Source organism: Triticum urartu, chromosome 4A (assembly GCF_056163025.1).
Source record: "Triticum urartu cultivar PI428250 chromosome 4A, HENAU_Tu73, whole genome shotgun sequence".
In the NCBI taxonomy this organism is placed as follows: Eukaryota; Viridiplantae; Streptophyta; class Magnoliopsida; order Poales; family Poaceae; genus Triticum; species Triticum urartu.
Genome location: NC_141876.1, coordinates 326289333 through 326433511, shown reverse-complemented (window position 1 = coordinate 326433511; position 144179 = coordinate 326289333). Strand labels below are relative to the sequence as shown.

General features: G+C 44.1%; 2 protein-coding genes and 3 pseudogenes across 2 annotated transcripts; 2 read left to right on the top strand and 3 right to left on the bottom strand.

Moving 5' to 3' along the window:
• The first annotated feature begins 39420 nt into the window (after positions 1–39420).
• LOC147975737 (uncharacterized) lies at positions 39421–53869 on the top strand (annotated as a pseudogene).
• A 25470-nt stretch (positions 53870–79339) lies between these two features.
• Positions 79340–80943, bottom strand: LOC147975736 (uncharacterized). The gene is made up of 4 exons (XM_087519669.1): positions 80559–80943; positions 80399–80470; positions 80267–80317; positions 79340–80100 (listed from the first exon to the last, which is right to left on the bottom strand). The coding sequence occupies exons 1-4, from the start codon at positions 80748–80750 to the stop codon at positions 79780–79782; spliced, it is 636 nt and encodes a 211-aa protein (XP_087375795.1). The 5' UTR covers positions 80751–80943; the 3' UTR covers positions 79340–79779.
• A 2649-nt stretch (positions 80944–83592) lies between these two features.
• Positions 83593–85178, bottom strand: LOC147975735 (uncharacterized; annotated as a pseudogene).
• Positions 85179–85346: 168 nt separating this feature from the next.
• Positions 85347–87598, bottom strand: LOC147975734 (uncharacterized; annotated as a pseudogene).
• Positions 87599–88734: 1136 nt separating this feature from the next.
• LOC125551242 (C-terminal domain phosphatase-like 3) lies at positions 88735–94462 on the top strand. The gene is made up of 11 exons (XM_048714397.2): positions 88735–89639; positions 89719–89857; positions 89932–89987; positions 90078–90138; positions 90224–91612; positions 91846–92436; positions 92517–92663; positions 92755–93044; positions 93130–93241; positions 93331–93635; positions 93746–94462. Exons 1-11 carry the CDS (start codon positions 89032–89034, stop codon positions 93804–93806), a joined length of 3759 nt encoding a protein of 1252 aa, XP_048570354.2. The 5' UTR covers positions 88735–89031; the 3' UTR covers positions 93807–94462.
• Positions 94463–144179: the final 49717 nt, after the last annotated feature.

Here is a 144179-nt window from a genome sequence, read left to right as displayed (position 1 = left end):
GAACTACATCTACATACAACAGCAAACCATAACGGTTTGAAAAATCATATTTGTGTACTTGTGTGCGAGTTAATTCCATGTTTAGTAAATTAGAAGGAATTTTCAAACATATTGGTCTCACGACATGGACACATGCATATGTATGCATGGAGTGTCATGGCATTTTAATTCCAGAAAATTAAAAAATGCTGAGAAAAACATGAAACCTTGCTTGATGTAATGTCATGCCACCAAGATGATGTGGTAAAACAAATTGGCATGTGTTACGAAAGTTAGGACACACACCCCTCACAAACCGGAGCATCTCACTAGAAGGCTCGTGGTTCCGAGAGGGAACAATGCATGTTTGATGACGAACGGGAGATAGCTTCCTTTGATGGCCTTTAATTTTTTTTCTACGTTTAATATGCACTAATACAACTGTAATATGAAAATTCAGAAAACTCTAGGGGTCATTTGACCTTTTAAAGACATTTAAGTGATTTTCTAGCCATTTAATGACCATAATTCAAATTTGAACTACATCTACATGCAACGCCTAACCATAACGGTTTCAAAAAATATTATTTGTGTACTTGTGTGTGAGTTAATTCCATGTGCAGTAAATTACAAGGAATTTTCAAACATATTTGTCTCGCGACATGGACACATGCATATGTATGCATGGAGTGCCATGGCATTTCAATTTCAAAAAATTAAAAAAAATTCAGAAACACATGAAACCTTTGTTGATGTAATGTCATGCCACCAAGGTGATGTGGTAAAAAATTTGGCATGTTTGACGAAAGTTTGGACACACACCTCTCACAAAACCGGATCAACTCACTAGAAGGCTCCTAGTTCCGAGAGGGAACAATGCATGTCTGATGACGAACGGGAGATAGCTTCCTCTTACGGCCTTCAAATTGTTTCTACGTTTAACATGCACTACTAAAACTGTATTGTGAAAATTACAAAAACTGTAGGGGTCATTTCACGTTTTAAAGATATTTAAGTGATTTTGTAGCCATTTAATGACCGTAATTCAAATTTGAACTACATCTACATGCAAAGCCTAACCATAAGTGTTCGAAAAAACATATTTGTGTACTTATGTGCGAGTTAATTCCATGTGCATTAAATTAGAAAGAATTTTCAAACATATTGGTCTCACGACATGGACACGTGCATATGTATGCATGGAGTGCCATGGCATTTTAATTCCAAAAAATTAAAAAATGATCAGAAACACATGATACCTTGGTTGATGTAGTCATGCCACCAAGATGATGTGGTAAAAAAATTGGCATGTTTGAAAAAAGTTTGGACACACCCCTCACAAACTGGAGCAACTCACTAGAAAGTCGTGGTTCCGAGAGGGAACAATGCATGTTTGATGACGAACGGGAGATAGCTTCCTCTTATGGCCTTCAATTTTTTTCTACATTTAACATGCACTATTACAACTGTAATATGAAAATTCGGAAAACGCTAGGGGTCATTTGACCTTTTAAACACATTTAAGTGATTTTCTAGCCATTTAATGACCGTAATTCAAATTTGAATTACATCTACATGCAATGGCAAACCATAACAGTTTAAAAAATCATATTTGTGTACTTGTGTGTGATAACCCACAAGTATAGGGGATCGCAACAGCTTTCGAGGGTAGAGTATTCAACCCAAATTTATTGATTCGACACAAGGGGAGCCAAAGAATATTCTCAAGTATTAGCAGCTGAGTTGTCAATTCAACCACACCTGGAAACTTAGTATCTGCAGCAAAGTGTTTAGTAGCAAAGTAATATGATAGTGGTGGTAGCGGCAACAAAAGTAAAGACAGCAAAAGTAATGTTTTTGGTATTTTGTTGTGATTGTAACAGTAGCAGCAGAAAAGTAAATAAGCGAGAACCAGTATATGGAAAACTCGTAGGCACCGGATCAGTGATGGATAATTATGCCGGATGCGGTTCATCGTGTAACAGTCATAACATAGGGTGACACAGAACTAGCTCCAATTCATCAATGTAATGTAGGCATGTATTTCGTATATAGTCATACGCGCTTATGGAAAAGAACTTGCATGACATCTTTTGTCCTACCCTCCTGTGGCAGCGGGGTCCTATTGGAAACTTAGGGATATTAAGGCCTCCTTTTAATAGAGAACCGGAACAAAGCATTAGCACATAGTGAATACATGAACTCCTCAAACTATGGTCATCACCAGGAGTGGTCCCGATTATTGTCACTTCGGGGTTGCCGGATCATAACACATAGTAGGTGACTATGGACTTGCAAGATAGGTTCAAGAACTCACATATATTCATGAAAACATAATAGGTTCAGATCTGAAATCATGGCACTCGGGCCCTAGTGACAAGCATTAAGCATAGCAAAGTCATAGCAACATCAATCTCAGAACATAGTGGATACTAGGGATCAAACCCTAACAAAACTAACTCGATTACATGATAAATCTCATCCAACCCATCACCGTCTAGCAAGCCTACGATGGAATTACTCACGCACGGCGGTGAGCATCATGAAATTGGTGATGGAGGATGGTTGATGATGACGACGGCGATGAATCCCCCTCTTTGGAGCCCCGAACGGTCTCCAGATCATCCCTCCCGAGAGGTTTTAGGGCTTGGCGGCGGCTCCATATCGTAAAACGCGATGATTTCTTCTCTCTGATTTTTTTTCTCTTCGAAAGCAAATATATAGAGTTGGCGTCGGAGGGCATCCAGGGGGCCCACGAGGTAGGGGGTGCGCCCTAGGGGGGGCGCGCCCCCCACCCTCGTGAGAAGGGTGTGGGCCCCCTGGTCTTCATCTTTGGCGAGGATTTTTTTTATTTTTTCTAAGATGTTCCGTGGACTTTCAGGTCATTCCGAGAATATTTGTTTTCTGCACATAAAACAACACCATGGCAATTCTGCTGAAAACAGCGTCAGTCCGGGTTAGTTCCATTCAAATCATACAAGTTAGAGTCCATAACAAGGGCAAAAGTGTTTGGAAAAGTAGATATGACGGAGACGTATCAACTCCCCCAAGCTTAAACCCTTGCTTGTCCTCAAGCAATTTAGTTGACAAACTAAAAGAAAGGAAGAAAAACTTCTACAAACTCTTTTGCTCTTGTTATTGTAACTATGTCAAGCCAGCATTAAAGTTTTCAGCATAGATCATAACTAACCACATTTGCAATAATTCTCAGGTCTCATAATTACTCATATCAATAGCATAATCAACTAGCAAGTCATAATAATAAATCTCGGATGACTACACTTTCTCAAAACAATCATAATATGATATAACAAGATGGTAACTCGCTAGCCCTTTCTGAGATCGCAAAACATAAATGCAGAGCACCTTTAAAGATCAAGGACTGACTAGACATTCTAATTCATGGTAAAAGAGATCCAGTCATAGTCATACCCAACATAAATTAACAGTGATGAATGCAAATGACAGCTGTGCTCTCCAGCTAGTGATTTTTAATAAGAGGGTGATGACTCAACATAAAAGTAAATGGATAGGCCCTTCGCAGAGGGAAGCAGGGATTTGTAGAGGTGCCAGAGCTCGGTTTTGAAATAGAGATAAATTGTATTTTGAGCAGTATACTTTCATTGTCAACATAACAACCAAGAGATGGCGATATCTTCCATGCTAAACACATTATAGGCAGTTCCCAAACAGAATGGTAAAGTTTATACTCCCCCTCCACCAACAAACATCAATCCATGGCTTGCTCGAAACAACGAGTGCCTCCAACATACATCAGGTCCCAGTGGGAGTTTTGTTTGCAATTAATTTTGATTTAGTTTGCATAAAGCATGGGACTGGGCATCCCGGTGACCGGTCATTTTCTCGTGAGTGAGGAGCGGAGTCCACTCCTCTTGAGAATAACCCGCCTAACACGGAAGATAAGGACAGCCTTGGTTGATACATGAGCTATTCGAGCATACAAAACAGAATGTTTATTTGAAGGTTTAGAGTTTGGCACATACAAATTTACTTGGAACGGCAGGTAGATACCGCATATAGGAAGGTATAGTGGACTCATCTGGAATAACTTTGGGGTTTAAGGGATTGGATGCACAAGCAGTATTCCCGCTTAGTACAAGTGAAGGCTAGCAAAAGACTGGGAAGCGACCAACTAGAGAGCGACAACAGCCATGTACATGCATTAAAATTAATAAACATTGAATGCAAGCATGAGTAGGATATAATCCACCATGAACATAAATATCGTGAAGGCTATGTTGATTTGTTTCAACTACATGCGTGAACATGTGCTAAGTCAAGTCACTTAAATCATTCAAAGGAGGATACCACCCCATAATACCACATCATAATCATCTCAATAGCATGTTGGCACACAAGGTAAACCATTATAACTCATAGCTAATCAAGCATGGCACAAGCAACTATGATCTCTAATTGTCATCGCAAACATGTTTATTCATAATAAGCTGAATCAAGAACGAGGGACTCATCATATTTACAAAAACAAAAGAGGTCGAGTTCATACCAGCTTTTCTCATCTCAGTCAGTCCATCATATATCATAATTGCCTTTCACTTGCACGACCGAACGGTGTGAATAATAATAAGAGTGTACGTGCATTGGACTAAGCTGGAATCTGCGAGCATTCAATAAACAGGAGAAGACAAGGCAATATGGCTCTTGGTTAAATCAACAATAATGCATATAAAAGCCACTTCAACAATTTAATTATGGTCTTCTCCTACTGACCCCCAAAGAAAAGAAAATAAATAAAACTATTTACACGGGAAAGCTCCCAACAAGCAAAAGAAGAACGGGAAATATTTTTGGGTTTTGTTTTTAATTATTACTACTACAGTAGAAAAATAAACTACTACTAATTTTTTTTCTTAAGGTTTAACAAACACACAAGAAGAAAGCAGGAAAAAGAAAATAAACTAGCATGGATATTACAATGAAAAAGTATGAGCACCAGCATCCAGTAATGAGTGTGTGTGAGCATAAATGTAATGTCGGTGAGAAATACGCACTCACCCAAGCTTAGGCTTTTGGCCTAAGTTGGTCTATTGCCAGGGATAGCCTGGCGGGTACCCGTAGGTGTAGCTGGGGTCGTACTGCGACGAAGAATAGTTGGGATCATACTGATGTGCAGCGGTTATCGCCTGCTGAGCTGCAGCGTGGAGTCGAGTTGCCTCTGCTCTCCTCTCGTACTCTTCTGCCTCCTCTCTGGTAATAACATATCTTCTTTTCGTCTATGAATCAAAGAAGGCAGGAGCAGGGAGAGTAATACAGAAAACACGCTGTTTATCAAAAATTAAACGATATATGAGAGGTGATTCAGGCCTCTCGACAAACTGGTGCGAAGCCATAGAGTTATAATCTAAATATGCAGGAGGCAACTCTGTATCACCCTCATGAATGTCTATCTCAAGAAAATGAGCTAAGAGGGTTGCATAAATTCCTCCAAAGAAATCTCCATTATGTCTATTATGATGCAACCTACGAGCTACAATGGCTCCCATATGATAAGATTGGTCTCCTAACACAGCACTCCTAAGAATGCTAAGATATGGGACACACATGTGACATGCTTCATCCTTAGCATTTATGCATCTACCGATGAAGAGAGCAAAATAATGTATAGCAGGAAAGTGAATGCTCCCTATGGTAGCCTGCGTTATATCTCTAGATTCCCCTACAGTTATACTAGCAAGAAAGTTTCTAAATTCAGATTTAGGGGGATCCCTAATACTGCCCCATGATGGAAGTTTGCAAGCAAGAGTGAAATCCTCTAGGTCCATAGTATAAGATTTGTCATAAAGATCAAACATGACTGAAGGAGAATTACGCGAAGATGAATACTCAAACCTCCTCACAAATGAACTTGTGAGATCATGATACTAGGGGCATTTGTTAGCCTCAAAATCCTCAAGACCGGCATTGCACAAATATGCTTTGAATTCTTCTTTAATTCCTGCACGGTCCATAAAATTTTCCGACGGCCATTCACAAGGCCGTACTGGAGCGTCTCTTGGTGGATCCTCGTCAGCATCGCGCATAGCAATCCTGGGTCCTTGCTTCTTAGAGGAACCACCTTGGAACATCTTCCTAAGCATATTGTTTTTCTCTGAAAAATTCTGAAATTTTTAGTAACTTCAAACAAAAGTGAACCAACTTCAATAAAACTAATAGCAACTGCTCCTACAAGTGCCTAGAGCCTAAATCAAGCATTAGAACTACTTGGAACCATATAAATTTGACATGCAAGCTCAAGAACATGGTCACCTATGCAGCACAAATTTGCAAAGAATAAAGCACTAGAACAAAAACTAATTGGACCAATGGAGGGATCACATACCAAGGAACAATCTCCCCAAGCAATTTTGTGAGAGGTGCTTTGAGAAAGGAGATCGAAAATCACATCAAAAGTGGCTGGAACTCGTGCTTGAGTTGGTTTTTCGGGTTTGTGTGAGACAGAGGAAGGAGATGGGTGCTAGGATAAGTGGAGGAGGGTCACCGTGGGCCCACGAGGCAGGGGGCGCGCCCTAAAGGGGGGACGCCCACCACCCTCGTGGCCAGGTGGCAGCTCCTCCCGCGGTAATTTTTGCACAGTAAATCCTCAAATATTCCCGAAAAATCATATTAAATTGGCATGGCATTTTGAGGACTTTTATTTTCGGGATATTTTTATATTGCACGGATATGTCAGGAAACAGACAGAAAAATACTATTTTTACTTTATTTCTACTAATTATCAGAAAGTATAGAGAGGGTACAGAAGTTGTGCTTCTAGTTTCATCCATCTCATGCTCATCAAAAAGAATCCACTAACAAGGTTGATCAAGTCTTGTTAACAAACTCATTCTGATAATCATGAAGCCGGAGAAATTTCGAATAACACTAGGTTACCTCAATGGGGATATGCACATCCCCAATAATAAGTATATCAAATTTCTTATTGACAGTTGGAAGTGGAAATTCAAAACCCCCAAATATAATCGATGGAATTTTTCTGATAGAATTGATACTATGAACTTGAGGTTGTTTCCTCGGAAAGTGTACCGTATGCTCATTACCATTAACATGAAAAGTGACATTGCCTTTGTTGCAATCAATAACAGCCCCTGCAATATTAAGAAAAGGTCTTCCAAGAATAATAGACATACTATCATCCTCGGTAATATCAAGAATAACAAAGTCCGTTAAAATAGTAACGTTTGCAACCACAACAGGCACATCCTCGCAAATACCGACAAGTATAGCAGTTGATTTATCAGCCATTTGCAAAGATATTTCAGTAGGTGTGAACTTATTCAAGTCAAGTCTATGATATAAAGAGAGAGGCATAACACTAACACCGGCTCCAAGATCACATAAAGCAGTTTTAATATAATTTCTTTTAATGGAGCAAGGTATAGTAGGTACTTCGGGGTCTCCAAGTTTCTTTGGTATTCCACCCTTAAAAGTATAATTAGCAAGCATGGTGGAAATCTCAGCTTCCGGTATCTTTCTTTTATTAGTAATGATATCCTTCATATATTTAGCATAAGGATTTGTTTTGAGCACATCAGTTAATCGCATACGCAAAAAGATAGGCCTGATCATTTTAGCAAAGCGCTCAAAATCCTCATCATCCTTTTTCTTGGATGGTTTCGGAGGAAAAGGCATGGGTTTCTGAACCCAAGGTTCCCTTTCTTTACCATGTTTCCTAGCAACAAAGTCTCTTTTATCATAACATTGATTCTTTGATTGTGGGTTATCAAGATCAACAGCAGGTTCAATTTCTACATCATTATCATTACTAGGTTGATCATCATCATGAACATCATTATTAATATTTTCATTAGGTTCATGTTCATTAACAGATTATGTTTCAGCATGAGACATAGAGATATCATTTGGATTATCAGGTGGTTCAGCAATAGGTTCACTAGAAGTTTGCACAGTTCTATCATTTTTCTTCTTCTTCTTTTTAGAAGAACTAGGAACATCAATATTATTTCTCTGAGAATCTTGCTCGATTCTCTTAGGGTGGCCTTCAGGATACAAAGGTTCCTGAGTCATTCTACCAGTTCTAGTAGCCACTCTAATAGCATAATCATTTTTCTTACTATTCATTTCATCAAGCACTTGTTTTTGAGCCTTAAGTACTTGTTCTACTTGAGTGGTAACCATAGAAGCATGTTTGCTAACAAGTTTAAGTTCACCTTTAATATCAGCCATATAATCACCCAAGCGTCTAATCATATAAGCATTTTCTTTTAATTGTCTACCAAAATAAGCATTGAAGTCGTCTTGCTTAAACATAAAGTTATCAAACTCATCCAAGCACTGACTAGCAATTTTAGTAGGAGGGACTTCACCTTTATCATATCTATAGAGAGAATTTACCTTTACTACCTGTGTCGGGATATCGGGGTCAGGAGGTTCTTCAATAAATAGAGAATCGAGATCATATGTTTCTTCAACAGGCGGTATATTAAGACCATGTATTTCTTCAATAGGAGGTAAATTCTTAACGTCTTCAGCTTTAATACCTTTTTCTTTCATAGATTTCTTTGCCTCTTGCATATCTTCGGGACTGAGAAATAGAACACCTCTCTTCTTCAGAGTTGGTTTAGGAATAGGCTCAGTAATTGGAGCAGGAGTTGGCTCAGGAGCTGACTCAGGAGGTGCCCAATTATTTTCATTTGTCAACATATTATTCAATAGAATTTCAGCTTCATCCGGTGTTCTTTCCCTGAAAAGAGAACCAGCACAACTATCCAGGTAATCTCTGGAAGCATCGGTTAGTCCATTATAAAAGATATCAAGTATTTCGGGTTTCTTAAGAGGATGATCAGGCAAAGCATTAAGTAACTTGAGAAGCCTCCCCCAAGCTTGTGGGAGACTCTCTTCTTTAATTTGCACAAAGTTGTATATTTCCCTCAAAGCAGCTGGTTTCTTATGAGCGGGGAAATATTTAGCAGAGAAGTAATAAATCATATCCTGGGGACTACGCACACAACCAGGATCAAGAATTAAACCATATCTTAGCATCACCCTTTAATGAGAACGGAAATATTTGGAGTATATAGAAGTAACGCGATCTCTCATCATTAGTGAACAGGGTAGCTATATCATTTAACTTAGTAAGATGTGCCACAACAGTTTCAGATTCATAGCCATAAAACGGATCAGATTCAACCGAAGTAATTATATCAGGATCAACAGAGAATTCATAATCCTTATCGGAAACACATATAGGTGAAGTAGCAAAAGCAGGGTCGGGTTTCATTTTATCTCTAAGTGATTCTTTGTTCCATTTAATTAATAACATCTTAAGCTCATATCTATCCTTGCAAGCTAAAATAGCGGCAGAAGATTCCATATCAAAAAGATAACCCTCAGGAATAACAGGCATATTTTCATCATCACTATCATCATCGTATTCAGATTCAATAATTTCTTTTTCTCTAGCCCTAGCAATTTGTTCATCAAGAAATTCACCAAGGGGCACAATAGTATCAGGCATAGAAGCAGTTTCATCATAAGTATCATGCATAGCAGAAGTGGCATCATCAATGACATGCGACATATCAGAACGAATAGCAGAAGCAGGTGTAGGTGTCGCTAACTTACTCATAACAGAAGGTGAATCAAGTGCAGAGCTAGATGGCAGTTCCTTACCTCCCCTCATAGTTGAGGGATAGATCTTGGTTTTTGGATCTCTCAAGTTCTTCATAATGATAAGCAGATATAAATCCCAAGTGACTCAAAGAATAGAGCTATGCTCCCCGACAACGGCGCCAGAAATTTGTCTTGATAACCCACAAGTATAGGGGATCGCAACAGCTTTCGAGGGTAGAGTATTCAACCCAAATTTATTGATTCGACACAAGGGGAACCAAAGAATATTCTCAAGTATTAGCAACTGAGTTGTCAATTCAACCACACCTGGAAACTTAGTATCTGCAGCAAAGTGTTTAGTAGCAAAGTAATATGATAGTGGTGGTAGCGGCAACAAAAGTAAAGACAGCAAAAGTAATGTTTTTGGTATTTTGTAGTGATTGTAACAGTAGCAGCTCAAAAGTAAATAAGCGAGAACCAGTATATGGAAAACTCGTAGGCACCGGATCAGTGATGGATAATTATGCCGGATGCGGTTCATCATGTAACAGTCATAACATAGGGTGACATAGAACTAGCTCCAATTCATCAATGTAATGCAGGCATGTATTCCGTATATAGTCATACGCGCTTATGGAAAAGAACTTGCATGACATCTTTTGTCCTACCCTCCCATGGCAGCGGGGTCCTATTGGAAACTTAGGGATATTAAGGCCTCCTTTTAATAGAGAACCGGAACAAAGCATTAGCACATAGTGAATACATGAACTCCTCAAACTATGGTCATCACCGGGAGTGGTCCCGGTTATTGTCACTTCGGGGTTGCCGGATCATAACACATAGTAGGTGACTATAGTCTTGCAAGATATGATCAAGAACTCACATATATTCATGAAAACATAATAGGTTCAGATCTAAAATCATGGCACTCAGGCCCTAGTGACAAGCATTAAGCATAGCAAAGTCATAGCAACATCAATCTCAGAACATAGTGGATACTAGGGATCAAACCCTAACAAAACTAACTCGATTACATGATAAATCTCATCCAACCCATCACCGTCCAGCAAGCCTACGATGGAATTACTCACGCACAGCGGTGAGCATCATGAAATTGGTGATGGAGGATGGTTGATGATGACGACGGTGACGAATCCCCCTCTCCGAAGCCCCGAACGGACTCCAGATCAGCCCTCCCGAGAGGTTTTAGGGCTTGGGCGGCTCCATATCGTAAAACACGATGATTTCTTCTCTCTGATTTTTTCTCTCCGAAAGCAAATATATAGAGTTGGAGTTGGCGTCGGAGGGCATCCAGGGGGCCCACGGGGTAGGGGGCGCGCCCTAGGGGGGGCGCCCCCCACCCTCGTGAGAAGGGTGTGGGCCCCCTAGTCTTCATCTTTGGCGAGGATTTTTTATTATTTTTTCTAAGATGTTCCGTGGAGTTTCAGGTCATTCCAAAAATATTTGTTTTCTGCACATAACACAACACCATGGCAATTCTGCTGAAAACAGCGTCAGTCCAGGTTAGTTCCATTCAAATCATACAAGTTAGATTCCAAAACAAGGGCAAAAGTGTTTGGAAAAGTAGATACGACGGAGACGTATCAGTGTGCGAGTTAATTCCATGTGCAGCAAAATAGAGGGAATTTTCAAACATATTGGTCTCACGGCATGTGCACATGCATGGAGTGCCATGGCATTTTAATTCCAAAAAATAAAAAAAGAACAATAAAACATGAAACCTTGCTAGATATAATTTCATGCCACCAAGATGATGTGCTAAAAAAATTGGCATGTTTTACAAAAGTTAGGACACACACCCCTCACAAACCAGAGCAACTCACTAGAAGGCTCGTGGTTCCGAGAGGGAACAATGCATGTTTGATGATGAACGGGAGATAGCTTCTTCTTACGACCTTCAAATTTTTCTACGTTTAATGTGCACTATTACAACTGTAATGTGAAAATTCTAGGGGTCATTTGACCTTTTAAAGACATTTAAGTAATTTTCTAGCCATTTAATGACCGTAATTCAAATTTGAACTACATCTACATGCAACGGCTAACCATAACGGTTTCAAAAATCATATTTGTGTACTTGTGTGCGAGTTAATTCCATGTGCAGTAAAATAGTAGGAATTTTCAAACATATTAGTCTCGCGGGATGGGCACATGGATGGAGTGCCCTGGCATTTTAATTCCAGAAAATTAAAAAATGATCAGTAAAACAGGAAACCTTGCTGGATGTAATGTCATGCCACCAGGATGATGTGGTAAAAAAATTGGCCTGTTTGACGAAAGTTTGGACACACACCCCTCAGAAACCGGAGCAACTCACTAGAAGGTTCGTGGTTCCGAGAGGGAACAATGCATGTTTGATGACGAACGGGAGATAGCTTCCTCTTACGGCCTTCAATTTTTTTTCTATGTTTAACGTGCACTGCTACAACTGTAATGTTAAATTTAGGAAAATTCTAGGAGTCATTTGACCTTTTAAAGACATTTAAGTGATTTTCTAGCCATTTAATGACCGTAATTCAAATTTCAACTACATCTACATGCAACGGCCAACCATAACGGTTTGAAAAATCATATTCGTGTACTTGTGTGCGAGTTAATTCCATGTGCTGTAAATTAGAAGGAACTTTCAAACATATTGGTCTCACGACATGGACACGTGCATACCTATGCATGGAGTGCCATGGCATTTTAATTCCAAAAAATTAGAAAATGATGAGAAACACATGAAACCTTGCTTGATGTAATGTCATGCCACCAAGATGAGGTGGTAAAAAAATGGCATGTTTGACGAAAGTTTGGATGCACACCGCACACAAACCGGAGCAACTCACTAGAAGGCTCATGGTTCCGAGAGGGAACAATGCATGTCTGATGAGAAACGGGTGATAGCTTCCTCTTACGGCCTTCAAATTTTTGCAATGTTTAACATGCACTGCTACAACTGTAATGTGAAATTTAGGAAAATTCTAGGGGTCATTTAACCTTTTAAAGACATTTAAGTGATTTTCTAGCCATTTAATGACCGTAATTCAAATTTGAACTACATCTACATGCAACGGCTAACCAAAAAGGTTTGAAAAATCATATTTGTGTACTTGTGTGCGAGTTAATTCCATGTGTAGTACATTAGAAGGAATTTTCAAACATATTGGTCTCATGACATGGACACATGCATATGTATGCATGGAGTGCCATGGCATTTTAACTCTAAAAAATTAAAAAATGATCAGAAAAACATGAAACCTTGCTTGATGTAATGTCATGCCACCAAGATGATGTTGTAAAAAAATTTGCATGTGTGACAAAAGCTAGGACACACACCCCTCACAAACCGGAGCAACTCACTAGAAGGCTCGTGGTTCCGAGAGGGAACAATGCATGTTTGATGATGAACGGGAGATAGCTTCCTCTTATGGCCTTCAAATTTTTTCCACGTTGAACGTGCACTACTACAACTGTAATATGAAAATTTGGAAGACTCTAGGGGTCATTTGACCTTTTAAAGACATTTAAGTGATTTTCTAGCAATTTAATGACCATAATTCAAATTTGAACTACATCTACATGCAACGCCTAACCATAACGGTTTGAACAATCATATTTGTGTACTTGCGTGCGAGTTAATTACATCTGCAGGAAATTACAAGGAATTTTCAAACATATTTGTCGCACGACATGGACACATGCATAAGTGTGCATGGAGTGCCATGGCATTTTAATTTTAAAGAATTAAAAAAATATCAGAAACACATGAAACCTTGGTTAATGTAATGTCATGCCACCAAGATGATGTGGTAAAATTTTTGGCATGTTTGACGAAAGTTTGGACACACACCCCTCACAAAACCGGAGCAACTCACTCAAAGGCTCCTGGTTCCGAGAGGGAACAATGCATGTTTGATGACGAACGGGAGATAGCTTCCTCTTATGGCCTTCAAATGTTTTATACGTTTAATGTGCACTACTACAACTGTAATGTGAAATTTAGGAAAATTCTTGGGGTCATTTGACCTTTTAAAGACATTTAAGTGATTTTCTAGCCATTTAATGACCGTAATTCAAATTTGAACTACAACTACATGCAACGCCTAACCATAACGGTTTGAAAAATCGTATTTGTGTACTTGTGTGCGAGTTAATTCCATGTGCAGTAAATTAGAAGGAATTTTCAAACATATTGGTCTCATGACGTGGACACATGCATACGTATGCATGGAGTGCCATGGCATTTTAAATCCAGAAAATTAAAAAATGATCAGAAACACATGAAACCTTGCTTGATGTAATGTCATGCCACCAAGATGATGTGGTAAAAAATTGGCATGTTTGACGAAAGTTTGGACACCGCCCTCACAAACCGGAGCAACTCACTAGAAGGCGCGTGGTTCCGAGAGGGAACAATGCATGTTTGATGACGAACAAGAGATAGCTTCCTCTTACAGCCTTCGAATTTCTTCTATGTTTAACGTGCACTACTACAACTGTAATGTGAAAATTAGGAAAATTATAGGGGTCATTTGACCTTTTAAAGACATTTTAGTGATTTTCTAGCCATTTAATGACCGTAATTCAAATTTGAACTACATCTACATGCAACGGCTAACCATAACGGTTTGAAAAATCATATTTGTGTTCTTGTGTGCGAGTTAATTCCATGTGTAGTAAATTAGATGGAATTTTCAAACATATTTGTCTCACGACATGGACACATGCATATGTATGCATGGAGTGCCATGGAATTTTAATTCTAGAAAATTTAAAAATGATCAGAAAAACATGAAACCTTGCTTTATGTAATGTCATGCCACCAAGATGATGTGGTAAAAAAAATTGGCATGTGTGACGATAGTTAGGACATACACCCCTCACAAACCGGAGCAACTGACTAGAAGGCTCGTGGTTCCGAGAGGGAACAATGCATGTTTGATGACGAACGGGAGATAGCTTCCTCTTATGGACTTCAATTGTTTTCTATGTTTAATGTGCACTGGTACAACTGTAATATGAAAATTCGGAAAACTCGGGGTCATTTGACCTTTAAAAGACATTTACGTGATTTTCTAGCCATTTAATGACCATAATTCAAATTTGAACTACATCTACATGCAACGCCTAAGCATAACGGTTTGAAAATTCATATTTGTGTACTTGTGTGTGAGTTAATTCCATGTGCAGTAAATTACAAGGAATTTTGAAACATATTTGTCTCACGACATGGACACATGCATATGTATGCATGGAGTGCCATGGCATTTTAATTTCAAAAAAAAAATCAGAAACACATGAAACCTTAGTTGATGTAATGTCATGCCACCAAGGTGATGTGGTAAAAAATTTGGCATGTTTGACGAAAGTTTGGACACACACCCCTCACAAAACTGGAACAACTCACTCGAAGGCTCCTGGTTCCGAGAGGGAACAATGCATGTTTGATGACGAACGGGAGATAGGTTCCTCTTACGGGCTTCAAATTTTTTTCTATGTTTAACGTGCACTACTACAACTATAATGTGAAATTACGAAAACTCTAGGGGTTATTTTACCTTTTAAAGACATTTAAGTGATTTCCTAGCCATTTAATTACCGTAATTCAAATTTGAACTACATCAACATGCAACGCCTGACCATAACGGTTTGAAAAATCATATTTGTGTACTTGTGTGCGAGTTAATTCCATGTGTAGTAAATTAGAAAAAAAATCAAACATATTGGTCTCACGACATGGACACATGCATATGTATCCATGGAGTGCCATGGCAATTTAATTCCAGAAAATTAAAAAATGATCAGAAAAACATGAAACCTTGCTTGATGTAATGTCATGCCACCAAGATGATGTGGTAAAAAAATTGGCATGTGTGACGAAATTTAGGACACACACCCCTCACAAACCGGAGCAACTCACTAGAAGGCTCGTGGTTCCGAGAGGGAACAATGCATGTTCGATGACGAACGGGAGATAGCTTCCTGTTATGGCCTTCAAATTTTTTCTATGTTTAACGTGCACTACTACAACTGTAATATGAAAATTCGGAAAACTCTAGGGGTCATTTGTCCTTTTAAACACATTTAAGTGATTTTCTAGCCATTTAATGACCGTAATTCAAATTTGAACTACATCTACATGCAACGCCTAACCATAATGGTTTGAAAAATCATATTTGTGTACTTGTGTGCGAGTTAATTCCATGTGCAGTAAATTACAAGGAATTTTCAAACATACTTGTCTCACGACATGGACACATGCATATGTATGCATCGACTGCCGTGGCATTTTACTTTCAAAAAATTAAAAAAATATCAGAAACACATGAAACCTTAGTTGATGTAATGTCATGCCACCAAGGTGACGTGGCAAAAAATTTGGCATGTTTTACAAAAGTTTGGACACATAACCGGAGAAACTCACTAGAAGGCTCCTGATTCCGAGAGGGAACAATCCATGTTTGATGACGAACAGGAGATAACTTACTCTTATGGCCTTCAAATTTTTTCTACGTTTAACATGCACTACTACAACTGTAATGTGAAAATTACAAAAACTCTTGGGGTCATTTGACCTACATTTAAGTGATTTTCTAGTCATTCAATGATCGCAATTCAAATTTGAACTACATCTACATGCAATGCCTAACCATAACGGTTTGAATAATCATATTTGTGTATTTGTGTGAGAGTTAATTCCATGTGCAGTAAATTAGAAGGAATTTTCAAACATGTTGGTCTCACGACATGGACACATGCATATGTATGCATGGAGTGCCATCGCATTTTAATTCCAAAAAATTAAAAATTGTTAGTAAAACATGAAACCTTGCTTGATGTAATGTCATGCCACCAAGATGATTCGGTAAAAAAATTGGCCTGTTTGACGAAAGTTTGGACACACACACCCCACAAACCGGAGCAACTCACTAGAAGGTTCGTGGTTCCGAGAGGGAACAATGCATGTTTGATGACAAACGGGAGATAGCTTCCTCTTACGGCCTTCAAATTTTTCTACCTTTAACATGCACTACTACAACTGTAATGTGAAATTTAGGAAAATTCTTGGGGTCATTTGACCTTTTAAAGACATTTAAGTGATTTTCTAACCATTTAATGACTGTAATTCAAATTTGAACTACATCTACATGCAACGCCTAACCATAACGGTTTGAAAAATCATATTTGTGTACTTGTGTGCGAGTTAATTCCATGTGAGGTAAATTAGAAAGAATTTTCAAACATATTGGTCTCACGACATGGACACATGCATACGCATGCATGGAGTGCCATGGCATTTTAATTCCAAAAAATTAGAAAATGATCAGAAACACATGAAGCCTTGCTTGATGTAATGTCATGCCACCAAGATAAGGTGGTAAAAAAATTGGCATGTTTAACAAAATTTGGACACACACCACTCACAAACCGGAGCAACTCACTAGAAGGCTCGTGGTTCCGACAGGGAACAATGCATGTTTGATGACGAACGGGAGATAACTTCCTCTTATGGCCTTCTAATTTTTTCTACGTTTAACGGCACTACTACAACTGTAATTTTAAATTTAGTAAAATTCTAGGGGTCATTTGACCTTTTAAAGACATTTAAGTGATTTTTCTAGCCATTTAATGACCGTAATTCAAATTTGAACTACATCTACATGCAACGGCTAACCATAACGGTTTGAAAAATCATATTTGTGTACTTGTGTGCGATTTAATTCCATGTGTAGTACATTAGAAGGAATTTTGAAACATATTGGTCTCACGACATGGACACGTGCATATGTATGCATGGAGTGTCATGGCATTTTAATTCCAAAAAATTAAAAAAAAATCAGAAACACATGAAACCTTGCTTGATGTAATGTCATGCCACCAAGATGATGTGGTAAAAAAATTGGCATGTGTGAAGAAAGTTAGGACGCACACCGCTCACAAACTGGAGCAACTCACTAGAAGGCTCGTGGTTCCGAGAGGGAACAATTCATGTTTGATGACGAACGGGAAATAGCTTCCTTTTATGGCCTTCAAATTTTTTTCTACGTTTAAGGTGCACTACTACAAATGTAATATGAAAATTTGGAAAACTCCAGGGGTCATTTGACCTTTTAAAAGACATTTAAGTTATTTTCTAGCCATTTAATGACCATAATTCAAATTTGAACTACATCTACATGCAACGCCTAACCGTAACGGTTTGAAAAATCATATTTGTGTACTTGTGTACGAGTTAATTCCATGTGCAGTAAATTACAAGGAATTTTCAAACATATTTGTTGCAGGACATGTACACATGCATATGTATGCATGGAGTGCCATGGCATTTTAATTTCAAAAAATTAAAAAAATATAAGAAACACATGAAACCTTGGTTGATGTAATGTCATGCCACCAAGATGATGTGGTAAAAAAATTGGCATGTTTGACGAAAGTTTGGACACACACCCCTCACAAAACCGGGGCAACTCACTAGAAGGCTCCTAGTTCCGAGAGGGAACAATGCATGTTTGATGACGAACGGGAGATAGCTTCCTCTTACGGCCTTCAAATTTTTTCTACATTTAACGTGCACTACTACAACTGTAATGTGAAAATTAGGAAAATTCTAGGGGTCATTTGACCTTTTAAAGACATTTAAGCAATTTTCTAGCCATTTAATGACCGTAATTCAAATTTGAACTACATCTACATGCAACGGCTAACCATAACGGTTTGAAAAAACATATTTTTGTACTTGTGTGCGGGTTAATTCCATGCATAGTAAATTAGAAAGAATTTTCAAGCATATTGGTCTCACGACATGGACACATGCATATGTATGCATGGAGTGCCATGGCATTTTAATTCCAGAAAATTAAAAAATGATCAAAAAAACATGTAACCTTGCTTGATGTAATGTCAAGCCACCAAGATGATGTGGTAAAAAAATTTGCATTTGTGACAAAAGTTAGGACACACACCCCTCATAAACCGGAGCAACTCACTAGAAGGCTCGTGGTTCCGAGAGGGAACAACGCATGTTTGATGACGAACGGGAGATAACTTCCTCTTATGGCCTTCAAAAGTTTTCTACATTTAATGTGCACTACTACAACTGTAATATGAAAATTCGGAAAACTCTAGGGGTCATTTGACCTTTTAAAGACATTTAAGTGATTTTCTAGCTATTTAATGACCGTAATTCAAATTTGAACTACATCTACATGCAACGGCTAACCATAATGGTTTGAAAAATCATATTTATGTACTTCTGTGAGAGTTAATTCCATGTGTGGTAAATTAGAAGGAATTTTCAAACATATTGGTCTCACGACATGGACACATGCATATGTATGCATGGAGTGCCATGGCAATTTAAATCCAGAAAATTAAAAAATGATCAGAAAAACATGAAACCTTGATTCATGTAATGTCATGCCACCAAGATGATGTGGTAAAAAAATTGGCATGTGTGACGAAAGTTAGGACACACACCCCTCACAAACCGAAGCAACTCACTAGAAGGCTCGTGGTTCCGAGAGGGAACAATGCATGTTCGATGATGAATGGGAGATAGCTTCCTGTTACGGCCTTCAAATTTTTTCTACGTTTAACGTGCACTACTACAACTGTAATATGAAAATTCGGAAAACTCTAGGGGTCATTTGACCTTTTAAACACATTTAAGTGATTTTCTAGCCATTTAATGACCATAATTCAAATTTGAACTACATCTACATGCAACGCCTAACCATAATGGTTTGAAAAATCATATTTGTGTACTTGTGTGCGAGTTAATTCCATGTGCAATAAATTACAAGGAATTTTCAAACATAATTGTCTCAAGACATGGACACATGCATATGTATGCATCGACTGCCATGGCATTTTAATTTCAAAAAATTAAAAAAATATCAGAAACACATGAAATCTTAGTTGATGTAATGTCATGCCACCAAGGTGATGTGGCAAAAAATTTGGCATGTTTGACGAAAGTTTGGACACACAACCGGAGCAACTCATTAGAAGGCTCCTGATTCCGAGAGGGAACAATGCGTATTTGATGACGAAAGTTAGGACACACACCCCTCACAAACTGTAGCAACTCACTAGAAGGCTCGTGGTTCCGAGAGGGAACAATGCATGTTTGATGAAGAACGGGAGATAGCTTCCTCTGATGGCCTTACAATTTTTTCTACGTTTAACATGCACTACTAAAACTGTAATATGAAAATTCAAAAAACTCTAGGGGTCATTTGACCTTTTAAAGACATTTAAGCGATTTTCTAGCCATTTAATGACCATAATTAAAATTTGAACTACATCTACCTGCAACGCCTAACTATAACGGTTTGAAAAATATTATTTGTGTACTTGTGTGTGAGTTAATTCCATGTAAAGTAAATTACAAGGAATTTTCAAACATATTTGACAAAAGTTTGGACAAACCCCTTACAAAATTGGAGCAACTCACTAGAAGGCTCCTGGTTCCGAGAGGGAACAATGCATGTTTGATGACGAACGGGAGATAGCTTCCTCTTATGGCCTTCAAAAATTTTCTATATTTAACGTGCACTACTACAACTGTAATGTGAAAATTAGGAAAATTCGAGGGGTCATTTGACCTTTTAAGGACATTTAAACAATTTTCTAGCCATTTAATGACCGTAATTCAAATTTGAACTACATCTACATGCAACGGCTAACCATAACGGTTTGAAAAATCATATTTTTGTACTTGTGTGCGAGTTAATTCCATGCGTAGTAAATTAGAAGGTATTTTCAAGCATATTGGTCTCACGACATGGACACATGCATATGTATGCATGGAGTGCCATGGCATTTTAATTCCAGAAAATTAAAAAATGATCAAAAAAACATGAAACCTTGCTTCATGTAATGTCATGCCACCAAGATGATGTGGTAAAAAATTGGCATGTGTGACGAAAGTTAGGGCACACACCCCTCATAAACCGGAGCAACTCACTAGAAGGCTCGTGGTTCTGAGAGGGAACAACGCATGTTTGATGACGAACAAGAGATAGCTTCCTCTTACAGCCTTCGAATTTTTTCTACGTTTAACGTGCACTGCTACAACTGTAATGTGAAAATTAGGAAAATTATAGGGGTCATTTGACCTTTTAAAGACATTTAAGTGATTTTCTAGCCATTTAATGACCGTAATTCAAATTTGAACTACATCTACATGCAACGGCTAACCATAACGGTTTGAGAAATCATATTTGTGTTGTTGTGTGCGAGTTAATTCCATGTGTAGTAAATTAGATGGAATTTTCAAACATATTTCTCTCACGACATGGACACATGCATATGTATGCATGGAGTGCCATGGCATTTTAATTCCAGAAAATTTAAAAATGATCAGAAAAACATGAAACCTTGCTTTATGTAATGTCATGCCACCAAGATGATGTGGTAAAAAATTGGCATGTGTGACGAAAGTTAGGACATACACCCCTCACAAACCGGAGCAACTCACTAGAAGGCTCGTGGTTCCGACCGGGAACAATGCATGTTTGATGACGAACGGGAGATAGCTTCCTCTTACGGCCTTCAAATTTTTTCTACGTTTAACGTGCACTACTAAAACTGTAATGTGAAAATTAGGGAAACTCTAGGGGTCACTTGACCTTTTAAAGACATTTAAGTGATTTTCTAGCCATTTAATTAACATAATTCAAATTTGAACTACATCTACATACAACCGCCTAACCATAATGGTTTGAAAAACCATATTTGTGTACTTGTGTGCGAGTTAATTCCATGTGCAGTAAATTAGAAGGAATTTTCAAACATATTGGTCTCACGACATAGACACATGCATATGTATGCATGGAGTGCCATGGCATTTTATTTCCAAAAAATTAAAAAATGATCAGAAACACATGAAACCTTGCTTGATGTAATGTCATGCCACCAAGATGATGTGGTAAAAAAATTGGCATGTTTGACGAAAGTTTGGACTCACCCCTCACAAACCGGAGCAACTCACTAGAAGGCTTGTGGTTCCGAGAGGGAACAATGCATGTTTGATGACGAACGGGAGATAGCTTCCTCTTACGACCTTCAATTGTTTCTACGTTTAACATGCACTACTACGACTGTAATGTGAAAATTAGGAAAATTCTAGGGGTCATTTGACCTTTTAAAGACATTTAAGTGATTTTCTAGCCATTTAATGACCGTAATTCAAATTTGAACTACATCTACATGCAACAGCTAACCATAACGGTTTGAAAAATCATATTTGTGTACTTGTGTGCGAGTTAATTCCATGTGTAGTAAATTAGAAGGAATTTTCAAACATATTGGTCTCACGACATGGACACATGCATATGTATGCATGGAGTGCCATGGCATTTTGTCGGTGGGAAATGACACCTATGGGGTCACTGGGATCCCATCTATGGTTGGCGGGCGGGCGCGGGGTTGTGCAAAGAGCGGGTCTGGCGGTCAGCATAAGGATCGTTTACCCAGGTTCGGGCCACAGAGACGCGTAAAACCCTAGTCCTGCTTTGATGTATATTTGAGTGTTCTTGAGTTATTGAACTAGCTACGGTGTCTCCCTGGTTCCAAAGATCCGAATCCCCCTCCAGTACGCCTCGGGCCTACTTTTATAGACAAAGGGGGTCGCCACTGTGGCACACAGGAGGTGGAAGGTGCATAGCTGCTGAGTCTATCTTCTGGCACCATCGGACAAACGCATTTAATGTGCTGCCGACATGCCCCTCTTGCTTTATCGGGGACGGCGAGGAAGCTCGTCCTAGCTGTCGCCGCCTCGCCTGGCTCCGGTGTGCCTCCGAGCTGATGAGGCGTTGTAGCGCCACGTTGGCTGGTTGCTGGGTTGGCGTGATGGCGGAGCCTTCACGAAGATCTGCATGCCACCACGTAGGTGCTTGCTGAGTCGGTGTGGAGGCCACACGCTGCCACGTAGACGCCTGCCCAACTGGTTGATCTAGCAGCTGCATGGGAGCGGCAATGGAGTCTTGGCAGTCATGGGCCTGGCTGCGGCCCTGCAGACGTCCTCGGCAAGGGTCTTGCCGAGGGCCCGGCAAGGGTCTTGCCGTGGCACTGCGGTCGTCCCCGGCAAGGATCTTACCGGGGGTCTCGTGGATTTCGTTGGCAAGGATCTCGCCAAGGATCGTTGTCTTCTGGTTCTCATCCAATCTTGCATATTTATGATCTCTACAAAGATCTGTATGCCACCATGGAGCTGCCTCCCGAGCCTTGGTTTTGATGTGGCCGATGGCGTCGGAAACCCTTGGGCTCAAGGGTGGCGCGCTCTGCTGGCGTCAGGCAAGTTGCCCCGGCAAGGATCTTGCCGGGGCTACGGAAGCCACCCCGGCAAGAGTCTTGCCGGGGAATCCCACCTCGCCCTCTTGCTCTCTTTGCGCCCCTGGTCCTGGCGTTGCCCTGGCTGTCTTGTGCTCCGGCATCCCTCCTCTGCCCTGGTCAGTGCGGCCGTGGGCGCGGCTCTGACTGCCGGTGCACAAGTAAAGGGGTGCAAAAGGAGAGCCCCTACGTTTGTACACCGACAGGAGCCCCGGGCCTGGGCCACACATAAGCACGACGTGTTGTTGGGCTAGGCCCAGAACGATGCGCGGGTAGGCGGGGCGGATTTTTACTGTAGTAACTTTTCTGTCTGCTGCGCTTCCCCATGACCCGCGTTGAACATGCGACGTGGGGGGGTCATGCGTGACATGGGGATCATGCGTGGGGCGGTTTCCGCACGCATGCATCACATCATGGTAAAGAGGCGGCTCGCGCCTTCCCCATAAAAAGAGGAAAACACAGAGGCGCGGCTCAGTTACTAAGTGGACTTGGGTCGTGGTCTTCAAGGCGCCCGCGCCCCACGATCACGGGGTGGAGAACGGTCGCCTCACCCGTCCCCTTGATTTCTGCTTGCTCGCCACGTGTTCCCCGTGCCCCCGAGGTGGAAGGCGACGGAGGAGCGGGGGGAGGGGCACGGACCTTAAATAACGAGGCGGGAAACCGGGCCGTCGCTGATTGGAGCGGCGGGTCGGTCCCGATTCCCTGCGCCCCCGATGACCGGATTGGCTGAGTGGGGCGGCCGAGCCCCAACCCCTCCCCTTTATAAGAAGGGGGAGGGTATGGCATCCCACAATATTTCACCATTCCTCTCCTTCCACTTCGGCTCCGTTCTTCCATCTGCCATGGCGAGAGGGGGCGCCGGCCCTTTGACGGTGGCGGCAAGGGTCTCTGCTCGACAGTGCGTCCCCCCTTCCCAAGAGTTCGCAGCGGCAGAGCCGGCCATGAGAGGAAGGGGGAGGGGGCGAGGCCGAGGTCGGCGTGGCGCTTGGGTAAGAGTGGGACGGGGCGGCGCACCGGCCTTGCCTTCGCCAGCGATGCCTCCTCCAATGGAGGGCCATGTCGGGGACCAGCCTCGTGAGTTCTTCATCAGGCTGCGCCGCCCACCGCGCTATCGCCTTCGTCTCGCTGCTCCATTTGCTCGAGAGATGGAGCTCAATCCGCCCCAGACCCTGAGGTTGCATATGAGGGGCTGCGGGAACAACGGCATGCGGGTCAATGTTGACTTTCCAGCCCCTCATGTCATGTATTTTCGTCGCGGATGGAAGACTTTTGCTCGTATCCACAGCCTGATGGCGGGGCTCGTTCTCTATTTCAAATTAATGGAGAACGGCCTGCTCTCCATCAAGGTCTTTGGAGACTCTGGAACTCGCCTGAAGTGCTACATGGAGAGCTCCTCCGATGATGAAGGCTCTTCCTCAAGCGGGAGTGACGAGGAGGACAGCGATAGTGACGACGAGGGTGTCGAGCAGGGGAATGCCGACTACGACTCCGACTGACCGCGCCGCCCCTCCCTCGACCATGCGCCCTGCCGAGGGCCTTCCTCGTCAAGCTCTCCATCGGCGCGTTCCCCGTCGCCTTCTTTTTGCCTTCACCTGCCGCACCTGGGAGGAAAAGGGCAAGAACGGGGACCACGGGGCACTTATCTTTTTTTAGTTGGTAAGCCTACAGGCCTTGGTAGAATTTAGATCTTGTAATCCCCTCGCTCGTGTACTCATTCCGTATGAATTGTACTCGTTTACAACGTATGAATGAAAAGAAGGGTGTTTGCCGGGTTTTGCTTGCGCGTGGGCAAGGGCCACACCGAGGAATGTGTCCTTGTTATCTTAAGATAAACATTGTATCCCGGCAACAGGCCTTGCCGTTCTCCTGCTCTATGGCTTGGCTACACTCACGCCCTTGGCAGAGGTAGGTGTCGAGCAGGATTAGGCCCCTTGCTCGCCCTCTTCTCACCGCACTACAACCAAGTTCCGTCCCAAAGTAAGGTTTTTGGACATGGGACAGAGGGAGCAAGATGGTATGAGAGTGAGCGAAGCCTTATACGTTCAAGTTTCATACGGGGGCACAGAGTGGGGGAGAAAGACTTATCTGATGTCGCAGCCCCCAGAAACCTTGGCTTGCCGTGATTGGATCCTTAGACCTGCAGCCCCCGGCAACCTTGGCTTGTCGGGGTCGGGGCATCAGCCTGTTCTCTTCCTTCCAAATAGCTCAGCAAAAATGTCCATGTACCCTGCGAACCAAAGAGGATGGAAAGGAACATAGAGTCACACACTTGACCTCTATGCTAGGGGTTAGCCACCGCTAAGCACTATTAACCCTAACCGAGGGAGAGACTGAAACTAGCATGCATGCTAAAACTTAGGGTGCCAGCGCTTCATTTATTTATGCTCAGGGTCTGCGCCTGGCTTTGTACACAGGGTTACATGCCTTGCCGGCAAGGCTCGTACAAAAGGTGGCTTGCTGGGGGGGCCCGGCAACCGTGCCTTATGGGTACAACTTGCGAAGATGTTCGATGTTCCAGGAGTTGCTCACTGGAATAGCATCTTCGGTCTCCAGGCAGACTACGCCGGGCCTGGTGACTCATATTACCCGATAAGGGCCATCCCACTTTGGCGTCAACTTGTTGGAATTCTGAACGCGCCGAAGAACAAGGTCGCCTTCCTCAAAGCTTCGGGCATGGACCTTGCGGCTATGGTGGCGGCGCAAGGCTTGCTGGTAGCATGCTGCTCTCACAGCCGCTCGAAGATGATCTTCCACAAGGAGCGTTGCGTCATCTTGCCGCAACTGCTCTTGCTCAAGCTCATCATAAGCGAGCACTCGAGGTGACCCGTATGTGAGTTCCGTGGGGAGAACTGCTTCCGCCCTGTATACCAGGGCGAAGGGTGTCTGGCCGGTGGCTCGATTTGGTGTCGTTCTGATTGACCAAAGAACTGTCGACAGCTCATCAATCCAACGCCTTCCGTTCTTGTGCAGCTTGTCAAAAGTCTTCGTCCTTAGGCCTCGCAGTACTTCAGCATTTGCCCTCTCCGCCTGGCCGTTGCTCCGTGGGTGTGCCACGGAAGCAAAACAGACCTTGCTGCCGAGGCCTTGGATGTATTGCATGAAGGTGTGGCTTGTAAATTGCGTGCCATTGTCGGTGATGACTCTGTTTCGCACACCAAAACGGTAGAATAGCCCCTTGAAGAATTTGACGGCTGATTGCGCCGTCACCTTCCTCACCACTTCCACCTCCGGCCACTTTGTGAACTTGTCGATTGCAACATATGAGTACTCAAAGCCCCCAACAGCGCGGGGGAAGGGGCCTAGTATGTCGAGCCCCCAGACCAAAAATGGCCAGGAGAGAGGAATCATTTGAAGGGCTTGAGCTGGTTGATGGAGCATCTTCGAATGGAATTGACACACTTCACACTTGGTTACTAGTGTCATTGCATCCTGGAGGGCAGTGGGCCAGAAGAAACCTTGCCGGAATGCCTTGCCAGCAAGGGCCCTCGACCCTATATGGGAGCCACATATGCCTCCGTGTATCTCCGCCAACAGCTCCAGTCCTTCCTCTCGGGGAATGCACTTCAATTTCACATCATTTGATCTCTTTCTATACAGGGCGTCGTCGACGAACTGATACATGGCGGACCGACGGCTACTTTCTCCGCTTCTTCCTGCTCCTCAGGGAGTTCCCCTGTTTGGAGGAATCGGACGGTATGCTGTGCCCATGCCAGAGCCTGGGGCTCGACAGTAAGGACTAAAGGCATTCCTTCCGCCATGGGAGCGGTCGTCTCTACAGCTAGGGCTTGATGCCCCGCCGGAGTCGGTTGCCCCACGGCAGGCTCAGCGTCCATGGCAACATCTTTGCCGGCGGCTCCTGGGAGCCCGGCGGGAAAGTACTTGTCGGGGCCTGATTTCCTTCGCTTGTTCTGCTCTATCGATGGTTCAACGGATGGTTGAGTCAACCAAAGCACAAATGTACCTGGTTCCACAGGTAGTTTGAAGGCGGCGCGCTTCGACAGGTAGTCGACGATGTCGTTCTCCACTCGGGGAACATGCTCTGCCTGTATACCATCAAAACGCTCCTCCAGCTTCCTCACCTCATCTACGTAGGCCTCCATCAACGGGCTTTGATAATATTTGTTGACTTGCCTGACGACAAGTTGTGGATCACCCCTGACGATGAGCTTCTTAATCCCGAGGTCTACCGCGATCCTGAGACCGGCAAGCAAACCCTCATATTCAGTAGTGTTGTTCGTGGACATCTCCCTGGGAAAGTGCATCTGGATTACATACTTGAGGTGCTCTCCGATGGGTGCAACGAGCAGCACACCAGCACTGGCGCCTTGCAACGAGAAAGCCTTGTCAAAGTACATAATCCAGTTGTGGCTTGCCTCCTTGCCGAGGAGGGTGGTCTCCTGGATCTCTTCGTCAGGCGTTGAGGTCCACTCGGCAATGAACTCTGCCAAGACTCTGCTATGGGTTGTTGAAGTACTTTCAAACTTCAAATCAAATCTTGACAGTTCCACGACCCACTCCACAATCCTCCCGGTTGCGTCTGGGTTATGCAATATCCGTTGCAACGGGAGGCGGGTGACGACGGTGATTTCGAGTGCTTGGAAGTAATGGTGCAGCTTCCTCGAGGCCATACGGAGGCCAAAGAGCAACTTATGCACACCGGAGTACCTTGACCTAGCCCCCTGCAAGAGGGAGCTGACAAAGTAAATCGGGTGCTGCATCATTTTCTTCTTCTGCACCACTTTGTTTGGTTGCGTAGGCCCTGTCCTGCCAGCGTCAGAGTCTGCCGCGGGCCTTGCCTTGCCGCCACCAGGCCCTGCCGGGGGGAGCTCTGGCTTGCCATCCGCCAGTCTTGCCGTTGCCACTACCTCTTCGTCGACCTCCCTCTGCGCCACTAGCGCGGCACTGACCACTTGATTCCTTGCCGCCAGATACAGCAGCAATGGTTCTTGTGGTTTGGACGCAACCAGTATCGGTGTGAAGGAGAGGTATTTCTTCAAACCCTGCAGCGCTGCTTCGGCCTCCGGGGTCCATTCCATTGGGCCCGACTTTTTCAAGATTTTGAAACAGGGAAGGGCACGCTCAGCAGACTTGGAGATGAATCTGCTCATGGCAGCAACACAGCCAGTGAGCCGACACACATCCTTGATCCGCTTGGGCGCCTCAATCTACTCAATAGCCTTGATCTTGTCTAGATTCGCCTCGATCCCACGCCATGACACAAAGAACCCGAGAAGTTTGCGGGACGGAACGCCGAAGACACATTTCTCGGGGTTCAACTAGAGGTTGATCTTGCGTAGATTTGCAAATGTCTCTTCCAAATCTTGTGCAAGTGTCGCCCTGTCCTTGGTTTTGACCATTATGTCATCCATATAAGCTTCCATATTTCTATGTAGCTAGGGCTCAAACCCAATCTATACTGGCCTTGCAAACGTCAAGCCAGCACTCTTCAACTCGAAAGGCATCCGTAAAAAGCAATACGTGCCACATGGGGTGATGAACGTTGTGTTCTCTTCGTCTTCTCTTGTCATGAAGATCTGGTGGTACCCCGAGTAGGCGTCAAGGAATGATAACAGATCACACCCGGCCGTGGAGTCAACAATTTGGTCAATGCACGGCAACAGGAAAGGGTCCTTGGGACAAGCCTTATTGATATCTGTGTAGTCAATACACAGCCTCCACTTCCCATTTGCCTTGCGCACCACCACCGGATTGGCCAACCACGTCGGATGGAGTACTCCTCTCACCAAGCCTGCCACTTCCAACTTCCTGATCTCCTCCGTAATGAACTCCTATCGTTCCAAAGCTTGCTTCCTGACCTTCTGCTTGACGGGTCGCGCATGAGGACAAATAGCAAGGTGGTGCTCAATCACCTCCCTGGGAACGCCGGGGATGTCGGATGCTTGCCATGCAAACACGTCGACATCCTCCCGCAGGAAGGTGATGAGCGCGCTTTCCTATTTGTTGTCTAGGGTGGAGCTTATGGTGAAAGCCCCTCCTGTGCCATCCTCCTCGATGGACACCCTCTTGGTCTCTGGTGGCGCAGCTCTGGATTTCTTGCTCTTGCCGGTGGAGCTCTCTGGCACGTCCTCGACGGGAGCACAACACTCCGAAGAGGTGCGCTTGCCGGAGTGGGTGCGAGAGGTCTTGCTGGTCTTCTTTCCTGCCGGGGCTCCAGCGGCACGAGCGAGTGTGATGAGGACATCAATACCATTGTTACACCCACAGCCCCTACTGCTATACATACTGGACCAATTACTAGAGCTTGCACACGCCAATTGAATTATCAGGTACTTTCATTTCTTGGTAACGATTCTAATGTTCATGAGAATATGATGTTGCCTAAATTGGATACATTTGTTTTGCTTACAAATGAAGGGCCTAGCTTGGACAAGAAAGATGAACCTTGGAGCAAGTTCAAGCATGGAGATGATGGCATGCGCAAGGGGATCAAGAACGGAGTTACAAGTGATGATTTCAGGACTTTGAAGCCACCATAAGGAGTGCATGAAGCCTTGGACGAAATATACAAGATGCCACTTCATAAATTTCGTCCAGAGTCTATTTTAGGTGCTGCGTCACCTTATTATTGGGCTAGGCCCATGTATTTTCGAAATACTTAAGTATAGGCTGTTTTTAGAGTCCGTATGTGTGGGGAAACAAGAGTTATGGTTGGTTTTGGACCCCTCCTCCAAGGGCCACGAAATCCCCCCTCTTCCTCCATATATACAGCCCTTAGGGCGTTGTTTAGACTTTGGGTTTTGTTTAGATTAAAAGTTCGCCATAGCTGCAACTTCGCGTACTTCGTTTGTGTCTAGCGACCAGACCAAGACGTCACAGAACCCCACCTTGATCAATAAAGCTTTCATCTTATATTCGCAATATCCAGATTGCAATCTCAGTTTCTTGCTTGTTCTTTGTTTGCTCGTAGGAAACAGGCCCTCGTGGTCAGGTTGATCATGCTCTGGCGTGGTCAATAACCCCTCGGAGTTGGTTTAGCGATTGCTAAGGCGCGACGTCCTCGCACGTTCGTAGTCGGATCATCAAAGTCGACTTCCTCTAAAACGATAGCCACCGTCTCATCAAAAGACGGGACACCTTTGCCTCTATCAAGTGGTATCAGATATCCAGGTTGCTCAGTGAGATTTTACATTTTTTCATAGTTTAGGTCGAGTCTGTTCTTCATACCTATAGTCCACGAAAAAGCCAAAAAAATTAGGGTTAGGTCATCATATCCGAACCAGTTGTTGGATTTTTACTGTAGTAACTTTTCTGTCTGCTGCGCTTCCCCATGACCCGCGTTGAACATGCGACGTGGGGGGGTCATGCGTGACATGGGGATCATGCGTGGGGCGGTTTCCGCACGCATGCATCACATCATGGTAAAGAGGCGGCTCGCGCCATCCCCATAAAAAGAGGAAAACACAGAGGCGCGGCTCAGTTACTAAGTGGACTTGGGTCGTGGTCTTCAAGGCGCCCGCGCCCCACGATCACGGGGTGGAGAATGGTCGCCTCACCCGTCCCCTTGATTTCTGCTTGCTCGCCACGTGTTCCCCGTGCCCCCGAGGTGGAAGGCGACGGAGGAGCGGGGGGAGGGGCACGGACCTTAAATAACGAGGCGGGAAACCGGGCCGTCGCTGATTGGAGCGGCGGGTCGGTCCCGATTCCCTGCGCCCCCGATGACCGGATTGGCTGAGTGGGGCGGCCGAGCCCCAACCCCTCCCCTTTATAAGAAGGGGGAGGGTATGGCATCCCACAATATTTCACCATTCCTCTCCTTCCACTTCGGCTCCGTTCTTCCATCTGCCATGGCGAGAGGGGGCGCCAGCCCTTTGACGGTGGCGGCAAGGGTCTCTGCTCGACAGTGCATCCCCCCTTCCCAAGAGTTCGCAGCGGCAGAGCCGGCCATGAGAGGAAGGGGGAGGGGGCGAGGCCGAGGTCGGCGTGGCGCTTGGGTAAGAGTGGGACGGGGCGGCGCACCGGCCTTGCCTTCGCCAGCGATGCCTCCTCCAATGGAGGGCCATGTCGGGGACCAGCCTCGTGAGTTCTTCATCAGGCTGCGCCGCCCACCGCGCTATCGCCTTCGTCTCGCTGCTCCATTTGCTCGGGAGATGGAGCTCAATCCGCCCCAGACCCTGAGGTTGCATATGAGGGGCTGCGGGAACAACGGCATGCGGGTCAATGTTGACTTTCCAGCCCCTCATGTCATGTATTTTCGTCGCGGATGGAAGACTTTTGCTCGTATCCACAGCCTGATGGCGGGGCTCGTTCTCTATTTCAAATTAATGGAGAACGGCCTGCTCTCCATCAAGGTCTTTGGAGACTCTGGAACTCGCCTGAAGTGCTACATGGAGAGCTCCTCCGATGATGAAGGCTCTTCCTCAAGCGGGAGTGACGAGGAGGACAGCGATAGTGACGACGAGGGTGTCGAGCAGGGGAATGCCGACTACGACTCCGACTGACCGCGCCGCCCCTCCCTCGACCATGCGCCCTGCCGAGGGCCTTCCTCGTCAAGCTCTCCATCGGCGCGTTCCCCATCGCCTTCTTTTTGCCTTCACCTGCCGCACCTGGGAGGAAAAGGGCAAGAACGGGGACCATGGGGCACTTATCTTTTTTTAGTTGGTAAGCCTACGGGCCTTGGTAGAATTTAGATCTTGTAATCCCCTCGCTCGTGTACTCATTCCGTATGAATTGTACTCCTTTACAACGTATGAATGAAAAGAAGGGTGTTTGCCGGGTTTTGCTTGCGCGTGGGCAAGGGCCACACCGAGGAATGTGTCCTTGTTATCTTAAGATAAACATTGTATCCCGGCAACAGGCCTTGCCGTTCTCCTGCTCTATGGCTTGGCTACACTCACGCCCTTGGCAGAGGTAGGTGTCGAGCAGGATTAGGCCCCTTGCTCGCCCTCTTCTCACCGCACTACAACCAAGTTCCGTCCCAAAGTAAGGTTTTTGGACATGGGACAGAGGGAGCAAGATGGTATGAGAGTGAGCGAAGCCTTATACGTTCAAGGTTCATACGGGGGAACAGAGTGGGGGAGAAAGACTTATCTGATGTCGCAGCCCCCAGAAACCTTGGCTTGCCGTGATTGGATCCTTAGACCTGCAGCCCCCGGCAACCTTGGCTTGTCGGGGTCGGGGCATCAGCCTGTTCTCTTCCTTCCAAATAGCTCAGCAAAAATGTCCATGTACCCTGCGAACCAAAGAGGATGGAAAGGAACATAGAGTCACACACTTGACCTCTATGCTAGGGGTTAGCCACCGCTAAGCACTATTAACCCTAACCGAGGGAGAGACTGAAACTAGCATGCATGCTAAAACTTAGGGTGCCAGCGCTTCATTTATTTATGCTCAGGGTCTGCGCCTGGCTTTGTACACAGGGTTACATGCCTTGCCGGCAAGGCTCGTACAAAAGGTGGCTTGCTGGGGGGGCCGGCAACCGTGCCTTATGGGTACAACTTGCGAAGATGTTCGATGTTCCAGGAGTTGCTCACTGGAATAGCATCTTCGGTCTCCAGGCAGACTACGCCGGGCCTGGTGACTCATATTACCTGATAAGGGCCATCCCACTTTGGCGTCAACTTGTTGGAATTTTGAACGCGCCGAAGAACAAGGTCGCCTTCCTCAAAGCTTCGGGCATGGACCTTGCGGCTATGGTGGCGGCGCAAGGCTTGCTGGTAGCATGCTGCTCTCACAGCCGCCTGAAGATGATCTTCCACAAGGAGCGTTGCGTCATCTTGCCGCAACTGCTCTTGCTCAAGCTCATCATAAGCGAGCACTCGAGGTGACCCGTATGTGAGTTCCGTGGGGAGAACTGCTTCCGCCCTGTATACCAGGGCGAAGGGTGTCTGGACGGTGGCTCGATTTGGTGTCGTTCTGATCGACCAAAGAACCGTCGACAGCTCATCAATCCAACGCCTTCCGTTCTTGTGCAGCTTGTCAAAAGTCTTCGTCCTTAGGCCTCGCAGTACTTCAGCATTTGCCCTCTCCGCCTGGCCGTTGCTCCGTGGGTGTGCCACGGAAGCAAAACAGACCTTGCTGCCGAGGCCTTGGATGTATTGCATGAAGGTGTGGCTTGTAAATTGCGTGCCATTGTCGGTGATGACTCTGTTTCGCACACCAAAACGGTAGAATAGCCCCTTGAAGAATTTGACGGCTGATTGCGCCGTCACCTTCCTCACCGCTTCCACCTCCGGCCACTTTGTGAACTTGTCGATTGCAACATACGAGTACTCAAAGCCCCCAACAGCGCGGGGGAAGGGGCCTACCAAAAATGGCCAGGAGAGAGGAATCATTTGAAGGGCTTGAGCTAGTTGATGGAGCATCTTCGAATGGAATTGACACACTTCACACTTGGTTACTAGTGTCGTTGCATCCTGGAGGGCAGTGGGCCAGAAGAAACCTTGCCGGAATGCCTTGCCAGCAAGGGCCCTCGACCCTATATGGGAGCCACATATGCCTCCATGTATCTCCGCCAACAGCTCCAGTCCTTCCTCTCAGGGAATGCACTTCAATTTCACATCATTTGATCTCTTCCTATACAGGGCGTCGTCGACGAACTGATACATGGCGGACCGACGGCTACTTTCTCCGCTTCTTCCTGCTCCTCAGGGAGTTCCCCTGTTTGGAGGAATCGGACGGTATGCTGTGCCCATGCCAGAGCCTGGGGCTCGACAGTAAGGACTAAAGGCATTCCTTCCGCCATGGGAGCGGTCGTCTCTACAGCTAGGGCTTGACGCCCCGCCGGAGTCGGTTGCCCCACGGCAGGCTCAGCGTCCATGGCAACATCTTTGCCGGCGGCTCCTGGGAGCCCGGCGGGAAAGTACTTGTCGGGGCCTGATTTCCTTCGCTTGTTCTGCTCTGTCGATGGTTCAACGGATGGTTGAGTCAACCAAAGCACAAATGTACCTGGTTCCACAGGTAGTTTGAAGGCGGCGCGCTTCGACAGGTAGTCGACGATGTCGTTCTCCACTCGGGGAACATGCTCCGCCTGTATACCATCAAAACGCTCCTCCAGCTTCCTCACCTCATCTACGTAGGCCTCCATCAACGGGCTTTGATAATATTTGTTGACTTGCCTGACGACAAGTTGTGGATCACCCCTGACGATGAGCTTCTTAATCCCGAGGTCTACCGCGATCCTGAGACCGGCAAGCAAACCCTCATATTCAGTAGTGTTGTTCGTGGACATCTCCCTGGGAAAGTGCATCTGGATTACATACTTGAGGTGCTCTCCGATGGGTGCAACGAGCAGCACACCAGCACTGGCGCCTTGCAACGAGAAAGCCTTGTCAAAGTACATAATCCAGTTGTGGCTTGCCTCCTTGCCGAGGAGGGTGGTCTCCTGGATCTCTTCGTCAGGCGTTGAGGTCCACTCGGCAATGAACTCTGCCAAGACTCTGCTATGGGTTGTTGAAGTACTTTCAAACTTCAAATCAAATCTTGACAGTTCCACGACCCACTCCACAATCCTCCCGGTTGCGTCTGGGTTATGCAATATCCGTTGCAACGGGAGGCGGGTGACGACGGTGATTTCGAGTGCTTGGAAGTAATGGTGCAGCTTCCTCGAGGCCATACGGAGGCCAAAGAGCAACTTATGCACACCGGAGTACCTTGACCTAGCCCCCTGCAAGAGGGAGCTGACAAAGTAAATCGGGTGCTGCATCATTTTCTTCTTCTGCACCACTTTGTTTGGTTGCGTAGGCCCTGTCCTGCCAGCGTCAGAGTCTGCCGCGGGCCTTGCCTTGCCGCCACCAGGCCCTGCCGGGGGGAGCTCTGGCTTGCCATCCGCCAGTCTTGCCGTTGCCACTACCTCTTCGTCGACCTCCCTCTGCGCCACTAGCGCGGCACTGACCACTTGATTCCTTGCCGCCAGATACAGCAGCAATGGTTCTTGTGGTTTGGACGCAACCAGTATCGGTGTGAAGGAGAGGTATTTCTTCAAACCCTGCAGCGCTGCTTCGGCCTCCGGGGTCCATTCCATTGGGCCCGACTTTTTCAAGATTTTGAAACAGGGAAGGGCACGCTCAGCAGACTTGGAGATGAATCTGCTCATGGCAGCAACGCAGCCAGTGAGCCGACACACATCCTTGATCCGCTTGGGCGCCTCAATCTACTCAATAGCCTTGATCTTGTCTAGATTCGCCTCGATCCCATGCCATGACACAAAGAACCCGAGAAGTTTGCGGGACGGAACGCCGAAGACACATTTCTCGGGGTTCAACTGGAGGTTGATCTTGCGCAGATTTGCAAACGTCTCTTCCAAATCTTGTGCAAGTGTCGCCCTGTCCTTGGTTTTGACCATTATGTCATCCATATAAGCTTCCATATTTCTATGTAGCTAGGGCTCAAACCCAATCTGTACTGGCCTTGCAAACGTCAAGCCAGCACTCTTCAACTCGAAAGGCATCCGTAAAAAGCAATACGTGCCACATGGGGTGATGAACGTTGTCTTCTCTTCGTCTTCTCTTGTCATGAAGATCTGGTGGCACCCCGAGTAGGCGTCAAGGAATGATAACAGATCACACCCGGCCGTGGAGTCAACAATCTGGTCAATGCACGGCAACAGGAAAGGGTCCTTGGGACAAGCCTTATTGATATCTGTGTAGTCAATACACAGCCTCCACTTCCCATTTGCCTTGCACACCACCACCGGATTGGCCAACCACGTCGGATGGAGTACTCCTCTCACCAAGCCTGCCGCTTCCAACTTCCTGATCTCCTCCGTAATGAACTCCTATCGTTCCAAAGCTTGCTTCCTGACCTTCTGCTTGACGGGTCGCGCATGAGGACAAATAGCAAGGTGGTGCTCAATCACCTCCCTGGGAACGCCGGGGATGTCGGATGCTTGCCATGCAAACACGTCGACATCCTCCCGCAGGAAGGTGATGAGCGCGCTTTCCTATTTGTTGTCTAGGGTGGAGCTTATGGTGAAAGCCCCTCCTGTGCCATCCTCCTCGATGGACACCCTCTTGGTCTCTGGTGGCGCAGCTCTGGATTTCTTGCTCTTGCCGGTGGAGCTCTCTGGCACGTCCTCGACGGGAGCACAACACTCCGAAGAGGTGCGCTTGCCGGAGTGGGTGCGAGAGGTCTTGCTGGTCTTCTTTCCTGCCGGGGCTCCAGCGGCACGAGCGAGTGTGATGAGGACATCAATACCATTGTTACACCAACAGCCCCTACTGCTATACATACTGGACCAATTACTAGAGCTTGCACACGCCAATTGAATTATCAGGTACTTTCGTTTCTTGGTAACGATTCTAATGTTCATGAGAATATGATGTTGCCTAAATTGGATACATTTGTTTTGCTTACAAATGAAGGGCCTAGCTTGGACAAGAAAGATGAAACTTGGAGCAAGTTCAAGCATGGAGATGATGGCATGCGCAAGGGGATCAAGAACGGAGTTACAAGTGATGATTTCAGGACTTTGAAGCCACCATAAGGAGTGCATGAAGCCTTGGACGAAATATACAAGATGCCACTTCATAAATTTCGTCCAGAGTCTATTTTAGGTGCTGCGTCACCTTATTATTGGGCTAGGCCCATGTATTTTCGAAATACTTAAGTATAGGCTATTTTTAGAGTCCGTATGTGTGGGGAAACAAGAGTTATGGTTGGTTTTGGACCCCTCCTCCAAGGGCCACGAAATCCCCCCTCTTCCTCCATATATACAGCCCTTAGGGCGTTGTTTAGACTTTGGGTTTTGTTTAGATTAAAAGTTCGCCATAGCTGCAACTTCGCGTACTTCGTTTGTGTCTAGCGACCAGACCAAGACGTCACAGAACCCCACCTTGATCAATAAAGCTTTCATCTTATATTCGCAATATCCATATTGCAATCTCAGTTTCTTGCTTGTTCTTTGTTTGCTCGTAGGAAACAGGCCCTCGTGGTCAGGTTGATCATGCTCTGGCGTGGTCAATAACCCCTCGGAGTTGGTTTAGCGATTGCTAAGGCGCGACGTCCTCGCACGTTCATAGTCGGATCATCAAAGTCGACTTCCTCTAAAACGATAGCCACCGTCTCATCAAAAGACGGGACACCTTTGCCTCTATCAAGTGGTATCAGATATCCAGGTTGCTCAGTGAGATTTTACATTTTTTCATAGTTTAGGTCGAGTCTGTTCTTCATACCTATAGTCCACGAAAAAGCCAAAAAAATTAGGGTTAGGTCTCCATATATACAGCCCTTGGCATAGTCTTTTTAGAGTTTTGCTTTGTTGAATTTGTGGTTGCATCATTGTGTCGAGTTGCTGGTCTTAGCGTCTAGTCCCTTTAGAGTTTTGAGTTCTGTTCACAGGTTGTCACGCCGCCGCCGCACCATCGTCATCATCATTGCCATATACCACCACCCCACCATATACATCGCCGCTGCCATATACCACCACCAATCTGAGTACAGATATACCATCGCCATATACAACCAGCAGTCCGTGTTCCACCAGATTCATCTCCGCCACCAGTCCTAATCCGAGTAAAGTATTTGTTGCTTTGTTTTCGAGTTCCAGATCACGCGATACTTCAAGTCGTGACCAAGTCGGACTCCCCAACTTCCGTGCTATCCGCAGTAGAAAAATAGTTCCAAACTCAAAAAAACGTCTAGAAAATTCTGGCTAGGCAGTTTTTAGACCATTTGTAGACTTTTTCGAAAAAAATTGTTGCGGAGCAAAAAAATGAGGAAAAGGTGAAAAAAGGAAAAAAAACAGAGAGTGCTCCTCCCTTGTTTACGTGTCGTGCCGTGATTTTGTTCATGTTCTAGGCTCGCGTCTCTAGTACGATCTAGGCTAGGACCAGCACAGTACCGTCGTTGAGCGTTTATTCAACTTTGCATCTCTGAATTGATTATTGCTGACATTTTTGCTACCATATCATAAGCCTTCCTATCTCCACATATATCTACATCGTGCGTTTGACACCACTTGGCAATCGCTCTATCCAATCTTTGAGAGTTTTGACTACAACGGTCGCCGATCACCACCTGCTGCTGGGTAAGAACTGGTAAGAATTCTAACCATGGCAGGATCACAAGCCGATGAGACAGATTGGGAGAACATGACGAACAAAGAGCTACATGATAAATTTCAGCAAATGATGAGTGGACAGGTGCAAGATGTGCTAAACAGATTTGAAGAGGCCATGGAGAAGATAGATGGCATGGAGAAGACCTTCGAAACAAAGCTCGATAACAAGTTTAATGAATTGCTCGCGCGTCTTCCACCACCGCCACCGGCAGCAACAATAGCAACAACAACAACAACAACAACAACAACAACAACAACAACAACAACAACAACAACAACAACAACAACAACAACAACAACAACAACAACAACAACAACAACAACAATAGCAACAACAGCAACAACAGCAACAACAACAACAACAACAACAACAACAGTAGCAACAGCAGCAACAGCACAACAGCAACAACAGCAACAACAACAACAACAACAACAACAACAACATCGCCTTCCAAATCAAGTGGGACGGACACTGCGCATTCCCCTTGAGCCTGGTCAAAATTCTGGTGCCGCTGTTGATGCTTCTGTAGCTCCTGCTACTACTGCAGAGGTGGAGGACCATTACGAGGATGAGGTTGATCAAAATCAGAATTACGTGCAACCACCAGCACCACCGCCACCAGGTCGTCCTCATGCATATCATCGCAATGGTAGGGCTGCACAACCACCTCAGGTACGTGATCATGACCATCTCCCTAAACTGAAATTGAACATTCCACCATTTGAGGGTAGATATGTTCCAGATATATATCTTACTTGGGAGTTAGAAACTGAACAACGATTTACATGTTTACTATCCTGAGGAGAGATGTGTTCCTGCTGCTGTTTGTGCTTTCACTAGCTTTGCATGTGTTTGGTGGTCTGAACATTGTAGATTATATCATATTCCAGCTACTTGGGATGCTTTGAAAACTGCTATGCGTACTCGTTGGGTTCCACCATACTATCAACGTGAATTACTTCAAAAATTGCAGCGTTTAAGACAAGGAAAAAATTCCGTAGAAGAATATCATCAGGAATTACAAACTGGCATGATTAGATGTGGCATTGTTGAGGAGAATGAAGCTATGCTTGCACGTTTTATGGGTGGATTAAATAGAGAGATTCAGACCATTCTAGAGTATAAGGAGTATACTAATATCACTCGTTTATTCCATCTTGCTTGTAAAGCTAAACGTGAAGTGCAGGATCGACAGGCATTGGCGTGAACTAACTTTTCTGCAGGTCGATCTTCATCATGGACACCATGTGCATCCTCTATTTCCACTGCACCAGCACCTCCATCAGGTGCCACCTCCAGCCGTGATACAAGAAAGCAAGCACAACCACCACTATCTGCCAAGAGCACACCTGCTGGGCCTACACAGAGTTCTTCTTCTTCCATGGCATCAACAGGGCACATAAGTGATATTATTTGTCGTCATTGTAAGGGAAGAGGACATTTTGCGAGAGAATGCAAATCTCAGCGTGTGATGATTGTTACTGAGGATGGTGGGTATGAGTCCGCTAGTGACTATGATGAGGAGACTTTGGCTCTTATTACACATGAAGAACACGGTGGAGAGGATTCTGATCATGAGACGCAATACATGGCTGCTAAAGATGCTGACAGGTATGAATGTTTAGTTGCTCAACGTGTTTTGATTGTGCAGGTTACACAAGCTGAGAAAAATTAGAGGCATAATTTGTTCCATACAAAGGGAGTTGTGAAGGAACGTTCTGTTCGTGTCATCATAGATGGAGGGAGCTGCAATAACTTGGGTAGAATGGAGATGGTGGAGAAGCTATCTCTCACCACAAGACCACATCCACATCCTTACTACATCCAATGGTTCAACAACAGTGGCAAGGTTAAGGTAACACGTACTGTTCGTGTGCATTTTAGTATCTCTACATATGCTGATTATGTTGATTGTGATGTGGTACCTATGCAAACATGTTCCTTATTACTTGGTAGACCATGGCAATTTGATAAAAATTCTGTACACCATGGTAGAAACAATCAGTATACTCTTGTTCATAAGGATAAAAATATTACTTTGCTTCCTATGACTCTTGATTCCATTTTGAAAGATGATATCAATAGAGCTAATAAAGCAAAACGGGAGAAAAATAAGAGTGAAAATCAGATTGTGGCAAAAGAATTTGAGCAACAAATGAAGCCTAATAATAAACCATCTAGTGTTGTTTCTAAAATTAAATTGAAAAGTGCATGTTTACTTGCCACCAAATCTGATATTGATGATCTAGATTTTAGCAAATCTGTTTGCTATGCTTTTGTGCGCAAAGAGGCATTATTTTCATTCGAGGACGTGCCTTCCTCTTTGCCTCCTGCTGTCACTAACATTTTGCAGGAGTTCGTTGACGTCTTTCCACAAGACGTGCCACCAGGATTACCACCTATCAGAGGGATTGAGCATCTAATTGACTTAATTCACGGTGCATCATTACCCAACCATGCACCATACCGTACCAATCCAGAGGAGATGAAGGAGATTATGCGTCAAGTACAAGAACTGCTCGACAAAGGTTATATACGCGAATCCCTTAGTCCTTGTGTTGTTCCTATCATTTTAGTGCTGAAAAAGGATGGTACGTCACGTATGTGCGTTGATTGTAGAGGCATTAATAATATTACTATTCATTATCGTCATCCTATTCCTAGGCTAGATGATATGCTTGATGAATTGAGTGGCTCTACAATATTCTCCAAAGTTGATTTGCGTAGTGGATACCATCAAATTCGTATGAAATTGGGAGATGAATGGAAAACAGCATTTAAAACTAAGTTTGGATTATATGAGTGGTTAGTCATGCCTTTTGGGTTAACTAATGCACCTAGTACTTTCATGAGATTAATGAACGAAGTTTTATGTGCTTTCATTGGACGATTTGTGGTAGTTTACTTTGATGACATATTGATTTATAGCAAATCTTTGGAGGAACATTTGGAACATTTACGTGATGTTTTTATTGCTCTACGTGATGCACGTTTGTTTGGTAACCTTGGAAAGTGCACCTTTTGCACCGACCGAGTATCTTTTCTTGGCTATGTTGTTACTCCAGAGGGAATTGAAGTTGATAAAGCCAAGATTGAAGCTATTGAGAGTTGGCCGCAGCCCAAAACGGTCACACAAGTGAGGAGTTTCCTTGGACTCGCTGGATTCTATAGGTGTTTTGTGAGAGATTTCAGCACCATTGCTGCACCTCTCAACGAGCTTACAAAGAAGGATGTGCCTTTTGTTTGGGGAACCGCACAGGAAGAAGCCTTCACGGTATTGAAAGATAAGTTGACACATGCTCCTTTACTCCAACTTCCTAATTTTAATAAGACTTTTGAGCTTGAATGTGATGCTAGTGGAATTGGATTAGGAGGTGTGTTATTACAAGATGGCAAACCTGTTGCATACTTTTCTGAAAAATTGAGTGAGCCTAGTCTGAACTATTCTACTTATGATAAAGAATTATATGCTCTTGTTCGGACCTTAGAAACATGGCAACATTATTTATGGCCCAAGGAATTTGTTATACATTCTGATCATGAATCTTTGAAACACATTAAAAGTCAAGCAAAACTGAACGGTAGACATGCTAAATGGGTTGAATTCATTGAGACTTTCCCTTATGTCATTAAACACAAGAAGGGTAAACAAAATGTTATTGCTGATGCATTGTCTCATCGTTATACTATGCTTTCACGACTTGACTTTAAAATATTTGGTTTGGAGACCATCAGAGATCAATATGTGCATGATGCTGAATTTAAAGATGTATTGCAGAATTGTAAGGAAGGGAGAACTTGGAACAAGTTCGTTCTTAACGATGGATTTGTGTTTCGTGCTAACAAGCTATGCATTCCAGCTAGCTCCGTTCGTCTTTTGTTGTTGCAGGAGGCGCATGGAGGAGGATTAATGGGACACTTTGGCGTCAAGAAGACGGAGGATATAATTGCTACACATTTCTTTTAGCCAAAGATGAGACGGGATGTTGAGCGTTTTGTTGCTCGCTGCACTACATGTCAAAAAGCTAAGTCACGACTCAATCCTCATGGTTTATATATGCCTTTGCCTGTACCTAGTGTTCCTTGGGAGGATATATCTATGGACTTTGTTTTAGGTTTACCTCGAACAAAGAAGGGGAGGGATAGCATATTTGTTGTCGTGGATAGGTTCTCGAAAATGACACACTTTATACCATGTCATAAAAGCGATGATGCTGTTAATGTTGCTGATTTGTTCTTTCGTGAAATTATTCGCTTGCATGATGTGCCAAATACTATTGTTTCACATAGTGATACTAAATTTCTTAGCCACTTTTGGAGATGTTTATGGGCTAAGTTGGGGACTAAACTGCTTTTTAGTACTACTTGTCACCCCCAAACTGATGGACAAACTGAAGTAGTCAATAGAACATTGTCTGCTATGCTTAGGGCTGTTTTGAAGAATAACAAGAAAATGTGGGAAGAATGCTTGCCTCATATTGAATTTTTCTTATAATCGTTCATTGCATTATACTACTAAGATGTGCCCTTTTGAAATTGTGTATGGTTTCCTACCTCGTGCACCTATTGATTTGTTACCTCTTCCATCTTCGGAGAAGGTTCATTTTGATGCTAAAGAACGTGTTGAATTGATTTTAAAAATGCATGAGTTAACTAAGGAAAACATTGAGTGTATGAATGCTCAATATAAACTTGCTGGAGATAAGGGTAGAAAACATGTTGTGTTTGCACCTGGAGATCTTGTTTGGTTACATTTGCGTAAGGATAGATTTCCTAATTTGCGCAAATCAAAGCTAATGCCACGTGCTGATGGTCCTTTTAAGGTGTTAGAGAAAATAAATGATAATGCATATAAACTTGAGCTGCCTGCAGATTTTGGGGTTAGTCCCACTTTTAACATTGCAGGTTTGAAGCCTTTTTTGGGTGAGGACGATGAACTTTCATCGAGGATGACTTCATTTCAAGAAGGGGAGGATGATGAGGACATCAATACCATTGTTACACCCACAGCCCCTGCTGCTATACACAATGGACCAATTACTAGAGCTCGCGCATGCCAATTGAATTATCAGGTACTTTCGTTTCTTGGTAACGATTCTAATGTTCATGAGAATATGATGTTGCCTAAATTGGATACATTTGTTTTGCTTGCAAATGAAGGGCCTAGCTTGGACAAGAAAGATGAACCTTGGAGCAAGTTCAAGCATGGAAATGATGGCATGTGCAAGGGGATCAAGAACGGAGTTACAAGTGATGATTTCAGGACTTTGAAGCCACCATAAGGAATGCATGAAGTCTTAGATGAAATATACAAGATGCCACTTCATAAATTTTGTCCAGAGGCTATTTTAGGTGCTGCATCACCTTATTATTGGGCCAAGCCCATGTATTTTCGAAATACTTAAGTATAGGTTGTTTTTAGAGTCTGTATGTGTGGGGAAACAAGAGTTAGGGTTGGTTTCGGACCCCTCCTCCAAGGGCCATGAAATCCCCCTCTTCCTCCATATATACAGCCCTTAGGGCGTCGTTTAGACTTTGGGTTTTGTTTAGATTAAAAGTTCACCATAGCTGCAACTTCGCGTACTTCGTTTGTGTCCAGCGATGATGACCCACAAGTATAGGGGATCTATCGTAGTCCTTTCGATAAGTAAGAGTGTCGAACCCAACGAGGAGTAGAAGTAAATAATAAGCGGTTTCCAGCAAGGTATTCTCTACAAGTACTAAAATAAGTGGTAAAAGATAGTTTTGTGATAGGATAATTTGTAACGAGCAACAAGTAACAAAAGTAAATAAAGTGCAGCAAGGTGGCCCAATCCTTTTTGTAGCAAAGGACAAGCCTGGACAAACTCTTATATAGATAAAAGCGCTCCCCAGGACACATGGGAATATCGTCAAGCTAGTTTTCATCACGTTCATATGATTCACGTTCGGTACTTTGATAATTTGGTATGTGGGTGGACCGGTGCTTGGGTACTGTCCTTACTTGGACAAGCATCCCACTTATGATTAACCTCTATTGCAAGCATCCGCAACTACAAAAAAAGTATTAAGGTAAACCTAACCATAGCATGAAACATATGGATCCAAATCAGCCCCTTACGAAGCAACGCATAAACTAGGGTTTAAGCTTCTGTCACTCTAGCAACCCATCATCTACTTATTACTTCCCAATGCCTTCCTCTAGGCCCAAATAATGGTGAAGTGTTATGTAGTCAATGTTCACATAACACCACTAGAGGAGAGACAACATACATCTCATCAAAATATCGAAGGAATACCAAATTCACATGACTACTAATAGCAAGACTTCTCCCATATCCTCAGGAACAAACGTAACTAATCACAAAGCATAATCATGTTCATAATCAGAGGGGTATTAATATGCATATAGGATCTGAACATATGATCTTCCACCAAATAAACCAACTAGCATCAACTTCAAGGAGTAATTAACACTACTAGCAACCTACTAGCACCAATCCCAGACTTGAAGACAAGAATTGGATACAAGAGATGAACTAGGGTTTTGAGAGGAGATGGTGATGATGAAGATGTTGATGGAGATTGCCCTCTCCCGATGAGAGGAGCGTTGGTGATGGCGATGGCGATGATTTCCCCCTCCCGGAGGGAAGTTTCCCTGGCAGAACAGCTCTGCCGGAGCCCTAGATTGGTTCCGCCAAGGTTCTGCCTCGTGGCGGCGGAGTTTCGTCCGAGGAGATGGCTTCTGATTTTTTTCTCATTGAAAGACTCCATATATCAGAAGATGGACATCGGAGGGCCACCAGGGGGGCCATGAGGTAGGGGCACGCCCAGGGGGGTAGGGCGCGCCCCCCACCCTCGTGGGCAGGGTGTGGCCCCCCTGGTGAACTTCTTGTGCTCGGTATTTTTTTTATATACTCTGAAAACGTCTTCCGTGAAGTTTCAGGACTTTTGGATCTATGTAGAATAGGTCTCTAATATTTGCTCCTTTTCCAGCCCAGAATCCCAGCTGCCGGCATTCTCCTTCTTTATGTAAACCTTGTAAAATAAGAGAGAATAGACATAAGTATTGTGACATAATGTGTAATAACAGCCCATAATGCAATAAATATCGATATAAAAGCATGATGCAAAATGGACGTATCAACTCCCCCAAGCTTAGACCTCGCTTGTCCTCAAGCGAAAGCCGAAATCCAAAAATATGTCCACATGTTTAGAGATAGAGGTGTCGATAAAAGTAAAATACGGACATGAGGGCATCATGATCATTCTTAGAACAGCAACTTACATAATTCTTGTCATATGATTTCTTATGCTAGAGTAATAATTCAATCACAATTTCAAGTATGAATCATAAACTTCATTGAAAACTAACAAACTATAATCTCAGTCATTGGAGCAATTGCAATTTATCATAACATAGGAAAGAGTGAATGTATAAGAGCTTTTCAGCAAGTCCACATACTCAACTATCATATAGTCTTTCACAATTGCTAACACTCACGCAATACTTATGGGTATGGAGTTTTAATCGGACACAGAGAAAGATGGGGGCTTATAGTTTTGCCTGCCAACGTTTTACCTCAAGGGTAATGTCAACAATAATAGTTCATGAAAACTCACATCCAATTAGCCATATATACCAGGATCTTTCCAACATACTGTGCTTGCCAAAGGATAAAATGTAAAAAGGAAGGGTGAAGATCACCATGACTCTTATGCAAGGTAGGAGATAAAAGTAAAAGATAGGCCCTTCGCAGAGGGAAGCAGAGGTTGTCATGCACTTTTATGGTTGGATGCACAAAATCTTAATGCGAAAGAACGTCACTTTACATTGCCACTTGTGATATGGACCTTTATTATGCAGTCTGTCGCTTTTATTTCTTCCATATCACATGACCGTATAATGCTTATTTTCTCCCACACTAATAAGTCATACATATTTAGAGAGCAATTTTTATTGCTTGCACCGATGACAACTTACTTGGAGGATCTTACTCAATCCATAGGTAGGTATGGTGGACTCTCATGGCAAAACTTGTTTAAGGGTATTTGGAAGCACAAGTAGTATCTCTACTTGGTGCGATGAATTTGGCTAGCATGAGGGGGAAAGGCAAGCTCAACCATGTTGGATGATCCATGACAATCTAATTTATCTCAGATGTAAGAAAACATAACCCATTACGTTGTCTTCCTTATCCAACGTCAACTCTTTAGCATGTCATATTTTAATGAGTGCTCACAATCATAAAAGATGTCCAAGATAGTATATTTATATGTGAAGACCTCTCTTTCTTTATTACTTCCTATTAATTGCAACGATGACCAAAACTATGTTTGTCAACTCTCAACAACTTTTATTCATCATACTTTTTCTATGTGAGCTCATTACTCTCCATAAGATTCACATGATCTCTTTGTTTCTTTTTATTTCTTTCTCTTTTCTTTTATTCCCTTAGGATCATCGCAAAATAATCAAGCCCTTGACTCAACACTAATCTTTATTATATAGCTCACGGACTCGATTACATAGAAGGATCATAAAGCAAAACTCAAAACTAGATCATGCCATAAACTTTATTCTACTAGATCAAGATATTACCAAAAGGATCGAACTAAGGAAAATGGTAAAGATAAAAGTGATGGTGATACCATACCGGGGCACTCCCCCAAGCTTGGCAGTTGCCAAGGGGAGTGCCCATACCAGATACTCAATTCTTCTTTGTTGGTGAAGAAGGTGATGGTTTTGTTGATGGTGTAGGCTTCTTCCTTAATTTGCGCTTGAGGGCAGAATTTTGGTCCCTTAGGTCCTCGATCTCCTGTTCCAGGCTCAGTATCTTTTTGCATAGTTCCTCCTTGTTTTCCTGCAAGAGGCGAAAAGGGATAAACTCGATCTTAGGTTTTTTTACTCTATCCGGGAGGCTTGACTTTTTGAACTCCACATGCATGTCCCCAGGTTGAGGTAGTGGGACTTCATCTTCATCTGAGCTCGTCTCCTCCTTTCACTTGGGTTCATAGTCCTCTTCTTCTTCCGTAGTCCAACCCCAATGCTCCACATCCCCATAGACCTTAGGATCTGCAAGGTAATCAGCCACATAGCTTTCTCCTTTCGAATCCTGGGACGACATGTTGCTCTGTCTGCAGCAGGACAACTCAAAACAAAGACAAGAGATATTTGCGTGATACGGGAGTCAAAACCTCCGGGAGATTATATAATGAATTTTTACCGACCAAAATATGTGTCGTGTACGAAAACGGAGTCCGGAGAGCGCACGAGGTGCCCATGAGGTAGGGGCACGCCCAGTAGGGTAGGGCGTGCCCTCCACCCTCGTGGAGGCCTCGTGTCCTTCCCGGATTGCTTTTTATTTTTCTATTTTTCTAAATATTCCAAAACAGAGAAATATTGCCTTAAATACTGTTTTGGAGTCGGTTTACTTACCGTACCACATACCTATTCCTTTTCGGAGTCTGAAACATTCCGGAAAGTGTCCCTTATGTATTCCTCCAGGGTTACAGTTTCAATAACATTGGTTTCAACATTTATGGGATTACCAGAGATATAATGTTTGATTCTTTGACCGTTCACCACCTTCAGATTTGTGCCTTCGGAGTTGTTGATTTTTATGGCACCGGAACGATAGACCTCGTTGATAACGTAAGGACCTTCCCATTTAGAGAGAAGTTTTCCTGCAAAAAATCTTAAACGAGAGTTGTATAGCAATACATAATCTCCTACATTAAACTCACGCTTTTGTATAATTTTATCGTGCCATGTTTTAACTTTTTCTTTAAACAACTTGGCATTTTTGTAGGCTTGGGTTCTCCATTCATCGAGTGAGCTAATATCAAATGACCTCTTCTCACCGGCAAGTTTAAAATCATAATTGAGCTCTTTAATAGCCCAATATGCCTTATGTTCTAGTTCGAGAGGTAAGTGACATGCTTTTCCATAAACCATTTTATACGGAGACATACCCATAGGATTTTTATATGCAGCTCTATAGGCCCATAATGCATCATCAAGTTTCTTGGACCAATTCTTTCTAGATCTATTAACAGTTTTTTGCAAAATTAATTTGAGCTCTCTATTACTCAATTCTACTTGACAACTAAACTGAGGGTGATAAGGGGATGCAATTCTATGATTAATGATTAACATCATACTTAGCAAGCATTTTACGGAAAGCACCATCAATAAAATGTGAACCACCATCAGTCATTAAATATCTAGGGACTCCAAATCTTGGAAAAATAACTTCTTTAAGCATTTTAATAGAAGTGTTATGATCATCACTACTAGTTGGAATAGCTTCTACCCACTTAGTAACGTAATCAACAGCAACTAAAATATGTGTATATCCATTAGAGGAAGGAAAAGGTCCCATATAGTCAAAGCCCCAAACATCAAATGGTTCAATAACGAGTGAATAGTTCATAGGCATTTCTTGACGTCTACTAATATTACCAATTCTTTGACATTCATCACAAGATAACACAAACTTACGGGCATCCTTGAAGAGAGTAGGCCAATAAAAACCAGATTGCAATACCTTATGTGCAGTTCTATCTCCAGCATGGTGTCCTCCATAAGCTTCAGAGTGACACTTGCATAGGATCTGTTCCTGTTCATGCTCAGGTACACAACATCTAATAACACCATCTACTCCTTCTTTATAAAGATGTGGGTCATCCCAAAAGTAATGCCTCAAATCATAGAAGAACTTTTTCTTTTGCTGGTATGTGAAACTAGGTGGTATAAACTTAGCAACAATGTAATTAGCATAATCAGCATACCATGGAGCAGTATGAGAAGCATTTATGACATTTAATTGCTCATCAGGAAAGCTATCATCAATAGGAAGTGGGTCATCAAGCACATTTTCTAACCTAGACAAGTTGTCTGCAACGGGGTTCTCAGCTCCCTTTCTATCAACAATATGTAAGTCAAATTCTTGTAGTAAGAGAACCCATCTAATAAGTCAAGGTTTAGCATCTTTCTTTTCCATAAGATATTTAATAGCAGCATGATCAGTGTGAATAGTTACTTTAGAATCAACAATATAAGTTCTGAACTTATCACAAGCAAATACAACTGCTAAGAATTCTTTTTCAGTAGTAGCATAATTTCTTCGAGCATTGTCTAGGGTTTTACTAGCATATTGAATAACGTTTAATTTCTTATCAACTCTTTGCCCTAGAACAGCACCTACAGCATAATCACTAGCATCACACATAATTTCAAAGGGTAAATTCCAATCAGGTGGCTGAACAATAGGTGCAGAGATCAATACTTTCTTAAGTATTTCAAATGCTTCTACACAATCATCATCAAAGACAAATGGTATATCTTTTTGTAATAAATTAGTCAGAGGCTGATAAATTTTTGAGAAGTCCTTAATGAACCTACTATAAAATCCGGCGTGACCAAGGAAACTTGTTATACCTTTGATGTCCTTGGGGCATGGCATTTTTCAATAGCATCAACCTTGGCTTTATCAACTTCAATACCTCTTTCAGAAACTTTATGCCCCAAGACAATACCTTCATTAACAATAAAGTGGCACTTTTCCCAATTCAAGACAAGATTAGTTTCTTCACATCTCTACAAAACTCGATCAAGTTTGCTCAAGCAATCATCAAAAGAAGATCCATAGACGGAGATAAAAGGTAAGGGGTAATGATCCTTTTCAGTGGCCTTATTTAATTTGCGGAAATCAATTACCATCCTATAACCTGTTATAATTCTTTGAGGAATCAGTTCATCTTTGTCATTAGGAACGACAGTAATACCTCCCTTCTTAGGGACACAATGGACAGGACTTACCCACTGACTATCAGCAACGGGATAAATTATACCTGCCTCAAGGAGCGTTAGTATTTCCTTTCTTACCACTTCCTTCATTTTAGGATTTAGTCGTCGTTGATGATCACGAACTGGTTTAACATCTTCTTCCAAATTTATTTTATGTTGACATAGAGTGGGACTAATGCCCTTAAGATCATCAAGAGTATACCCAATAGCAGCACGGTGCTTCTTCAGAGTTTTCAATAATCTCTCTTCCTCATGCTCTGAAAGGTTAGCACTAATAATAACATGATATATCTTTTTCTCATCAAGATAAGCATATTTAAGAGTATCAGGCAATGGTTTAAGCTCAAACACGGGATCACCCTTGGGTGGAGGAGGATCCCCTAGGATTTCAATAGGCAAATTGTGTTTCATAATAGGTTCCTATTTAAAGAATACTTCATCTATTTCCCTTCTTTCATTCATAAACATATCATTTTCATGGTCTAGCAAATATTGTTCTAAAGGATCACTAGGAGGTACGCAATAGAAGCAAGACCAATAATTTCATCCTTACTAGGTAATTCTTCTTCACGGTGTTGTCTACTAAATTTAGAGGAATTAAATTCATGAGACATATCATCTAAACCGATGGTAACAACATCCTTTTTGCAATCTATCTTAGCATTAACAGTGTTTAAGAAGGGTCTACCAAATATAATGGGACAAAAGCTATCTTGTGGGGAACCAAGAACAAGCAAATCAGCAGGATATTTAGTTTTCCCACACAAGACTTCAACATCTCTAACAATTCCCATTGGTGAAATAGTATCTCTATTGGCAAGCTTAATTGTGACATCAATATCTTCTATCTCAACAGGTGCAATATCATGCATAATTTCTTTGTATAAGGCGTAAGGTATTGCACTAGCACTAGCACCCATATCACATAAGCCATGATAACAATGATCTCCTATTTTAACAGAAATAACAGGCATGCCTACCACAGGTCTATTTTTATCTTTAGCACAAGGTTTAGCAATTCTAGCAGTCTCGTCAAGGAAATGAATAACATGCCCATCAATATTATCAGACAAGAGATCTTTAACAATAGCAATATCAGGTTCAACTTTAATTTGCTCAGAAGGTGTATAAGTTTTAATATTGCTTTTACGAACCACAGTTGAAGCTTTAGCATGATCCTTTATCCTGACAGGGAAAGGTGGTTTCTCAACATAAGAAGTAGGAACAATAGGATCATTATAAGTGATAGTCTTTTCTTCAACTTTAATAGGTGCAGCTACTTTTACTTCTATGGGAGGATGATATTTAAACCACTTCTCCTTGGGGAGATCAACATAAGTAGAAAAAGATTCACAGAAAGAAGCTACTATCTTAGAGTCAAGTCCATATTTAGTGCTAAATTTACAGAAAACATTGGTATTCATAAAAGATTTAACACAATCAAACCTAGGTGTCATACCTGACTCCTTACCTTTGTCGAGGTCCCAATCTTCAGAGTTGCGTTTAATTCTTTCCAATAAATCCCATTTGAATTCAATAGTCTTCATCATAAAAGAGCCAGCACAAGAAGTATCAAGCATGGTGCGATTGCTATCAGAAAGCCGAGCATAAAATTTTTGAATAATCATTTCTCTTGAGAGCTCATGATTGGGGCATGAATATAACATTGATTTAAGCCTCCTCCAAGCTTGAGCGATGCTTTCTCCTTCGCGAGGCCAAAAATTATATATATAATTGCGATCACGATGAACAAGATGCATAGGATAAAACTTCTGATGAAATTCCAATTTCAATCGTTTGTAATTCCATGACCCCGTATCATCACATAGCCTATACCATGTCGATGCATCTCCCTTCAAAGATAAAGGGAAGTCCTTCTTCTTAACAACATCTCCGAGTACACCTGCAAGCTTAAATAATCCACAAACTTCATCCACATATATTAAGTGCTCATCAGGATGCTTTGTTACATCTCCTACAAAAGGATTAGCTACCAGTTTTTCTATCATACCCGAAGGAATTTCGAAGCAGACATTTTCATTTTCAGTAGGTTCAGTAGGTTGAGGAGCAACTCTTTGCTCTACTGGTCGGGGTGAAGATACCCCGAACAAGCCCCTCAGAGGATTACTTTCCATAGTAACAAGTGACAGTAAATTTCAGCACACTATATAAATTTTTCCTTACCAAATTCCACCTACCAAAGGCGCTTCACTCCCCGGCAACGGCGCCAGAAAAGAGTCTTGATGACCCACAAGTATAGGGGATCTATCGTAGTCCTTTCGATAAGTAAGAGTGTCGAACCCAACGAGGAGCAGAAGGAAATAATAAGCGGTTTTCAGCAAGGTATTCTCTGCAAGTACTGAAATAAGTGGTAACAGATAGTTTTGTGATAGGATAATTTGTAACGAGCAACAAGTAACAAAAGTAAATAAAGTGCAGCAAGGTGTCCCAATCCTTTTTGTAGCAAAGGACAAGCCTGGACAAACTCTAATATAGAGAAAAGTGCTCCCAAGGACACATGGGAATATCGTCAAGCTAGTTTTCATCACATTCATATGATTTGTGTTCGGTACTTTGATAATTTGGTATGTTGGTGGACCGGTGCTTGGGTACTGTCCTTACTTGGACAAGCATCCCACTTATGATTAACCTCTATTGCAAGCATCCGCAACTACAACAAAAGTATTAAGGTAAACCTAACCATAGCATGAAACATATGGATCCAAATCAGCCCCTTACGAAGCAACGCATAAACTAGGGTTTAAGCTTCTATCACTCTAGCAACCCATCATCTACTTATTACTTCCCAATGCCTTCCTCTAGGCCCAAATAATGGTGAATGTTATGTAGTCGACATTCACATAACACCACTAGAGGAGAGACAACATACATCTCATCAAAATATCAAACGAATACCAAATTCACATGACTACTAATAGCAAGACTTCTCCCATGTCCTCAGGAACAAATGTAACTACTCACAAAGCATATAGGATCTGAACATATGATCTTCCACCAAATAAACCAACTAGCATCAACTACAAGGAGTAATTAACACTACTAGCAACCTACTAGCACCAATCCCGAACTTGAAGACAAGAATTGGATACAAGAGATGAACTAGGGTTTTGAGAGGAGATGGTGCTGATGAAGATGTTGATGGAGATTGCCCTCTCCCGGTGAGAGGAGCGTTGGTGATGACGATGGCGATGATTTCCCCCTCCTGGAGGGAAGTTTCCCCGGCAGAACAGCTCTGCCGGAGCCCTAGATTGGTTCCGGCGGCGGAGTTTCGTCCGAGGAGATGGCTTCTGATTTTTTTTCTAATCGAAAGACTCCATATATCAGAAGATGGACATCAGAGGGCCACCAGTGGGCCCACGAGGTAGGGGGGCGCCCAAGGGGGGTAGGGCGCTCCCCCCACCCTCGTGGGCAGGGTGTGGCCCCTGTTGAACTTCTTGCGCTCGGTATTTTTTATATATTCTGAAAACGTCTTCCGTGAAGTTTCAGGACTTTTGGAGCTGTGCAGAATAGGTCTCTAATATTTGCTCCTTTTCCAGCCCAGAATCCCAGCTGCCGGCATTCTCCCTCTTTATGTCAACCTTGTAAAATAAGAGAGAATAGGCATAAGTATTGTGACATAATGTGTAATAACAACCCATAATGCAATAAATATCGATATAAAAGCATGATGCAAAATGGACGTATCAAGCGACCAGACCAAGACGTCACAGAACCCCACCTTGATCAATAAAGCTTTCATCTTATATTCGCAATATCCAGATTGCAATCTCAGTTTCTTGCTTGTTCTTCGTTTGCTCGCAGGAAATAGGCCCTCGTGGTCAGGTTGATCGTGCTCTGGCGTGGTCAATAACCCCTCGGAGTTGGTTTAGCAATTGCTAAGGCGCGACGTCCTCGCACGTTCGTAGTCGGATCATCAAAGTCGACTTCCTCTAAAATGATAGCCACCATCTCATCGAAAGACGGGACACCTTTGCCTCTATCAGAGTGCCTTGGTGGCAGTTGCTGCAATTGGTTCCCGATAGAGTTGGTCGGCACAGATCAGTGTGTCCTTCTGTCAGAGTGGATGGTGATGATGGTCATTGGCCCCGGCATCTTCAGCGTGTTGTAGGCTTAATGCGACGCCGCCATGAACTTGGCTAGTGTCGGCGACTGAGGATCCCGTTGTAGGGCAAGGGGATCTCGGCTACATCGAAGACAATCCTATTTGTCATGTAGTTTAACTCGCCTCCAAACATCACGGGTAGAGTGACCTTACCCTTCGGCTGACTCCTCCCCGGGTTGACCCCTTCAAACGTGCCCGTCTCTTTGAGGTCTTCATCAGGAATCTGCAGCCTTTTGATCACAGCGGGCGAGATCAAATTCAGGCCGGCCTCGCCATCAACTAGCATCTTGGTCACCTTGAGGTTGCGTATTGTTGGCGAGACCAACAACAGCAAACACACGACCATAGTTGTGCGATCAGTGTGGTCCTCGGTGTCAAAAATGATAGGCGTGTCAGACCACTTCAGTGGCTTCTGAGCATCGAGCGATGGTTCCGCTGCTGTGATCTCACGTGCCCACTGCTTGAGCTGGCGGTGAGAGGTGTGCAGCGAGGCGCCACCGTCGATGCACATGGCCTTCGTAGCCTTTTGGAACTCATGCTCTCCGGACTCGTCATCTTCGTCATGATCATCATCTCCTTGCTTCTTGTCGCGACCCCGAGCGGGCCTCTCTTGCTGTTTATCCTTTCCGTGGAGACCTCCTTGGCTGCCATGCTTCTTGCCAGATCCCTCGGCACCATCCTAGCCTTTCTCCTTTTCCCGCCTCTCATACTTAGCTTTTTGCTTCTTAGCAAGCAGCTCGACTTGCCGGCAGTTCTGGAGGTCGTGGCCCTTGGTGCGGTGGATCTTGCAGTATTGCTTTTCGAAGCCTCCTGGCTTGTCGGCAGCCGCCAAGGCCCAGCAGGCGACGCACTCGGCAATTTCCTTGCCGGGGTCGTCTGTCTTGGCCTTCTTGGCAGCGTTGGTGTCCTCAGATCCCTCGACAGCAAGCACGGTCTTTCCCTTACGCTTCCTGTTGCGGTGCCGACCCTTCTTCATCGGGGTGGCTGTGCCTTCGTCTGTGGAGTCGGTTTCCGTGTCGGTGTCCTCGCCGGGGTACTTCCTCCCCTGTTCAGCTCGAGCGCACCTATCGGCCAGAACATAAAGTTCGGCCACATCTTTGACCTTGTTCATCGCCAGCTCTTCACGCATCTTGCGGTTGCACACATTCTGATGAAATGCGCTGATCACGGCGGCAGGATGAACATCTGGGATGTTGTACTGCACCCGGCTGAACCTCTGTATGTACTTGCGCAGGGTTTCACCTTCCTTCTGGGGGATGATATGCAAATCGCTTGCCTGGCCATGAGCTTGGTGGCCTCCGGTGAAGGCGCCAATGAACTCATGGCATAAGTCCAACCAAGAAGAAATGGAATCCGCCGGCAAGTGCATCAACCACGACATAACATTGGGTTTAAGTGCCAACGGGAAGTAATTGGCAAGCACCTTGTCGTCGCGGGCTCCAGCAGCTTGCATCACGGTGGTGTAGATGCTGAGGAACTCTGACGGGTGGGTCTTGCCGTTGTACTTCTCGCCAACGTCGAGCTTGAATGTGCGGTGGGAGGGCCACTAGAACTGCCGCAGCTCACGGGTAAAGGCTAGGCAACCCACCTCGTAGGGTAGGCCGCCAAAGTCTCCTGATGTTGGGTGGTCCATAGTGGGCCCCGCCCGCCGATCTGATTGGTGGCGTGCGTCACGCCGGCGCTCGATGGTGGTTCGAGCGTCTTCATGGGCTTGCTCCCGAAGAACTTGGCGCTGATCGCGGTGGGTCTGTGGGTCGGACGATGCTATGGATACGTTATCACAAGCGCCATCACGATGGACCGGCACCCGCGGCGATGGACGTAGGGGAGGAGAGTGCATCATGGCCGCAGCACCTCGGATCCTTCCGCCACTGGCAGGTGGAGGCTCGACGGAGCGCCGGCCTAAGGGCCCCGCTGGTTGTGGTTCATCTTTGTTGGCAACGCCAACGAGACTCCGGATGGTGGCTCTCCACTCGTCGAGCTTTTCCACAACAGGAGGAAAGTCGAGGAGCAACTGCGCGCGTGCCAAAGGTTCTGCTGGTGTGGGTGGCAGCGAAAGCTGCGTGGACCGTGACGCGCTCCGACTCCTAACCTCATTAGAAGGAGCTCTATCACGGCCTGGCGTCCGTGCACCATTTTCGCCAGTGTCTCGGCGTGCATGCTGGCCTTCTACGTCCCGCAAATGATGCACGGGACTCTTCCCACAGCGGCGCCCAGGGTCACCAGTGGGGTGACGCTGCTCATCGCGTGCAACCTAGGAGGAGCGCGTCGCGGGCGCCGGTGTAGGTGCCTCAGAAGTCGCCACGCCGCCCCTGGAGGGCCCCGCGCCACCTGCGGGGGGCCCGACTCCGTCTTTGGATTTGGTGGCATGTGGCCCGTCGTCTCGCGCATGAACGACACCACTCGCCAGGCTTTGGCTGCCAGAGCGATGCGGGTGTTCGCGGGCCGCACCTCGGCTTCCATCCGCGACCGCCCCACCACTCGCCCGCACTGGTACGGGCCGTTCGGCCCATGACAAACCGATCGCTATGATCGTCTTCTTCTTTGGAGCCATGGCGATGAAGAACTACTAAACTTACTGCTAGACCGGATTTTCACAACTGCGCACCCCCTACCTGGCGCGCCAGAGATGTTGGTGGGAAACGATACCTATGGGGTCACTGGGATCCCCTCTACGGTTGGCGGGCGCGGGGTTGTGCAAAGAGCGGGTCTGGCGGTCAACACAAGGATCATTTACCCAGGTTCGGGCCGTAGAGACGCGTAAAACCCTAGTCCTGCTTTGATGTATATTTGAGTTCTTAAGTTCTTAAACTAGCTATGGTGTCTCCCTGGTTCCAAAGATCCGAATTCCCCTCCAATACACCTCGGGCCTCCTTTTATAGACAAAGGGGGTCGCCACAGTGGCACACAGGAGGTGGAAAGGTGCATCGCGGCTGAGTCTATATTCTGGCACCGTTGGACGAACGCATTTAATGCACTGCTGACGTGCCCCTCTTGCTTTATCAGGGACGGCGAGGAAGCTCGTCCCAGCTGTCGCCGCCTCGCCTGGCTCCGACGCGCCTCTGAGCTGATTAGGCGTTGTAGCGCCACGTTGGCTGGCTGCTGGGTTGGCGTGATGGCGGAGCCTTCACGAAGATCTGCATGCCACCACGTAGGTGCTTGCTGAGTCGGTGTGGAGGCCGCACGCTGCCACACAGACGCCTGCCCAACTGGTTAAGCTAGCATGTGCATGGGAGCGGCGATGGAGTCTTGGCAGACGTGGGCCTGGATGCGGCCCCGCAGACGTCCTCGGCAAGGGTCTTGCTGAGGGCCCGACAAGGGTCTTGCCGTGGCACTGCGGTCATCCCTGGCAAGGATCTTGCCGGGGGTCTCGTGGGTTTCCTTGGCAAGGATCTCGCCAAGGATCATCGTCTTCTGGTTCTCATCCGATCTTGCGTATTTATGATCTCTACAAACATCTGCATGCCACCATGGAGGTGCCTCCCGAGCCTTGGTTTTGATGTGGCTGATGGCGTCGGAAACCCTTGGGCTCAAGGGTGGCACGCTCTGCTGGCGTCAGGCAAGTTGCCCCGGCAAGGATCTTGCCAGGGCTACGTGTAACACCTCGGATATGATTTGCCCAATATGTAATCCAACTCTTGCCGTTTCCGGCCTTAAGTTATTTTATTTTCTCGGGTTCGGGTCTTTGTCTCCGTGTGTTGTTATCGTTGTCATGCATCTCATATCATGTCATCATGTGCATTGCATTTGCATACGTGTTCATCTCATGCATTCGAGCATTTTCCCCGTTGTCCGTTTTGCATTCCGGCGCTTCGTTCTCCTCCGGTGGTCATTTCTACCTTTCTTTCGTGTGTGGGGATTAAACATTTCCGGATTGGACCGAGACTTGCCAAGCGGCCTTGGTTTACTACCGGTAGACCACCTGTCAAGTTTGGTACCATTTAGACTTCGTTTGATGCTCCAACGGTTAACCGAGGGACCAAAAAGGCCTCGTTTATGTTGCAGCCCAACACCCCTCCAAGTTGGCCCAAAACCCACCAAAACCCTCTCCATCATCTAGAGCGTTTGATCACGATCACGTGGCCGCAAATCGCACCTCATTTGGACTCTCCTAGCTCCCTCTATGCCTATAAATAGGTCCTCCTCCGAAAATTCGGATCTCTCCCCCGAAACCCTAGCCCTCTTCTTCCTCCGTGCGCCAGACAACATCCGCCGGCGCCGGACGTGTCCGCTGCACCCGCCGCCGCCACGTGGCACCTCCCCATACGCCCGGCCGCCTCCCTCCGCCGCCGGCCCGCCGAGCCCAGGCGGGGCCCCCGCGGCCCGCATCGCGCACCGCCCGCCGCGCCATCCCCGCGACCGCGCCCGACCCTCGCCGCCGTTCCGCCCGGGCCGCGCCACCCTTCGCCGGAGAGCGCCACCCCGCGTCGGCGTCCGCTTCCTCCGCCGCCTCGCCGCTCCACCTCGACGCCCGAAGCCGGCGACCGCCCCGGTGCTCCCTCCGGCCGGCGAGCCCCTCCACTCCGGCGCCCCGCGACAACTCCGGCGAGACACGACACTGTTCTGGCGAGTTCTTCAGCTCCGGTCGGCCATCCTCGACATCCGCGCTAGATCTGGATCTGAGATCCCGTTTGGGTTGACTTTTGCCCCGAAACCCTAGCTCATATGCCCATGTTCATTGCATCGTAACTCTGCATCCGTAGCTCCGTTTTGGGCATTTAGCATATCAAAATGTTCGTCTCAGAGAGCACATCATTTCATTCCATTGCATCATTTTCATTTGAGTTCGTCTTGATGCCCGAAATGCTGTTAGAAGAGTGCTACTTGAGATAATTGTCAGATCTGCTACTCCATTTAGATATTTGTCATTTTTGCCATGATTATTGCGTGCATGATATGCCCATGAGTTCTACATATGTTTTGTTAAGGGTTTTGCCATCTTTCCAGGGGTGCAACCCATGTATTTTTGTGATGTGTGTGGTGACAAGCACAAGCTTGCAAAGTGAGGCACTTGATAATTCTGATTTCAGGGACTTAGCATTTCCACTAAGTCCTTGACCTGTTTATCTCATATGGCCATATGTTCATGTTGTTTCCGAGTGATCCGTGCCTCTTTTAAGGATGATCAGTAAGGATGTTTTGTTAATCTTGTAGTGCTCTATCCCTTCATGTCTTTGTTTGCAATTATGGAGCACCCTAGCTTGAGTCAATCGAGCTCTACTTTTGCTACTTCGTGAATCTAGGCAGATTGTCTACTTGTTAGCGATTTTGCCGAGGATGTTGTAGTTGATCCGTGCATGCTATGCTATTGTTCTTGCCATGTCTAGCTTGCATTTTGTGTATTCTTGATGGGTGTATACTTAGCTTGTCATGACTTGCTCCGTAGTGAGTGCATCGAGCTCGTAAACATGCGTACTTGATGTCTGTTTTCAGCATGCTCCAGTTTTCACTAAGTCTGAGAACTGATTATGTTTTTGCCATGTTCACATGCTTGCAATTGTATTTTCTGATCCCTTTTGGCTCAAGGTCACTAAGGGACTTTTCTTAAGCTCTTTGAGTAGCTCCATGCCATGCTTTACTTTGTCATGTTCAGGTCCTGTAGCATATAGTTTTGTTGCTCCGAAGAGTGCTATCTGATCTGAAATTCCAGACAAGTGTTAATTTCACTAAGTCTGAGATCTGTTTACCAAATGCATTTTTTCCATGCTTGTTTGAACCTGTTAATGGATGAATTGGCCATAGCTCAGTGCTAGACTTTTGTTAAGCATCATGAATGCATCCCTGCCATGTATTTTGTTGTCATGTTTGAATGATGTAGCATGTTCATCTCATTGCATTTACATGACTACTTGCTGTAAATCGCAGAACATGGTCATATTTGAATTGCTTGCCATTTCCAAACCGTAACTCCGATTCCGGCGTTCTTTATATCGTTTTCAAGCGATTTCATCTCATCTTTCCAGTGGAACACTTGGATTCCAAAGTTTAGGCCAGGTTCATGCATCCCTTGTCAAATCTTGCATATGCATCCCGCATAGCATATCATCTTTGCATCATATCATTTGAGCTTTGCACGTGGTTGATTGTGCCCTTGCTGCTTGTTTGTCTTGTTTGGGTAGAGCTGGGAGACGAGTTCACTAACAAGGAGCCCGTTGAGTTTGCTTTCGAGGATCCAGTCAACTCTGATAACTTTGCAGGCAAGATGATCCTACCCTCGAAATCACTACTATCTTTGCTTTGCTAGATGCTCGCTCTTTTGCTATGCCAATGCTACGATGCTTACCACTTGCTTTCAAGCCTCCCAAATTTCCATGTCAAACCCCTAACCCACCATGTCCTAGCAAACCGTTGATTGGCTATGTTACCGCTTTGCTCAGCCCCTCTTATAGCGTTGCTAGTTGCAGGTGAAGATTGGAGGCCGTTCCATTTTGAAACATTATTTACTTGTTGGGATATCATTATATTATCTTGTTATCTTAATGCATCTATATACTTGGTAAAGGGTGGAAGGCTTGGCCTCTCGCCTAGTGTTTTGTTCCACTCTTGCCGCCCTAGTTTCCGTCATATCGGTGTTATGTTCCCGGATTTTTGCGTTCCTTACGCGGTTGGGTTATAATGGGAACCCCTTGACAGTCCGTTTTGAATAAAACTCCTCCAGCAATGCCCAACCTTGGTTTTACCATTTGCCACCTAGCCTTTTCCCTTGGGTTTCGCTGACTCAAGGGTCATCTTATTTTAAACCCCCTGGGCCAGTGCTCCTCTGAGTGTTGGTCCAACCTAGAGCACCGTGCGGGGCCGTCCCTTGGCAACTTGGGTTATGTTGGCTCCCGTACGCTTAGCTTATCCGGTGTGCCCTGAGAACGAGATATGTGCAGCTCCTATCGGGATTTGTCGGCACAGCGGGTGGTGTTGCTGGACTTGTTTTACCATTGTCGGAGTTGTCTTGAAGAACCGGGATACCGAGTCTGATCGGAACGTCTCGGGAGGAGGTCTATTCCTTCGTTGACCGTGAGAGCTTGTCATGGGCTAAGTTGGGACTCCCCTGCGGGGATTTGAACTTTCGAAAGCCGTGCCCACGGTTATGGGCAGATGGGAATTTGTTAATGTCCGGTTGTAGATAACTTGAACCTTAACTTAATTAAAATGAATCAACTGAGTGTGTTACCGTGATGGCCTCTTCTCGGCGGAGTCCGGGAAGTGGACACGGTGTTGGAGTAATGTTTGCGCAGGTTGTCCTCTAGTTTCTCGCTCACGCTTTGCCTTCTCTTCTCGCTCTCTTTGGCGAACAGGATAGCCACCATATATGCTAGTCGCTTGCTGCAGCTCCACATATTTTACCTTGCCTTTCCTATAAGCTTAAATAGTCTTGATCGTGAGGGTGCGAGATTGCTGAGTCCCTGTGGCTCATAGATTACTATTACACTAGATGCAGGGCCTGATGATTCCGCTCCAGGTGACACGCTTGAGCTCAAGTGGGGGTTCGACGAGGACTCTCAACGATACTATGTTTCCTTTCCTGATGATCAGTAGTGGTGCCCTGTTGGGGGTGATCGGGACCATGTCGCATGTTAGGTTATCTTTTATTTTGGTGCCGTAGTCGGGCCATGAGTGTTTGGATGATGCAATGTTATTTATGTACCTTGATTGACGTGGCGAGTGTAATCCAACTATGTTCTCCCCTTTATTATTTATATTACATGGGATGTTGTGAAGATTGCCTTACTTGCGACATATGCCTTCAATGCGATTATGCCTCTAAGTCGTGCCTCGACACGTGGGAGATATAGTCGCATCGAGGGTGTTACACTACGGAAGCCACCCCGGCAAGAGTCTTGCTAGGGGAGCCCACCTCTTCCTCTTGCTCTCTTTGTGCCCCTGGTCCTGGCGTTGCCTGGCTGTCTTGCGCTCCGGCATCCCTCCTCTGCCCTGTACAGTGCGACCGTGGGCGTGGCTCTGACTACCCATGCACAAGTAAAGGGGTGCAAAAGGAGAGCCCCTGCTTTTGTACACCACACATTTTAATTCCATAAAATTAAAAAATGATCGAAAAAACATGAAACCTTGCTTGATCTAATGTCATGCCATCAAGATGATGTGGTAAAAAAATTGGCATTTGTGACGAAAGTTTGGACACACACCCCTCACAAACCGGAGCAACTCACTAGAAGGCTCGTGGTTCGGAGAGGGACTAATGCATGTTTGATGACGAACACGAGATAGCTTCCTCTTATGGCCTTCAATTTTTTCTACGTTTAACGTGCACTACTACAACTGTAATATGAAAATTCAGAAAACTCTAGGGGTCATTTGACCTTTTAAAGACATTTAAGTGCTTTTCTAGCCATTTAATGACCATAATTCAAATTTGAACTACATCTACATACAACGCCTAACCATAACGGTTTGAAAAATCATATTTGTGTACTTGTGTGCGAGTTAATTCCATGTGTAGTAAATTACAAGGAATTTTCAAACATATTTGTCTCACGACATGGACACATGCATATGTATGCATGGAGTGCAATGGCATTTTAATTTCGAAAAAATTAAAAAAATATCAGAAACACGTAAAACCTTAGTTGATGTAATGTCCTGCCATCAAGGTGATGTGGTAAAAAAATTGGCATGTTTGACGAAAGTTTGGACACACACCCCTCACAAAACAGGAGCAACTAACTAGAAGGCTCCTGGTTCCGAGAGGGAACAATGCATGTTTGATGACGAACGGGAGATAGCTTCCTCTTACGGCCTTCAAATTTTTTCTATGTTTAACGTGCACTACTACAACTGTAATGTGAAAATTACGAAAACTCTATGAGTAATTTGACCTATTAAAGACATTTAAGTGATTTTCTAGCCATTTAATTACCATAATTCAAATTTGAACAACATCTACATGCAACGCCTAACAATAACGGATTGAAAAATCATATTTGTGTACTTGTGTGCAAGTTAATTCCATGTGCAGTAAATTAGAAGGAATTTTCAGACATATTGGTCTCACGACATGGACACATGCATATGTATGCATGGAGTGCCATGGCATTTTAATTCCAAAAAATTAAAAAATGATCAGGAACACATGAAACCTTGCTTGATGTAATGTCATGCCACCAAGATGATGTGGTAAAAAAATTGGCATGTTTGATGAAAGTTTGGACACACCCCTCACAAATCGGAGCAACTCACTAGAAGGTCGTGGTTCCGAGAGGGAACAATGCATGTTTGATGACGAACGGGAGATAGCTTCCTCTTACGACCTTCAAATTTTTTCTACGTTTAACGTGCACTACTACAACTGTAATATGAAAATTCGGAAAACTCTAGGGGTCATTTGACCTTTTAAAGACATTTAAGTGCTTTTCTAACCATTTAATGACCATAATTCAAATTTGAACTACATCTACATGCAATGCCTAACCATAACGGTTTGAAAAATCATATTTGTGTACTTGTGTGCGAGTTAATTCCATGTGTAGTAAATTACAAGGAATTTTCAAACATATTTGTCTCACGACATGGACACATGCATATGTATGCATGGAGTGCAATGGCATTTTAATTTCTAAGAAATTAAAAAAAATATCAGAAACACATGAAACCTTAGTTGATGTAATGTCATGCCATCAAGGTGATGTGGTAAAAAATTTGGCATGTTTGACGAAAGTTTGGGCACACACCCCTCACAAAACCGGAGCAACTAACTAGAAGGTTCCTGGTTCCAAGAGGGAACAATGCATGTTTGATGATGAATGGGAGATAGCTTCCTCTTACGGCCTTCAAAAAATTTCTACGTTTACGTGCACTACTACAACTGTAATGTGAAAATTACGAAAACTCTAGGGGTAATTTGACCTTTTAAATACATTTAAGTGATTTTTCTAGCCATTTAATTACCGTAATTCAAATTTGAACTACATCAAATGCAACACCTAACAATAACGGTTTGAAAAATCATATTTGTGTACTTGTGTAAGAGTTAATTCCATGTGCAGTAAATTAGAAGGAATTTTCAAACATATTGGTCTCACGACATGGACACATGCATATGTGTGCATGGAGTGCCATGGCATTTTAATTCCAAAAAATTAAAAAATGATGAGAAACGCATGAAACCTTGCTTGATGTAATGTCATGCCACCAAGATGATGTGGTAAAAAATTGGCATGTTTGATGAAACTTTGGACACACCCCTCACAAATCGGAGCAACTCACTAGAAGGTCGTGGTTCCGAGAGGGAATAATGCATGTTTGATGACGAACGGGAGATAGCTTCCTCTTACGGCCTTCAAATTTTTTTCTAAGTTTGACGTGCATTATTACAACTGAATGTGAAAATTAGGAAAATTCTAGGGGTCATTTGACCTTTTAAAGACATTTAAGTGATTTTCTAGCCATTTAATGACCGTAATTCAAATTTGAACTACATCTACATGCAACGGCTAACCATAACGATTTGAAAAATCATATTTGTGTACTTGTGTGTGAGTTAATTCCATGTGGAGTAAAATAGAAGGAATTTTCAAACATATTGGTCTCACGGCATGGGCACGTGCATGGAGTGCCATGCCATTTTAATTCTAAAAAATTAAAAAATGATCAGTAAAACATGAAACCTTGCTTGATGTAGTGTCATGCCACCAAGATGACGTGGTAAAAAATTGGCCTGTTTGACGAAAGTTTGGACACACACCCCTCACTAACCGGAGGAACTCACTAGAAGGTTCGTGGTTCCGAGAGGGAACAATGCATGTTTGATGACGAATGGGAGATAGCTTCATCTTACGGTCTTCAAATTTTTTCTACGTTTAACGTGCACTACTACAACTGTAATGTGAAATTTAGGAAAATTCTAGGGGTCATTTTGACCTTTTAAAGACATTTAAGTGATTTTCTTGCCATTTAATGACCATAATTCAAATTTGAACTACATCTACTCGCAACGGCTAACCATAACGATTTGAAAAATCATATTTGTGTACTTGTGTGCGAGTTAATTCCATGTGTGGTAAATTAGAAGGAATTTTCAAACATATTGGTCTCACGACATGGACACATTCATACGTATGCATGGAGTGCCATGGCATTTTAATTCCAAAAAATTAGAAAATGATCAGAAACACATGAAACCTTGCTTGATGTAATGTCATGCCACCAAGATGAGGTGGTGTAGCGACCAGACCTCAAACAGTCTGATCTCTGTGCTCCGGTGTCATCCCTGGATCAGTAATGCTGACACCACACATTTTGCATTTAGTATTTCTTTTGTTAAGTCGGTTCGCATTTTTTTAAAAAATTGTTCCGCTCGGAAGGAAAATAAAAAGAAATACTAAACGGACTTCAAAAATTCCGAAATAAATTTTCACGGGATTCTAAAATCAAGCCGCACAAGGTGAACATTTATTTGGGACCTAAATGCAATTTTGAAAAACGCACATTTTTCCTAAATTCAAATAAAACATCGGAAAAACTCCGAAATAAAATCTTATTTGATTTTATTATTAAATCCTCAATATTTCTTTATTTTGGGAAAGTCATTTTATTCCCTCTCTCCTATTTTTGTAATAGAAATAATTGACGATAAAATAAATAAAATCAAATGATCCTATTCTCAAAATTTGAGAAAACTCAAATATGAAAATAACGAAACCCCCAACTCTCTCCGTGGGTCCTTGAGTTGCTTAGGGTTTCTAGGATCATCCAAAATGAAAAATAAAATATGATATGCATAATGATCTAATGTATAACATTCCAAATTGAAAATTTGGGATGTTACAAACCTACCCCCCCCCCTTAAGATGAATCTCGCCCTTGAGATTCGGGTTGGCTAGAAAATAGGTGAGGGTGGTCCTTGAGTAAATCTTCCTCTCGCTCCCAAGTGGCTTCATCCTCCGTGTGGTGGCTCCACTGAACTTTGCAAAACTTAATAACCTTGTTGCGAGTAACTCGGTTGGCAAACTCGAGAATCTTGACTGGTTTCTCCTCGTAGATCAAATCATTATCCAACTGAATAGTTTCCAAAGGCACTGTGTCTCTCAACGGTATATCAGCCATCTCCGCGTGACATTTCTTTAACTGAGAAACGTGGAACACATCATGTACTCCTGACAATCCTTCGGGCAATTCCAACTTGTAGGCCACTTCTCCCATACGCTCCAAAACTCGATATGGTCCTACAAATCGTGGCGCTAACTTCCCTTTAACTCCAAAACGCTTTGTTCCTCGAAGTGGAGATACTCGAAGATAAGCTCTATCTCCGACTTCGTAAACTGTCTCCTTGCGTTTAGAATCTGCACAACTCTTCTGTCTGGACTGGGCTACCTTGAGCCTATCGCGAATCAACTTCACCTTCTGTTCAGACTCTTTAATCAAGTCAGGACCCAACAACTGGCGGTCTCCAACTTCGTCCCATGATAACGGTGTCCTGCACCTCCTTCCGTACAAGGCTTCGAAAGGGGCCATCTTTAAACTGGTTTGGTAACTGTTGTTGTAAGAGAACTTTGTATATGGCAAATTATCGTCCCAACTAGATCCATAATCTAGCGCACAAGCTCTCAGCATATCCTCCAAAATCTGATTGACTCTCTCGGTCTGTCCATCTGTCTATGGATGAAAAGCTGTATTGAATTCTAACCTGGTACCCAAAGTTTCGTGTAACTGCTTCCAGAATTTTGAGGTAAAGTGGGTTCCTCTAACTAATAGATACTCCTCGGAACTCCATGCAGACATACGATCCTGGTCATGTATATCTTTGCCAACTTAGCACTGGTATAAGTGGTCTTTACTGGGATGAAATGAGCTACTTTCGTCAATCGATCAACTACAACCCAAATCGAGTCATAGCCTGAACGAGTCCTGGGTAATCCCGTGATAAAATCCATGCCTAGCTTATCCCACTTCCATTCGGGTATCGGCAATGGTTGTAACAATCCTGCTGGCTTCTGATGCTCTGCCTTTACTCTCTGACATACATCACAAACTGCTACATACTCTGCAATATCCTTCCTCATTCCGGTCCACCATAAAATATCCTTCAAATCCAGATACATCTTGGTATTTCCTGGGTGAATTGAATACGGTGAGTCGTGTGCCTCTTGCAATATCAACTTCCTGATCTCTGGGTCATTGGGCACGTAAACGCGGTCTTCAAACCATAGGGTGTCGTGCTCATCCTCACGAAATCCTTTAGCTTTTCCTTTGCTCAGTTTCTCCTTTATAGCAGCAATCTCTTTGTCAGCTTTCTGAGCTTCCCTGATTTTATCCATCAAAGTTGACTGAATCTCCAATGCTGCTACATAGCCTCTTGGAACTATTTCCAAACATAGTTCACGAAGATTTTCGGCTAACTCCCTTGGTATTTCTCCCGTCATTAACGTATTGACATGGCTCTTGCGGCTTAATGCGTCTGCTACTACATTAGCCTTTCCAGGATGATAATGCAATTTCATATCATAATCCTTGATAAGCTCCAACCATCTCCTTTCTTTGAGATTTAACTCCTTCTGTGTGAAAATGTACTTCAAACTCTTATGATCCGTGTACACCTCACAATGATTTCCAATGAGGAAATGTCTCCATGTCTTCAATGCATGCACTATGGCTGCTAACTCCAAATCATGCATAGCATAATTCAACTCATGAGGCTTCAGTTGTGTTGAGGCATATGAAACAACTCTCCCTTCCTGCATAAGCACTGCTCCAAGTCCTCGACGTGAAGCGTCGCAATACACCTCATAATCTTTGGTCTGGTCCGGCAAAATCAACACTAGTGAGGTAACTAAGCGTTTCTTCAACTCCTGGAAACTAGCCTCACATTCCTCTGTCCATATGAACTTGGTATCCTTCTTTAACAACTCAGTCATAGGCTTCGCAATCTTTGAGAAATTCTCAATAAATCTCCGGTAGTATCCTGCGAGTCCAAGAAAACTCCGGATCTCTCCAACTGTTGTTGGGGCTTCCCACTTGGTCACGGTTTCAACTTTAGTGGGATCAACTGCTATACCTTCTCCAGATATAACGTGTCTGAGGAATCCTACTTCCTTCAACCAAAACTCACATTTGCTGAACTTGGCATATAATTGATGTTCTCTGAGCTTTCCAAGTACCAAACGCAAATGTTCCTTATGCTCCTCTTCATTCTTCGAATAAACCAGGATATCATCAATGAACACTACGACGAACTTATCCAAAAACTCCATAAACACTTTGTTCATCATGTTCATAAAATAGGCAGGTGCATTAGTCAGACCAAATGACATAACGGTATACTCATACAGCCCATACCTGGTGGTAAAAGCTGTCTTCGGAATATCATGTTCTCGAATCTTCAACTGGTGGTATCCCGATCGCAGATCGATCTTGGAAAATAGCTTAGCTCCTTGCAATCGATCAAACAGATCGTTGATCATTGGTAGTGGGTACTTGTTCTTGATCGTTACTTCATTCAATCCTCGATAATCAACAACCATCCTTAACGATCCATCCTTCTTCTCCACTAGAAGTACTGGCGATCCCCAAGGCGAAGAACTTGGGCGAATATATCCCTTATCCAGTAACTCCTTAATATGCTTCTTAATTTCCAACAAATCCTTTGCTGGCATCCTATATGGTCTCTTTGATATTGGCCCTGTGCCTGGCAATAGCTCAATCAAAAACTCAATATCTCTATCCGGTGGCATGCCTGGCAACTCCTCTTGAAATACATCAGGGAAATCCCTTCCACTGGTACTTCCTCCTGCACAACTCCTGTTAAGAAATTTACTTGAGTCCTCTTTGGCACATGCCGGGATACATACTTGATCCTTCTCCCTTCTGGGGTGGTAAGAAAAATTGACTTACTAGCACATTCAATATTCCCTTCATACTTTGATAACCAATCCATGCCTAATATCACATCCAATCCTTGGGATTCCAATACTATTAGGTCTGAGGGAAAAACATAGTTACCAATCCTTAATGGTAACCGATCACACCATAGACTAGCCACATACTCTGCTCCGGGCGAGGTTACTAACATGGGTGACCTAAGGGCTTGGGTTGGTAGGTTATACTTATCCACAAATCCCCTTGAGATGTATGAATGCGATGCACCAGTATCAAAAAGAACGAGTGCAGTAAATGACTTAACCAAAAACTTACCTATTACTGCATCGGGCTGAGCTTCAACCTCCTCCACGCTAACGTGGTTCACCTGTCCCCTGTTAAAAGGGTTCGGCTTCTTCCCAGAACTTCCATTGCCATTTTGGCCTTCAGGACATTCATTGGCATACTGTCCGGTCTTCTAACACTTAAAACAAGTGACTTGGCTTAGGTCCTTCTTGGCTGGGGTTGATGGTTGGTGCGATTCTGGCCGTTGCTTCCTCCATTGCCATTTCCATTCTTGGTGCCATTGTGATTGTGCGAGCTACCTCCTCCATGTGTATGATTAAAATGTCCTCCCGGTCTAGGGGTAAAACGTGGCTTCTGCTGAGCTCCTGAATTGTACTTTCCTTGTCCATACTTCCTCTTGCGGTTCTCAATCTGTTGTTGCTTCCCTTCAATCATAAGAGCACGATCTACCAACTCCTGGTAGTTGTTGAAGGTTGCTACCATCAACTGCATGCTCAACTCATCATTCAGTCCTTCTAGAAACTTCTCCTGCTTAGCTGCATCCGTAGCGACGTCATCTGGGGCATAACGTGCTAACTTACTAAAGTCCTCCACATACTGGCCAACTGTCCTTCCTCCTTGGCGTAAGTTGCGAAACGCACGCTTCTTCATGGCCATAGCTCCTGCTGAAACATGTGCAGTACAAAAAGCCTGCTGAAACTGGTCCCATGTGACAGTGTCAACTGGGAAAGTGGCTGTGAAATTCTCCCACCATGATGCTGCGGGTCCTTCTAACTGATGTGCGGCAAACTTCACCTTCTCCGCATCTGTGCATCCTGCTGTGGTCAACTCCCTAGCTGTCTTGCGGAGCCAATCATCTGCTACTATCGGCTCGGTGCTACTGGAAAACACCGGCGGATTTAGCCTAAGAAAACGGGCTAAGTGGTCAACAGGTGGTGGTGGTGGTGGTGGGTTGTTGTTGTTCCCCTGATTCTGATTCTGGACTAGCAACTGCATCAATGTGTTCTACTGCTGGATCAACTAGGTGAGCTCCGGTGGAAAGGCAAATCCGGGGTCACGTCTCGAAGGCATCTGAGGGTTTAGAAAAGATGAGATATAAGAATAGAGGGGGTCTAAAGAGAAAACACTACCCATATGCACATGAGGCAAAAACAAACAATTCACTTCAATCAGTCAAACAAGGGCATACAATCGATCTATCTATCGCAAAAGTGCTCGGACTACTATATTTACATGGTGGACTACTACTACTGATGAGGTGGTCTACTAGAAATATTCTTCGGTCGTAGACTCCATAATATCTGCTCCAGCTTCATCAACATAGTCATCGTTGCTACTATCTGCTTCCGAGTCGGTGCCATCGATGATGATGTAGTCTTCCGGGCTAATTTCCTGGGGTTCTTCGTCTTCACCTACTGGCGTAGGGCCTCCCATAAATACTGCTAGCTTCATAGTTAGGTCGGCATTCTTATCCACCAATACTTCAATTTCCTCTTCATAATCTTCACGTGTAGCCTTGAGTTCTTCCTCCAGTTCCTTGATTCTAGCCTTAGCCTTCTTCAGATCTATCATGTCAGCACACATCTGGTTCTCCTGTCGTGGAATGTGCTGGTTTAACTCCTGGATAAAAGCTGCAATTGATCTATCCTTCCGGGTGTTGATCATCTCCCAGTGCTCATCTCGGCGCCCACAAATCTGGTAGATAGTATCCTTGAGATCCTTGTGGTAGACTTCTCCAATGCGTCCCATGGCGATGTGAGCTGCCATGCTCTTTCCTAGACTCCAAGTTGGTGCATCAAAAGAAAATTCTATGGGCTCAGTGACTGGCATGAACGTCCTTCCTGGAACTTGAACTTGAATCATCCAGCGCTCTTCTTCAGGTAAAGTGGCGTTGTAGGTTCCTGTGAAGCTTGGTACTCCTATGTTCAGGTATCTAGTGACTTCCTTCAAGTGACGTCCAAAGGGTGTATCTTCATCCGGTTGTGTGAACTTGTTTCTTGCATCCACCATCCTAAAGAATAGAAAAGATGAGAGGTCAGAAGAGGAGAGAGTGAATAGTGATCTAGGTCTTTAGCTTAGTGGTCGTGTCCTACAGTCAGCGTGTGCTCTGATACCATCTCTATAGCGACCAGACCTCAAACAGTCTGATCTCTATGCTCCGGTGTCATCCCTGGATCAGTAATGCTGACACCACACAGTACTCAGAGGATTTATAGCAGAGTAGCAATCACACACTTATTACATCGAGTGTCTCAAAAGAGAACTTATTACAATAAATATGGCTTAAGGCCATCTAATAACTATAACAGCGGAAGGCTTGGAAGATAGGTGAGTCCATCACTCCAACGGCATCACTGAGTATAGAACCACGACCTAAAAACTCCTTAATCATCGTCTGAAAAGTCTGCAACATTAACGTTGCAGCCCGAAACGGGTCAGCACATGGAATATGCTGGCAAGGTAACACATAGAGAGTAATGGAATGTAACAGCTATACTATATGCATATTTGGCTGGTGGAAAGCTCTATGGTTACAGTTTTGCATAAAGCCAATTTTTCCCTACTTCAAAGGAATAAATTTATTTAACTATCAGGGTAGTTGTTAAACACTGAGAATGGTTGACAGCATTCTCAATCCCAATTAAGCATCATCATTAAACATAACCCAACAAAATTAATTTAGAGTAACATGTTGAGATTCACATGAAAATCCAAGTACTAGATACTCAAGATGTCCATAACTGGGGACACGGCTAACCATGATTAGTTTATTACACTCTCCAGAGGTTTGCGCACTTTTCCCCACAAGACTCGATCGCCTCCGTTTGGTTTCTCGCACTACATGGTGTTTGAGAAGACGGATGACCGAGACATAGTCTTTTAGAAGCGCTAGCACCTTACGATCGGGTAGACCGTACCACCTACATCCCCTACATCTGCTAGTCTACCACTATAAGAGTTCGCACGACTTAGTCAACTATGCTAGAGCCCATAATAGCTTGTGGCTGCACACAGAAGTTTCTAGTATGAATAGTCTCATGATCCCTTTGAGCCTGGGTGGCGGTCCAAAAGAAAACAGGCAAGTCCTGGAATACCCAGGTGCCTCAATCCACCTAGATGTGTGTTTAAGTTGCCACCTTAGATAAACCATTAATTAACAATCTCACATCTGTCATGGATATCACTCACCCAATCCACGTCTACTAGCATAGCATGGCATAATAAGCAAACGTAGAAGTAACTCCCAAAGGTTTGATAATAACAGGTAATAGGTACTACCTCATCTACTTCCCATCCCACAATTTAATTAGATCCTAATCATGCAATGTGTGAGGATTGATCTAATGCAATAAAACTGGGTAGTAGAAAAGGTATGATCAAAGTGTTACTTGCCTTGATGATGATCCGCGAAACCTAACGATTCGAAGTAACAGGCGGCGCACTCCGGGTATTCTATCGCAAACAAACAAGCATACAATAAGTACTCATCTAATGCACAGGTAAAACTCAAATAAGAGATCCAACCAGAAGGTTCAACTTAAGAACTCCGGTTGGCAAAAAGAATCAAATCGAACGAAGCAACGAAAGTCAAGCGGCGAAAGAAAACAACTTCGTTCTAGTAATCTGAATCTAAGGCAAATTTTACAGTAGCAAAATCTTGTTTAAGTTGGTTAAACGGATAGAGGGTTTCGAGACGAAACTCTAGGCGCTTGAATCGCCTGATTCCGATAAACGAGCGAAAAGTTATACTAAAACGAAAATCGGATCAGGAATCGCGATCAGAAAAATCGCGGATTTAATCCAAGAAAAAGAAAAACGACGAACGCCGATCTTTTTTTAACAACGGCACGGAAAATGAGGCGCGGCGAACCTCGGCGGCGGGATCCGGCGGCGGCGGCGGGGGCTTGGGGCGGCGGCTAGGGTTTGGGCGCTTAGGGTTTCTCCCCCGGGGGTGGGCCTCGGCTTATAAAGCCCTCTCGGGCCAGTGTCCAGGTCGGACACGGCCCGTTAAGTCGGTTCGCATTTTTTTAAAATTATTCCGCTCGGAAGAAAATTAAAAAGAAATACTAAGCGGACTTCAAAAATTCCGAAATAAATTTTCACGGGCTTTTAAAATCAAGCCGCACAAGGTGAACATTTATTTGGGACCTAAATGAAATTTTGAAAAACGCACATTTTTCCTAAATTCAAATAAAACAACGGAAAAACTCCAAAATAAAATCTTATTTGATTTTATTATTAAATCCTCAATATTTCTTTATTTTGGGAAAGTCATTTTATTCCCTCTCTCCTATTTTTGTAATAGAAATAATTGACAATAAAATAAATAAAATCAAATGATCCTATTCTCAAAATTTGAGAAAACTCAAATATGAAAATAACGAAACCCCCAACTCTCTCCGTGGGTCCTTGAGTTGCTTAGGATTTCTAGGATCAACCAAAATGCAAAATAAAATATGATATGCATAATGATCTAATGTATAACATTCCAAATTGAAAATTTGGGATGTTACAGGTGGTCAAAAAATTGGCATGTTTGACGAAAGTTTGGACACACACCCCTCACAAACCGGAGCAACTCACTAGAAGGATCGTGGTTCCGAGAGGGAACAATGCATGTTTGATGACGAACGGGAGATAGCTTCCTCTTACGGCCTTCAAATTTTTTCTACGTTTAACATGCACTACTACAACTGTAATGTGAAATTTAGGAAAATTCTAGGGGTAATTTTACCTTTAAAAGACATTTAAGTGATTTTCTAGCCATTTAACGACCGTAATTCAAATTTGAACTACATGTACATGCAACGGCTAACCATAACGGTTTGAAAATCATATTTGTGTACTTGTGTGCGAGTTAATTCCATGTGTAGTACATTAGAAGGAATGTCCAAACATATTGGCCTCATGACATGGACCCATGCATATGTATGCATGGAGTGCCATGGCATTTTAATTCCAAAAAATTAGAAAATGATCAAAACCACATGAAACCTTGCTTGATGTAATGTCATGCCACCAAGCTGAGCTGGTAAAAAAATTTGCATGTGTGACGAAAGTTAGGACACACACCCTCACAAAAACGGAGCAACTCACTAGAAGGCTCCTGGTTCCGAGAGGGAAGAATGCATGTTTGATGACGAACGGGAGATAGCTTCCTCTTACAGCCTTCAAATTTTTTCTACATTTAACGTGCACTACTACAACTGTAATGTGAAAATTAGGATAACTCTAGGGGTCATTTGACCTTTTAAAGACATTTAAGTGATTTTTTAGCCATTTAATGATCATAATTCAAATTTGAACTACATCTACATGCAACGCCTAACCATAACAGTTTGAAAAATCATATTTGTGTACTTGTGTGCGAGTTAACTCCATGTGCAGTAAATTATAAGGAATTTTCAAACATATTTGTTTCACGACATGGACACATGCATATGTATGCATAGAGTGCCATGGCATTTTAATTTCAGAAAAATTAAAAAAAAATCAGAAACACATGAAACCTTAGTTGATGTAATGTCATGACACCAAGGTGATGTGGTAAAAAATTTGGCATGTTTGACAAAAGTTTGGACACACACCCCTCACAAAACCGGAGCAACTCACTAGAAGGCTCCTGGTTCCGAGAGGGAAGAATGCATGCTTGATGAAGAACGGGAGATAGCTTCCTCTTACGGCCTTCAAATTTTTTCTACGTTTAATGTGCACTACTACAACTGTAATGTGAAAATTAGGAAATCTCTAGGGGTCATTTGACCTTTTGAAGACATTTAAGTGATTTTCTAGCCATTTGATGACCATAATTCAAATTTGAACTACATCTACATGCAACGCCTAACCATAACGGTTTGAAAAATCATATTTGTGTACTTGTGTGTGTGTTAATCCCATGTGCAGTAAATTAGAAGGAATTTTCAAACATATTGGTCTCTCGACATGGACACATGAATACGTATGCATGGAGTGCCATGGAATTTTATTTCCAAAAAATGAAAAAATGATCAGAAACACATGAAACCTTGCTTGATGTAATGTCATGCCACCAAGATGATGTGGTAAAAAAATTGGCATGTGTGACGAAAGTTTGGACACACACCCCTCACAAAGCGGAGCAACTCACTAGAAGGTTCGTGGTTCCGAGAGGGAACAATGCATGTTTGATGACGAACGGGAGATAGCTTCCTCTTATGGCCTTCAAATTTTTTCTACATTTAACGTGCACTACTACAACTGTAATATGAAAATTCGGAAAAATCTAGGGGTCATTTGACCTTTTAAAGACAGTTAAGTAATTTTCTAGCCATTTAATGACCATAATTCAAATTTTGAACTACATCTACATGCAACGCCTAACCATAACGGTTTGAAAAATCATATTTGTGTACTTGCGTGCGAGTTAATTCCATATGCAGTAAATTACAATGAATTTTCAAACATATTTGTCTCACGACATGGATACATGCATATGTATGCATGGAGTGCCATGGCATTTTAATTTCAAAAAAATTAAAAAATCAGAAACACATGAAACCTTAGTTGATGTAATGTCATGACACCATGGTGATGTGGTAAAATTTTGGCATGTTTGATGAAAGTTTGGACACACACTCCTCACAAAACCGGAGCAACTCACTAGAAGGCTCCTGGTTCCAAGAGGGAACAATGCATGTTTGATGACGAACGGGAGATAGCTTCCTCTTACGGCCTTCAAATTTTTTCTACATTTAACATGCACTACTACAACTATAATATGAAAATTAGGAAAACTCTAGGGGTCATTTGACCTTTTAAAGACATTTAAGTGATTTTCCAGCCATTTAATGACTAGAATTCAAATTTGAACTACATCTACATGCAACGCCTAACCATAACGGTTTGAAAAATCATATTTGTGTACTTGTGTGCGAGTTAATTTCATGTGCAGTAAATTAGAAGGAATTTTCGAATATATTGGTCTCACGACATGGACACATGCATATGTATGCATGGAGTGCCATGGCATTTTAATTCCACAAAATTAAAGAATGATCAGAAACACATGAAACCTTGCTCGATGTAATGTCATGCCACCGAGATAATGTGGTAAAAAAATTGGCATGTTTGACGAAAGTTTGGACACACCCCTCACAAACCGGAGCAACTCACTAGAAGGTCGTGGTTTCGAGAGTGAACAATGCATGTTTGATGACGAATGGGAGATAGCTTCCTCTTACGGCCTTCAAGTTGTTTCTACATTTAACGTGCACTATTACAACTAAAATGTGAAAATTAGGAAAATTCTAGGGGTCATTTAACCTTTTAAAGACATTTAAGTGATTTTCTAGCCATTTAATGACCGTAATTCAAATTTGAACTACATCTACATGCAACGGCTAACCATAACAGTTTGAAAAATCATTTTTGTGTACTTGTGTGCGAGTTAATTCCATGTGCAATAAAATAGAAGGAATTTTCAAATATATTGGTCTCACGGCATGGGCACATGCATGGAGTGCCATGGCATTTTAATTCCAAAAAATAAAAAAATGTTCAGTAAAACATGAAACCTTGCTTCATGTAATGTCATGCCACCAAGATGATGTGGTAAAAAAATTGGCCTATTTGACGAAAGTTTGGACACACACCCCTCACAAACCGGAGCAACTCACTAGAAGGTTCGTGGTTCCGAGAGGGAACAATGCATGTTTGATGACGAACGGGAGATAGCTTCCTCTTACGGCCTTCCATTTTTTTCTATGTTTAACATGCACTAATACAACTGTCATGTGAAAAATTGGAAAATTTTAGGGGTCATTTGACCTTTTAAATACATTTAAGTAATTTTCTAGCCATTTAATGACCGTAATTCAAATTTGAACTATGTCTACATGCAACGGATAACCATAATGGTTTGAAAAATCATATTTTTGTGTACTTATGTGCGAGTTAGAAAATCATCAGACGATGTAAATATCTAGTGTTCAAAAAAGAAAATGTAAAGATCTGGCAAGACAACCGGCCCCCACACGATTGGCAGTCTATCTTGCGGCTCGAGGTTTGGTAGGTGAGTGGCGGGGATAATTAATTAGACACGGTTCTGTATTGGAAACCGTCAGCTATTATGTTCACACATGGATTATGCTGCGAGAATCGTGTGTAATTCAAACTACAGTACTCGTAAATTTCGGCGACCAACGTGTGTACTGTTCCCGTTGATCTAGATTCCGGCCGCCAATAAATACTACCTTGCTCACGTTGTCCCGCCTGCATTCTCATCTACATCCTCCACTCGGTCGCCCTCTCTCTCTCTCATATCTCTGCCATGGTGCCACCGGTCTGCCCACACGCCGATGAGGAGTCGCCGATCCCCGAGGACGCTCACTCGAATAGCAGCGACGAGGAACCCTACGCGCCGCCGGACGAGGTTGCGCCGGACCCCCAACTTTGGATTGGTTTTGGGGCCAGTACAATCTTTGTCCGTGGAAGTCGCTGTTGTCGGCTGAGAAAGCTAGGCAAGTGGCGTTCAAGAAGGAGATGGCGGCGGAGGAAGCTAGGTACCAGGCGGCCTTTGAAGCCCCTGATGCCGCATGGAAAAAGGAGGCGGCGGAACTTTGGGGGCGGGCGCATCGTCATGCGGAGGAGGTGTACGAAGACGGGTACATCGCGATGAAGGTCTTAGGCGCTGGGTGCCTCGTCGCTACGTAGAGGTGGGCCTATAAGCTCCAGCGTGCCACTGACGGGGAGCTCCGGTGGGCGCCCAACGAAATGGCAAGATCGTTCGCGCATGTCCGCCAACAAGAGGCAGATCGGTACGTCAAGCGCTGCGAGGCGGAGGAAGCGGAGTACTGCCTCCGCACTAGGAAGACGCCACGCACTAGGGAGCTGCTGGCGAGGGGCTGCCGGAATACTGGCCTAGGAGGGATTATTAGTTTTATTATTGTTCGTTTTCAATTTTATGCATTGTACCTAGTAGTTAATTATCATCACGTATATGTGATGATATTATATATATATATATATTCTTTAATGAGCTAATGAACAATTAATATATATATATATATATATTATGAATTCCATTTTCTATCTGTTTTTTACTAATTTGAATCTAGTTGTTATCATCCACATATACAGAATGGAAAGCGTATATACACACATTAAAACAGAACATATAAGAACGGAAAACAGAGTACACACATTGAAAACAGAGGAATAAACAGAGCAATACTATGATTAATGTGAATACATAGCTATCCACGTCGAAAAGACTCAAAAAAATAAAACGCGTCCACGAGACCATGACCAGCAGCCCTTGCTTACGGTAGCTCTTGGCTCTGCCTGAACTCATACAGGCATTCGTCCAAGCGATCGACACGCTCGCGGTACATATGGAGCGTGATCTCGAGCTCCAAGTTGGCTATTTCATCAGAGATCACCAGCTCAAGGATGCGACGGCCATGTTCCTCTACTGCGCCCAGGTGGACACCTGGGCCAAGGAGGCGGTCGAGCCTACGGACCAGCGCATTGGCATCTAGCGGGCCGCGGACAAGGCGAACGACGCGACCCATGCAAACAATGTGGCGGGCGTCCGGTGCAAGTACGGCGCGGCCAGCCTCTGGTGCAAGTACGGCGCTGAGGGCCTCTGCCCACTCCTGGCGAGGAATGGGATACTAACGGGATGTGTACCCAGCCGCGACGCCGTGTCGACAGCAGGCAATCTCCGATGGATCCGCTCTTACTGTGCGGCGCGGCGTGCCTCTCACTCTGCGGCGAGCCGCAGCCTATCGGTGCGGACGCGCCTAGCTTGCTCTGCGGCGCGCCATCGATCATTTTGTGCGGCGAGCTGCAGCCTGTTGGTGCTGACATGCCAATCTTGATCCGCGGCGCTCAAGCGCCATGCGCCAAAGGTCTGCTCAACCCTGGCGGTGATGCGCATCACGTCGTCGTCCATCGCGTTGCCGGGGAGCTCCTCAGCCTCGACGGGCTGTGGCGCCTGCTCGTTTTCCTCGTCGACGAGGTTGATGGTAGAGGTGGTGCTTTTGTGGGTTGGCATGCTTGGAAAAGGTGGATGTGCTACAGGCTGCGCTTGTCGCCTCCGTGCGTCGCGCGTTGCCTAGGTTTATGTGAAATATCGCTGGGTGGCGGGAAATGGTGGCATGTTCATAAAACACCATCAATTAATAGAAACTTAGCATAGAAGGAACATCGAGCTAGCACAAGAAATAGATGATGATCAGATGAACACGAACCACACTGGGGAACCCGTCGGTGATAAATTCATCAATCGCAAACAGTTGAATACTAGCAAGCATTTGCCCACAACACACACAACTTATTCCATCACAAACAGGTCGGATGAATCAACTATATGCCACGTATCACACATTGTCAAAAAGTAATGCGGTAGACCTTCTTTAACATGTGTTAAAAAACAAGGACCTCGAGTCCAATGGCCAATAGATGTTGTGTAGACAGAGCATATCACATACGTCTTATTAAAAGCAATCGTCCGTATTATTATCGGTCTTCGCACACATTTCTAATTCCAGACCTGTTTGCCGCGTATCACACACATCTTGATATATTGAACTGTTTCTGTTCTCTTGTCTCAACACAAACAGTTCATTCAAGTGAACCGCATGCCGTATATTGCACACATCTTGATCTGGCTGACCGTTTCTTTTGTGTTGCCTAATCACAAATAGTTCATCCGAGTGAACCGTATATTGTATGTCGCACACACCTTCATCTGGCTGCCCGTTTCTTTTGTTCCTCCTCATCGCAAACAATTAATTGAACTGAAATGTATGCCCTGCATCGCACACTCAACTAAAATCTAAACCCGGTTGATGCATCCTCCATCGTAAACATTTTGCACCTTTTTGACGGTTTTTTACACCACCGTTTATGATTATTGCATCGCACCCAGTTTCATCGATGGGTCTCTGATCGTAGTGTCGCGTTAGCAGCATCCTGCAGTAGTGTGTTACAGCTTGCACGGACGAACCAGCCTCCAAGGAATTTGTCTGGTTGTTTTCCCAGTTAACAACACCATTGTGTTCAAGATAGTTGCTTGACACAGGGATGTCCATGTCAACTTGCTCACTTAACCTTGAGTTCCGCCCAGTTACCATGAATGTCTCATTCTGCAAATTTTGTTGGTTAAAAACAACAATAAGAAATTCTTATCCAACATACATGTTTTTCGCAAAAATGATTGGTCTTTTTATCATAATTATTTTCAGATAAGCTTGTTCCAACACTTTTTTATTTTTCCTCGTGTTTTTGCATTTTTTCAGTTTGTGATCATACCTCAGGACCAACGAGATATCGATCTGTGTGTGGTGAACCAAAAAAAGCAGCCTGCACAAGACAAAAGAAACTATCCTAAAACAAGTACTTTTTTATATGGATAACAAAATATTTTTTCTCGGTAGTTCAAACCTCAGAGTCAGTGGCAAGTAGCATTTGTGTGTATGACATGTTCATGCCGAAGCCTTGACTCAACACCAATGCCTGCATTTTTTGTTTTTCTTGGTTCAAATTTTCAGTTAGATACAGTTCATATCAACTAAATACTGCGGAGAAACAATAACTTACTTACATCTTGTTTCTGCTGGGCAAAAGGGACATCATGTTGTCCAGTCACCGGAATTGATTTTTTACTCCCAATAGCCAGAGGATTTGATGATGTTCCAAACTCATGGACTTGATAGGCGAATGAGTAAGGTGGAATCACCTGCAGAAAATTAGCTCCATTGCTTTGCAACTGAAAAAGGCTTGGGTCAAAAACCATTCCTAGGTATTGAGAGCGCACATGCTGCAATCAAAACATACACGTAAGTTTATCTACATTTGTGTCCTGAATCATATTTTTAAAGCCGAATCATACTCGAGTCCCAATGTAGTCGCCTGCATATATATCTTCATTTGGTGCAGATGCAATGTTACAATGAATCAAAACTTCTTTTGGAATAGATATTCAAAAAGTTTATGCTTGTGTTCTGTATGTGAAGATTCAAAGTTGTAGCTGCTTCTTTTTTCCGCCTAAAGATTTTTATCAAATGTAGGAGTGAACCACCACATGACACACACTATTTTACCTTAAAACATGCAAACCACAATTATATGCTCCTATTTTTTCTTATCAGTTATATGAACATTTTTTGGATTTCCTGTCAACATGCAGAACACACTGTGATTGAAGTTAGTTTAAAAGTTCTTTCTCTCTTTTTTACTTGAGAATAGAGTGTTTCATTTACAAAATCATCATTTTTTCTCAATCCCTAACAAGTTAAGTTTGTTTGTCAATTACTCCAGTCAGCAGATTGTATGGATGGAACTATGAATGTGATTGCTTATGGCCATTTTCTCATTATGCATTCCCCCACTCTGAATATAATAATCATTCTCAACCATGTAAAAGACAGTCATTTTGCAGACTTTATTGCGTGATTAGTCTATGACTCTACATTAAATTTTCCGACACTACAATACACTGACATGTACTCCCTCCGTTCCTAAATATAAGTCTTTGGAGTGATTTCACTATGGACCACATACAGAGCAAAATGAGTGAATCTATAGTTAAAATGCATCTATATACATCTGTATGTGGTTCATAATGAAATCACTACAAAGACTTATATTTAGGAACGGAGGGAGTACTTATTTATTGGCACACCACCAAAATTTTGTCCGTCTTATCATATACATATGGGCTTCTTAGCTTTGTTTTTTTGATCCAAAGATCAAGACAACAAATCTCTGAACTGACGACAACCTACTGCTATGTGTTTTTTCTATAGACCAGCATATGTTTGTTTCTCCCATCAAAAGATGGAAAAGAGAGAGGTTAAAGATGAGTTGGATTCAAGCAGAATTTAATATCTAGCATAACAAAGCATCTACAAGGTTACCCAGAGGATCTACAAGGAGGGGGGCAAAATATGAACTCACCCTGGTAAAAGCCGCCAATGCCCGTCATGATTTCTTCTGCAACTGCCTTCTTTCTCCTATTAGAAGTAGAAGGTGCTCTGGTGCAATCCTTACCGACAGAAAAAGATTACAGTCTTGTTGTTCATCCATGACGGTTGTGTGTGGGGGAAGTAGGTGGGTGGTTTTGGGGTTGATTTGGAGGGTGGAGGACGAAGGGAAGAGGAGGGTGGGATGGGGTGGCCAGCTGTAAAGTACACAGAAAAGCTGCATAAACCCTGTCTGGGTGTTAATTTCCCAGCCACCCAAACTTCTTTTGGAAGCAAGCTAAGTGCTTTTTTGAACAAACAAAGTCCATGCCTATTTTCCTGGAAACCGAACAAAAAGGCAAAAAAAATCCCAACAAACAAGGCCCGGGAGGTGGGGGTAGTTGGGCTAGGTGAGGTGGGGTGATGAGGGACAAAACAATATAGGATGACACCTACAAACAAGTGTCTACGTGGGTGGGTGCGGGGATCGGAAGCAAATAGGCCATGGGGGCAGTTTTTAGAGGGTGGCGGGACATTATATGTGAGGTATTATCTCACATCTAGATGTGACATGGCAGACCCTTATTATTAGGTAAAAATAACGATATATATTCATTAAAACCATGATTAATACTCCCCCCGGTCCTTTTTAGTTCGCATATAAGATTTGACTGAAGTCAAGCCTCGTAAAGTTTGACCAACTTTATAGAAAAAAGTGCCAACATTCACAATCTGAAATCAATACCATTAGATGTGTCATGACTTAAAGTTTCATATTATATAACTTTAGCATGGCAGATGTTAATATATTTTTATATAAATATGGTCAAACTTTGTGAAGTTTGACTTCAAAGAATTCTAATATGCAGAGTAAAAAGGACCGGAGGGAGTACTATCTTAATATCTGGATTTTACTTAGAGAGCCGTCTCAAAATTCTTGTCTTAAATTTGTCTAGTCTAGACACAATAATTTTGGGCCGGAGGGAGTACTTGTACTTCCTATATACAGAGTAAATTGCGAACCAACCTGTGGTTGGATAGTTAGAGGGACAGTGGTATCCCCAGCCCACCAGGGTTCAAATCCTGGTTCTCATAGAGGTAGGGTGTGCGTGCGTGCGTTCATAGGGGTGCGTGTATGCGCGTGTATATGAGCGCTTGTGTCTGTACTGATGTTCAGAAAAAAATATACAGAGTAAATTCTTTCTTTTTAGCTGCGGAGTAAATTCTTTAGGAAGACGGAGAAAGTATCTAACGTTGGATATCACGAGTAATGCCGAACACAAGTAGGAAAGCAGGAGGGAAAAGCGCGAGCCGGCGTACCGGTACCGTCGATTATTAGGTAATACTAGTAAACGTGCACGTGCAACGCACATATCCTAATAAAGTACAGTAAAAACATGAACTTTCACCTATGTTTTTACCAGAACATTTAAATGCGTGTCACGCCCAATGATTTGAATGCAATAATTTATTTTAGATTAAGTCATAAGTCTTGTTTGATCGGTGAAAGACTTCCATTGTTGAAATGTTGTGATCCCAAAATTCCAAAAAACAAAATGAAAAAACCCGTGCATGTAACACACGACCAATACACGTGTCTTCACATAAAATTAACAATGACATAGTTTCAAGTATACTTAAAAATACTTAAAAATGACAACTAAGGAACATTATCTAGTAATCATTATTTGATGATGATCCTCTCTGGAAGGTCCATCTTTTGATCCGATCTATGATGCTTCGTTCTAAGACCGGGATATTGTTTAAAACTTCATTCTCTTCATACTTCAAAATATGAACCAAAAAACGCTTCCTCAGTTCAAAATCATCCTACATATGCATTATATAACATTGTTATTAAAAAACATGTGTATCATGTGTAGAAATGAGCATGATGTCAATACTTACCTTGGGTACTGGAAAATATAGCGTCCCATCGTGCCATGAGTGCATTAAATTAAAAACCAAATAACCAGACAGGGGACTACATGTATGAAATGTTACATGCAAGTTGAATGAATCAAGTAAGATTATGATGTATTAACAAGATTCGTACCCATATGAGTTTGTGGGAACAGCAGGAACTTTGCATCCCCATTTCAAAATGTTGTCCTTGAAGGCAGGGTTTGCAGCTTGGAGTGCAAGGTTTAGATTGTTGGCCATAGTTTCAAGTATATGCTTTCCAAAAGTGGGTATTGAAAGCGGGTCCAAAATAGATACAACTTTTTTATGTTGGTCCAAGACAAACAATAAAAATAACCCAAGAATATCACGAGGCAATAAAATCTACAATGATACATGCATTTAGAAATACATCAATCATTATCATTCATTAAGCACAAAAAAACAATAAATTTAAATTTAAATCTTACCGTATCACATTCTGAGATATGATACTCATTACTGTCAGGCCAGCTATCAAACAATTGTGCCAACATAGCAATGTCCATACCGTCACGATGACTTGGGACTCATGCATAGTGGGACATGGACTACAATATTGTAAGAAAATATTAGTAGAACGAGGCAGAATGTAAAATGATTAAAATAACTTACACAGAATCGTAGATCCATATAGTGTACTGGGACGTCTCTAGCAAGCTGGACGTCGTGGCACGCTAGTATCCTCACAGCCATGTTAAAACAATCAGCATCCATGTACTCATCATTTTTCAATATGTTCTTTAATTGTCTCAAGTTTAAACTAATAGGGTAAGGCTGAGAGCTTTTCACCCATTCGCTCCTGTGAAATGGGAATTCTGTCATTATACAAGAGTAATAGTTTATTACAAACAAAAATGAACTGCAAAAATGTGTCTTACTCTAGCATCGGGACATCATCAACCATGCTGATGAACAAGCAAAGTTCATCTATTAAATCGTCGTTTGTTGGAGTGACAGACGGCGAAAGGATAAAAGATTGCGAGATGAGCTCAACTTGTGACGATGAGCCTGATGCGTTAGGTTTGCTAGGAGGTCTTTCAACAATCATACAATCAGAAGGATCCGTGTTGGTTTCATCATCATCCAAGTCTCGGTTTCTTATATCGTCATCATTGAATTCCGAGTCGACTAAAATGACAGCTAATTTTGTTCTAAAAAAATCTGTCATGTGAACCTAAAGTGAAGTAGTAATAAGACTTAGTTTCTAAATAATGGTACAACATGAAATACTTAATATCATGATACGATGCAAAATATACCTGTTCGGGAGTGTCGGACAAACTATCTCCTGTGAAGTACTCCATGTAATTTAACATCTAGAGACCACAAGATGACCTTGACGATAAAGAAATTTTGTTATGATTAATATCAAAAATATTTAATAAAAAATAGTATCATAAATTGATGATGACTGAACCATACTGTCAATTGGGACACGCTCGATAAAAAAAGAATTGAACAACATTTGCCGCGAATATAACAAATTAATAATGAACATCATACCTGTATGTAAATCAGAGGTCTGGTTTTCTTGCGGTCCAGAATTATGCACTGGAAATTGGGTGGTGTCATCGGGGGTCTGAACATACGGCATCCAACGATTCCAACCAGTCTCCCCATGTGGGAAAAACAGTGGATATGACAATGGGTCATAGCAGCCATAGTACGCTCTAATATAGAGGGGTCGGTCTCCTTTTTTGGCATGTACGACAACACTCCTGTCAAAACAATTTTGTGGGTCGCTCCCTTCAACCCATATCGCTGCCACCTGAGAAGTCGTTGGGGCATTGTACCTACGTTGATCCAACTTGATATCTGTGTTCAGTGAGATCTTGTACTCATCTAGATTCGGAACAGACCCAAGGCTCTTGAAAGCCTGTGCATAAGGGTTTTGCTCTAGTATTCCCAGAATTTTCCGTATGAGATCTATATCTAGATCTGGAGACCTCTTAGTCCTGTGCACCAAGTTATGATCTGTATCATAAATATAGAGCTGCAAATGCCTAGGGCCATTATCAGCCGGCACCAGCTCATCAAGAGCGTGGTACAACCCCCCACATGCACGAAAGGTATATACGCCGGTTCCTGCTGCAGTGCTTACTCGACGATCAAGGGTGACCCCAAGACTTGTGAATGAGAAGTGAGAGTTGAAATACCGTATATTGTCTCGAAAATGTTTAGCATCATCATCACCTTGACTTGTGAACAACCGTTTCAACTCGTTCGGGACCTCGGGACTAAATAAACCTACTTTCCCCTTTCTGCAACAAAATGCAGGTCCCTCGTATTGAAACTACAATGCTCCACAGTGGAGGCAGTCCCTAACTTTTCTAAGGACGTGGTGATTTTTGGGAAGTTTAATGTAAACCGTATCATGAGGATCATTTGTGGGTGTTCCATCAGTGTGACATTGTTCAACTCGGTAGGATTCAAAGTCAACATCTAGAACGGAATATGAATATTAATTAATATATTGCCACGCCACGAAAAGACAGTATTATATTATATATGGAAACTCATGATAGCAACAAGGTACCTTGGTGGGCTAACATCCTAGCTTCTTCATCAGGCTCAACATATTCAGTTTCAAACATGTGGTTTTCACCTCCCAAGCAGTCTATAGTAGACAAAATTTAGTTTGTAATAATTATAAGATCTCCTAAACTAAACATAGGACCGTAAGTGCATTAATGTGTACCATCCATATTTGTTGTGTTGTCATCGGGCTCCAGTATTCCATATGCATCATCGGCATGGTCGTTGCCTGACAGCATATGTTGCAAAATGGGCAAGTATCAGCGATTAATTCAAGGTATGAACCAATATGTAGTCAATTAAAGCACCATTATAATTGTCGACAGGATGGTGCCCACGTGACAACGCAGTGAGTATGTTGTGTCTCGCCTCATCCTTCTTCCAATGTTTTGTATCAGGTATGTATCATTTGTGTGTAGCCAATCACAATCTTCATCAGCTACAGAAACCTTGAGTGAATCTCTGTTAGGAAATCAAAGATAAGATATACAATGTATCATGTAGCTGGCATCACCTGTATCAGATTGGTTTTGTTCTCCAGTTGTAAGCACTACTGTAGATTTGGCTGCACGACGTTTGTCACGTAGGCTTTGCAATATCTCTTCTTTATGTTGCTCATACCGGGCATTTTCCCTCTGCCTCTTCAGTGCTTGTTTTGCTTCTGTATAGTCAGTGTGAATTAGGTTCAAGACAACATGAGCAACACACGTTTATACTATGTACTATGTATGTCTGAATTATGTATGATAGTTAATATGAGCCAGAAATGATTACCATATGAACTGTTGCATCTGTAGGATTGAAGTGGCGGTCGTAACACAGTCAGTTGGGAGGACTCAATGGCAGAGTTGATAGTATTAACATTTTCATTGTTAGAGACGACAACATCTGGTGTTGTTAGTGAACATGGACCATGAAGTGGAGTCTGATCACTCATTACCACATCAATAGGTATGCCTGCATCAAAATTGCATTACTAAAGTCAGTTGCTGACACACAAAAGCCGCATGTCGCCTGGATGTAGGAGAACACATGACCTTCCACAACTCGTGTGTGTCGTTGCTGGGTGATAGTAGACTGTGCATTGGGAATCCCCACAGTGTCAGAACCTGTCCAAAGTGACTTTTAATTAACAAGAATTTAGATATCATTAATGAAATGTATGATAAAGAGCAGAGAAAATTGAGTAACCAGGCGACATGGCCACGGGTGGCTTAGATGGAGTGTTCGTTCCATTTGAAATAGCGGGCATAGCTTTCTTACGATCCCTTGCCTCCTTTCTTTTTTTCAATATTGCATCCCTGTTTAGTGCATACCTTTCCCTTTCCCTCTGTCTCTTTAGTTCTTTTGGATCTGTTTTTTGACCTGCGTGGCAATGACATAGTCGGTACTTACATGATCTTAGTTGCTAAGAGTAGGTGATATCTGTATTTACCTGAACTGTCGTTGTTCGTCAGGTCCTGAAAGGGAGTACGTACCCAACTATGCTGAGATCCGGACATATTGTCTTCTCAATGGCTCCTGTTGTGAAACACTTACTGAACCGTGCCTCAACTCAGTTTGCTATGCAAATCATTATGTACTGTAAGTATCAAATTATAGGTTGTCAGATTAAAAGAGCAATTTCCTTTGTCTTATGTCTGACCAAAAGACGTGCAAATTCAATTGATCTAACCTGTGCACTCGCAGGTCCGTTAGATGTTTTGGAGATGTTGGTCGCCACCGTGGTGATGACACCGGAGGTAAGGCAGTGCGCCGGGTCGAGGACGTCGCAGACACCGGGGGAGAGGGCGGCGTGGTGACGACGACGTACTGAGGAGAGTTAGGGCTGCAAGGCGGGTCGAGGATGTCGCGGAGACCAGGGGCGAGGGTCGTCTGGCGAGGGCGGCGTGGCGGGGCGGAGTGAGGACGACGGGGCGGAGCGAGGACGGCGAGGCGGCGTGCCGACGCGAGGTTCGTGGCGTGGTGGTGGCGTTGATCCCGGAAATTCTGTTTATTCGCTGGAAGGAGGTGTTATCGTGGGGATGTGTAGGAGTCTGGACGTGGGAGTCTGCTGGCAGAACATTTGCTTACAACCGTCGATCTGGTTGTAGTATGGTTGATGAAACGTGGACAGTTGGATGGTAGTAAGTGGGTTTGATCGGACGTCTAGGGTTATCCTGTGTGCATTTTCTCGTGTGGATGTAGGGGAAATCACCTTTGGTCTTTTAACACTAGTATAGATAGAAGTATAGTATAGATATAGAAAAAAAAAGAGTCCCCCATCCTCACGAAGCCACAACCTTGACACTACACGTCCACATATCCCGACCGTGGAAATCAAACACAAACGGTCGGATTAAAACTTGGGTTCGGTATAAGTTTCTGCAAAAGCCTCACGAGCCCCTCCCCGTCTCCCCGAAATCCGGCGCCGCGCTGTCTTTTCGTCTACCCTCGCATCTCCGATCCAGCGAAATCCGGTGGGCGGTCTCCCCATTCTGACGGGGCTCTGATCCATTGGTGTGATTCGGCGGCTGCTGGATCGGTCGGCGCCACAGGGAGCTGCGGATTCAGCTCCGGGTAGCCAGATTTGACTGCGTAGAACGAGACCTGGGAGGCGCGCCCATCGCCAGAGGTGCTCGCCGCGGACGGCACATGCGCGTGACTCTCACGCCCAAGGACGAGGATTGGCTGGTCGTGCTGATGACGAGGGAGCGCCCGCGGTCGGCGGTGGTCGCGCCTGGGGGGGACGTCTTCACCGCCGGTGGCGGCGGGGAGACGTCCGATGGGGACTCCTCAGAGTCGCTGGAAGAAATTAGTGCCGCCGACTTTAAGGAGTCGTCCAGTGGCACCGCTGCTCCGTCGGCGTCGTCGCAGAGATCTAGGGTTTGGATGGGGTACACCATGTCCCGGAGTTATGCACCGGCGTTCCACAGCTTTGCTTGGGCGCAGGCTGTGCAGAACAAGCCTCTCGTTCCGCGGCCTGCTGCCGACGAGGACGAGGTAGAGCACCTCGTCGACACCTCGGACGAGGAGAAGGAAGAGGGCGAGATTGAGGAGGGGGAGGCCGTACAGTCCACTTCCCCTCCAATTAAGCAGCCTGAGACCATCGACTTGGACTCTGATGCGCAGGACAAGTCAGAGTCAGTGGACATGGAGCAGACCCGTTTGGCCGTTGAGGCGGCTGATGAGCTGGATTTTGACCAGCGCGTGGGGAGTATACTGGAGGAGCTTGAGAGGCTTTCCATTGAGGAAGCTGAGAAGTATGTACTCATGTTTCATGGCTAGGATAATGTTTGATTCAGTTTCTGAGAGATATAAGTTACTAATGTTGTGTTGTAGGTCATTTGAGGCTTCGTGTGCCCGCCTGCGGTCTTGCTTTGAGAGCCTTAAGCCGCTGTTCCCAGAGAGCGGTAGCCCGATGCCTATGCTTGATGCTCTTGTGCAACAGGCTTTTGTTGGAATCGACACCATCACCACTGTAAGGCGGACTGCTGGATTGTTTCCTTTCCAAACTGGCAAACCATAGTGCTCACATCGTTTTCATTGTTGTAGGTAGCTAATTCATATGCGATGCCGAAGAGGGAGCAGAACAAGAACATGCTGTTGAAGTAAATATAAGTCATCTTTTGCTAATCATTTAGTATTGATTAAAACTGACTTGTTATCTTATAACCAATTGGTCCCTTTTCAATTGCTAGGCTGCTGTTTCACATAAAGAACAGATATTCAGACATGCTGGCACTCAACCAGCGAGATGAGGTTTGCATTTTTTGTAGCTCGTGGGGCTTCATGAGCGAGTAGGTTGTGCTCGAATGCTAACTTTCTGTTTCTTTTCTGTGGACAGCTCGATAGTCGTGTGAGACAGTTAGTTTTTGTAGATGGAGAAGACAATGCCGGTTCCAATTGTAGCACCAAAACAGTGAATGTGGTTGTTCCATCTGGACAGGTTCCATCAGATAGACTGCCAGTCGAGTCAGGAGCAGCAAATCCACCTAGGGGCTCTAGTTTCCCCAGCTGGGAGATACCGGCGAATAATAGAATTGTTAGCCCCTTGTTGGACCTTCATGCAGATTATGACGAGAACAGCTTACCCTCACCCACCCGAGTTAGTGCCCCACCTTTTTCTGTGCCAAAGCCCATTGGGTTTGGAGTATTTCCAATGGCACCTGACAGATATTTTTCGGCGGAAAGAATTGATCCTTCGAAAAATTTTCTTTATCCATGTGTGAATGATGCGCTAAAGGATGTTTCCTCGTACCGACAGAAGTATGGCCCGACATCTACCTTTGCAAGTGATGATCTTCCAAGCCCAACCCCATCTGATGATGGGGATAAATCTGGAGACAAAGAAGGTGATATATTTGGTGAAGTTTCAAGCTTTTCAGCTTCTAATAAGTCTGCTCCGCCAAGTGGGAATCTGATGCCTGCTTCCCGACCTAGTGCAGTTATCAGCAGCAATGACAGTTTTGCAGGTGGTCCTCCAGGTTATGCTAAACAAATTGAACAGTCTGTTTCAGGACCCAGCCATGCTCTTAAGCCTTCAGCTAAAAGTAGAGATCCAAGGCTCAGGTTTTTGAACCGTGATTCTGGTGGTACTGCAGATGCAAATATACATGTAAATTTGGCAGAGCCAAATGCTTCCAAAGATGGGACCTTGGGGGGTGTTGTATCAGATAATAGCCGGAAGCACAAGGCAACTGGCCAACCTCTCATGGATGAAACCGTGTTAAAAAGAGCTAGGGAGAGTACTGGGAGTCCCAGAGACATTCTGGTACCACCTGGTAGAGATGGAAGTAACATCAGCTCCTATTCAGGTGACAGGGTTCAATCAAATAAGCATACAGGGCTTGAAACTAAGACAGCCAGGAATCCTAGTATTAGGACCAGTAGTCAACTTATTAGCAATGTAAGTAGTATCCCAGACAGTACTGGAACTCTCCAAGCCTCCCAACCTAATTCAGTTCCACAGACCAGTGCAGCTCCTATTGTTTCATTGCCTGCAGTGTTAAAGGACATTGCTGTGAACCCGACTGTGCTCATGCATTGGATTCAAATGGAACATCAGAAGAGGTCCGCATCAGAGCCTCAGCCTGCTTCAGGTATCATCTCTAGTGGCATGATCAATAATGTCACTGCTGGGATGGTCATACCACCTGGCAATGCTCTGAAGACCGCAGAAGTTGCACATATTCCTTCTTATAGGCCACAAGCAACATCGCAAACAGCCTCTGTGGTAAAGCCCTGATGAATGTCACTATCATATTATTTTATAGTGACTTAGATTTGTTTGGTGACATATTTTTAGGCATATTAAGTGAAGATTATTTTTTAAATCACAATGCTCATGCTGAGGTTGTAGTAACTTGTAGGTTATGCGGTGTCAATATTTTTACATGAACTTTTTTCTTTTCTTTTAGTGCCAATTCCTGGCTTTACTGTAAGTACTGACCATATGTTTTGCTGTAGAATTCACAAAATGACCCTGGAGTAATACGTATGAAGGCGCGTGATCCCCGTCGTGTCCTCCACAATAACACATCACAGAAGAACGATACTCTGAACTCTGATCAAGCCAAAAGCAATGGTATCGCCCTGCCGGCCTTCCAGGACAGCAAAGACAATTTGATTAACCGTCAACAACTGGCAGAGCAACTTCAGACTACTGTGTTGCCATCTCAACCAGTCTCATTATCCAGCATTGCTCGACAGTCCACCATGAGCGCGAGTAAGGTCGATCCTGTCTCTAATTCACAGTTAGCTGCTTCATCACTCATTGCTCCTCAAGAAAGTTTAGTCAGCGTAAATAGGGCAGATCCAAGAGTAGCTGCTGGACAGAATGATTCCAATAATGCTGCCCCTGCTACAACACTTGGTACCAGGCCACCAGCTAACCAGTGGGGTGATCTTGATGATCTCCTCAACGGTTATGATGACCAGCAGAAGGCTCTCATACAGAAGGAAAGGGCAAGACGGATCATGGAACAGCACACGATGTTTTCATCGAGGAAACTTTGTTTAGTGCTTGATTTGGATCACACTCTCCTCAATTCTGCGAAGGTATTAGACTTTGTAGCCTAAGACTTAAATTGTTTCACTATTCGTCAAGTGCACTAATATTGTATGCACTTATAATTCAGTTTATAGAAGTGGATCCTATTCATGAAGAGATTTTGCGGAAGAAAGAGGAACAAGACCGGGAAAGGTCAGAGCGGCATCTGTTCCGATTCCATCATATGCAAATGTGGACTAAACTAAGACCAGGAATATGGAATTTTCTCGAGAAGGTTTGTTGTCTTTAGGTTTCTCAATCACCGCTCATGGACGCATTTTCCACTTCGTGTTGAAGGTTGATGTATTTGGTGCTTTATGCTGTAGGCGAGCAAGCTTTACGAGTTACATCTGTACACGATGGGGAACAAGCTGTATGCTACTGAGATGGCTAAGGTTCTTGATCCTAGTGGAACCCTGTTTGCAGGGAGAGTAATCTCAAGGGGTGGTGATGGCATCTCAAGAGGTGGTGACGGTGATACATTTGACAGCGATGACCGTGTACCAAAAAGTAAAGATCTTGATGGGGTATTGGGGATGGAATCTGCAGTAGTGATCATCGATGACTCTGTGAGAGTCTGGCCCCACAACAAAAACAATATGATTGTTGTAGAGAGGCATGTATCTCTGTCAAATATTTACTCTGATGTGAGTTAATAGCAAGTGCATCTTACTAAGTCCTTTTCAAACAATTATCTGCAGATACACCTATTTCCCTTGCAGCAGACGGCAATTTGGCCTTCCTGGACCATCACTTCTTGAAATTGATCGTGATGAAAGGCCTGAGGATGGCACTCTTGCTTCTTCGTTGGCGGTAATGATGGATCCATCCCTCAAGTAAACTCCTGAGAACTGAAATACACAGTTGATTATACTGACAGACTTGTCACATTCTTGAAATAGGTTATTGGGCGCATTCATCAAAACTTCTTTTCTCATCCCAACCTCAATGATGCTGATGTGCGCAGCATACTATCATCTGAGCAGCGGAGGATCCTTGCCGGCTGCCGTATTGTCTTTAGCCGGATTTTCCCTGTTGGAGAGGCTAACCCCCACTTGCATCCTCTCTGGCAGACTGCAGAGCAGTTCGGTGCAGTGTGCACGAACCAGATTGACGATCGGGTTACTCATGTTGTCGCCAACTCACTAGGAACCGACAAGGTGAATTGGGCACTACAAACAGGCAGATTCGTCGTTCATCCAGGATGGTGAGGAATTTATCACTGAAGAACTTCAACCCATTTTCTTATTTAATAATACCAGCTCCAGAAATAACCCATCATTTAACTAAGACTCTTACCTTGTTTGCTATCAACAGGGTAGAAGCTTCAGCACTTCTATACCGGCGTGCCAATGAACACGATTTTGCAGTAAAATAACCATTCCTGAGTCCAAATTCTCTTGGGACACAGTCTGGGTCATGAAAACCGAACAACACAAGTAAAAACTGGACCAGACTAAGAAAACCATGGGCCCATAAGAAAACCACATGCCATAACAGGTAATGAAAAATGATTTATGCAAAGCCTGAATTGGTAGAGGTCGGGCCAAAATAATTTTTGGGTTGGTGAGTATTGCTTGTGAAGGGGTTCAGATGGATCATGGAAAAAAGAATGCTAAAGTGAAAAATAGATCATCCAAGACTACCACCCTCCCTTGTAATAAACATGTGAAAATGTACTATGTTTGTGGTGCCCTCACCTCGTGCAAAGACTGCCTGCCGCAGAAATGGGTTAATGGCAGCTAGTGGTCATAAAGTAGCCAGAGAAGCAACCATTGGGATGAACGAGGCATTAAAGTCCACGGACCCCTTTGTAGCTGTTGCCGTGTGGTGTGGCTCCAGGTGTCGATGGCTGGATTCCTTGGCGTGCCAAAGGGAAATGCAGGGTTTGATATCATGACGTGCCTGTAGCATTTGCGTTGTTCAGTTGGGCAACATTTTGTGTGAACACGTGATAGCAGATAACAATGCGAGAGAGGTGATCAGTTGGTTAATGAACTTGTTTCAAGATTATATTAACTTTTGAAACTACAAGGGCTTGTGGGGAGGTAATGATGGAAATTAACCTGCATGGGCTTTTTGACATACTCCCTTGGTCCTCAAATAAGTGGAAATATAGAAATATTAAGACATTATGAAGTGGAGTAGACAATGCATTAAGAAGGTGCAAGTCATAATCTCTCCTTTTTAATTTTCAATGAGCTAAGTGCATGTAGAAAGTACAAAGATTATTGGTCTTGATTTTCGTGTGATAAGAAAGAAACAAAATTTGAATGCTAAACGCCCACTTAGAGGGTGCTTGGATATGATTTAGTCCCATGACTAAAAGTAGTGGGACTAAAACTTGCTAACTTCATCCATGCTTGGATTCAAATACTGAAGAGACTAAAATCAAGTTATTGAGCATTTATTATCCTCCAAACCCTTCAATCTGGAATTCGCATGTGTTAAATGAGAGGAATTAAATGAGGAGAGAGGGCTAATACATATTTTAGTTGGTTTCCTATAACTAAAATTTTTAGCCTCAAAACTAGTCCTAGCCTCTCTTTAGTCAGGGGTGTTTGGAACTTTAGCCTCTAAAAGAGACTATTTTTAGTCAGACTAAAAATAGTCCCTTGGATCCAAGCATCCTCTTATTTGAGGACGGAGGGAGTAACTCCTAAATTGTGGGTGATTGTTCATTAAAAACTTTTCCTTTCTTTTTCAACTTCGAAAATACAAATGTGAACACAAATACTTTGGTCCCTATCTACCTCATTTGGTTTTGGGGAATCCTACCTAATCAATCTCAACATAGTGTTCCCATATCATCGAAGTTGTTACTCCTTCCGTACATGGTATTAGGCACATTATGAAAACTAGATGCCTTAACTCCCCGCCTTGTTCCCTGTTTCTTGTCATGAAAAAAGGAATCAACTAGGTGAGGTGTGTATTCCTTCAACAAATTGAGACTACCTAGCACGACATGCCGTGTCAGTTCTCTGTATGCAATGGTAGGGATTAGAAAAGACAAGTTCTCTTGTTTTCCCAAGAGCAAGTAGCATTTGTCCAACCTATGCATCAGAATGCTTTACTATGTAACATGTATGTAACATGTATTAGTACATTCTAAATGAGTTTAAATCACATTGCATTTAATTGTAACATCTTGATGCCTGTCCATGCCATCATGGTGACATGTGACATGCCGCGCGCAGATGGCGCACTGCGAGACCTGACTAAATCATTGCATGCTGTCACCCTAAATCCGGAGATCGTGCTCTCGTGTTCGCCCCAAAGTTCTACCAGAAAATCATGACGAAAACGTGTGCCAACCCCTATGCATAGGTTCATGAGCGGAACCCGCAAGTTGATCACCAAAACATATATCAAGTGAATCACGTGATATCACATTGTCACCACAGATATCCACGGCAAGACATACATCAAGTGTTCTCAAATCTTTAAAGACTCAATCCGATAAGATTACTTCAAAGGGGAAACTCGATTCATTACAAGAGAGAAGAGGGGGAGGAGAAACATAAGATCCAACTATAATAACAAAGCTCGCGATACATCAAGATCGTATCATCTCAAGAACACGAGAGAGAGAGATCAAACACATAGCTACTGGTACATACCCTCAGCCTCGAGGGAGAACTACTCCCTCCTCGTCATGGAGAGCACCGGGATGATGAAGATGGCCACCAGAGAAGGATTGCCCCCTCCGGCAGGGTGCCGGAACGGGTCTAGATTGGTTTTCGGTGGCTACGGAGGCTTCTGGCGGCGGAACTCCTGATCTATGTTGCGTTCTGGAAGTTTTAGGTCACATGGAGTTATATAGGCGGAAGAAGCACATCAGGGGAGCCACGGGGGCCCCACGAGGCAGGGGGGCGCGCCCTAGGGGGGTGGGCGCGCCCCCACCCTCGTGGGCAGCTCCTGTATCTTCTGACGCGGGGTACAAGTTCATCAGGTGTCTTTCCTTCCAAAAATAACTTCTCTAGTTGATTTCGTTCCGTTTTGACTCTGTCTGATATTCCTTTTCTTCAAAACACTGAAATAGGCATAAAACATCAAATCTGGGCCGGGCCTCCGGTTAATAGGTTAGTCCCAAAAGTAATATAAATGTGGATAATAAAGCCCAAAACAGTAGATAATATAGCATGGAGCAATCAAAAATTATAGATACATTGGAGACGTATCAATGGGCTCAACCTTGTGTAGATTGCATCATGGCATGAATTTCTTGACTCGTTCCTGTGATACTTGTTTCCTTTCTCAAAGCATCCCAACAATGATCTCTTGTTTCTAGTTGTGATGTCTTTGATGGTTGTGTGTTTGGAGTTCATTAATATACAATAAGATAATATTAAGCCATGTGCTATGCTTTCAAGCAAAGATCTCATTGGTATTTCCTTTGACTCCCGTTTGGATATATTATTCTTTCCTTTTGCAACTATTTCATGTGTACATCCTTCTTTGTTGATATATATCACCATGATTGTCATCTACCTAGAATCTTATACATGTGAGAGAAGTTACATCTCTAGTTGATATCCATATTCTTTCATGTCCACCGTTTCGTTCTCTTTTTATATCTTTGGTGGCTCCGTGGAAGCATTCGTTGTATGAGTGTGTGTCTTACCTCTTTGCATCTTACTTTACTCATGTTTGGTGAAGTTTGTTGTCCTCGTGCTTGTCTTGACAAGCCTATTATTTTCTATCTTCACCATGGGTTGTCACAAGCTTTGATTTTTAATTTGCTACTAGTGAGCTTGTGAACCCATTTGCTTGATATGTGTGTGACCTGCTGTGACGCCCGGATAATTAGGCTACAGTAATCTCACGATAATGATGCCACATCACCATGGTTACTGTTGTTAATCTTGCGGTGTATCACGTCCCTTTCGAATTCTAACTTAAAATAAAGTTAAACGATAAAAGTTTTCTAAAGTCAAACCTAAAATGTTTAAAGTGTAGCAAATAAATCATATATGATCAGGGTGGTGAACCCAAAATTTTATCAAATGCTTAGATGCATTAAATGATAGAAACAATAGCTAAATTATTTATTTAATCGTCACTTAAAGGATTAAATTATTGAAAACTACTTTTAATAAATAAAAGGATAATTGTGGCAGTAATATAATTACTACCACTAATTTAGGTGCTAGAATTATATTTCATAAAACTAAAATAATATGAATTAAAACCGTAAAAGAAAAATGTTATAAACATTTAAACAAAAAAAGAAATAGAAGATCCCCCCCCCCCCGCTGGACCATGGCCCAGCAGGCCATCGGGCCGCCAGGCCGGCCCAGCCACGCCCCACTCCCTTATCCCATGGTGCCGAAACCCTAACCCCCTAACCGCACCACTCCTCCCCACTCCCTCGCCCCCTCCCGATCCAGATTGGATCGGGGCGAAAGCCCCCACTTCCCCCACTCCTCTCTCTGCCTCCCCTGACTCCCTCTGGATCGGGGCACGACCCAGACGAGGCCGCAACACCGCCACTCGTCCCCGACACCATGCCTCACCGCCGCCCCCCCGAAGCTGCCACGCCGTCGCCGGAACCACGCCGCCGACGCCCACCGTTCGACCCCGCCGCCCTTGGATCCCGTCGCTGTCATCCTCGTCTCCACCTCGCCAGACCGCCTCCCTCGCTGGCCTGCTTCCCTCTACGCCATCGTCGCCATCACCCCCCTCGATCCCCGCTGCCCGGACCCCTACGCGCCCCGGTGAGGCCCCGGCCTCCTCTCTCCCTCGCCCCGCGTGCTCACCATGCACCGTCCGCGCCGCCTCTACACCTGCGCCCCGCCGAGGCCATCGACCGCGCGCGCCCGTGTTGGCCCAGCCCCCGCCTTCCCCTCCCTCGCAGAACGCGCTGCCCGCGCTCGGGCACGCTCTCACGTGGCCTCGTGCGCGCCCGTGCTTCGCCTCTCTGACGCTGGTGCCGCCCGCACATGGCCGAGCCCTACCCGCTGCGTCTCCCCTGGCCGCTCGCCGTGCTCGCCGGCAGCTGGTTGCGCCCGCCTGCGTCGCCGCCTCCTGGTTCCGCCGCGGCCACCCGCAGCCGCTACCGCACGCTGGCCTGCCGCTCGCCTCCTGCACCACCCGGCCGCCGCTCGCCCCGGCCTCCCTCGAATCGCCGCAGACCACACGCCCGACGCCGGCGCCCAGAGCACACGCGCCCGTGCGTGTTCGGGCGGGCACCCACGCCCAAAGCCGCTAGGCCTCCTCTGGCCCTATGACAGTGGGGCCCCACCCCCAGAATAAAATGAAAAAAAAGGAGTTTAAAATAAATAAATAAATAAAATAATTAATTACTTAATTAAAGAATTAATTAACTTAATTAATATTGATTAGATTAACCTAATTAACTTAACCTAATTAATCTGTTTATTAAACCAATTAATTAGGTTAGTTAGTTGTCAGTCAATGACATGTGGGCCCCCTGTTCAGTTTGACCAGTCAAACTGTTGACTGGGTTGACCCAGTCCATGACAGGTGGGCCCTGTTAGACCCTGTTGACCAGTCAACAGTTGACTGGTCAAATGCTGACTGGACCACCCCTTGACCCCACCTGCCAGCCACACATACATTCTGTTGGGTACAATTCTGTGTACCCATAGCAATTTAAGATTTAATTTTCGAATTAAAACAATTTAGAAAATGATTTAAAACTTTGAAAATTAATATAAAATAAACCGTAGCTCGGATGAAAAAACTTTATACATGAAAATTGCTCAGAACGACGAGACGAATCCGGATTCGTAGCCCGTTCGTCCGCCACGCATCCCTAGCATAGCGAACACGCAACTTTCCCCCTTCGGTTCATCTGTCCGAAAACGCGAAACACCGGGAATACTTTCCCGGATGTTTCCCCCTTCACCGGTACCACCTCGTACCGTGTTAGTGGCACACCTAGCATCACGCCTTGTCATGTCTTGCATCTGTTTGCTTAAATATTTATTGTTTCTCCCCCCTCTTCTCTCGCTAGACACCGAGACCGACGCCGCTGCTACCCAGTACGACTACGGAGTTGACGACCCCTCTCTCTTGCCAGAGCAACCAGGCAAGCCCCCCCTTTGATCACCAGATATCGCCTACTCTTCTCTATACTACTTGCATTAGAGTAGTGTAGCATGTTACTGCTTTCCGTTATTCCTATCCTGATGCATAGCCTGTCCTTGCTACTACCGTTGTTACCATTACCTGCTATCCTACTGCTTAGTATAGGATGCTAGTGTTCCATCAGTGGCTCTACACTCTTGTCCGTCTGCCATGCTATACTACTGGGCCGTGATCACTTCGGGAGGTGATCACGGGCATATACTGTATACTTTACACAGTTACCTTACTTATGATACTGTTCGGAGATGGGGGCTGAAGGGGCAGGTGGCTCCATCCCGGTAGAGGTGGGCCTGGGTTCCCGACGGTTACTTTGAGGCGGAGCGACAGGGCAGGTTGAGACCACCTAGGAGAGAGGTGGGCCTGGCCATGGTCGATGTTCGCGGATACTTAACACGTTTAACGAGATCTTGGTATTTGATCTGAGTCCGGCTACTGGCCTATACGCACTAACCATCTACGCGGGGACAGTTATGGGCACTCGATGTCGTGGTATCAGCCGAAGCACTTCGTGACGCCAGCAACTGAGCAGCGCGCGCCGGGTTGGACCACGTAACGTGACTTCCTTTGTAATGGAGGTTGCTAGGTCTGCTCTCCGGCCGCGTACACAACGTGCAGGTGTGCTATGGGCGATGGGCCCAGACCCCTGTGCGCTTAGGTTTAGACCGGCGTGCTGGCCTCTTTGTTGTGCCTAGGTGGGGCTGCAACGTGTTGATCTTCCGAGGCCGGGCATGACCCAGAAAAGTGTGTCCGGCCAAATGGGATCGAGCGTGTTGGGTTATGTGGTGCACCCCTGCAGGGAAGTTAATCTATTCGAATAGCCGTGATCTTCGGTAACAGGACAACTTGGAGTTGTACCTTGACCTTATGACAACTAGAACCGGATACTTAATAAAACACACCCTTCCAAGTGCCAGATACAACCGATGGTCGCTCTCTCACAGGGCGACAAGGGGAGGATCATCGGTTAGGGTTATGCTATGCGATGCTACTTGGAGGACTTCAGTCTACTCTCTTCTACATGCTGCAAGATGGAGGTGGCCAGAAGCGTAGTCTTCGACAGGATTAGCTATCCCCCCTCTTATTCTGGCTTTCTGCAGTTCAGTCCACCGATATGGCCCTTTACACATTTACCCATGCATATGTAGTGTAGCTCCTTGCTTGCGAGTACTTTGGATGAGTACTCACGGTTGCTTTCTCCCTCTTTCCCCCCTATCCCTTCTACCTGGTTGTCGCAACCAGATGTTGGAGCCCAGGAGCCAGACGCCACCTTCGACGACGACTCCTACTACACCGGAGGTGCCTACTACTACGTGATGCCCGCTGACGACGACCAGGAGTAGTTTAGGAGGATCCCAGGCAGGAGGCCTGCGCCTCTTTCGATCTGTATCCCAGTTTGTGCTAGTCTTCTTAAGGAAAACTTGTTTAACTTATGTCTGTACTCAGATATTGTTGCTTCCACTGACTCGTCTATGATCGAGCTCTTGTATTCGAGCCCTTGAGGCCCCTGGCTTGTAATATGATGCTTGTATGACTTATTTTATTTGTAGAGTTGTGTTGTGATATCTTCCCGTGAGTCCCTGATCTTGATCGTACACGTTTGCGTGTATGATTAGTGTACGATTAAATCGGGGGCGTCACAAGTTGGTATCAGAGCCGACTGCCTGTAGGAATCCCCCTTCCACACTCCTTGGCCGAAGTCGAGTCTAGTCATTACAAAACTTTTACTAACATGGCTGTGTGTCTTACGGGCCCACGTCGCCATTGGGTGGTATTAGGATCCTTTATTTCTCGTCTATGCTCTGGGACTCTAATGTCTCTTCTATTCGGGTTAAATGATTTTACGAACTCTGACTCTAGGATCTCGTAATTACTTCCTCCCGGAGAGCCCCTCACTCCAGATGATTGCATGGTGCGCCGAAGGATTCCGAGGATACTCTCTGATGTTATCCTGAGAACTTTTGTTCATCGTGTTTGCATTTCCCCTTCCACCGTCAACCCTTATGGATAACTACTTGCAGTTGTTATTCTTACTTTCATCCCCAGTTGGTCTTGTTATTACAAGATACCCCGAAATACTCGTCGTTGTTTCGATAATCCTTTAAGCTTACTGCCTTGCTGTTCTTTGTCACCTAAATACCCCTATGGGTAATTCTCGCACTTATCGAGTATCCGCTCATCCCCCAGTTGTTCATGTGTTTCACAATGGTCTTCGAAATACTATTCGATCCTCCAAAAATCCTTAGTAGCTTATTGCTCTGCAATACTTGTCTGCTTGCATTATGTATGCTTTCCATATGTCTGACAATATTCGTCAGTATCCTTAGAAACCGTCATTTTGATCCTATTGATTCAACATGAGTGCGAATGCACGCAATCATCAGTTGATCCTTTCAAATTATCTTTCTGGCTCAGACGTCGTTTTTGAACATGAGCTTGTTCTCGACCATTCTGTTTGCCGTCAATTGTACCCTTAGGTCTATTGAACTTATCCACCCTTGATCAGAGCGTCTGCTTCTGATCCCTTGATTTGAAAATCATAATTCCTTTGTTATTTAAACGTTGAATTATTCAGATGTTCTGTAAAACGATGCATTTGCATTCTTTCTTCCTCTGATTGGGTATCGATACTCACATCAGCTCCATTGTGGATCACCATATCCACTGTTGGATTATTATCCGACAATGTCCTCCATAATTAATCACCTTGTGAGTTCTTTCTCCGATACATAATGTCTTTGGTAATTTGTATCCTCTCCTTTTGCCAACCATGCTCTGCTTTTGAGCTGGTAATATTTACTCTCAAAGCTTGTGGTATATGTTTCCATGATACCCTGACGGGTTGAACCTATGCCTTCCTTAATTTGTGTGACCTCAAAATTTATGCGGGTTATACCCTGCTGACGCTTCGTCAGATAACTTTTCAACACTACAACTTTGAAAAGGGGAGGTAAATGTAAGGTTATGCATTGAAGAAGTGGGAGTCGACCTTGAACTTTGTGTTCATGCCCATGGACACGATGTAGATCTTATCATTAAAGCTTCTCTTAAATTAATTACTCCCTTGGTATAAGTTCAGCTTATATCTGGGATCTGGCCTTTGGCAATCGTGGTTCCGACCATGATCTCCTTTAAATACCATTTCTCGTGCAAGTTTAAGCACCTGTCTTCTATAGAGCAATACCCCAGTCCAACCTTTACTTTGATCTTCCGTCGAGTATTACACCATGGTACCTCGATAATATCAAGTATTACTTAACCTCTTATGAGTTCTTCATCGAGTACTACATTCTCACTGATTCCAATTTTTCACGGGCTCTGAGTTATTAAACACTCAAAGACCGATAACTGAACCGAGTCCACACTACGGTTCTACAACTATTATAAATCTTCCTTGCTTACGAGTTTGTACCCGATCACGTCCTACCTACCCTATTTGGCTATATCATTACTGTGATGATTTTAACTGTGCTACCTGGTCCTTATTCCCGGAGCACAACTTTCGACGATAAGCTAAGCTTACGACGATCTTCCTCATCATACCATTTTTCCTTAAACAACGAGCTTGGTTTCGAGTTTATGTCATACCCTTGGGTTCAATAACCTTTCGCTTCATCATTCCTTTGGCTTGATGTCATCGCCGACCGATTACATTTGCATGGAATCTCTCAACAATTGTGTCGTGATCATCATCGGCATTCTGAACTCTTCCGGGATGTCAATTGAGTTCATTATGAGAAATACTATCCTTGCCCTCAATGATTTGTGTTATCATCGACCACCTTATTGACTTCCCTCCAACACAAACTTATTCGTGTTTTGAGTTATACTTGGAGATCCTTGCTATCCAACATTTGTTCTTCTTTACCTTGGGGTATTACCATCTTTTATATCAAGGATGTCGTGCTTAGCACACCCGACCGGAGGCCCTATGGTTATAGATTCCTTTTCAGCAAGGTTATCCATTCTTCCATGAGGAAATTGTAAGACTTATTCTACAAGTTATTCCTGATGGATCCTTTGTGTTTCCAAAGTCTGACCTTTGCCTGAATACCATGTCAAAGCTATCTCGAAGCATATATATGGTACTCCAATTTTCAACAAGAACATTTAAAGCCTAATGTTAAATGTTTCCTGCTCAATTATCCAAACACCGTTGTACGGGTAATGTCATGAAAATTCTCTCCCCTACCTAAAGAGTTTTCTACATTATATCATGTCATGGATAATATGTTCTGCCTGTCCTTGGGAAGAATATACCCTTGAAATATGTGTTTAAACACATTTTCCTTTCCATGGTTCTGTTTAAAACCTGATAATCACTTTTCCTTTCCATTGGTTTGTTTAAACCTTCTTGTGTTCTATATTGTATAAGCAGTAATATATCCTTGCTTATGTAAACACCTCGTTGTACCACTCTGTTAGAACGACCCTGTTACTTTTGATTGATGGCATTCTGGTAACCACCGATGGACGAGAATCTTGCCTACTGGTCCGCCTTGTACAACGAGCAGGAAAATGGTTCTCTTCGTCCCTCGCCCTTGGTACTGATGTGTTGCCGACATGACCGACAGACTATCCTCTGACATGCCTTACTTACATGATCGTGCAAGATGTCACCATCCTTCCTACTTTTAACCACATGGTGGGCCCATAACCCACAGTTCCACAGGATCGAAACCTGACTCTCCTGTACACCTTGTTAACAAAGTTATCCCTTGCTCTTGGTTTCATAGGTAATTCGCGAGCCACCTTCCTAGTGCTCCATTATGGTATCAGACGCAATACTTACTCTCGCTGCTCTGACCCCTTTCTCACTATCGTTCAGACCTTGAACAACTATCTATCCGCTTGGACCCTCTCATTGTACCTTCGTACCTTACTCTCGATGTATTTTATATGTTCAACTCGAGAGGTAGTCTTATGCTCATTCATGGGTTAACCCCTAGCTTGTTTCCCTCATAAGCATTCTGACGTAGCCAAGTTGCCTATTACCTATTCGTAAGTACATTGGAGTTCCGAAGAAAGGATGACGACTTGGTCATGGTGACTTAAATCAGAGAAATGAAGACATCAACGAAAGGGATCAACCTCTTCGAGAAGAGCAACCAAGACCGAGAAGACTCGATAGAATTTCGTAGCCACGTCTTTCCCTTACTCCCCTCCTAAATCTCGGGACGAGATTTCTTGTAGTGGAGGAGAATTGTGACGCCCGGATAATTAGGCTACAGTAATCTCACGATAACGATGCCACGTCACCATGGTTACTGTTGTTAATCTTGCGGTGTATCACGTCCCTTTCGAATTCTAACTTAAAATAAAGTTAAACGATAAAAGTTTTCTAAAGTCAAATCTAAAATGTTCAAAGTGTAGCAAATAAATCATATATGATCAGGGTGGTGAACCCAAAATTTTATAAAATGCTTAGATGCACTAAATGATAGAAACAATAGCTAAATTATTTATTTAATCGTCACTTAAAGGATTAAATTATTGAAAACTACTTTTAATAAATAAAAGGATAATTGTGGCAGTAATATAATTACTACCACTAATTTAGGTGCTAGAATTATATTTCATAAAACTAAAATAATATGAATTAAAACCGTAAAAGAAAAATGTTATAAACAGTTAAACAAAAAAAGAAATAGAAGATCCCCCCCGCTGGACCATGGCCCAGCAGGCCATCGGGCCGCCAGGCCGGCCCAGCCACGCCCCACTCCCTTATCCCCTAGTGCCGAAACCCTAACCCCCTAACCGCACCACTCCTCCCCACTCCCTCGCCCCCTCCCGATCCAGATTGGATCGGGGCAAAACCCCCCACTTCCCCCACTCCTCTCTCTGCCTCCCCTGACTCCCTCTGGATCGGGGCACGACCCAGACGAGGCCGCAACACCGCCACTCGTCCCCGACACCATGCCTCACCGCCGCCGCCCCGAAGCTGCCACGCCGTCGCCGGAACCACGCCGCCGACGCCCACCGTTCGACCCCGCCGCCCTTGGATCCCGTCACTGTCATCCTCGTCTCCACCTCGCCGGACCGCCTCCCTCGCCGGCCTGCTTCCCTCTACGCCATCGTCGCCATCACCCCCCTCGATCCCCGCTGCCCGGACCCCTACGCGCTCCGGTGAGGCCCCGGCCTCCTCTCTCCCTCGCCCCGCGTGCTCACCATGCGCCGTCCGCGCCGCCTCTACACCTGCGCCCCGCCGAGGCCATCGACCGCGCGCACCCGCGTCGGCCAAGCCCCCGCCTTCCCCTCCCTCGCAGAACGCGCTGCCCGCGCTCGGGCACGCTCTCACGTGGCCTCGCGCGCGCCCGTGCTTCGCCTCTCTGACGCTGGTGCCTCCCGCACATGGCCGAGCCCTGCCCGCTGCGTCTCCCCTGGCCGCTCGCCGTGCTCGCCGGCAGCTGGTTGCGCCCGCCTGCGTCGCCGCCTCCTGGTTCCGCCGCGGCCACCCGCAGCCGCTACCGCACGCTGGCCTGCCGCTCGCCTCCTGCACCACCCGGCCGCCGCTCGCCCCGGCCTCCCTCGAATCGCCGCAGACCACACGCCCGACGCCGGCGCCCAGAGCACACGCGCCCGTGCGTGTTCGGGCGGGCACCCACGCCCAAACCCGCTAGGCCTCCTCTGGCCCTATGACAGTGGGGCCCCACCCCCAGAATAAAATGAAAAAAAGGAGTTTAAAATAAATAAATAAATAAAATAATTAATTACTTAGTTAAAGAATTAATTAACTTAATTAATATTGATTAGATTAACCTAATTAACTTAACCTAATTAATCTGTTTATTAAACCAATTAATTAGGTTAGTTAGTTGTCAGTCAATGACATGTGGGCCCCCTGTTCAGTTTGACCAGTCAAACTGTTGACTGGGTTGACCCAGTCCATGACAGGTGGGCCCTGTTAGACCCTGTTGACCAGTCAACAGTTGACTGGTCAAATGCTGACTGGACCACCCCTTGACCCCACCTGCCAGCCACACATACATTCTGTTGGGTACAATTCTGTGTACCCATAGCAATTTAAGATTTAATTTTCGAATTAAAACAATTTAGAAAATGATTTAAAACTTTGAAAATTAATATAAAATAAACCGTAGCTCGGATGAAAAAACTTTGTACATGAAAATTGCTCAGAACGACGAGACGAATCCGGATTCGTAGCCCGTTCGTCCGCCACGCATCCCTAGCATAGCGAACACGCAACTTTCCCCCTCCGGTTCATCTGTCCGAAAACGCGAAACACCGGGAATACTTTCCCGGATGTTTCCCCCTTCACCGGTACCACCTCGTACCGCGTTAGTGGCACACCTAGCATCACGCCTTGTCATGTCTTGCATCTGTTTGCTTAAATATTTATTGTTTCTCCCCCCTCTTCTCTCGCTAGACACCGAGACAGACGCCGCTGCTACCCAGTACGACTACGGAGTTGACGACCCCTCTCTCTTGCCAGAGCAACCAGGCAAGCCCCCCCTTTGATCACCAGATATCGCCTACTCTTCTCTATACTACTTGCATTAGAGTAGTGTAGCATGTTACTGCTTTCCGTTATTCCTATCCTGATGCATAGCCTGTCCTTGCTACTACCGTTGTTACCATTACCTGCTATCCTACTGCTTAGTATAGGATGCTAGTGTTCCATCAGTGGCTCTACACTCTTGTCCGTCTGCCATGCTATACTACTGGGCCGTGATCACTTCGGGAGGTGATCACGGGCATATACTGTATACTTTACATAGTTACCTTACTTATGATACTGTTCGGAGATGGGGGCTGAAGGGGCAGGTGGCTCCATCCCGGTAGAGGTGGGCCTGGGTTCCCGACGGTTACTTTGAGGCGGAGCGACAGGGCAGGTTGAGACCACCTAGGAGAGAGGTGGGCCTGGCCATGGTCGATGTTCGCGGATACTTAACACGTTTAACGAGATCTTGGTATTTGATCTGAGTCCGGCTACTGGCCTATACGCACTAACCATCTACGCGGGGACAGTTATGGGCACTCGACGTCGTGGTATCAGCCGAAGCACTTTGTGACGCCAGCAACTGAGCAGCGCGCGCCGGGTTGGACCACGTAACGTGACTTCCTTTGTAATGGAGGTTGCTAGGTCTGCTCTCCGGCCGCGTACACAACGTGCAGGTGTGCTATGGGCGATGGGCCCAGACCCCTGTGCGCTTAGGTTTAGACCAGCGTGCTGGCCTCTTTGTTGTGCCTAGGTGGGGCTGCGACGTGTTGATCTTTTGAGGCCGGGCATGACCCAGAAAAGTGTGTCCGGCCAAATGGGATCGAGCGTGTTGGGTTATGTGGTGCACCCCTGCAGGGAAGTTAATCTATTCGAATAGCCGTGATCTTCGGTAACAGGACGACTTGGAGTTGTACCTTGACCTTATGACAACTAGAACCGGATACCTAATAAAACACACCCTTCCAAGTGCCAGATACAACCGATGGTCGCTCTCTCACAGGGCGACAAGGGGAGGATCATCGGTTAGGGTTATGCTATGCGATGCTACTTGGAGGACTTCAGTCTACTCTCTTCTACATGCTGCAAGATGGAGGTGGCCAGAAGCGTAGTCTTCGACAGGATTAGCTATCCCCCCTCTTATTCTGGCTTTCTGCAGTTCAGTCACCGATATGGCCCTTTACACATTTACCCATGCATATGTAGTGTAGCTCCTTGCTTGCGAGTACTTTGGATGAGTACTCACGGTTGCTTTCTCCCTCTTTTCCCCCTATCCCTTCTACCTGGTTGTCGCAACCAGATGTTGGAGCCCAGGAGCCAGACGCCACCTTCGACGATGACTCCTACTACACCGGAGGTGCCTACTACTACGTGATGCCCGCTGACAACGACCAGGAGTAGTTTAGGAGGATCCCAGGCAGGAGGCCTGCGCCTCTTTCGATCTGTATCCCAGTTTGTGCTAGTCTTATTAAGGCAAACTTGTTTAACTTATGTCTGTACTCAGATATTGTTGCTTCCGCTGACTCGTCTATGATCGAGCTCTTGTATTCGAGCCCTCGAGGCCCCTGGCTTGTAATATGATGCTTGTATGACTTATTTTATTTGTAGAGTTGTGTTGTGATATCTTCCCGTGAGTCCCTGATCTTGATCGTACACGTTTGCGTGTATGATTAGTGTATGATTAAATCGGGGGCGTCACACCTGCTTAACTTCATGTGTGTGGGAAGGACATGTCTGGCACCTTGTATCTCATTTACTCAAGACTATGTTGATGCTTAATTCTCATCATTATATTAGTCTTCTCAAGTGCTTTGACGTGACTCACACACATCGATTTGGTTGTGCCTATTATTAGGTTGCCTCATTTACATGTTGCTCAACCATATCTTTGTTGCAATTGCTAGGATTCTTTTCTTATCTATGCTTGCTTGCAATTGTTTTGTGTTCCTATTGATTTTGGGGGAGTGATGATCCTATTTTGTGCACTTGTATCCAAATAAAAAAACTAAATAGTGCGCAAATCATGGGGAGCTTCTCTATTTTCCTTAGAACACTCCTTTGCTCAAATCATAATATTCTTTTATCTTTCTGGCTCATCGGATCTTTTGATTGCTTGCGTCACTTTGTGTTATGCAAATGAGATCAATTTGTGCCATGTGCTTTGTGCCATGCGCCTTGCTCTTATGCTAGGCTCAAAGTTATATAATAGTGGATTCACCTGTGGATATCATGTTCTTATCAATTACAACCTTTTTGTGTATACGGGTTTCTTTGTGGATACATATTATTGGCCACTTAGAAACTTTTATACATAAGAAAGTTCATATCTTTCCTTGATATCATTTATTCCTTGCCAATCACTTTGTGTGTTCCTTTTATTCATATAGTGGCTTCGGTAAGAGGTTGTGTCGTGAGTGCTTGTATGCATTGCATATATCCTTGCGCACTCATGTGTTTTGGATGTATTTTGGACCCATACTTGACATGATGATCACATTGTATATTCCTATTTTATCTTGTCCAAAATATGTTCTTTGGATCTTTTGAATGTTTTCCTTCCATGTTTAATCTTATTTTCATATCATACTATCTTGTTGCATTCTAGATCCTAAATATGGGTTGAGCTCCTCAAATTTTTCATCATTGAATATGTGCATTTGATTTCACTCACATTTTCGCGATATGCACACATTAAGGAGGAACTCATACTATATTAGTCTTCTAGATTTTTTTTCATCCATTTTGGCATTTGTTGCCAATGGGGGAGAAGTTTAGAGGGTTTAAGATAAGTATTTTTGTAGTGCTTGTTGTCACTCATGCATATCTACCCTTGTTATATATTCTTGTTGCATGGATGAGTATTGTATATAGAGAAATATTCTCCTAGTTTATGTCAACCAATATATGCAATGACATTCAAAGTTCATTCACACATGCATGTATTGTGGGGGAGTTTGCTCTATATACTATGGGTGTACTATCATCAAATGCTTGTGTAGTGTCTTGATGATAGTACAACCATCCCAAGTATATAGTTTATCCTTGGATAAATTGCATGCTTGTTTAAAAGTTCATTATATAAACCCTCTGGTTGAGATTGTCATCAATTACCAAAATGGGGGATATTGAAAGTACATGTAGCCCCCATGTGTGGTTTTAGTAATTAAATAACAATCCTATAGGACTAATGTTGCATTGAGATATACATTTGAAGGTTAGTCCCATTGAAAAATGATTGAAGAATAATGGAACACAACTCCTTTGAAGCAACAATTACATCAAGATGATCAAAATGGAGTTAATTGGAGTATCTTAAGGGTTGCCATGCTTAGAGCTATGGTTTGAGCCATAATGGATCAAGATCTTAAAAGGATGATTTGAATGATGAATTCTAGGAGTGGCTCAAGGATATGATCATAATGGACTCATGTGTTGAGTCATGATTGAGCAAGCTATTCAAGTGAAGAATTCAATATACCCTTCATGACTTCAAGATTAAACATGGAGTAGAGATATCGGTTGACCAAGATGAAGCTCGGAGATCGAACTCTAAATGGTCAACACACGAGCACAAACGATGCACCATATAGGATCTTGTGGTATGATAAGAAATTATCAATTGTACTCTGTGTACTAACCCATACTATGTGTTGTCTATGTTTTTGAGGGTTAGGTGATTCTCATGGGATCGCATCGAGAGAGAGAGAGAGATCTCAAGTGTCCATGAGAAGATGACATCAAGTGTTGATGATCATGGTTGACAAGGGCAGTTCAAGATAGCCATCTTGAAGGATTACATGCTTGAAGCTTGTGGATGATCACATGACGAACATATGAAGATGAATACAATGCAATGCTCCCCACATGGCTTATGGGGCAGCTATTGGAAGCCTTCACCAAGTGTCATGATCAAGATCATTGTTCTGACTTGAGCCAAGCATAAACGTCAACATCAAGCTCAATTGGAATGCTTTAGTCAAAGGTATTAGTTCCTTTGGCTTTAGTTGTGAGGATCGATGACCATCGAAAAGGATATATGCTCAAGAATGAGTTTCTAGAAGCTATCTCGTATAGTTTTTTTTAATGATTCTTGAGTTATAGGGATCCCACACTATTAAGAAGGGATCAAAGGGGTTAGTGATAGATTTTCTCAAGTCAGCATATTCTATTTCTACTTCCTCACATCATATTCCAACATAGGCATATTTGACTCCTATCCAATACAAATACAAAATGCCTATACATCTACCAAAGAAAATCCAAAGCCAAATAGGTTACTGCTACCTCTTGAGCACTGCGTTGGTTTTCCCCAAAGAGGAAGGGATGATGCAGCAAAGTAGCGTAAGTATTTCCCTCAGTTTGTGAGAACCAAGGTATCAATCCAGTAGGAGGCTACGCGCGAGTCCCTCATACCTGCACAAAACAAATAAATCCTTGCAACCAACGCGATAAGGGGTTGTCAATCCCTACACGGCCACTTACGAGAGTGAGATCTGATAGATATGAGCAGATAATATTTTTGGTAGTTTTATGATAAAGATGCAAAGTAAAATAAAAGCAAAGTGAAAAGAAAAGGAAATTACTAAGTATTGGAAGATTAATATGATGAAGATAGACCCGGGGGCCATAGGTTTCACTAGTGGCTTCTCTCAAGAGCATAAGTATTCTACGATGGGTGAACAAATTACTGTTGAGCAATTGACAGAATTGAGAATAGTTATGAGAATATCTAGGTATGATCATGTATATAGGCATCACGTCCGAGACAAGTAGACCGACTCCTGCTTGCATCTACTACTATTACTCCACTCATCGACCGCTATCCAGCATGCATCTAGAGTATTAAGTTAATGAAAACAGAGTAACGCCTTAAGCAAGATGACATGATGTAGAGGGATAAACTCATGCAATATGATGAAAACCCCATCTTGTTATCTTCGATGGCAACAATACAATACGTGCCTTGCTGCCCCTACTGTCACTGGGAAAGGACACCGCAAGATTGAACCCAAAGCTAAGCACTTCTCCCATTGCAAGAAAGATCAATCTAGTAGGCCAAACCAAATTGATAATTCGAAGAGACTTGCAAAGATAACCAATCATACATAAAAGAATTCAGAGAAGATTCAAATATTGTCCACAGATAGACTTGATCATAAACCCACAATTCATCGGTCTCAACAAACACACCGCAAAAAGAAGATTACATCGAATAGATCTCCACAAGAGAGGGGGAGAACATTGTATTGAGATCCAAAAAGAGAGAAGAAGCCATGTAGCTAATAACTATGGACCCGTAGGTCTGAGGTAAACTACTCACACTTCATCGGAGGGGCTATGGTGATGATGTAGAAGCCCTCCGTGATCGATGCCCCCTCCGGCGGAGCTCCGGAACAGGCCCCAAGATGGGATCTCGTGGATACAGAAAGTTGCGGCGGTGGAATTATGGTTTTGGCTCCGTATCTGATCGTTTGGGGGTACGTAGGTATATATAGGAGGAAGGAGTACGTCAGTGGAGCAACAAGGGGCCCACGAGGGTGGAGGGCGTGCCTGGGGGGGGGGGGGGTAGGCGCGCCCCCTACCTCATGGCCTCCTCTTTTGTTTCTTGACGTAGGGTCCAAGTCTCTCGGGTCTTGTTCGTTGAGAAAATCACGTTCCTGAAGGTTTCATTCCGTTTGGACTCTGTTTGATATTCCTTTTCTTCGAAACCCTAAAATAGGCAAAAAACAACAATTCTGGGTTGGGCCTCCGGTTAATAGGTTAGTCCCAAAAATAATATAAAAGTGGATAATAAAGCCCAATAATGTCCAAAATAGTAGATAATATAGCATGGAGCAATCAAAAATTATAGATACGTTGGAGACGTATCAAGCATCCCCAAGCTTAATTCCTGCTCGTCCTCGAGTAGGTAAATGATAAAAACAGAATTTTTGATGCGGAGTGCTACTTGGCATAATTTTAATGTAATTCTTCTTAATTGTGGTTTGAATATTCAGATCCGAAAGATTCAATACAAAAGTTCATATCGACATAAAAATAATAATACTTTAAGCATACTAACTAAGCAATTATGTCTTCTCAAAATACCATGGCCAAAGAAAGTTCATCCCTACAAAATCATATAGTTTAGTCATGCTCCATTTTCGTCACACAAGAATGCTCTCATCATGCACAACCCCGATGACAAGCCAAGCAATTGTTTCATACCTTAGTAATCTCAAACCTATAAACTTTCACGCAATATATGAGCGCGAGCCGTGGACATAGCACTATGGGTGGAATAGAATATGATGATGGGGGTTATGTGGAGAAAAAAAGGAGAAAGTCTCACATCAATGAGGCTAATCAATGGGCTATGGAGATGCCCACCGATTGATGTTAATGCAAGGAGTAGGGATTGCCATGCAACAGATGCACTAGAGCTATAAATGTATGAAAGCTCAACAAAAGAAACTAAGTGGGTGTGCATCCAACTTGCTTGCTCACGAAGACCTAGGGCACTTGAGGAGGCCCATTGTTGAAATATACAAGCCAAGTTCTATAATGAAAATTTCCCACTAGTATATGAAAGTGACAAAACAAGAGACTCTCTATCATGAAGATCATGGTGCTACTTTGAAGCACAAGTGTGGCAAAGGATAGTAGCATTGTCCCTTCTCTCTTTTTCTCTCATTTTTTTATTTGGGCCTGTCTCTTTTTTTTAATATGGCCTTTCTCTTTCTTTATTTTTATTTCCTCACTTGGGACAATGCTCTAGAAAATGATGATCATCACACTTCTATTTATTTACAACTCAATGATTACAACTCAATACTAGAACGAAAGATGACTCTATATGAATGCCTCCGGCGGTGTACCGGGATATGCAATGAACCAAGAGTGACATGTATGAAAGAATTATGAACGGTGGCTTTGCCACAAATACTATGCCAACTACATGATCATGCTAAGCAATATGACAATGATGAATGTGTCATGATAAACGAAATGGTGGAAAGTTGCATGGCAATATATCTCAGAATGGCTATGGAAATGCCATAATAGGTAGGTATGGTGGCTGTTTTGAGGAAGATATAAGGAGGTTTATGTGTGAAAGAGCGTATCATATCACGGGGTTTGGATGCACCGACGAAGTTTGCACCAACTCTCAATGTGAGAAAGGGCAATGCACAGTACCGAAGAGGCTAGCAATGATGGAAGGGTGAGAGTGCGTATAATCCATGGACTCAACATTAGTCATAAAGAACTCACATACTTATTGCAAAAATTTACAAGTCATCAAAAACCTTGGCACTACGTGTAACATCCCAAATTTTCAATTTGGAATGTTATACATAGATCATTCTTGCATATCATATTTTATTGCATTTCGTCTCGCGATCCTCGAAATCCTAAGCAACTCAAGGACCCTCGGAGAGAGTTGTAGATTTCTCCGGTTTTCAAATTTGATTTTTATCAAATATTGAAACAAGGATTTTTGGTTTTAATTATTTTTCCCTCTAAAAATATTTCATATTAAAGTATATGAGAGGAGTTAATATGACTTCTCCAAAATAATTGAAATATTGGAGGAAAAATATTAAAATCAAATATTTGTTTTTATTGGATTTTATTGCAATTTTGTTTGCATTAGAAAAATTGCACATTTTCAAAATTGCATTTTAGGGCCAAAAAAATGTTCATCTCGTTCTAAATATTTTATTTAGACGGTGGAAATTTGTTTTAGCATTTTTAGATTTTTATTTTATTTTCTAAGATTTTTTTCTGTTCGGCGGAATTGTTTAAAAAAAATCTTCGGGCGCTGACTGGGCCGAAACCCAGCCGGGCCGGCCCATCTTCCCCGCCGCCTCGTCCCGCGTCAGGACAGCGACGCCGCCGCCGCCGACTCGGACGAAGTCCGAGCCGGACTCCGCCTCCCCGCCGCCTTGCCCCTCCCCCAAGCCACTTCCCCCTTCCCTCTTTAAATACCCAAGCCCCCCGCCACCACCACCCACCCCGCCGCCCGCAGCCCCGCCATCGTAGCCGCGCCGCCGCCTCTACCGCGCCTCGCCGCCGCCGCTGCTCCAGCGCCGCGCCGCCTCGCCTCGCCGCCTCGCACCGCCGCCGCTCCCGCGTCTCGCCGGACCCGATGAGGTAGCCGTTCGCGTCCGGTTTTTTCTTTAAAAAAAGAAACGTTTCATTTTTTTGAAAAACCTAGTTCGTTTTTTAGATCGGTTCGCCGGTTTTTCCCGGTTCTTCTCTTTAGTGGACGTTCGTCCGTACATTCGTTTTAACGAAGGTTTTCGCTCGTTAGTTACAGACAACGAACGCTCGTTCGTTAGCCTGTTCGTCAGCTTTCTTTTATCAGATTTTTCCGCAATTATTTCTGATCGCGATTTCTGATCCGATTTCCATTTTAGTTTATCTTTTCGCTCGTTTATCGGAATGAGGCGATTCAAGCGCCTAGATCTTCGTCTCAAGACCCTCTTTCTGTTTAATCAACTTAAACAAGATTTTGCTATTGTAAAATTTGAACTTAGTCCAGATTAGTAAACGGATCTTGTTTCTTTCACCGTTTGAGTTTCGTTGCTCCCTTTGATTTGATTCTTTTTGCAAACCGGAGTTCTTTAGTTGAACTTTCTGGTAGATCTTCTTATTTGAGATTTACCCATTCTTCTTTGCTTGATTGCTTATGTATGCTATTGTTTGTTTGCGATAGAATTCCCGGAGTGCGAAGTGTGTTATTTGGAGTCCCTAGATTTCGCAGATCATCAGCAAGGCAAGTAACACTTTGATCATACCCCTTTATCAGCCAGTTTTTATGCATTAGTTCCAATCCTCAAACATTGCATGATTAGGATGCCATTAACATGTGGGTTGGGAAGTAGTTGATGAGGTAGAACCTATTGCCCTGCTATATTCAAACCTTGGGAGTTACTTATACGAATTGCTTATATTGCTATGCTATGCTCGTAGACGTGGTTTGGGTGAGTGAAATCCATCACAGATGTGAGATTGTTAATTAATGGTTTAACTTAAGGTGGCAACTTGAATACACATCTGGGTGGATTGAGGTACCTGGAGAACCCAGTGTTGCATGTATTTTTGGAAATCCCGGGGTTCCGTGTGATTTTCCTATGGACCGCCACCCAGGCTCAAAGGGAACTGAGATGATTCATGCTAGAAACTTCCGTGTGCAGCCACAAGCTATTATGGGCTCTAGCATAGTTGAGTAAGTTACGTGAAGCTCTTGAAGAGGTGGATCAGTAGGTAGTGGGTTGTAGGTTTGGTATGGTCTGCCCGGAGTAGAGAGTTAATGTTCCTGAAAGACTGTGTCTCGGTCATCCGTTTCTCAAACACCATGTAGTGCGAGAAATCCAACGGAGGCGATCGATTCTTGTGGGGAAAAGTGCGCAAACCTCTGCAGAGTGGACAAACTAATCATGGTTAGCCGTGTCCCCGGTTATGGACATCTTGAGTATCTAGTACTTGGAGTATCTTAAGTATCTCATCACTTTTTAACTTAATATTGTTGGGTTGATAATTACTTTAATTGGGATTGAGTTGGAGGAACCTTCTCAATGATGTTTCAACTACCATGATAGTTAAATTAAAATCTATTCCTTTGTTGTAGGGAAAAATTGGCTTTTCGCAAAAACTATAACCATAGAGCTTTCCACCAGCCAAATATGCATGTAGTGATAGCATTATTCTGTTCTTGCTCTACTGTGTTACTTTGCCAGCACATTCCATGTGCTGACCCGTTTTTGGGCTGCAACATATTATGTTGCAGACTTTTCAGACAAGGAGTAAGGTTCGTTAGGTCGTTGCCGTGCAGCTCAGCTATGCCGTTGGAGTTGATGGACTCACTTTATCTTCCAAGCCTTCCGCTGTTATCGTATTAGATGGCCTTAATCCATATTTATTGTAATAAGTTCTCTTTGGAGACATTCAATGTAATAAGTGTGTGATTGCTACTCTGTTATAAATCCTCGAGTACTGTGTGTGTCAGCATTATCGATCCAGGGATGACACTGAAGCACAGAGACTTGACCGTTTGAGGTCGGGTCACTACACTACGCACATGCTGCTAGGGGGATAGATTGGTAGGAAAAGACCATCACTCGTCCCCGACTGCCACTCATAAGGAAGACAATAAAAAAAACACCTCATGTTTCAAATTTGTTACATAACGTTTACCATACGTGCATGCTACGGGACTTGCAAACTTCAATACAAGAACTTCTAAAATTCACAACTACTCAACTAGCACGACTTTGATATTATTACCTCCATATCTCAAAACAATCATCAAGCATCAAACTTCTCTTAGTATTCAAAACACTCATAGGATTTTTTTACTAATCTTGAATACCTAGCATATGAGGATTATTTAAGCAAATTACCATGCTATTTAAGACTCTCAAAATAATCTAAGTGAAGCATGAGAGATCAATAGTTTCTATAAAACAAATCCACCACTGTGCTCTAAAAGATATAAGTGAAATACTAGAGCAAAACTATATAACTCAAAAGATATAAGCGAAGCACATAGAGTATTCTAACAAATTCCAAATCATGTATGGCTCCCTCAAAAGGTGTGTACAGCAAGGATTATTGTGGTAAACTAAAAAGCAAAGACTCAGATCATACAAGACGCTCCAAGCAAAACACATATCATGTGGTGAATAAAAATATAGCTCCAAGTAAAGTTACCGATAGAAGTAGACGAAAAGAGGGGATGCCTTCCGGGGCATCCCCAAGCTTTGGCTTTTAGGTGTCCTTAGATTATCTTGGGGGTTCCATGGGCATCCCCAATCTTAGGCTCTTTCCACTCCTTGTTTCATAATCCATCAAATCTTTACCCAAAACTTGAAAACTTCACAACACCAAACTTAAAGTAGAAAATCTCGTGAGCTCCGTTAGCGAAAGATAACAAAAGACCACTTAAAGATACTGTAATGAACTCATTATTTATTTATATTGGTGATAAACCTACTGTATTCCAACTTATCTATGGTTTATAAACTATTTTACTAGCCATAGATTCATCAAAATAAGCAAACAACACACGAAAAACAGAATCTGTCAAAAACAGAACAATCTGTAGTAATCTGTAGCTAGCGCAATATCTGGAACCCCAAAAATTCTAAAATAAATTTCTGGACGTGAGGAATTTATCTATTAATCATATTCAAAAATAATTAACTAAATATCACTTTTAAAATAAAAATGGCAGCAGTTCTCATGAGCGCTAAAGTTTCTGTTTTTTACAGCAAGATTAACAAGACTTTCCCCAAGTCTTCCCAACGGTTCTACTTGGCACAAACACTAATTAAACACAAAAAACACAACCTAAACAGAGGCTAAATAGATTATTTATTACTAAACATGAGAAAAAAAGTAAGGAATAAAAATAAAATTGGGTTGCCTCCCAACAAGCGTTATCGTCTAACGCCCCTAGCTAGCATAAAAAGTAAGGATAGATCTAGGTATTGCCATCTTTGGTTGGAAATCCATAAGTGGCTCTCATAATAGATTCATAGGGTAATTTAATTTTCTTTCTAGGAAAGAGTTCCATGCCTTTCCTTAACGGAAATTGGAATCTAATATTTCCTTCCTTCATATCAATAATTGCACCAATCGTTCTAAGGAAAGGTCTACCAAGAATAATAGGACATGAAGGATTGCAATCTATGTCAAGAACAATAAAATCTACGGGCACATAATTCCTATTTGCAACAATAAGAACATTATTAATTCTTCCCATAGGTTTCTTAATAGTGGAATCCGCAAGGTGCAAGTTTAGAGAGCAATCATCAAAATCACGGAAACCTAACAAACCACACAAAGTCTTTGGAATCGTGGAAACACTAGCACCCAAATCACACAAAGCATAGCATTCATGATCTTTAATTTTAATTTTAATAGTTGGTTCCCACTCATCATAAAGTTTTCTAGGGATAGAAACTTCCAATTCAAGTTTTTCTTCATAAGATTGCATCAAGGCATCAACGATATGTTTAGCGAACGCTTTATTTTGACTATAAGCGTGAGGAGAATTTAGCACGGATTGCAACAAGGAAATACAATCAATCAAAGAGCAATTTTCATAATTAAATTCCTTGAAATCCAAAATAGTGGGTTTAGCAACATCTAGGGTTTTAATTTCCTCAATCCCACTTTCATCAATTTTAGCATCAAGATCTAAAAACTCCGAATTTTTGGAACGCCTTCTAGGTAAAGGCGGATCATATTCAGTCCCATCATTATTAAGATTCATATTGCAAACCAAAGATTTAATAGGGGACATATCAATACCTTTTAGATCTTCATCTTTATTTTCATAGGAACTAGAAGAACACACTCTTATAAATGCATCTTTCTTAGCACACATCCTAGCGGTTCTTTCTTTTCACTCATCAATGGAAATTATCATGGCTTTGAGAGACTCATTGATATCATGCTTAGGTGGAATAGATCTAAGTTTCAAAGAATCAACATCAAGAGAAATTCTATCAACGTTCCTAGCCAACTCATTAATCTTAAGCAATTTTTCTTCAATCAAAGCATTGAAATTCTTTTGCGAAGTAATAAATTCTTTAATATTAGATTCAAAATCAAAGGGCATCTTATTATAATTTCCATAAGAATTGTTGTAGGAATTACCATAATTATTAGAGGGATTACTAGGATAAGGCCTAGGATTAAAATTTCCTATATACGCATTGTTACCAAAATTGTTCCTACCAACAAAATTCACATCCATAGATTCATTATTATTCTCAATCAAAGTAGACAAGGGCATATCATTAGGATTAGAAGAAACACTTTTAGTAGCAAATAATTTCACAAGTTCATCCATCTTTCCACTCAAGACATTAATTTCTTCTATCCCATGCACCTTTTTATTAGTAGATCTTTCAATATGCCATTGATAATAATTAACCATAATATTATCTAGGAGTTTAGTAGCTTCTCCTAAAGGGATTTCCATAAAAGTGCCTCCCGCGGCCGAATCCAAAAGATTTCTAGAAGCAAAATTCAATCCGGCATAAAATTTTTGTATAATCATCCACAAATTCAAACCATGAGCAGGGCAATTACATATCATTAATTTCATCCTCTCCCAAGCTTGTGCAACATGTTCATGATCAAGTTGCTTAAAATTCATAATATCGTTTCTAAGGGAGATGATCTTAGCGGGAGGAAAATACTTAGAGGTAAAATCATCTTTGCACTTATTCCATGAATCAATACTATTTTTAGGCAAAGACGAAAACCAAGCTTTAGCATGATCTCTAAGCGAAAAAGGAAATAGCTTCAATTTAACAATATCGTTATCCACATATTTCCTCTTTTGCATATCACACAAACCAATGAAGCTATTTAGATGGGCAGCGGCATCTTCACTAGGAAGGACGGAAAACGGATCTTTCATGACAAGATTCAGCAAAGCAGTATTAATTTCACAAGATTCAACATCGGTAAGAGGAGCAATCAGAGTGCTAATAAAATCATTGTTGTTGGTATTGGTAAAGTCACACAATTTAGTGTTATCTTGAGCCATCGTGACAAGCAAGCAAACTAACACACAAGCAAACAAAAAGCAAGCGGGCAAAAAGAAGCAAATAGAAAAAGAGAGGGAGGATAGAGAGAGAGAGGGCGAATAAAACGGAAAGGGTGAAGTGGGGGAGAGGAAAACGAGAGGCAAATGGCAAATAATGTAATGCGGGAGATAAGGATTGTGATGGGTACTTGGTATATTGACTTTTACGTAGACTCCCCGGCAACGGCGCGAGAAATCCTTCTTGCTGCCTCTTGAGCACTGCGTTGGTTTTCCCCGAAGAGGAAGGGATGATGCAACAAAGTAGCGTAAGTATTTCCCTCAGTTTTTGAGAACCAAGGTATCAATCCAGTAGGAGCCTACGCGCGAGTCCCTCGTACCTGCACAAAACAAATAAATCCTCGCAACCAATGCGATATGGGGTTGTCAATCCCTACACGGCCACTTACGAGAGTGAGATCTGATAGATATGATAAGATAATATTTTTGGTATTTTTATGATAAAGATGCAAAGTAAAATAAAAGCAAATGAAATTACTAAGTATTGGAAGATTAATATGATGAAGATAGACCCGGGGGCCATAGGTTTCACTAGTGGCTTCTCTCAAGAGCATAAGTATTCTACGATGGGTGAACAAATTATTGTTGAGCAATTGACAGAATTGAGAATAGTTATGAGAATATGTAAGTATGATCATGTATATAGGCATCACGTCCGAGACAAGTAGACCGACTCCTGCCTACATTTACTACTATTACTCCACGCATCGACCGCTATCCAACATGCATCTAGAGTATTAAGTTAATGAAAACAGAGTAACGCCTTAAGCAAGATGACATGATGTAGAGGCATAAACTCATGCAATATGATGAAAACCCCATCTTGTTATCCTCGATGGCAACAATACAATACGTGCCTTGTTGCCCCTACTGTCACTGGGAAAGGACACCGCAAGATTGAACCCAAAGCTAAGCACTTCTCCCATTGCAAGAAATATCAATCTAGTAGGCCAAACCAAACTAATAATTCGAAGAGACTTGCAAAGATAACCAATCATACATAAAAGAATTCAGAGAAGATTCAAATATTGTTCATAGATAGACTTGATCATAAACCCACAATTCACCGGTCTCAACAAACACACCGCAAAAATAAGATTACATCGAATAGATCTCCACAAGAGAGGGGGAGAACATTGTATTGAGATCCAAAAAGAGAGAAGAAGCCATCTAGCTAATAACTATGGACCCATAGGTCTGAGGTAAACTACTCACACTTCATCGGAGGGGCTATGGTGATGATGTAGAAGCCCTCCGTGATCGATGCCCCCTCCGGCGGAGCTTCGGAACAGGCCTCAAGATGGGATCTCGTGGATACAGAAAGTTGCGGCGGTGGAATTAGGGTTTTGGCTCCGTATCTGATCGTTTGGGGGTACGTAGGTATATATAGGAGGAAGGAGTACGTCGGTGGAGCAACAGGGGGCCCACGAGGGTGGAGGGCGCGCCTGGGGAGGGGGGGGGGCAGGCGCGCCCCTTACCTCGTGGCCTCCTCTTTCGTTTCTTGACGTAGGGTCCAAGTCTCCCGGGTCTTGTTCGTTGAGAAAATCACGTTCCCGAAGGTTTCATTCCGTTTGGACTCCGTTTGATATTCCTTTTCTTCGAAACCCTAAAATAGGCAAAAACAACAATTTTGGGCTAAGCCTCCGGTTAATAGTTTAGTCCCAAAAATAATATAAAAGTGGATAATAAAGCCCAATAATGTCCAAAATAGTAGATAATATAGTATGGAGCAATCAAAAATTATAGATACGTTGGAGACATATCAGTTACCCAAATACATGATAAAACCTTTGCATAATTTGCATCTTCCATATTTGTTGATCTTGGGTGGTTCTCTATATGAGGACTTGTGATTTTTCCATAGCTTCAAAACGAGCCCAAGATCATCAAAATCGGAGTCCGAATGTGAAAGTTATGCATATTTTAGTTTTGGGGTTCCTGCTGTTTTTTTAATGGACGGAGATCCGGGTCTTGGCCGGATGTCCGGGCTTCCGAGTCGCCCCGGATGTCCGGGATCCTCCCAGAAATCTGGCCCGCAAATTCCAGAACCTGTTTCAAAATGTTGGTTGGCCTGCCGGATGTCCGGCACTTGCCCGGATGTCCGGGACCCCAATTTTGGCCATATGTCCGGGCCTTGGCCAGATGTCCGGGGCCTGTACTCTGGCCTTTGTTTTTCACATGCGTGTGTGTGCTTTTCTCAGCCGCCGGATGCCCGGCCCTTGCCCGGATGTCCAGCCCGGCGCTGTCACTTACTCACAAACGACTAGTTTTCTAGACCTTCTATAAACACCCCTCTACTAATCCGGTAGAGGGTTGACCACTTCATCCCAAATCGCCGCAAGAACACAAGTGGCTCCCTCTCACTTCTCTAACACCAAATCATAGATCCCGGAGAGATTCGTGAGAGTTCTTGTTTTTTCCAATCAAGCGATAGATCCACTCCCTCCCCCTCTCTTGACCAAAGGAATTCATGATTTGAGCAAGTCTTGAGCATTTTGCCTTTGTTCTTGTTACTCTTGGAGGTTGGAGACTCCTAGGCCATAGGAGTGCTCCGGTGAGGAAGCAACTTGTGATTTGTCCCCCGGAAAGTTTGTGAAGGTTTGGAGGCCGCCTCAAGGTCTACCACTAGTGGTTGAGAATCGCCTTCGTGGTGATATCTCAAGGAGAATAGGGTGAGCTTTAGTGGCATTGGTGTGACTTCGTGGTAACATCCACCTCTCTAATGGTGACTAGCTTCCCTCCAAGGAAGTGAACATCTGGATACATCCTCGTCTTCATGACTTTGGTTATCCCTAACCCTAACTCCTTACTTATGGTTTACTTTGGTCACTTGATTGTGCACTCACTATATCTTGTTGTCCTCATTAGATTGTGTTGGCCATTCCCTTGAAGAGATTATTTAGGCCTACAATTTATATTCGCAATTCATACTTTCTACTATTGTTGTATCTTAGGCTTAGTGTGAATTGCTAGCCTGTAATATTCATTTCCATATCTTGTGACATAACTTGTGTAAGCTTGTAGTGCTTACTTGAGTTTGCTTTTATCATTCAATTCCATATATTGTGATACAATTTGTGTAAGCTTCTATCGCTTAATTGTGGTTGTGTGTATTATTCATTTCCGTATCTTGTGATATACATTGAGTAAGTTTGTGTGACTTACTTGTGCTTACTCATATCCTCATTGTTCTCATCTTGTTTAGCCTAAGTTGTTGGTGCACTTAGTGAGCCTAGTATATTTAGGATTTGTGCTTGAAAAGTATCCACTTAGTTTATTTCTGCATTAGGATATAGACAAATCCGTAAAAGATTTTAAAACGCCTATTCACCCCCTCTAGGCGACATCATGGTCCTTTCAGAGGCTTGATAAACAAGTGGTAGGTAGCGCGACATAGTGATAGCATCGAGACAACTAGGAAAGAAAAGATAGTAGTGGTATCCAGGGTAACGGTCATCTTGCCTGAGATCCCGCTAGGAAGAAGACCGAGTCCATGAAGAATACGAACCAACATAGACGACCCAAGCGTAGTCGAACAAATCCTCATGATCACAACGAAACACGAACTATCGAGAAGAAGCACAACTGGAAAGAAGCAAACAACATGGTAAACACATAACACATAAACAAGGCATGATGTTCAACCAAGTATGATGCATGACAAGGCTACATGATTCTACTCATGGCAAGATGATGCATACAAGAACATCACATCAAAGCAAGTTTAAATGAGGCTGGAAACAACATATAACAATTCCGGTAAGTCCTCATATGCAAATTTCGAAATTGGCCCAGATCTGAATAACACATTAAGTTAGAGTTGTTAAACAACAAGTTAATATGCACCATGATGATCTACACATTTTTCTAGTTAAGTTACATATAAAGTTTATTTAATTCGGAGCTACGGCCTAGAAGATATGAGCAAAACAAGTTAAACATGGCATTGATGCGAAATGCATTCAAACATCAAGCAAACACACTCAAAACATGGATGCAACATGGTATGATGAAACTACATGCAAAACCAAACAAGTCTCATATAGAGCATGCTCCAAACGGAGCCACGGTTCAACACATACACATGAAGCAAGTTTAAAGGACAAGCTATCCAAAACAGCTACTAGGCATATTGCAAGCATCAAAACAACATGCTACAATAACAATATTGACACAACCATGACATGCACTTGAAGAACAGGTAACATGCTTCAAATAACATCAAGGTTCAGGTTCATATGCATCAAGATTAAACCAACATGATCAATGCAACAAGCCACTTTATAACACAGATTAAGACTAAAAACAGGGCATACAAGGGAGCAGAAATATCGTGTTGAGATGTTGGAGGCATGAAACAATGATGCTATAGTGCAAGAACATAGCAACCAACAACATGGCATTAAAGTATAGGTTATACATTGAAAAGCATTATTACTAAGAATCTCCACATAACCTCTAGATCAATGGCATTCATCAAGACAAGATTGCAAGTTATAACAGATTCTCAGACTTTGTGAAAAATAGAGTATGGCAGAAAAAACAGATTCATGATGCATACTTTGAGACAACAAAAGTATATGTTATAGGAACATTTCATGGCATCAAAGGGCATGGAAGCATGTACATGTCAAGCACTACAAAACATGATCAACAAGCTACTGCCAAATACCACTAGAACATGTTTAAAACATCATGGAAAGATTGCAAACAATAACAGTTACACAGACTTGGTGAAATTTATTGGATATGGAAGAAACAACGACAAGTAGGCATGTTTGCAAGCTTGTGAAACTAAACTCAAAGCATTTCATGGCATGTGAATATAATCAACAACAAGAAGACATGTTTGTGCAGCTACTCATGGCAAGAACATGGCCATAGGATGCATAGAACACTAGCTATTCACATGGCAAAAATGAACTTACTGATAGCAGGCTGACAGAAATATTATTTAACAATTTTAGAGCATGGTAATGACAAGCTACAACAGGCCATTATTGCAAACAAGGGAACAGATGGATAGGGCATAACAAGTTCTACGAAACATCCGTACTGAGTATCTCCCAAATATGCATGGATTCACTAGTAGCATCAAGTTAACATGGCAACATAATATAGCAAGTTCAGACTTGGCAGAAATGACAGTCACTGAAATCAGCAACAACAAGTACTCTACTTTGCAGGCTTGTGCTAGTCACCACAGGGCATATCATGGCATGGGATAAATACCACAAGCAAGAGGACATAAACATGCACCAAACTCATGTTGACAAGATGCTCATATGATGCATGCATTAAATCACACGAAAATAACAAAAGGGTAGGTCTATCAGTTTTTAGTAGTTAACAGCACATGGCACTTTTGCAACAGATATTAACATGCAAAGATGAAATCTGATATGAATGAAACAACCACCAACATGTATAGCATGAAGAGCAGAACATTTTGACATATCATACACTCAAATCGGATAAACATGCACACAGTTATGGCTCTCACAAATATGCAACATGATGATGATACAGAAAAGACATCCGTTTTTACAGAGGAAACAGTGAGCCCAAAGTAACTAAAATTTGCACGGGCGTTGTTTAGACGGGGATGGGCTGCTCATCTAGTTGGGCTCGGCCTAATCGATGAGGAGGTCGGGCATGCCGGCGGAGCTGGGCCCCGGGTGGGTCGCGGCCCACGGGGCGCCAGAGGCACGTCGTCCTCCTCCCTGATCCCACTGGATCGAGGGAAGGCAGGGGTGGCGGTGGTGGGAACCTGGCGGCTGGGGCGGCGAAGGCGGAGGTTAGGGACGGCAGGAATGGGCAGATCCGCCCTCCCGGCGGTGGATCCGGCTGGCGGCGGCGGAGCTCGTCGAGCTAGGGGTGGCACCATGGCGGGGTTCCTGCAGGGGGGAGAGCTCAGGGGAGAAGAACAAAGAGAGAGAAAGGGAAGGAAGAGAAGACGAGGTAGGGCGGCTATCTGGCCTGAGAGGTCGCCGGCAGCGGCTCAGGCCTGCGGCGCAGGAGCGACGAGGCTCCGCTGAGCAGGTCGGCAGGAGGAGGCACGCGGGGTGTGGGGAGCTCCTACGCTACGGGCGGCGGCGCGGTATCAGGCCCAGATGGGCTCGGACGGGCTTGACGCGGGCTTGGCGGGCCTGCGGCTGGAGGAGGAGGCCAGGGGTGACGCGTGGAGGCTCGGGATTGGCCAGGTGGCCTAGCTGGGTGAGGTGGCGCGACCTGATTGGCCAAGGCGCGGCGGCGGCGGCGCCAAGTGGCGAGCGCGGGATAGCAGCACTGAAAACGAGGAGGCAGTGGGAGGCGGTGGCTGCTGGAGGTTAGGGGAGGCTATGGGCCAGGGTTCCCCAAATTTGGAAGGGAGGGGTGTATATATAGGGTAGGTGCTAGGGTTAGGGGGTTTTGGGGGCTTTCGGAGCCCTCCGATCGCGATCCAACGACTCCGGTCAAAGAGGGGGGTTAGGAGGATTAGCGGGCTGGTTTAGTGGCTGTGTAGAAGGCCTTGGGCTAAGAATAGAGAGAAGAAGTGCAGCCCGACATGGTTTTCGGAGACCGAAAACGTCCGACGTTTGACAAACTATATTGCGGCTATATGTTTAATGGTTGGGCCATCAAACGGACTCCGAATGCGATGAAACTTGGCAGGCGGCCTACCTACAACATAACAACACCGCATGCCAACTTTCATCCCATTCTGAGAACATTTTTATGCCATTTATAAAAATAATATTTCAGTGGTGCCACGGGCGCGTGCGAGTGTGGTTGGACTCAGAATGGACAATGGAGAGAACTGGGAGACCCGGACGGATGCAAGTTTTGAAAAACATGCAGATGAAATGCACATAATGACATGGCAAAGTGCAACACGCAAGCGAATGACATGGCAACGACGACGAATAACTTGAAAACATCTGGCGCATCGGTCTCGGGGCGTCACACCAACGAGTAGCAGAAGGAAATGACAATCAATTTTTAGCAAGGTTTTCTCTACAAGCACTGAAATTATCGGTAACAGATAGTTTTATGATAAAATAATTTTGTAACGGGTAACAAGCAACAAGTGTAACAAAGGTGCAGCAAGGTGGCCCAATACTTTTTGTACCAAAGGATAAGACTGGACGAACTCTTATATAAAGCAAAGCGCTCCCGAGGACACATGGGAATTGTTGTCAAGTTAGTTTTCATCATGCTCATATGATTCACATTCATTACTTTGATAATTTGATATGTGGGTGGACCGGTGCTTGGGTGCTGCCCTTATTTGGACAAGCCTCCCACTTATGATTAACTCCTCTCACAAGCATCCACAACTACGAAAGAAGAATTAAGATAAATCTAACCATAGCATGAAACATGTGGATCCAAATCTGATGTAGGGTGGAACCCTATATGGTCGATCTTTCACGAAAGGAGCGGATCCCGCGATGAACACTAAGAACACAAGGGGAAATCACAAAGGGAAACACAAGAGAATCACTCAAACCAACGAGATTAGGTCACACATATGCTAGATCCGAGTACACATAGAGATCACACGGTCCAAATCCAACAAGGGATGATACATAGGGTAACCGGTTCTTCTCCATGAGGAGGTCTTGAGGTCTTCCCGTTAGGGGTCTTGAATCCAAGTGGATCTTCTCCGAAGATGTGTCGGTCCCTCACGGTGGAGTAGATCCGGATGGATGAGCGAGGCTCTATCTCACATATGAGCTATCACAATGCTAACCCTAGAAAGAGGGAGGAGGATTAGTATATATAGTCTAGGGGGGCGAAGGGGTACAAGGGCCTCGACCCTACACTGTGCGCAGACAGGGGAGGCCGGACGTCCGGGCGTCGGGCCGGATGTCCGGGCTTTTGCAAAGGGCCAGATGTCCGGGTTGGCGAGGTTGGTCTTGATGCATTTGGGATGGAGGACACTGGATTTTCGGGCTTGGCCGGATGTTCGGGCTGAGGCCAGACGTCCGGGGCCTGTAGGTTCTTGGCAGCTGTCGTGGTGGATGCTCCAGGGGCCGGATGTCCGGGGTCATGACCGGATGTCCGGGTCCTGGAAGCTGCTCTTGACTCCTTCCGTTGGTTCTCTTCATCCCTGAACTTGGGGACGTGTCTGTCTTCACGTGCATCTTCGGGAGGGTCCTCTTGGTACCTAATCATGCACAACATTCTGGACTTAGGTAGTAGCCATGTCTCGAGCGGATCATATGTGATATCACTAAGGAAGTCACCTCGGTCTCGAGAGCTCTAGCTCTAGCTCGTGTCATAGGTCCTCTTGGCACTTGGTGAGACGATGGTAGGTCCATGGGGATGACCGTAGGATTCTCCGCATCGTATCCCCTCCTTGGGAAAGATCCGACCTCAGATCGAAGTCTTCATCACCATGGTAGGGAGAGAGATCTTTGACGTTGAAGATGTCGCTCATGGAGTACTTATCTCTTGGAATGTCGATCTTGTAGGCGTTGTTGTTGTAGCATTCAAGCACCTTGAAGGGTCCATCCGCTCGTGGTATAAGTTCGTACTTGATTTCATTGGGGAAGCGGTCCTTGCGAAGGTGTAACCACACAAGATCTCCAATGTTGAATACTGTGGGGGTGCTTGTTGATGTTGAGTTTGGTCACAAGTCGTTGTACTTGGCGCTCGATGGTGTGCCTTGTATCTTCATGCATCTTCTTGAGGTAGTTGACTCGGGAACTCGCGTCCATGTTTGTGCGCTCTTGTAGTGGTAGGGGAAGAATGTTCAATGGGGACAATGGGTTGAAACCGTAGACGACCTCGAAGGGGGACTTGCTGGTAGTCGAATGTCTTGTGCGGTTGTAGGCGTACTCGACGATGGGTAGGCACTCCTCCCAATCCTTGATGTTCTTCTTTATCAACACACGCAGGAGAGTAGAGAGCGTCCGATTCGTGACCTCCGTTTGACCGTCGGTTTAAGGATGGTATACCGAAGAGAACAAGAGCTTGATTCCGAGCTTGGCGCATAAGGTCTTCCAAAAGTAGCTTAGGAAGTTGACGTCGCGGTCCGAGACAATCATCTTTGGCACTCCATGTAGGCGCAAGATTTCCCTACAAAAAAGATTTGCAACATGTGAAGCATCGTCTATCTTGTTGCATGGTATGAAATGTGCCATTTTAGAGAATCGGTCCACAACAACAAACACAGAATCCTTTCCATTTCTAGTTCTAGGCAAACCAAGGACAAAATCCATGCTAATATCTTCCCATGGGTGATATGGAATTGGAAGAGGCACATAAAGTCCATGAGATTGAGCTTTAGACTTAGCTTTGCGACATGTAGAACATCGGTTGGTGAAGCGTGAGACGTTGCGGAACATCTTGGGACAAAAATAGTTCTTGGAGAGCGTAGAAAATGCCTTGTCGCGTCCAAAGTGTCCCATTATTCCTCCTCCATGAGATTCTTGCAAAAGTAACAAATGAAGAGAAGACTCAGGGATGATTAGTTTGTTATCTCTCATAAGATAATCATCTTTGATGTCATAGCGTTCCCAAGATGTATGCGTCAAACATTTGGCATATGGAATAGAAAAATTAGGATCATGCACATACAAGTCTTTTATGTGCTCAAAGCCAATGACATTCAATTCAAGTTTGGTGACAAGCACGCATATGGGGAAAGAGCATCCGCCACAACGTTTTCCTTACCTTTAATGTACTTCATGACATAAGGAAATGACTCAATGAACTCACTCCATTTAGCATGGCGCTTGTTCAACTTAGTTTGAAGCTTAAGGTATTTAAGCATTTCATGGTCGGTATGGATGACAAATTCATGAGGGCGAAGATAATGTTCCCATTCATGCTAAACTCGCACTAAAGCATATAGCTCTTTGTCATAGATGGGGTAATTGAGTTGCACTCTGGAAAGTTTCTCACTAAAGTAAGCTATGGGGCACTTCTCTTGCGTTAACACACTTCCTATGCCATTACCACTAGCATCGCAATGAATTTCAAATGGTTTGTCAAAGTTGGGTAATGCAAGCACGGGAGCATGAGTAAGCAAATTCTTAAGCTCATTAAATGCGCTATCTTGAGATGGTCCCCAAACAAAGGGTGCATTCTTCTTACTCAAAGCATGTAAAGGAGAGGCAATGGTTCTAACATCCTTAACAAATCTACGGTAGGAACCGGCTAAACCAAGGAAGCTACGCACTTGTCGCAAGTTGGTTGGTTAGCATTGATCTTAGATTCATCTACATGAACACCCTAAGAAGACATAACAAAACCCAAGAAAACAAGCTTATCAACACCAAAAAGGCATTTGTCCATATTAGCATAAAGGCACTCTTTCCTAAGGGTTTGCAACACGGTTCTTAGATGGGTGACATGGTCTTTGCGAGATTTTCTAAACACAAGAATATCGTCAAAATAGACCACAATAAATACACCAATATAGGGCCTAAGAACAAAGTGCATGACTCGCATGAAAGTACCGGGTGCTTCGGATAAACCCATTGGCATAACAAGCCATTCATATAAGCCAAATTTGGTCTTAAATGCAGTTTTCCATTCATCACCTTCTTGGATGCGTACTTGATAGTAGCCACTTTTAAGATCAATTTTTGAGAAAATGGTGGCTCCGCTAAGCTCGTCTAGCATATCATCTAGGCGTGGAATGGGGTAACGATAATGCACGGTAATAGCATTGATAGGACGACAATTGGAACACATGAGATATGTACCATCTTTCTTGGAAACAAGGATTACCAGTACGACACAAGGGCTCAAACTTTCTCGAACATGGCCGTTGTTGATGAGTTGTTGTGCTTGCCGTTGGATCTCCTTAGTTTCCTCGGGGTTGACGCGGTAGGGAGCCTTGTTAGGAAGGGGTGTTTCGGGGATGAGGTCGATTTGGTGTTTGATGCCTCATAGTGGGGGTAGACCCGGAGGTAGCTCGTCTGGGAAAACGTCTTGGAATTCCTGCAATAGAGAAGATAACACTAAAGGAAGATTGTGAGAGGTGTTAGCTTTTGGTGCCTCATCCTTTCACAAAAGGATATAGTGCATGACACTTGATGGGTTCTCACACACTTCTCTTATCTCACTTTTGGTGGCAAATAGGACTATATTTTTCTTTTTGCTCATCATGGAGGCACTCAATTTGGGCTTGTGGCGCGCACTCTCTTTTTGGTGGTTCGCTCTCTCACTATTCTTTCCATGATGGGTGGCTTGCTTATCGGCGATCACTTGGCTTGGATACATAGGTCGAAGCACGTACTCCTTTCCTTTCATCTTGAAGCTATAGTGATTCGTTCGGCCGTTGTGGATGACACCCGATCAAATTGCCATGGTCGCCCAAGAAGAAGGTGGCAAACGGACATTGGAACGACATCACACTCCAAAGTGTCTTTGTAAGGTCCGATCTTGAAGGAAACTTGTACCCTATGCTCGACTTGGATAGTGCCGGAGTCGCTTAGTCATTGAACTTTGTAGGGGTGTGGGTGCTTCATCTTGACCAATTGGAGTTTGGAGCAAATTTCTTCATTTGCCAAGTTATGGCAATTCCCTCCATCGATGATGACCTTCACGGACTTTCCATTGATGCAGGCCTTGGTATGGAAGATATGGCATATTTGGTCGTCTTCTTGTTGATGTTCAAATGTCAAGACCTTGGAGACAACAAGAGCGGGGCCTGAATCTTCGTCACAAAAGCCTTGATCATCTTCATCTTCGTTCACTTGCCGGTGCATGGACACTTTCTCAATGGCGAGACAACAAGAGCGGGGCCTGAATCTTCGTCACAAAAGCCTTGATCATCTTCATCTTTGTTCACTTGCCGGTGCATGGACACTTTCTCAATGGCTTCCATTTCTCCTTCACTCATGGAGTCATATGTACCATCGTCATTGAAGATCATGGTGCGTTTGTTGGTACACTCGAAAGACTTGTGGCCTCGGACGTCGCATGTGAAGCATTTGAAGGAACTTGTCTTGATGGTATCATCGGTTGGGGTAGAGGATGATGAAGCTCTCAGCTTGAAGTTGCTTGTTGTAGGAGGACGACTTGAAGTTGTCGAAGTTTTCTTGTAACTTGACTTGTCGCCGTTGCTTGTAGATGGCTTGGTTGAGGTAGAAGGTGTTGGAGTCGTTGAAGCTTGGGTGTAGGACAAGCCGTGGCTCTTGGAAGAGTACTTGGCATACTTGAAGTCATCTTGCCCTTGATGTTCCGCCTTGTTAGCTTGATGCACTAGCTCGATGAGGTTCGAGTATGGTTGGAGGTCGGCGATCTTCTTGATAGGATGATTGAGCCCATTCAAGAAACATGCCATAGTTTGCTATCATCTTCCGTGACATTGGCTTGTATCAAGGCAATCTCCATTTCCTTGTAGTATTCTTCAACGCTCTTGTTTCCTTGCTTGAGGAGTTGGAGTTTCTTGAAGAGGTCGCGGTTGTAGTAGGTTGGCATGAAACGTGCTCTCATGACATCCTTCATTTGCGCCCAAGTTGTCATGGGTGGTTCACCTCTTGCCTCTCGACGCTCAATGACTTGTTCCCACCAAATGAGGACGTAGTCTTGGAACTCAAGGGATGCCATCACAATCTTCTTCTCTTCCTCATAGTTGTGCAAGCGGAAGATTTTGTCAACCTTCAATGCCCATCCACACTAATACCAAAATGGGTTTTTTGATTGGAGGAATTCCCTCTTTTTTAATCCTTTTCTACTTTTTCTTTTCTATATGTCTAACCCACGAGCTTTCTTACTCCTTTTTTTTTCTTTCTTTAGAGTTTTCTATATGCACAATTTCTCGATGTTTCGATGAGAATTTCTTGACTTAAAGGTACTCTTCGGGATCATTGCTTCCATTGAACTTGGGCATGGTGGACTTTAGCTTGCCGTAGCATTGCTCTTCATTGTGCTGGGGTCAGGGATGATGACGTCCTTGACGAGGAGGATTGTCTCCCTCAACTTGCTCTTATCTTGGAGGATTTCCATTGTATTCTTGCTCTTGGTGAACTTGAGGTGCTTGTCGAGCTTGTGGAGGAGCTTGAGGAACTTGACGATGCAGTCTTGATTGAAAAATCCTCTCTTGAAATTCTTCGCGAAGCGCTTCTTGGTGCTCATGATTTTCCCGGTTGCGTGTTGCTACGGTTCAACTTGAATCTCGAAGGGCATGTTGCACCTCAAGTGCTTGAGCTTCTCGCAGTTGTTGTTCTTGACATTGTGCCTCGACATCTTGTTCATCTTGGTGTTGTCACGCTCGCTCTTCCTCTTCTTCTTGGCGCTGGCTTTGCCATTCTTGTGCTTGTGCAAAAGTAGCTTGGTTTTGATGGTGTCGTTGCTCTTGAGAGTCATTGTCTTGTAGAGGATTGCGGTTTGCTTGACGGTCTTGGCGCGCGACACGTTGAAGAGTATTTGATGTCGGAGTACTTGAGCCGGAGATGGTGTCTTCGGAGTGTCGACTTGAGTGGCTCCGTCTTGAGTAGGACTAAGTGGAAGAAGAGCGGTTGAGCAACAAAGCACGAATCTCGTCCATTCTTGCGTCATTCTCTTGTTTGTGGTCATCGAGCTTGTTGTCGAAGTAGTCTCTTGTACGTTTCTCGGAGTGTCGCAAGTCGGTGGCGAGGTTGTTGATGCATTAGTTCATTTCTTGTTGTTCTTGATGCAAAGCTCGTTGTGCAATGTGGACCAAAGAGGCGGCTCTTTGTGACGTAGGAGGACATGTCGTCGTCTTGCTCGATGAAGAGTGGGTTGGTAGAAGTACTTGGCCTATCCATCATTCCAAGGAAATATGTGAGGGTGAGAAAGAGAAGAACTTATACCAAATGTACCTTGACTGATGTTGAAGATGGATCAATGATCACTCAAATGTGGAACAAGGAAATAGCACAATTGGTACCAATTGTTGTCGGCTTCTCACACCTACACAAGTAAAAGCTTATAGTGGAGCTCGGTTAGGATGGTGGCACAAAATTTGATGCAATTGTTAGTGAGCTTCAACAATGTTGGAAAAGATTCACAAATTTGTAAATGCAACAAGTAGACCAATAGCAAAGTATGGTACACAGAAACACACACACAAATAGATAAATGGGGTCGTGCAACCAAGGAATGAGCCAAAATGTGGAATCCACGAAAATTCTCTTGTTGCACAACACTAGAGATACGCTAGCACGATTGCACAATAGGAAGATACGAAGACTTTTGCACAACCTACTAAGCAAAAATGCAACAAATTATATCCCAAGTATGCTATATGTATGGTATTCCGATGATATGATCCAAGATAATCGAGTATGAGAATCTTAATGTGGTATGATGCTATGGTTCTTGCTTAAAAGCTCTTTGCTTATCTTTTCCTTTTGCCTAAAACTTGTTTGGCTCGTTCACTTTTGAGCTCTTTATCATGCAAAACTTCACGAACCAAGATAGCAATTGTGTATGCGATGAAAACTTTGTGACACAAAAGATGATACCAAGATATGTACCAAGATGATATGGTAAGTACGCAATGTGAAGTATGATCACTAATGTGCACAAGTGACATTGCCGGCAATACTAAAGGTTATTCTCGATGGGTAAGATACACAAAATTGGGCTATGGTGGTTATCAATGTAATGGCAAGAATGTATAATGATGGGATATCATGATACCAAGATGATGTTATCGTTCTTTCTTATGGTATGGTGTCAAAATGGTGGAGTGGTCATTGTCGTTGACGATTCCGTGGTGAAGATGAGCGATGGTGATGTTGATGTTGAACCGTACCTAAATAGCCAAAACACAATAGGAAACAGAACCACAACTCAAATTCTCAAAGCAAAACGTGACAAAATTGTCGGAGTTGATAGCGGTTAAGCGATCGTGGTGTTTGCGGGAAATGGTGGTGCTATGTGGAAGTGATCGTGGTATGCGGAAGTGAATGTGGGAACCAAAGCAAAATTTGGCGAAAGTTAGGTGAGAAATGGGGCGGTGGATGGAGATGTTTCTGTCAGGGTCTGGATGTCCGGGCTAGATGGGCCAGATGTCCGTGGGTCGGGCCGGATGTCCGGGCCCTGGATCTATGGATGAACTTGATGAACTCGTGGGGAATTTGAAATTCTAGGGCAAAATTTGAGAGATTTTGTGGATGGAAAGTGGGGAAAAGAAGGGGGAAAGCTAGATCTACTTGCAACACACAAAATCCGCGGATCAAATCCAACAAAACTGCATCACACCAACAAATCACAAAAAAATTTGGGGGCTATTTTTGTGGGGAATTTTCGAATTTGGGACAAAATCAACAAAACAAGGCTAGAAAACAAAGAGGGGAGGCTCCAAAATCGTGATCAACATGGCTCATGATACCAAGATGATATAGGGTGGAACCCTATACGGCCGATCTTTCACAAAAGGAGCGGATCCCGCGATGAACACGAAGAACACAAGGGGAAATCATGAAGGGAAACATAATAGAATCACTCAAACCAACGAGATTAGGTCACACATATGCTAGATCTGAGTACACATAGAGATCACATGGTCCAATCCAACAAGGGACGATACATAGGGTAACCAGTTCTTCTCCATGAGGAGGTCTTGAGGTCTTCCCGTTAGGGGTGTTGAATCCAAGTGGATCTTCTCTGAAGAGGTGTCGGTCCCTCGCGGTGGAGTAGATCCAGATGGATGAGAGAGGCTCTATCTCACATATTAGCTATCACAACGCTAACCCTAGAAAGAGGGAGGAGGATGAGTATATATAGTCTAGGGGGGCGAAGCGGTACAAGGGCCTCGGCCCTACGCTATGAGCAGACAGGGGAGGCCAGACGTCCTGGCGTCGGGCCGGATGTCCGGGCTTTCGCGAAGGGCCATATGTCCAGGATGGGGGGGGGGCGGATGTCCGGGCTAGCGAGGTTGGTCTTGATGAATTCGGGATGGAGGACGCCGGATTTCCGGGCTTGGCCGGATGGCCGGGCTGAGGCCGGATGTCCGAGGTTTGTAGGTTCTTGGCGGCTGTCGTGGTGGATGCTCCAGGGGCCGGATGTCCGGGGTCATGGCCGGATGTCCGGGTCCTAGAAGCTGCTCTTGACTCCTTCCGTTGGTTCTTTTCATCTGTGAACTTGGGGACTTGTCCGTCTTCACGTGCATCTTCGGGAGGGTCCTCTTGGTACCTAATCATGCACAACATTCCTGACTTAGGTAGTAGCCATATCTCGAGCGAATCATATGTGATATCACTAAGGAAGGAAGTCACCAGTGTCTCGAGAGCTCTAGCTTGTGTCATAGGTCCTCTTGGCACCTGGTGAGACGATGGTAGGTCCATGGGGATGACCATAGGATGCTCCACATCAAAATTAGCCCCTTACGAAGCAACGTATAAACTAGGGTTTAAGGTTCTGTCACTCTAGCAACCCATCATCTACTTATTACTTCCCAATTCCTTTCCCTAGGCCCAAATCATGGTGAAGTCTCATGTAATCGACGTTCACATAACACCATTAGAGGAAAGACAACATACATCTCATCAAAATATCGAACGAATACCAAATTCACATGATTACTTATAATAAGACTTCTCCCATGTCCTCAGGAACAAATGTAAGTACTCAAAAAGCATAGTCATGTTCATAGTCACAGGGGTATTGAATATCATTAAGGATCTGAACATACGATCTTCCACCAAATAAACCAACCAGCATCAACTACAAGGAGTAATCAACACTACTAGCAACCCACATGTACCAATCTGAGATTTTGAGACAATGATCTTGTACAAGAGATGAACTAGGGTTTGAGAGGAGATGTTGCTGGTGAACATGTTGATGGAGATTGACCCCCTCTCGATGAGAGGATCGTTGGTGATGACGATGGCTTCGATTTCCCCCTCCCGGATGGAAGTTTCCCCGACAGAACAGCTCCGCCGGAGCCCTAGATTGCTTCTGCTCAGGTTCCACCTCGAGACGGTGGTGCTTCCTCCTGAAAGCTTCCTTACGTTTTTTTAGAAGTAAAAACCCTTCATATAGTAGAAGATGGACACCAGGGACCTGCCAGGGGCCCCACAGGCCCTAGGGGCGCGCCCAGGGGGTAGGGCGCCCTAGGCTTGTGGCCACTTGGTGGGTCCCCCTCTGTTATTTCTTCACTCAATATTTTGTATATATTCCAAAATAATTCTCCGTAAATTTTCAGGACTTTTGGAGTTGTGCAAAATAGGTCTCTCCAATTTGCTCCTTTCCGGTCTAGAATTCCAAATGCCGGCATTCTCTCTCTTCACGTAAATCTTGTAAAATAAGAGAGAAAAGGCATAAGTATTGTACCATAATTTGTAACAACAACACATAATGCAATAAATATCAATATAAAAGCATGATGCAAAATGGACGTATCAACTCCCCCAAGCTTAGACCTCGCTTGTCCTCAAGCGAAAAACCGAAATTGATAAAACATGTTTAGAGATAGAAGTGTCGATAAAATAAAATACGGACATGAGGGCATCATGATCATCTTTAGAACAACAACATATATTTTCATATAATTTCTTATGCTAAAGTGACAATTCATTCACAAGGTAAAGTATGAATCAAAAACTTCATTGAAAACTAACAAACTATGATCTCAATCACTGAAGCAATTGCAATTTATCATAATATCGGAAAGAGTCAATGTAAGAGCTTTTGTATAGCAAGTCCACATACTCAACCATCTTTTAGTCTTTCATAATTGCTAACACTCACGCGATACTTATGAGATCAAAGCCTCAATCAGACACAGAGAAAGATAGGGGCTTATAGTTTCGCCTCCTGACCTTTTACCTCGAGGGTAATGTCAACAATAATACTTTATGATAACCTACATCCGAGTGGGTATATACATCTGAATCTTTCCCTAACATATATTGCTTGCCAAAAAGAAAAAGTATAAAAAGGAAAGGTGAAGTTCACCATGACTCTTGTATAAGGGTAGAAGGTAAAAGTAAAAGATAAGCCGTTCGCAGAGGGAAGCAGAGGTTGTCATGCGCTTTTATGGTTGGATGCACAAAATCTTAATGCAAAAGAACGTCACTTTATATTGCCGCTTGTGATAAAGAACTTCATTATGCAGTCCATCGCTTTTATTTCTTCCATATCACAAGTTCGTATAAAGCTTATTTTCTTCACACTAAAAGATCATACATATTTAGAGAGCAATTTTTGCTTGCACCGATGACAACTTACTTGAAGGATCTTACTCAATCCATAGGTAAATATAGTGGACTCTCATGGCAAAACTGGTTTAAGGGATGTTTGGATGCACAAGTAGTATCTCTACTTGGAGCAAAAGATTTGGCTAACATAGGAGGGGAAGCAAGCTCAACATGTTGGAGGATCCATGAAAATAACTTCTATTCGGATATAACAAAACATAACCTATTATGTTGTCTGCCTTGTCCAACATCAACTTTTTAGCATGTAATATTTTAATGAGTGCTCACAATCACAAAAGATGTCCAAGATAATATATCTATATGTGAAACCCCTCTTTCTTTATTACTTCCTATTAATTGCAACAATGACCAAAACTATGTTTGTCAACTCCCAACAAATTTTATTCATCATACTTCTTATATGTGAAGTCATCACCCTCCATAAGATCATTATATAATATTTTTATTTCTTTTATTATTTTTCTTTTTCTCAAGGTCAAAGTAAGAAATCAATGCCCTCAACTCAAAACTACTCTTTATTATATAACTCATAGACTCGATTACATAGATGGAACACAAAGAAAAACTCAAAGACTAAATCATACTAAAAACATTTATTCTACTAGATCAATATGTAACCAAAAGGACCGAACTAAGAAAACGGCAAAGGTAAAGATGTGATGGTGATACGTTATCGGGACACCTCCCCCAGGCTTGGCACAAGCCAAGGGGAGTGCCCATACCCATGTACTCAATTTTCCTTCTTCGGAGGTGATGGTGGTGAAGTAGTTGATGATGATGTGGGCTTATCCTTCATCTTCCAGGGCATAGGCTCACTATCATAGAAAGATGAATGAGTCTCCGGAATCCTCAAATCTGCAGCCAAACTCATCCTCTTAAATCTATATTCATACTCATAGTTCTAGTTTTGTAGGTCATAGATCTAGGCTTGGAGATGCTCTATTTTCTCATGACGCTTGTAGATGGCCTTTCCAATATCACTAGCGTCCAGCTTGTGGTCACGAGTGAATTCCGTGATCATGGAGTGATTGGCACCGAGTCTGCGTTCCACCATCCCTTGGCACTTGAAGACTTGTTGCTCCATTGCTTCGAGCCTTGTCTCCACGCTTCTGGTCCTCTTTGGCCCTTGAACATCGTGGATATGCAACACCCCCTCACCCATCTCAATGGTTTGAGGATGTTGCAGCACCTCTGCAAGGTAGAGGTTGATGACTGAGGGAGTCCTGGACTAAGGGGTCCTTGGTTGTCCGGCCTGTTAGCCATGGGCCGGACTGATGGGCTGTGAAGATACGAAGACCGAAGACTGCACCCGTGTCCGGATGGGACTCTCCTTGGCGTGGAAGGCAAGCTTGGCGACCGGATATGTAGATTCCCTTCTTTGTAACCGACCTTATGTAACCCTAGATCCTCCCAGTGTCTATATAAACCGGAGGACTTAGTCCGGATAGGAGACTCATTATCATAGCCATACAAGCTAGACCTCTAGGGTTTAGCCATTACGATCTCGAGGTAGATCAACTCTTATAATACTCATATTCATCAATATCAATCAAGCAGGATGTAGGGTATTACCTCCATAGAGAGGGCCTGAACCTGGGTAAACATCGTGTCCCTTGTCTCCTGTTACCATCGACCTTAGACGCACAGTTCGGGACCCCCTACCCGAGATCCGCCGGTTTTGACACTGACATTGGTGCTTTCATTGAGAGTTCCACTGTGCTATCGCCAAAAGGTTTGATGGTCCCTTCAATCGTCCATAATGATGCTGTTCAAGTAGAAACTTTCCTCCCCAGATAGATCTTCGTGTTCGGCGGCTTCGCACCACGGGCCAATTCGCTTGGCCATCTAGAGCAGATCGAAAGATACACCCCTGGCCATCAGGTCAGATTTGGGAGCTTGAACTATGTTGCAAACAACCGTGGAGACTTGATCTTTGCCGGATTTGAGACCGCGGTAGCCGCTCTCAGTCGCCCCGATGATCATGACCTAAATCTGTCATTAGGATGCATCCAAGAGATTGCTCCTGTAACTGCTCTGGCCCTAGATCCGGAGCAAGCTGCGCCACCCAAGGACGGGAGGATCAACCCCACCATGGAGTCCACAGATTCCACGGTGTTGGAGCCGCATATAGACTTAACCTCTCACGACGTCTCTGTCAGCGGAACTCCGGACTCGTCTCCGGCCGTAAGTTTCGAACCACATGAGGCCACGGACGCCGAGCCTGATCGTTCATCGATCTTCGAATTCAGCGCCGCAGACATCTTCTAGCGCTCGCCTTTGGGTGATGTGCTAAACTTGTTAAAAACATGTCCTTGATAGAGGACTCACAGCCGAACTATACCCGGCTCGAACTAGGGGCTGACGGTGGAGAATTTTGCTTCCCACCCGCCACCCACTTCATAGCCACGGTCGAGGATTTGACCGACGAACTTGACTATGACTCCGAGGACATCGACGTTATGGACGACGATGCCAGAGAAGAAGAGGTCCAGAACCCGTCGTTCACCGGATGCTGGATGGCCACTTCCTCGTGTGATGTATACATGGTGGATGCACCAAAGGAGAACAGCAGCGAGGACAAGGAAGATCCAGCTGAGGATAAACCTACTCAAATACAGGCCAAGCGCTAGCGTCAGCGGTGCCGCTCTAAGTCACGCCACAGCAAAGACAGTAGTACCAGCACAGGAGAAGACAACACTCTAGAAGGTGCCGAAGACAACGAAGACCCCGTCGATACAGCTAATGAACAAGATGAACGGGAAGGCGGGCAGGTTAGCCCTGGTAAACAGTCCACACACGAAGATTCGGAGGACGATAACTACCTTCCGCTCTCCGAGGACGAGGTGAGCCTCGACATCGAGGATTTCATCGTGCGTGAGGAACCTCTTGAGCAGGAGCGCTTCAAGCGCCAGCTAATTGCCACTGCAAGGAGCTTGAAAAATAAGCAGCAGCAGCTTCAAGCTGACCAAGATCTGCTCAATTGTAAATGGACCGATGTCCGAGCAGCCGAAGAGTACGGCCTCAAGTGCCCAACCAAAAGCTACCCAAAGCACAAACTGCTACCTCAGTTTGACGAGGAGGTGCCGAACTACATACCTCCATCACACAATGTGGCGGACCGACCACCACGTGGTCGAGACAAAACGACAACTCACGCCGAACACCAGCCAGCCACGCCTCAGCGCACAGGCAGAGGTAAATTAGCCCATGGGCATACATATGACCTCCGGCAAACCCTGAACAATAAACTAGGACACACTAGATCGATCTACAGATCGCGAGGGCGTGCCTCGACACGCGACGACGGCCACCTATTCGGACGTGACAAACTTAGTCACGCGCGGGCCAAAAACCGCACACGGACTCCATCCGAGCTACGTCGCGATACAGCCCGATATAGAGGCTCCGCAGACCCTCATTGCTTCACTGATGAGGTCTTGGATCATGAATTCCCGCACCGTCAACTTCGAAGACATTGATCTCCAAGAAGACCTTTCTTATCGTGAGCACCCAATTGCTATTCTTGAAGTAACTGAGCGCAAGACTCGCAAAAAATCAATCAAATTCCTCAAAGTCAAGTGGTCACATCATTCCGACCGTGAAGCCACCTGGGAACGCGAGGATCACCTCCGTTCTGAGTACCCGGCGTTTTTCCAGTCCTAGATCTCGGGACGAGATCCTTTCGTAGTGGTGGAGTGTTGTAACACCCCGGATGTAATTTACCTTATCTGTACTCCAACTCTTGCCGTTTCCGGCACTAAGTTATTTCATTTCGTCATTGTCGGGTTTTTTTCTCCATGTGTTTTGCCTTTTTCATGCATCTCATATCATGTCATCATGTGCATTGCATTGCATACGTGTTCGTCTCATGCATCCGAACATTTTCCCCGTTGTCCGTTTTGCATTCCGGCGCTCCTATGTCCTCCGGTGGTCCTTTCTACCTCTTTTCATGTGTGGGGGTTAAACATTTCCGGATTGGACCGAGACTTGCCATGCGGCCTTGGTTTACTACCGGAAGACTGCCTGTCAAGTTTCGTACCATTTGGACTTCGTTTGATACTCCAACGGTTAACCGAGGGGCCGAGAAGGCCTCGTTTGTGTTGCAGCCCAACACCATTCGAATTTGGCCCAAAACCCACCAAAAACCCTTCCATCATCTAGAGCGTTCGATCACGATCGCGTGGCCGAAAACCATGCTCAATTTGGAGCCTCCTAGCTCCTCCTACCTATAAAACTAGGTCTCCCCCGAAATTTTCGGGTCTCCCCTACCCTAAACCTAGATCCTCCCCCTCTCGCCGCACCGGACACGTCCGGTCCGGTCGGACACGTCCACTCCACCCTGCCGCCGCCACGTGGCACCACCTGGTTTGTCCCGCCCGGCACCCACATCGCCGAAGCCCGCCGCGGCCCGTGGCCAGCCTGCCCGCGCCCGCGCCGCCGTCGTCCCCTTCCTCGCGCTCCGGCGAGCCAACGCCCCGCGCCGCCCCGCTCTCCCCGCCGCCTCGCCGGTCGCCGGCCCTGCCACCTTTTTGACCTCGCCTTTGCCGCTCCGCCGGACCGCGCCTCGTCTCCGGCCGCCGCCGCGTGCAACGCCCAACGCCGGCGCCGCCCTACTCCGGCGGGCCTCTCCTTCCTCTTCCTCGAGTTCAGCTCCGGCCACCGCATGCACGACGAACTCCGGCGAACTTGAGAAACTCCGGTGGCTACAGTGCGTGAACAGTACCCGGATCCAGATCTGGTCAAATCCCCTCGGTTGACTTCTTCCCCGAACCCTATTTTTTTTGCAAACTTTGGCATGCCATAAATCTGCATCCGTAGCTCCGATTTGTGTGTGTAGCATATAAAACTGTCCGTCTCGACGAGTACATCATTTCATCTCATTGCATCATTTTCATTTGAGCTCATCGTGATGAACGAAATGCTGTTGGAAGAGGGCTATGTGATGAATTATGCAGATCTGTTTCAGCAAAAAGCTATTTGTCATTTTTGCCATGTTTAATGTGTGCATGCCATAATCCTGAGCTCTACATGTGTTTTTTTATATGCCATGCCATCTTTACAGAGGTGCTTGCCATGTATTTTTGTGATATTTGTGGTGACTAGCACAAGCTTGCAAAGTAGTGTAATCGGTAATGCTGATTTTGGGGACTTAGAATTTCTTTAAGTCCTTGTCCTGATTTTGTTGTTATGCCATATGTTCATGTTGTTTCCTAGTGATCCGTGCCTCTTTTGAGGATGATTAGTAAGGATGTTTTGTTAACATTGTGGTGCTCTATCCATCCATGTCTTTATTTGCAATTATGGAGCACCCTAGCTTGAGTCAATCGAGCTCTACTTTTGCTATAAAATCATCCTGGCAGATTGTTGACATATTTAGCGATTTTGCCGAGGATGTTGCTATTGATCCATGCATGCTATGTTATTGTTATTGCCATGTCT

Coding starts and splice junctions, on each gene's coding strand:
- LOC147975736 (XM_087519669.1), bottom strand. CDS start 80,750: ATGGTTTTTGACCCAAGCCTTTTTCAGTTGCAAAGCAATGGAGCTAAT. Junction 80,471..80,558: donor TTGCCCAGCAGAAACAAGAT/GTAAGTAAGTTA, acceptor CAAAAAATGCAG/GCATTGGTGTTGAGTCAAGG. Junction 80,101..80,266: donor GATATCTCGTTGGTCCTGAG/GTATGATCACAA, acceptor CAAAATTTGCAG/AATGAGACATTCATGGTAAC.
- LOC125551242 (XM_048714397.2), top strand. CDS start 89,032: ATGCGCGTGACTCTCACGCCCAAGGACGAGGATTGGCTGGTCGTGCTG. Junction 89,858..89,931: donor GAATCGACACCATCACCACT/GTAAGGCGGACT, acceptor TCATTGTTGTAG/GTAGCTAATTCATATGCGAT. Junction 93,242..93,330: donor CTCTTGCTTCTTCGTTGGCG/GTAATGATGGAT, acceptor TTCTTGAAATAG/GTTATTGGGCGCATTCATCA.